Source organism: Poromitra crassiceps (genome assembly GCF_964638095.1).
Source record: "Poromitra crassiceps genome assembly, chromosome: 5".
Classification (NCBI taxonomy): Eukaryota; Metazoa; Chordata; class Actinopteri; order Beryciformes; family Melamphaidae; genus Poromitra; species Poromitra crassiceps.
The window spans coordinates 30,074,009-30,218,187 of NC_139642.1; the positions used below are offsets into that span (position 1 = coordinate 30,074,009).

At 44.0% G+C, this 144,179-nt stretch overlaps 4 protein-coding genes across 6 annotated transcripts in view; 2 read left to right on the plus strand and 2 right to left on the minus strand.

Annotated features, from left to right (window-relative positions):
• Positions 1–13,943: 13,943 nt before the first annotated feature.
• LOC310776421 (transmembrane protein 255B) lies at positions 13,944–29,183 on the plus strand (the record flags this gene model as incomplete). The annotated part of the gene is made up of 8 exons (XM_083636613.1): positions 13,944–14,081; positions 15,432–15,494; positions 25,082–25,171; positions 25,723–25,803; positions 26,095–26,180; positions 27,034–27,193; positions 28,137–28,241; positions 28,974–29,183. The coding sequence occupies 8 exons, from the start codon at positions 13,944–13,946 to the stop codon at positions 29,181–29,183; spliced, it is 933 nt and encodes a 310-aa protein (XP_083492739.1).
• A 15,874-nt stretch (positions 29,184–45,057) lies between these two features.
• rasa2 (RAS p21 protein activator 2) lies at positions 45,058–101,064 on the minus strand. The gene is made up of 24 exons (XM_083636361.1): positions 100,994–101,064; positions 94,417–94,540; positions 88,208–88,311; positions 87,908–88,002; positions 83,699–83,775; positions 78,102–78,185; positions 77,664–77,736; positions 77,391–77,467; positions 76,784–76,885; positions 70,683–70,836; positions 70,183–70,331; positions 69,038–69,152; positions 67,164–67,238; positions 66,398–66,521; positions 65,501–65,607; positions 63,635–63,718; positions 63,395–63,472; positions 63,178–63,251; positions 61,220–61,326; positions 52,660–52,742; positions 50,985–51,193; positions 48,925–49,028; positions 48,497–48,677; positions 45,058–48,407 (listed from the first exon to the last, which is right to left on the minus strand). The coding sequence occupies exons 1-24, from the start codon at positions 101,049–101,051 to the stop codon at positions 48,377–48,379; spliced, it is 2,469 nt and encodes an 822-aa protein (XP_083492487.1). The 5' UTR covers positions 101,052–101,064; the 3' UTR covers positions 45,058–48,376.
• A 4,049-nt stretch (positions 101,065–105,113) lies between these two features.
• On the minus strand, positions 105,114–117,739 carry zbtb38 (zinc finger and BTB domain containing 38). The gene is made up of 2 exons (XM_083637418.1): positions 117,557–117,739; positions 105,114–109,401 (listed from the first exon to the last, which is right to left on the minus strand). Exon 2 carries the CDS (start codon positions 109,399–109,401, stop codon positions 105,739–105,741), a length of 3,663 nt encoding a protein of 1,220 aa, XP_083493544.1. The 5' UTR covers positions 117,557–117,739; the 3' UTR covers positions 105,114–105,738.
• A 6,486-nt stretch (positions 117,740–124,225) lies between these two features.
• Positions 124,226–144,179, plus strand: part of trip12 (thyroid hormone receptor interactor 12) — a 59,680-nt gene continuing 39,726 nt past the window's right edge. Inside the window, exons 1-9 of one of the 3 annotated variants that reach the window (XM_083637821.1) lie at positions 124,226–124,291; positions 127,361–127,405; positions 127,652–127,798; positions 128,250–128,375; positions 128,533–129,320; positions 140,661–140,766; positions 143,172–143,308; positions 143,523–143,606; positions 143,718–143,813. In XM_083637821.1, the coding sequence (XP_083493947.1) occupies positions 127,701–127,798; positions 128,250–128,375; positions 128,533–129,320; positions 140,661–140,766; positions 143,172–143,308; positions 143,523–143,606; positions 143,718–143,813 (1,435 nt within the window). In that variant the 5' untranslated portion in view covers positions 124,226–124,291; positions 127,361–127,405; positions 127,652–127,700. Of the gene's footprint in view, positions 124,292–127,360; positions 127,411–127,651; positions 127,799–128,249; positions 128,376–128,532; positions 129,321–140,660; positions 140,767–143,171; positions 143,309–143,522; positions 143,607–143,717; positions 143,814–144,179 lie in introns of all 3 variants that reach the window. The other 2 variants (XM_083637819.1, XM_083637820.1) reach the window with 2 other exon arrangements.

Genomic DNA, 144,179 nt, shown 5'->3' on the forward strand with positions numbered 1-144,179 from the left:
TTGGACAAGAGGTTCTACTGAGTTGTGAAGGGCTCCATAAACCATAAAGATAAACATGAGTAAGACATAATCCACCCACTGAGCAGAATATCTGTCTTGCCTACATAATGCTGGCCTTGACTATAGAGGCTATACAGAAGGAATTCACTAATTATACACGTAACTCTTTTCATGAAGTACACTGAAGAGGTGAATCCAGGGAAAAGTTATTATTATTATTGAACCAAAGGAGGATAGATTTCCTTAATATTTCGTACACTTTAAACTTTAAATGTTTCACTAAACTGTTTGAATCTCTGGTTCTGCCCATCCTGACCTATGCAGCTGCTGTCTGGGGTTACAAAAGTCACTCTTGTATTAATGCTGTCTTCAATAGGGCATGTCGTTTGTATTTGGGTGTCAGTAAATACACACCGATTGCTGCCATTCAAGGTGATTTGGGGTGGAAAACCATGTGGCAACACCAGTGGTCATGCATTTTTAAGAACTGGAAGAGATTGTGTGGTATGCTGGATAACAGGCTATGTAAACGTGTGTTTCTGTGAACCAGATGAGAAATGTGAAAAACTATGCTCATACTGTACGAACATTTTTCAGCTCTTTACATTTATCCCATCTCGCCAGCACTGATCTAGTTCTCTCAAGAAATGATCTACGGAGTCTTGATCAAGCAGTTGCAGAGGCAGACAAGGAGAAATGGCTCTTGCAGATTAACAGGCCAGACGGAAACAAACTCCGTACTTACTGTTCCTTTAAGAATGTTTTTGAATCAGAACCCTATGTACAATGCATTATGCCCAGGCAGCATAGAAGTGCCCTTGCAAAGTTTAGATGTGGAGTCGCTCCCTTAGCTCTGGAAACCGGCAGATACACCAACACCCCAGTTGAGAGACGTTTCTGCACACTGTGCAACAGTGGTTCTATTGAATCTGAAGCCCACGTTCTATTACACTGTGAACTTTACAACGACATTCGCGCTGATCTTTTTATTTTTCTATCAAAACACTACGAGAATTTTAATGACCTTGATGACATAAATAAATTGCGTAAAATTTTAGCTGGTGAACACGGTATAAATGAATGTGCCAAGGCCTGCCACCTCATCCTAAAAAGAAGAGTAGCCTTCATGAGCACCGCCCAATAAACTGCCCCTTCCTTTTACATAATTGTATTGCCAACTGTATTTTCTGTGTAATAGTACTTGTATGTATGTTTTTATCTTTTATTGTTTTGAATTGTATTGTGTCTCACAACTCCATGTGAGTGGTCCCCAACTTTTTAATGCACTTTTTGCTGTTTTTTATACCATATTTGTTTGTTGAGGAGTGACACAAAAATAAAGATATATCTATCTATCTATCTATCTACACTAGTGCGGGCTCGGAGCCTCGGCCGCCCTGCAGCTCGCCCACTGTGCGTGGCCTTGCCTGACATCACTGATGACATCATCATTGATGACATCATCAATGATGACATCATCATTGAACTTATAGAGAACCGCAGGAACTTCCGGGTTCGTCAGGGGGAAAGTGAATGGGGTTTTAGAATGGGGATTTCACCTAAATGCATAAAATAAGGTCTGTGGTTAACGAAATTTTATGGGAACGCGAATTTGGGTTCAGCAGGATAATCTTCACAAACGTTAGAACTTTTATGACTTCTGGAACGTAAATGCGTTTTTTTAACGTGATTTCTAGAAATCGCTTCAAAAGGCACAACAGTGATTAACGTTTGTGAAGATTATCCTGCTGAACCCAAATCCGCATTCCCATAAACTTGGATGGTTGTAACGATAATGTGCCCATTATCCAGGATATAATTTGTCCTGGTGCTTTGTAAAATTATATTTGACAATAATCTTATGTTTTTGTGGAGTATTCTTATTTATTTATTGACATAATTTGTCCCAGGTTCCCCATCTGATAAGATTTTTGTTTTTAGATGTTTCATTACAAAAAATGTATGAAACCCATGACCAAAATAGTCATACATTCTGTCATTGTGTTACTTATGGATGGAATTATAGTGAAAATAAAGTATTCCCATTTTTGCTGGGGACCCCCTGAAACCCCCTCAAGGACCGCTGGGGGTCCCCAGACCCCACTTTGAGAACCACTGAACAATGGGACATTTTACGTATGAAAACAAGTTTTAATAATAATTCAAAATGTACCCTTTATTCTGTCCCTGATGAGTGTTTTTCTGTTATTGTTTCTCCTTCTGGCAGATGGTCAGAAACAAGCAAAGCCCCAGTGGACTGCTCCTGGCTGCCCCCCAGAGGAAGGGCAGGCCATGTGTGGGTCAAATCGAGCAGAGACCATTTCACCTGCCACCGTCAGCATGAGTTTGTGTGTGGCCCTGCATGCATGTCAGACGGTTCTGCCATTAACTATTCTACATGGACCTTGTCTGACAACACATCATCATTGACTCTTCTATCTGTGGCTTTTTCTTGTGGAAATCATCATAAAACACTGTCAAGAACCTTTCTTCTGGTCTTGCTCGGGCTGTCAAAGGTTTGTGTAGGCTACTGCCCAGAAAAAAGAACCAATGTGCTAATTTTCATTCACCTGTCTCTGTGCTGTATGGAGACCACAAGTATTCTGCTTGTGTCCAGAAGAGATGGTTGGACAAGAGGTTCTACTGAGTGGTGAAGGGCTCCATAAACCATAAAGATAAACACGAGTAAGACATAATCCACTCACTGAGCAGAATATCTGTCTTGCCTACATAATGCTGGCCTTGACTATAGAGGCTATACAGAAGGAATTCACTAATTACACACATAACTCTTTTCATGAAGTACACTGAAGAGGTGGATCCAGGTAAAAGTTATTATCATTATTGAACCAAAGGAGGATAGATTTCCTTAATATTTCGTACACTAGTGCGGGCTCGGAGCTGCAGCTCGCCCACTGTGCTGGGTCTGGGTCGGTTCCGGTAGCGTTTGTCACAGGTCTCGGGGCTCTGACAGTGAAATGCCGGGTCCAATAAGACCCGAGTGGACCCGGCGATCAGCGCTGATCACGAGAGAAACGCATCAAAACAGCACACATGAGGCTTGTTGTCACAAACTGCAAGTAAATCCATAGAGAAAATAACTAGCAAAGAGCGTTCCATCTGCAATTAAAATTACTTCCTCGTTTACATGAGGCGCATGTGAGCACCACATGCGTACACATGCGCACACATGCGCCTCAGGCAAACGAGGAAGTGATTTTCGGGTAACGCTTTAGAATACAGCCCGCAAATAAGCATGTAGTTATAGTATAACAACGGGGTTTAGGGCTGTAGTTATAGTCTAACTACGGGGTTTAAGGAGTGAATTATAAGATCTGTACTTATAGTCTAACTACGGGGTTTAAGGAGTGTAGTTATAGTATAACAACGGGGTTTAAGGAGTGTAGTATAACAACGGGGTTTAAGGAGTGTAGTTATGGTATAACAACAGGGTTTAAGGAGTGTAGTTAGAGTATAACAACAGGGTTTAAGGAGTGTAGTTAGAGTATAACAACGGGGTTTAAGGAGTGTAGTTATAGTATAACAACAGGGTTTAAGGAGAGTAGTTAGAGTATAACTACGGGGTTTAAGGAGTGTAGTTATAGTCTAACTACGGGGTTTGGGAGTGAAAAAATACTTTAACTAGAGGGTAACAAGATCTGTACTTATAGTCTAACTACGGGGTCGCGGGCTGTATTATGAAGCAGGGGACAAATGTTTGTACTTATAGGCTAATTACGGGGTACCACACTGTACTTACAGGGTAACTACAGGGTTTAAGGAGTGTAGTTAGAGTATAACAACGGGGTTTAAGGAGTGTAGTTAGAGTATAACAACGGGGTTTAAGGAATCTAGTTAGAGTATAACAACGGGGTTTAATGAGTGTAGTTAGAGTATAACAACGGGATTTAAGGAGTGTAGTTAGAGTATAACAACGGGGTTTAAGTAGTGTAGTTAGAGTATAACAACAGGGTTTAAGGAGTGTAGTTAGAGTATAACAACGGGGTTTAAGGAGTCTAGTTAGAGTATAACAACGGGGTTTAAGGAGTGTAGTTAGAGTATAACAACGGGGTTTAAGGAGTGTAGTTAGAGTATAACAACAGGGTTTAAGGAGAGTAGTTAGAGTATAACAACGGGGTTTAAGGAGTGTAGTTAGAGTATAACAACAGGGTTTAAGGAGTGTAGTTAGAGTATAACAACGGGGTTTAAGGAGTGTAGTTAGAGTATAACAACGGGGTTTAAGGAGTCTAGTTAGAGTATAACAACGGGGTTTAAGGAGTGTAGTTAGAGTATAACAACGGGGTTTAAGGAGTGTAGTTAGAGTATAACAACGGGGTTTAAGGAGTGTAGTTAGAGTATAACAACATTCCTTAAACCCCGTTGTTAGACTATAACTACACTCCTTAAACCCTGTTGTTATACTCTAACTAGACTCCTTAAACCCCGTTGTTATACTCTAACTACACTCCTTAAACCCGGTAGTTACCCTGTAAGTAGGAGTGTGGTACCCCGTAATTAGCCTATAAGTACAAACATTTGTCCCCTGCTTCATAATGCAGCCTGCGACCCCGTCGTTAGACTATAAGTACAGATCTTGTTACCCTTTAGTTAAAGTATTTTTTCACTCCTTAAACCCTGTAGTTATACTCTAACTACACTCCTTAAACCCCGTTGTTATACTCTAACTACACTCCTTAAACCCCGTTGTTATACCATAACTACACTCCTTAAACCCCGTTGTTATACCATAACTACACTCCTTAAACCCCGTTGTTATACCATAACTACACTCCTTAAACCCCGTTGTTATACTATAACTACACTCCTTAAACCCCGTAGTTAGACTATAAGTACAGATCTTATAATTCACTCCTTAAACCCCGTAGTTAGACTATAACTACAGCCCTAAACCCCGTTGTTATACTATAACTACATGCTTATTTGCGGGCTGTATTCTAAAGCGTTACCGATTTTCGTTGCAGAGAGGTAACCCTCTTGCTGGGTCCTCCCGCTATGGATTTAATTGAAGATGACTGTTTCCCGTACTTTTGGATTATTATTCGATGATCGCATCCTACACAAGTCACAACATGTATGTGATTGTTTCTAGCGCTGTTGTGTGTGTTTTTGGGCGAAGGAACGGCGGTAGCATAGAGAGACTGCCACTGTACTATCTAACTAGCGTTAGGCAGCATCACCCAGGTGAGAATGCTATAACGTTAAGATGCACAAAGTTTCATTTGATATACAACTTGTAGGCTAGCAGTTAACAAGCAACTTTGACGTCGACACCACTAGTCTCTGCCTCGGTATTTCTCGGATCTGTACGGGGCCGGGTCTCAGATTTGTAATAATAGATGGGTCCACTCCGGGTCCGGGTCCGACATTTATCGGTTCTGAACGGGGCCGGGTCTCAGATGTCTAATTATAGATGGGTCCATTACGGGTTCGGGCACAAATTCCCTGGGTCCATTAGGGTCCGGGTCCGTGATTTTGGACCCGTGAAGACCTCTACTTTGAGCTATTATGACATCACAATTGCTCGAGTGACATCAGTGATGGCATCACAATTGCTTGACTGACTGATGACATCACAAATACAACCTAATTGCCATAGGTAATTAAGGCAATTAGGCTATATGCGGGGCCAGAATTCAACGTTTTGATGCACTGTGGGCTCAATTTTTGACCGATCGAAAATCTGTTTTGATACTTTTGTGTAGGACAGTCTAATGATGCAGATGCTGAAGTTTGGTGTCGTTTGAAGAAAAAAGTGTGGTAAACCCAGCCCCCAGTGACCTGCTCTCAGGCTTACCCTGCTTACAGTCACAAGGTAGTGACTGAGAGCAGGTCTGAGAGCAGGTCACGTGGCGGCTGGGTTTACCCAGGCTAGCTGCCCCCCAGAGGAAGGGCAGGCCATGTGTGGGTCAAATCGAGCAGAGACCATTTCACCTGCCACCATCAGCATGAGTTTGTGTGTGGCCCTGCATGCATGTCTGACGGTTCTGCCTTTAATAGATAGATATGATCTTGGTACATTATCTTTCAGTAGATGTGATTTATTGCTGTAGATCGCATATTGCATGGCGGTTTTAACCTATAAATCTACTCTTTCAATGTATATCTACAGTTTTCATGTATAAATCTATCAAATTACAAATTGCCTTTTTCCAAGACTAACACTACAACTTAAAACAATGACCTTGAACGATACATGTAGTTGTAGAGTTTCCATTTATCAAACATTTTGCAGTCCTCCCATGTCTTCTGGTCTGATCAACCCTCACGATAACCCTCCTGTTGTGGTCGTTTCATGTCAATTAATTTTATGTTCCTGTGACCGCCCCGTTATAGCCGATTATAATGAAGATGAAGAGGAGAAATATACAAAGAACTTGCTGCAGACAGTCAAACAACCTTTTTGCTCCATAATTTGAAAGTAAAACACACACAGAGAGAGAGAGAGAGAGAGAGAGAGAGAGAGAGGTGGGAATTCCGGTTTTATTCTCAATACTGTAAATATCATTGAGTATTTGTGATGGTTACAACAGTGAATAGTTTGTTTTATTGACTGCAGCAAGACAGCTGCAGTCAGTTGAGATGTGCTGTCTATTCCCTGCACAGTAGGCTATCAGAGGAACGCTGCCTGGCTGCATCTGTATAGCCTGGGTAAACCCAGCCTCCACGTGACCTCCATGTACTATCAGTCACGAAGAATGAAAGTCACGAAACTTACACTAGACAGTCTGTGACAAGGCTGTGTTCACCCAGGCTAGCATCTGTAAACTGTACTGTTCCAATAAGACATCTCTGTTCCAGGAAGACATGGACCTCGTGTCACCACCATCTCATACTGTAATATGCATGAAATACACTTAGTTTTGTAGGGAAAGTAGATCCTACTCACCTCGTCCTAGCCCATCTATCTGTATCTCAAAAATGTACAATTTATTGTACATTTCCCTGACTAACAAACACAGCCATGTAGAACGTCTTCAACTATGTCCAGTTGGCTGTTGGGAAGGAATTCATTACTATGCAAAAACGATTTAAAACGATTTTCAGACGGCAGCCCGTCTTTATTGTCACACAACACATTACAACACATGCACGGAGGGCCACAACACACACATGTTGACGGTGGCCGGTGAAATTTGTCCTCTGCATTTAACCCATCCTGGCTTTGTCCTTTCCTCCTGGGGCAGGCCAGGAGCAGTGGTCGCTTTCTCGTACAGCGCCCGGGGACCGACTTCGGATGTTGTCGTCACTGGTCGGATGACGATGACGATCTGATCTTCTGCATGTTTTTAGTGGGGGGGGTTATATACGGAGGAACCCCCCTGGGGGAGCACGGGGAGAACATGCAAACTCCACACAGACAGAAAGGCCCTTACGACGAGATACCCCACCTGGGCAGTAGGCACTGAAGATATGGGGGGGAACACAACCACAGCGCCCACAGTGTCACAGGCGAGAATCGAACTCAGGACCTTCTGACTGCGAGGCGACAGCTCTACCACTGAGCCACCGTGCCCCCAAGCAGGGTGGCCATAGTGAAAATGATGAACTGTACTCTGAAATCCATAACCTAAAGACTACTTAGTCTAAACAGTCTATTTGAAATTGATAACAGATGGGTCATTTCCTCTTATTTGAATAGAAGGCATTTTACTCCAAAATTGATTGTCGTAGGTCCGTAGGATGATTTCCCTGCATGCGTTCTACTGGACTTAAATGAAGGAGAAGAACTGGAACTCTTGCTAAATCTCCTAGCCAAAGTCAGGCCAGAAGTTAACAGGATTCTAGCATTAACAATATAACAGAAGGATAGCCTACATCAGTTACTGTAACTCAAGTCAAGGTAAAACAAGACTTCCTTTTGTCATTAACGCACACAATAAGGTCCGGAGCAAGGTACGTATGCAGCAGGGTAGGCCTACTCTCAACAAAGGAAAGAATTGAGGGGGTTGAAAATAGAGTAGGAAGTGATACGGTAGGTACGTGATCAGTCTGATAATTAGCAGCTGTGTGATTAGGTGAAAGTGGTCAGAAGTGAGGAAGTGGAGGATTCTGGGTGATTGAGTCCAGATGTTTAGCTTGGGATTTTGTACACACCATCTGCTCTGGTGCTCACTGGGCAATTATCATCTGCATTATTCCCTGTCACTAGGTCTCTCAACGCAACACATTCTCATTCTGACCGTGTAATATGTCCCCGCTCTGGCACACATCTTGGAACGCAAAGGGTATCCTTGTGCGCTAATATGATACGCCCACAGTCGCAGCATTAAACAAGCACTGTACCCCTGTTGGTGTGAGGCAAAGGTCAAGTTACGCCTTGGGAGCCACATGTTAGGTTTTAGGCATTGGGGAGCGGTCTAGGGTTACGCATAGGGGGAGAGGGGTTGGGTTTAGGCACTGGTAGCCACTTTGTTAGGGTTAGGGTTTGGATATGGTTAGGGTCTCCAGGGGAAGGCTTATTGCCCTATTGTCTCTTAATGACCCAGCTAATGTGCTATAATTTATATATATATTTGTATATGTCATTGTACCTGCATGGGATACTTGAACATTTGCTTCAAAGTCATTAACTGGGGCTCTGGCTGCAGCGTGTGGAAATGTTTTGACGGGGAGGGAGGTAGTCTCTCCTCGGACTAGGTCTGATGATCATAAACCAGATAATCCTCTGATTCTCTCTCCCTCTGATTTATGTCCAGTGTTGGGCAAGTTACTTTCAAAATGTAATATATTACATATTACTAGTTACTTTCATTTGAAAGTAATAAGTTACTTTACAATATTACTGTCTGTGTAGCGTAACTCGTTATTTATTACACTACTTTTGCATTACTTTCACTGTAATAACAGCAGTAGCAGAATGAGATCGCCGCCCCGGAACCATCCCAAAAAATAATTTCAACCACCGTTAAGTCAGTGTAAACAATCCAAGATTCTAAATGTTATTATTTTTATTTTCCTTTGTTATTGTCATCTGTAGTGGTTATTTGCATAAAAACAGACAGTTTGATTAGGAAATGATTGTATCTTTATTTAAATATGTGCTTTGATAAAAAATAAAAAAATCTATTTGTAACTTGTGTTACTTGACAAAGTAACTGGTATAATATAAAGTAATAAGTTATATTACTGAGTTACTGCTAAAACTTAAAGTAATATATTACATGTGTAATATGTTACTTTTGTAATGAGTTACCGCCAACACTGTTCATGTCCTAAAGTAACTATAGCCCATTTACATTTCAGTAGGATAATTGTAGCCTAATTGAGTTACTCCATTTGCAAAAGTAACCAGGCTACTTAGATTGCTAGTTATGCAAAAAGTAGGCGAGTTAAATTAGGCTACAGTAACTAGGCTAGTTATTCCCATCACTGATTACAAGGTGCGCTTGAAGGCAGCAATAAACGCAACGCTCTACGCGTAGGCGTAGGCGTAGCATTATGCCCAAATGTGTATGGGAAGAATTCCGACAGTTCATGAAGGCAGCAGCACACGGAGCCGCATTGAATGAGGCCCCCGTTGTGCGCGTCAGGTGAGAGAAGATTTGCGAGTCTCCCTGCAGCCTGCCATAAAACCGCTGGATCAGTTTGTGGAAGCTGTCAGACAGAAATCTGGATTTCAAAGGAGTGGATCCTAACTGGACAGCCTACTTCCGAGAGAAAGCATGACTATTGGAGGGATCAGGGACAAATCCCTACCAAGGATCTCTGCAACAGGTAGGCTAATTATTTACCGAGAGGCAGATGATGGGCCACTGTGCGCGTTGTAGGACAGACAGACACATGTCATAGCCCCGTTTGGAACTGGAGCGACACAGTTCCAGTTCCAAACGGGGCTAACAGACACAGTAAAAAGGGAAGGCTAAATAAAAATATATTTCAATTTAATTGTCCAAAAACAACTTTAATGCTAGTATATTTATATGGACTTTCAGTATCCATGTCTGTGGTGGGCTACTCAACAGTATTTTCTTTGGTGTGTGTGAGTGACCAAGCATCTTCAACACATTTTATTCATTTAAAAAAAGAAAAAAAAATATTATATAGGCTAAGCAAGGCTGGGATAGGGAGATAATTATGCATATGATGGACTGATTAATAGTGAGTTTAGCGACCATCAGGTGTTTTAACCCCAATAAATAATATTCTTATAGGAACTAGGCTACATTACATTACATTACATTACATTATATATCTGTGCAGTGGCGTAGCCATAATTTCTGGAGTGAGGGGCACGATGTAATAATGTGTTGCTGCTTAGATCCAAATGTCTGAAGGGGTGCTCAGTCCACAGCCTGGGATCTAATGATAGGAAAAAGTTTCATCTGGGCAGCATCATATGTTCCCTTCAATAATTTTCTGGGCAACATGTTCACTTTCATGGGATGTGGAAATGAATAAGCCATTGTTTCTAGTCTATTTTACTAAATAAATTCAGATATGTCTTATAGAGCAAGACATTGTGGGTGGGGGGGGGGGGTTCCCTGCCATCTGTTAAAGTATGAAAGTTAGAAAACAAAGGAAAGAAGCATCTACAAGATAAATAATCTGTTTATTTTACAGACGCATTTTTGTATTTTTCATGTATCTGGAATTGGAATCGTTTTTTATGTTTACAAGGAGCATTTACATGTGCTGACATAGCTGAGAGACTGTTGGATTTGCAGGAATGCTTGTTGAACTGCACATCTCTGAATGCAATGTGGTCTAAATGTTTGTTTTTTAAGTCAACCTAATTGTAGAGTAAATAGTATGTCAGCTATAAGACATTTAATTTGTGTGCTATGCTATCTATGATGTTTGGCTTAATTTCGCATATTTTTAGGAAAGTGTTCATGTAGCCTATTATTATTATTACCTCTGCCAAGGAAGTACTGTATATTTTCGCCTGCGTCCATGCGTCTGTGCGTTGACTGAGCATCTCTTAGCTGGATATCTAAAAAGGTTTGGCACAGATTTGCACAACACGCATGAAAGTTAGCTATGTGCCAAGGAAGAACTGATTAACTTTTACTGTCGATTGGCCAAAAGGGGGAGTGATTTTGGGCGTGGCATATCACCAAAAGGTAGTTGTCACACCGTGTCTATACAGAGCACATTTTCTTTTTTTCTTTTGTTTTTGATGATTATTTTTTCCTTTATTCGATAGGACAGTTGATAGGAAAGCAGGGAGGGAGAGAGAGAGAAAGAGAGATGGGAGGACATGCAGCAAATGACCGCAGGTCAGATTCGAACTTGGGTCGCTGCGGACTAAGCCTTAATGGTATGTGCTCTACCAGGGTTAAAATATATATATTGGTTTGTAGGCCATGTTTGCATTGAACGGTGGTTCTCAAAGTGGGCTCCGGGGGTCCCCAGCGGTCCTTGAGAGGGTTCCAGGGGTCTCTATAGCAAAAAGGGCAATCATTTAGTTTCACGATAATTCCATCCATAAGTAACACAATGACAGAATGTATGACTGGGCATGGGGTTCATACACTTTATGTAATAAAACATCTAAAAGCAAAGATCTTATCAGATGTGGGACCCTAGGGCAACATCCTATCAAATGGGGCTGTGGTCTAATTTGTGTCAGTTTAAAAAACGAGACACACAGAGTCTAATAATGGCATGGCTTCCACATCGTTAGTGGATGCCATGTGGATGCGGGGGAATGTGTGGTTGGCTTGTTGTTTGTGCATGTCAGAAGAATGGCTATTCACCATGTCAGTAGAGCCAAAGTAGCCAGGGGATCGGCTCTCTCACCAGGGACAATGTGCCCCTTGCCTGGCGGACCACGCTGCTTCCCGGCCGGGGCTGTGGAGCGGAGAGACATCATTTCTGGCATGCATGTTGTGGCGGGCCAATTGCATATCCCATTGCATCTAAGATATTGACTTTTCTGTCATTTCTGCATGGTTATTTGCGCAGATATTAACATTTCTGGTAGGCTGAATCGCATGTGGCTGCTTTGACTTCAGCACTATTTGATGGCCGGGAGTGCATCTGGCATGTGACGTCATGCATGTGGCAGTGTGAGCTGTGATTGGTCTACTTTAGTGGAGACAGACAGACAGACAGACAGACAGACAGACAGACAGACAGAGAGACAGACATACATACATACATACATACATACATACATACATACATACGTACATACATACATACATACATAGGCTACATACATACATACATACATACATACATACTGTACATACATACATACATACATACATACATACACACACACACACACACACACCCACACACACACACACACACACACACACACACACACACACACACACACACACACACACACACACACATACATACACACGTACGTATACAGACAAACCCTGTTCTAGACAGCTCGGCCACAGCCTGTGGCCACACCGTAAAAATTAAAATTAAAGTTTTTGATCACAAAGGAGCAAGGGAATTAATGCGTGTTTCAACATTGCGACCCAGTGATCCTTTGTATTGACATTAAAGGAAGATATTCACAAATTTCTATCACTTTTGGTTGGGTATTTTAACATAGACCGTATGGGCGCACGCAAACACAGTAGCCGTTTGGAATGGTTCACTCATTCACTCACTCACTATTCCCCATGTAGTTTATCATATAGTGAACTATTTGGGGAATGAATCAAACAAGTTTCGGACACTACCTCACTCTTCTTCTGCTTTGGTAAACACAACAGCATTGCATTGTGGTAGGCTATATGGGGGGAAATGTAGGGTACATTCTCTGTTCACTAGAAATTGTAGTGCATTGTGGGTATTTTATACTGGGCTATTTAGTGAATCAAATGAACAATTGAGAATTCAGACACTAGTACAAAATGGCCAACACACTACAGTATATAGTCCACTATTTCTGTAATAGGGACCGGTTTCGAACAGGGCTTTTGTCAGAGAGAGGGGAGGGGTTAGGGTTAGGGTTAGGGTTAGGGTTAGATCTTTAGGGTTAGGGTTAGGTTAGGGTTAGGGTTAGGGTTAGGGTTAGGGTTAGGGTTAGATCTTTAGGGTTAGGGTTAGGTTAGGGTTAGGGTTAGGGTTAGGGTTAGGGTTAGGGTTAGGGTTAGGGTTAGATCTTTGCAAATATCGAATTTTGAAATGCGTGTTTCAACATTCAAGCCCTGATCCTTTGACTCGACATTAGTAAGATATTCACAAATGTTTGTAATTTTTGGTTGGGTATTTTGCGACTATTTTTTAACATAGGCGGTATGGGCAGCTTGAACACACACACACACACACACACACACACACACACACACACACACACACACACACACACACACACACACACACACACACACACACACACACAGAGTCAGAGAGAGGGGAGAGGGTCGTGGGACCTGCTGCAAACCTGGGACCTGCTGCACACACCTGCACCTCTTACTTTAACACCTGGGTGTGATTTTTAAAAGTACATTCAAATATGATTTCTTGCCCCTTAAATGAAATAGACAATATGTAGGTGGACTCGCTACATATTGTTGTTGAGGATTCTATGATGTTGGAATGTTTTGGGTGTCGAGGTGGTTCAGTGGTTGTATCGCCTCTCAGCAAGAAGGTCGTGGGTTCGACTCTCCACCCTGGTCCTCTCTGTATTGAGTTTGCATGTTCTCCGTGTCCATGTGGGTTTCGTGTGGGAGCTGCAGTTTCCTCCTACAGTCCAAACACATGACCCATATCGATGGCATGAGTGTGGTTATGTAGGCTATGTAAAGCCCTTGGGCCTTATATACATAGGGCTATGTCAATAAACTTGACTTATCTTCTGTTTTCATTTGCCAAGATGCTGACAGCATGTCAGAGCTAAAGTATTCACTTTTTTCCCTTTACAACAACTACACTTGATTAAAGTTGTTCTAGCCCTCCTGTGCCATGTAACATGACTGAGGGTTTCTCCTCTGTGCGTGCCAGAGATGACGACGAGGGCCAGGAGAGCTCTGTGGCTGGTACTGAGCATGCTCAGTCTGTCCCTGCTGCTGGTGGCCATAGGTGTCTACACAACAACGCGCACAGAGAGCCTGAGCGTCTCCGGCTACGCCTCCGGAGTCATTGTAAGTTTTTGTTTAGTTGTCCAACTTGTCCCCCTTCATAGCTGACATGAGTTATTCCAATCGTAAACTGACAGGTGGTTTTGCTCAAGATAAGGAACGGAGAGAGATGTATGCAGGTTTTAAAGTTTGCAGCCACTATAGGAAACCAGTTGAAGGTTTATAAAGGGAAAAAAGATTACAAAAAAAAAGTAAAAAGATCATCTGGCATGTGATGGCAGAGCTGAAGACTTGCACTTGAGATGTGGACCCAAGTCGCGCTTAAGTCACATTCTTGAGACTCAACCGCAAAAGACTTGAGACTTGACTTGGACTCAGGATTTGGGACTTGAGAACAATCTCTCTCTCTCTCTCTCTCTCTCTCTCTCTCTCTCTCTCTCTCTCTCTCTCTCTCTCTCTCACAAACCAACACGAAACACACCTGCAACTGCTGTGCCATTTATCATCACCTTTGGCTATAATAATTTCACACAAGTCCCAAACAAAACAATCATTAAATGCAACACCTGCAGTATCAACCACGACCACGTCAAAATGTTATCAGGCACCTGAAAACGCAACCGGATAGTTCATTCACTTGGTAATGTGAAAGTTAACTTGTATAAAAATGGTCGGGTAACTTAATCATCCATCAGATGATAGCACACTCATAAAAGACTTGAGACTTGACCTGGACTTGCCCCTCAAAGACTTGAGACTTGAATTGGACTCTAGCTCAAAGACTTGTGACTTGACTTGCACTAGCAAAAATGACTTGTGAGCATCTCTGTGTGATGGCCATTTATGAAGTTAGTTAGTTAGTTGCAATGCCTGGTTTTGCTAACTATAAGCTGTATGGCAATTATATCTGTACAGTGCTGTATTTCTATACTTCAATCTTTTGTATTCAATGAAAGAATGTCCCTATCCCTTGAAATAGAAGGTTGTCCAACCCTCTCTCACATGCTTCAAAATGCACATAATGTCTTCACTTGTCTGAATGGTTAAGAATTTTCTGTATTTGTAAAGACATTAAAAGTCATAAATTGTGAGCCTTGATTTCTTCTTTGTCGTTTTAAACAAATCCTAAAATTGATGTATAATTTTGAAGGAAATGCACATTGTCAGAACTGTGCTCGATGAATGATTTTGACGTGGCTTTTGAACCTCATAATATATTTCCTTGTCATTATTTACTGTGTATGGATGGAGCAGCTCCAGCATCTACAGTAGGCTTACATATTAATAACTAAACTTACTGTTTATGGAGCAGCTCCAGGGTCTTCCGTACATCTTAATAACTAAACTTACTGTCCCGACCACAGTCAATTCTGAAATTGAGTGACCGTGTTCATTGTGTTATGCTCTCTGCAGTTGGCGTTTGGCTCGTTCCTGGGAGTTCTTGGACTCTGCCTGGAAGAAAACCGCAAACAGCTGGTAAATTCTTCTGTCTCTGCCTTTGAGCTGACACACGCACGCACACCACTGACCTAAAAAATATGGACAGAGCTATCCCATTCATTTTGGGGTCCCGTTTTGAGTTGAAGTGGTGGCCGTCGCCATCTTGATTTTTCGTCAGCAGAGTGGGAGGGAATGGGTTGAGTCCTTACACAGCTCATGTGAGATAGGGGGTTTCCCAGAGGCGCAGCTCCGCCTGCTATTGGTCTGCGATCGGCAAGCTGCGCGATCACTGGACAGGCGACCTGTCAATCATCCCCTTTTCTATTGGCTATTTTACTCCAAACGGGCGAGTTATATAAAAGATTACCCCCCCTACAGTTATGAAAAGGTGAAATTAGCTATATAGGCCAAAACTGTGTTAAGGCCCAGGCTGTAAAGATGCTTAATCACTGTTACAAAGTGTGGCATTTTAACACATTGACTGCCAGCCGTTTTTTTTTTGCTGTAGGTAGCTTTTGCCACGCCGTTTTTTTGAGGATTCTGGCTCATTTTACAAGAGCCGAGGATTCTTTTCTGCTTGGAGTTTGTCAACACAAAGTTCACAAAAGTACTAATAGAATGTGTGCTTTCTCTGTCTAAAATAGTTAGTTTGTAGAGTTAGTAGTTATGTAGATATTAGCCGTTGAGTACAGCATGGTTTTAGCGTCTGAGAGTGAAAGCTGAGATAATCGCAGTTTTGTGAAATTCAATCAAACAGGCAGAACAGTCACTTTAACCATTTATTTTTGGCATCAGTGAGAGATCAGACATCCAAACAATATAGTTCCGAACGCCCTCTCCTTCAACTCCTCCCTCCGTGGGCGTGTCTAGTGGCTTTCAGCCTGCGTTTGTCACAAGCGAGTGCTCTGCTGCTGCTGCTGCGAGTTTGAGCAGCCTCCCTCCCTGGCAGCGAGTTTGAGCAGCCTCCCTCCCTGGCAGCGAGTGTGGATAGGTCTCACTCGTCTCTTGGGTTTGAGAGCCCCGATGAAGCCCCGTGCGACTCTAGGCTTTATGCTGCCCACCCAGTCCATTTCTGGAACCCCCCACCGCAGCAGCGCGAAAGCGCCCCCCGCCTACAGTATGAGAATGAGGCTCGTTCGTTTCTGACTGTAAAATCGCCAAGCCATTTCCTTGAGAATGGAGGAAGCAGCCGCGGGAGGCGGCTGCTTTTGGTTGACTTTCTCTCTGTCGGGAGAGGACCGTCGCCACCTAGCTGGTCGGTAAAATAGATTATACACATTCAATACTTCCAATATCTCCATAGGAGACGCGGGGGGCATTGATCCACGTAGCACCGTCAAAACATTTTTTTTTTATTTTTTTTGACGTATTAATACGTCGCTGGCAGTCAACCGTTGGATTATTTTTAACGTATTAATACGTCAATGGCAGTGAACGTGTTAACATGGGGGTGAACGGGAACGGCGGGACTTCTGAGCCCTGCCTCAATTGGCCATTCGAGGAATTACAGCTTTCAGGGTTACTTCCTGGTCCTCGTGGGAAAACCTCGTGCCTTGCCCACTGCACAACTTGTTGAATTTGAACAGTGCCGATGTTTTAACTTCGTGCTTACTACGTCTTGTAGCAATATACCCTAACATGACTGTCCCAGGGCTTACTTGCGCTCAATGGTCCAACAAATATAAATCCATATTAGCAGCAGAGGTCTGATTCTTCTCCCATTTTCTCCCCAATTGTACTTCGCCAATATCGCCTGCTGTCCCGGTCGTTGCTCCACCCCCTCTGCCGATCTGGGGAGAGCCGAGACTAGCACATGCTTCCTCCGATACCTGTGCAGTCACCAGCTGCTTCTTTTCACCTGACAGCGAAGAGTTTCACCAGCAGGATGTAGCGTGTCATACTATTCCCCCAGTTCCCCTCCCCCCCGAACAGGCCCCCTGGCCGACCAGAGGAGGCGCTAGTGCAGCGACCAGGACTCATACCCCACTGGCTTCCCACCCGCAGACACAGCCAATTGTGCCTGTAGAAACGTCTGATTAAGTTGTTTGTACTGTCAGTTAAGGTTTTTATATAAAGATAGAGCCTACAGCATTATTGCAGCCTTTTAAAACTTATTTATGGTCCATAATGAGGCAAGCGATACGGAACACAAATTGTCGCCAATGACCCCATGTTGAGACCCACTGTTACATTATTACATCTGTGGATCCCTGTGGGAGACCGGAAAACATAAATCCTGGTGTGGAGTGAGGAGCTGAAAAATGCAATGACTTTGATACCTTTCAGCCAAATTAAAGGTAATTTAGAAACCGCAACCACCTGGATTTCATTGTGCAGCATCTTGAGTATATTTGTGTGTGTGTGTGTGTGTGTGTGTGTGTGTGTGTGTGTGTGTGTGTGTGTGTGTGTGTGTGTGTGTGTGTGTGTGTGTGTGATCTGTCATTTCATTCAACAAAGTGCAGTATGTTCAGTGCTCAGGCTATCTGCTCCTGTAGCTTGTTTTCCTACAGCAGGGGTTTTCATTCAAAGTTTAAGCGCCCCGTTCACACTATAGGCCGAAGCAACGCTCAACCTAAGCTCAACCTACGCTGAATCCACAAGTTTCATTTAGGTGTCACGCCGAAGCCACGCTCACGCCTTGCTCAAGCGATCGTTCAGGATTCAGTCCTATTTTCCAAGCGTGACGCGTGAAGTTTGAAGCTGCCAGGCATGAAGTCAATGGGAGTTGTGGGCGGGTTCAAGGCGCACTGAGGAGGCGCTGAGAGGAAAAGAGAATTCTTGTGTGAACGGTGAGGCGTCAGTTCAGCTTGTGCCTGCTTCAAGCTTCAGTTCTACTTACGTTCGGCATCCTGTGCGAACAAGACTGTGGGCCCCCCCCCCCCCCGACAAAGCTGAGAAAAAGGCACCCCCCTCGCTCCTGATGCCTATGGAATTATGATTATTTGATCCCATAAACACTCAACAATTGCCAGGTGCCAAGATAGCCTGATATTGCTGTTTGACGGGGGTTCCTTTGCCTTTCCGACATGCTGCCACTCCGAACGTTAACTTCCATCATTCGGACTGGCGGTCGTTCACCTTAGAAGCCGCAATGCCGACCTTAGGTTTAGGCGTGGGGGTGGGAGAGGTTAGGTTTTGGGTTAGGGTCTGGGGGAGGTTAGGTTTAGGCATAGGGGGAGGTTAGGTTTGGCGTGGGGGTTGGGAGAGGTTAGTGAAAAACGGGGAATATAGACCCCCTTTCGGAGTGCCGATATTTCGGAGTGGCAGAACGTCGGAGTGGCAGCACGTCGGAGTGGCAGCATGTAACCCTGTTTGACATACTACAGAGTCAGACTACACCTAGTCTCGCTGGCCAGCCTCCTCTCCCTTCCGTCCGAGGAGTCTGGTGCCACAGGTCTCCATAACTGGGATAAACCCTCCCCTGCTCTCCCATTGGAGCTTGGTTTCAGTCGCTGCCGGATGTCCGCTCCCGGCTTATTACAAGCTCTGTCATTGGCTCCGACCATGTCAATCAAAGCGGCTTCCGCTCCCCCCTCCCTGTGTGTCGCTGTCAGCGGCGGACTGGGATCATAATTCAGGCCGGGCGTTAGATACCAAGCAGGCCAGGCCGATACGGGCCGACGTTTGAAGCCCAATTTGGGTCGTTTGAAGCCAGATTTGGGCCGTTTGAAGCCCAATTTGGGCCGTGATTTTTTTTTTTTTTGCAGGCCAGGCCAGGCCAGGCCACCGGGCATTTGCCCGACGTGCCCGATTATGCAGTCCGCGCCTGGTCGCTGTAAATAGTGCCCTGCCGCCTGAGTGAAAACAACAACGCTAACTAGCTAGCAAGCTAACGGCAGAAACCTACACGGTAGCTCGTTGCTACATGCTGAAAACGGCAAGTTGGATTGTTTGAAACTATTTTCCAAGGGCACTGCCGCTAAGCGGACGGAAGGGAGAGGAGGCCGGCCAGTGAGACTAGACTACACCAAACACGTTAAAAAAGATCTGATGGCATTTATTATTTTCTGACTCTGGGAAAGTGAGATAAATAAAACTGTAAATTTCCACAAAACTACTGTATCTCTGAACTATCTCTTTATCCATATCACACACATTTAGACTATTCTATTGTGATCTTTTGATACCTAATGTAGTAATATTTTTTCACTTCCATTCACTGAGCCTCCCCTGAAACGGCTTGGAGCCTTCCCCCGGGAGGCGTGCCTCCCACTTTAAAAAACCCTGCCCTACCTACAGGACTGCTCTCACATCATGTACAATACAGCAGCAGGAAAAACAGTGGAAAACAGACCGAGATGGTCATACTGCGGTGCCTTCAACACACACCTGTTTGTAGATCAAGTGATAAAACCCAAAGCTGTTTCAGCACATTTGTTAAACAAAAGCATACGCATGCTGATTGTTTTCACCTGTTCACCATTGACTAAGCATATCCAGGTTTTATGGCAGTATAAGTTACACTAAAGAGGTAATGCCTCCCACTGTTAGGCAGGTGGATTCATTGGCAGACACATGATGGCCGTAAAAAGCTTGCACGCAAGAGTAAATGGCCTTTCATGTGTCTGTGAGTGAATCCACCTTACGCCGGCCTAACAGTACAATCTGACCTTAACATGGATTCAGCAGACACAGATCAAGTTGGAGCTCTCCGAACCCTGCAGGAGTGCTTTGTATGGGGGTTGGGAGCTTCGGTACCAGTACCACAGGCTCTCTGTTCCTGACCTGCGGGCACCAGCAGTTCCGGTGCTGCAGGCTCTCTGTTCCTGACCTGTGAGCACCAGCAGTTCTGGTGCCGCAGGCTTTCTGTTCCTGACCTGTGGGCACCATCAGTTCTGGTGCTGCAGGCTTTCTGTTCCTGACCGGTGGGCACCATCAATTCTGGTGGGTCCCTCGACAATTCATCCTTGAGCCTTCCCACATTCAAGAGTTCCATGAATTCGGCCATGCCCGTAGAGGGGGAGGTACTGATAGATGATGTCACCAATGATGACATCATTAAAACCTTCAACAGTGACATCATCACTGTGACATTGTAACCTTCAACAGTGACATCATCAATGATGACATTATCATCAACGGTGACATCATCATCGACAACGGCGCTGACATCATCTAACACCCAGGTTTACAAAAGGGAATGCACCATCTGTTAGTAACTTAAGAGTGGTAGTTTGTGATATCTTTCACTGAGCTGAGCAGTCACGTGACTTCCTACTTCTGACGAGAGTTCCCCATTCATTTTCTCCATAGACATTTAGTAAAACTCGTTTTTTTCTAAGGCTGGAACCAAGCCGACTAGCGACCTACTGAATTGTGAGTGACCATAACACATTTCACTTGGAGCAAAAACAAAAAATAAAGACGGGGGAAATTCAAAAATTCGATTTTCAAACTTAATTACTTAATCCTCTTCGTGCTCGATAACACATACCTAGGCCAAAATATCCTCAGTATCCTGCTAAGGCTTCTCGTCTGGAATACATCTAGCTCGTGACAGATGGTCTTTGTCTGCACCATACAGGAGAACCCCAAGGATATTGCTCTTAAATATCCTCAACTTTGTCTTTGTGCTTATCTTGGATGCCTTCCATATGTTCGTTAGTGCTGCAAAAGCTCCCCTTGCCTTTGAGATCCTGCCCTGGACATCTGATTTTCGAACACTAGTACGAAAATATCTAAATTAGTGAGGAATCTTAACTAACCTTGTGTTACATTTAGGTTACGAACCTTGTCTAGGGTCAGGCCGCAACATAAAAGTGACACGAGAGCAATGTTTTAAAAGACAAAAATGTAAGTAGAAGATAAAGAATTCCCGCACACCATCCAGTAATTGGCAAACTTTAATTAAACAACGTTTCGGGTCAATCAGACCTTCATCAGGTAAAATGGAGTACAGGCAAAAAGAGGCAGGTACTTATAGTCGCACCTCGCAGGATGCGCCCAATCAGAGACCGTGAGCTGGCTGGCAATCACTGCCACAGATTGTATGTGGTTAGCCAATCACAGAAGGCCCTTACACCATACAGGGGAAAATTGAAAATGGCAACTCAAGTAAAATACATTCAAATGGTAGTAAAACACTAGAAAATATTATAGAAAAATAGAAAAATATTGTGGAAACATATTTAATAAAGGATTATCATAGAAAAATATGGTAGAAAAGTTTTAAAAACTAGAGCAATCCATTTAAATTGAATAATATGTTAAGTATTTAGGTTTTCTCCACAGTAAATATGGCAAATACAGGGTGATCCAAAAAGCAGGGGTTCAGTACCTGGGCAATAGAAAAATGCAAAATTAGTATCTTACCTATACATAATAAAAGATCTACTGCATACAACATAAACTGTAATATACACCACAAAATAGTTCACAACATGACATTAAGAAGTAGCTCATCATTAAGACCTTTGGGGGACAGAGTCTGTAACGTATAGATCCAGAAGGCTTCCCTTCTCTTGAGTAACAGGTCATGGTTCCCACCCCTGCGTGGCAACCTGACCTGTTCGATTCCAAAAAAGCGCAAGGAGGCAATGTCGTGTTTGTTATCATTAAAATGTACGGCAACAGGATATTCGCGATCGTTGCGTCGTATTGTGCTTTTGTGTTCGCTGATGCGCTGCTTCAATTTCCTAGTGGTTTTTCCAACATAGGATAAACCACACGGGCAGAGTAACATATAAACAACATGTGTGGAAGAGCAGGTGATCACACTTTTGATGGGAAACGTTTACCTGTATGTGGATGGCTGAAGTGTGTCATCTTGGAGGTGATGTTACACTGTGCACAATTACCACAGCGGTAGTTCCCATTGGGGAGAGGGCTGAGGCGCGTTTGAGTGGGTTGAGATGGTTTCTCCCTACTCGATGTGAAGTGCGCATGTACCAATTGATCTCTTAGATTGCGATCACGTTTAAAAACAAAAAGTGGAAGATCTTGAAAGGGAAGCGATAATTATGGATCTGACTTTAAAATATGCCAATGTCTTTTAAAGACTGATTTGATCATGTGTGTCCCAGTTGGCCAGCCGGCAGGAAAGTATCGCGAGACTTGACGAGACTTGGTGACCGAGATCACGAATGAGGTAATTTGATCCCTGGGAGACTCCAGGAAACAGCCCCGGGGGAAATCTGGGAAGTCTGGTGGTTGTTGAGGGATGAGATTATGACGATATGTGGCGAAAACAGGAATAAAACTGGCTATTTAGATGCAGGAAAGACAGGCTGCCACTTGGCCCCCATTGGAGAGTATTGATCTCAAAACAATGCGTAGGACGGCCAGAAATGCTGCGGAGATCACTGGGTGAGTCGTCAGATCATAATTAATGTGAGGAGAGGGGTCCAGGTAAAAAAAAAAACGAAATTCTCCTTTAACTGCAGCCATTTCCTCTTCTCTTTCTCATCGCAAGGAAAGTGGTAGAATGACAGTTGAATAGTTTTTTTTTGTCTCTGATCTATTCCAAATATGAGGGACACAGCACTACGCCATATTAGACTCAGCTCTCAGTCTTAATCCGTTTCACTACCTTAAGACTGAGAATATTATTATTTAAATCTTTTCATAACATTAGGTGGTGCTGTTGGAAGCCTTGCATCGGAGAACCAATCATGAGTGTTGTGGGCGGGCCTGTTCTGGGGGCAGTGACGCTCATGCAGAACCGGTGTCTCGCAAAACATCGCCGTGTTTGCGGAGAAACATATCAATCACCACATAGAGGTCTTTCCCCCAGCGATAAGCCCGACTCCCGAGGCTAACGTTACAGTGCCTGCTGATGACTTCACAGCATTCACAGTAGCAAGCGGACCACTTCCGGGTAGGAAAGATTATTGTAAAATAAACAACAGGTATAAATTGTCTTTGCAGCACATCAGTGTCTTGCTCTATATTGGAACTATGAAACATTGCATTGCCGCTACCAAATAAAATTCTAATAATAAATGTAGGCATGTCTGCTGCCGGCTGTTCTCGCCGGGCTCGAAGAGACAGATTTTGACAATGAAATTCCCAGACATTTGGTGGTTAGGTGGCGCTGTTGGCGCCGCTCACCAAACGTCTGGAAACCGAGACTAAACGCCATATTGACAATGCAGAGCGGCTTGGACGTTTGGCGCTTGGACCCGGAAGTAGTATTGTTGGGAGGTACGTCACAGCTTAACAAGTGAATAGGGCCGTAACACCTTGTCAGGTGGTTAACATTCATTGGTTTGGCAGATGCTGTGTCCTAACTTATGAATGAATCTCATAAAATGGCTGTTTAGCTCATACAAACAACACCGTATACACACCGAGACGGTACAGTAAACTTTAATGACTTCATGCACAACTGTTGTGCATGAAGTCATTAAAGTTTACAAGCTGCTCGTCAAAAGGGCCATTCTGTGTGGAGTTTGCATGTTCTCCCCGTGCCTCCCGGGGGTTTCCTTCATACATGTAATAGGAACCCCCTTCACCAAAACATGCAATATCCTGGTTGCTAATGTCGTGCCTCCTCTGGTCGTTAGAGGCGCCTGTTCAGAGGGAGGGGAACTGGTTGGAATAGCGTGAACCTCCCACGTGCTATGTCCTACCGGTGAAGCTTCCTCTGTCAGGTGAAAAGAAGCAGCTGGCTAACTGCCCATGTCTCGGAGGAAGCATGGAGCCACTTTCGGCTCTCCCCAGATCGGCAGAGGGTGGAGTAGCAACCAGGATAAATTAATTAAATTAGCACTAATAGGGGATAAAAAATCGGGGGGAGGGGGGGGGAATATGTAAAAAAAAAAATCCTGCTTACTGTACAAGCTGGTCTTTGAAGCATACATGTGAAGAGCTCGTCAAAACAAATTGAAATCAAACGACTTAGGAGTATGCTCAAGCAATGGTGAAAAACCGTGATTTAAAACTGAGGAACTGGGCCTCAGCATGGTGGCTAATGCATCTTACTGTAGATGATTATTACATGAAATGCATTGTGACAACATTGGCAGTTTACAGTATATCGCTCCTGTATCACACTGATGGAGGCCATGGAGATCAGGCAGTTTTTGGATGCTTAGATGACGACTGGATTTCATCATGATTTATTAAAACAACATCACATTATCCTGGATATCCAAGATGCACTCCCAGCACAGCACAGCGCAGCAGTCACTAATCCAAAACCCAAACCTGATTATATTGCCATGTTCACTACAATCACTACTGAGCTGCCAGCAATAATACTGTAGTATGTGTTTGAACAGTCAAAGTTCAGACATTCAGGAATATCATATTTCTTTCAGATTCTTTGAACATCTAACCCGACTTGACTACATACCGACCTCCATATGTTGCTCTGTCTCTTCCTTCCTTTCCTACATATAAATATACAAACTTGAACACTTTATTATTCTTACAGTAGACATAATTAATCCACACACCTCTCAACCTGTGGAATTGTACTGGGTATCGACAGTTTTTCATGTCATAATACAATATTAAACTTATAGCCCTTTTCAATACAAAGCTACAAGGAATGTGTGCACCGTGCTCTCCCAGGCAGCACATATGATCAAATTGGATCAAAGCAGTTTTTCATATGGCTTTTCTGTAAATGTGTATCTGGAAATAATAATAATCAACCTGTTTCCTTGTTTCCTCTCCAGCTGACTGCAGCCATCATATTCCTCAGCTTTGGGATCATTGTATCATTTGTCTGCCTGCTGATAGATGGGGTCTTCATCATCTTTAACATGGTGAGTTGCCTACACATCTACAGTATACATTATAATGCAAAATGTCTTATGTGGAGAAAGAAATGAAGCAACAATAATAGTAGACCATTTTGCTACATTTGCCAGGACTGCCAGATTTCTTGTTTTGTCAGAAGATTGATTACAACGCCTCCCATTTTGTGAAAGCAAGTGAGAGAGAGAAAAAAACACATTAGAAAGCAGCCGAAGAACATTTAAACGAGTAAAGAAGCAGATTGTAGAATCCTTGAATCATCAACCTTGTATAAAAAAACATGGATTTTAGATCTGTTGAGTTTGATGTTTTGCATGCATTACAGTACACTACCATTCTGCTACTGCCAATCACCTGACACACACATCCTGTTATTTATTATTATTATTATTATTATTATTACCATTATTATTACCATTATTATTATTATTATTAGTATTATTATTATTATTATTATTATTAGTATTATTATCATCATTATTATTATTATTATTTTGGATATTGATACTGGATATTTGGTTGTTTAACGAAACATTTCTTGACGCATAACTCTTGCCAGGACATTCGTCCTCTGAAAGCAGGGAGATGTCAGTTCTACAGCAGCGGCAGCAGCTACATCTATGATAATTACTATGCCTCTGTAAGTACCGGTCAGTGTGTAGATGTGTGTTTTGAATGTCTAAGCACTTTGAAATCTAAACATTTGAATCTCTTTCCATTACAGGACTAAACTCTTCTTCCTACTCGTTATTTATGTTGCACAGCATTCCAATTTCAATCATTCTGTCACCACTTTTGTATTTTGTTGGAGGCATTTTGCCAGTTCAGCTTATCTTGTGTTGGCTCAGCCCTATGTACTGTAGCACTGGTCTATGTTAGCCCTGCAGGTGGAAAGTGTGCACAGTGTCACCTGACCTGCCTCCTCTCCCAGGTGCCGTGTCGTAATCTGAAGGAGTCGTGTAGCATGACGGTGCGAAGTGGGACCTGCTACTGCTGTGACCTGTACAACTGTGCCAAGTGAGACAACCACACCATCACCAGACGAGGAGATGGGAGAGAGAAAGAGATGAGAGAAGATGATCTGATCAATAATAAACTATACAGACTACAGACATCTTCACCCATCTTCACAGATATGTCAACTTAAACCAAACAAATATATTTTCCGGCTTTGTAGACTTTGAATTAAGCGTTCAAAGGTGCTGTAACTAGGGATGGGAAGGTTGTATAGAGTTCGAGGGGTGGGTAGGGGGAGTGGCTAGGTGTATCTGCGTGGTGGGAGGGGGCGTGGTCAGGAAAGGCCCAGAAATCGGGGGGAATGTCGGTGGTTCAAGGTTCTGATCCGACTCACAAAATTTGCATATCATAGCAGGCTGGAGTATTGTCCTTGGCGCAGGTACAGTATGTACTCTCCGAGTGCAATACTAGTTTTAAAATGTATTTACATTATTTTTTTATTTAGCTCAAAATAATTCCAAACAGGACTCTGGTGTTTTCTCTCCCAAGTAGTTTTAGTGGCCATGTTGGCACTTCCTCTGAGAGCAGGATTCATGGGATATCGCCATTCCGTGGTGTAGTCAGTGTTTAGGGAAAGTAGACAAAAATTCTCCGGCCAATAATATGCCCTATATTTTTTTTTACCCCGCACATAAACCAAAAGATTTGTTAGTAGTAGATAAGATACTTCTAGTTCAGTTTAGTCTAGTTTTTATTTCTATTTCATTTCCCTAGTTTTCATTGGTTTTAGTTGACTATAATCTACTATAATAACTGTGATCAAGTAAAGACACATGCCACTTACTAATGACATGATGTTATGTTGTCCTGCCTCTCTCCTGATAATAAACGTTGCTGTTGTCCTGTTCTGCAGTGGAGGATACCTGGACAACTACTATGAGTTTGTTGGAGTGCGCGGCTGCTCGGACGTCCTGACTCTGTACATTCTCATCTGGACCCTCGCCAGCCTCAACCTCGTGGCCTTCTTCACAGGCTTACTGACCACAGCAGTGCTAGGCAGCATCAAGGACTTGGTAACACACACACACACACACACACACACACACACACACACACACACACTCACACAGAGTCCATATTGCCCATGGGGGGCTAGCTGCATTAGGAAACCTTTAATTTGTTTAAATAAAAACCAAATCCTAAACACTGGTTCCTGATCCAATGGGAAATGATAACTTTATTTTTTAAATGTCCCTTTACATGTCAACACATCAACTGTACTGTAGCAGATGGTTGCTGTAATGCCTTTTATTAAGGTGCAAAATATGAGAGACTAACGTTTCGAGGTTTAGTACATCTTCTTCAGCATCAATATCAGACAGAGGCAGTTGTCATATAAAGACTATCAGGAATCACCAGAATCTACAGAATCTAGGTGGATAGGGCAACATTCCACACGGACAGCCTCACAGAGGGAAACAAGTACACCATTAAACAAGATACCCATGTTGAAAGTATCATAATAGTAAATCTGAGAACATTGATAGAAAAAAAATACTATAAAAAGTTTATATAAAGTTCACAGTAAAGAGAATGTATATAAAGGCCAAATAGCATGCTTACATGAGTTTGGCAACATTCATAAATACAATTTAAAAAATATATGAGCTCACAGCACAACAGTGGCACGGCCAGGATCCTATTTCATTGTACGTTATGCACAATTAGTGACGTGCTTGGTGCTCGTAAAACCTTTTTATGCACGGTGCATACAGGATTACAGCTGCCTGCTTCACAGTGGATATAGTTTATACAAACTATACTGTGATTGTTTTCATGTGTGTGCATGTGTGCATCAATTTACTGTATGTTTGTGTTTGCATAACAAGCAAAAGATGGTTGTTAAGGTACATCAGTAAAATATTATGTCTTTGTGTCGTTGTGTGTGTCGTTTTGTGTGTGTGTGTGTGTGTGTGTGTGTGTGTGTGTGTGTGTGTGTTTCTTTAATACTGTCAGAGGAGTAGCAGCCCTGTGATCCAGTCTTCTGAGAGCAGAATGTCCTCTCCTACAGCTCCTCTGTTGATGGACGCCAACACACACACAGTGCACCCGCTCCACCCGGTCAGTCTGCATTACATACACACACACACACACACACACATGCACGCACGCACGCACACGTGCACACACACACATACACACACACACACACACACACACACACACAGCTACACGCACGCGCACACACACACACACACACACACACACACACACACACACACACACACACACACACACACACACACACACACACACACACACACACACACACACACACACACAGGAGCCAGACCAAGACTGAGCCTATGAAACATACTGTATGTGAGCTGCATGTGAACATGTGTACACACAGACATCTACCCTACAGCCGTTATCGTGACTGGTTGTTGATGGAGGGAAACCCTGTATCTTCTGTAATGAACCTTGCTGGGTAAAACTGGCTGTTTGCCCTGTTGACTCTCATTCAGAATGGGGTTTAAATCAGTTCCATGCTGTATATATACACACTGCCGATGTGTTAGCATGTCCCATCTCCATCTCAAGCAGCTTTCATAATTATGACATTTTGTTACAATATTTTTGGGTAATGGCCGTTGCACAGTGTGAGTGTTTTACTAATTGCATTTGCCACTATTTGTTCTTTCTTTCTTTTTTGCTCATTCCTCCCCTCTCCTCTCCTTCCTTCCTACCGTCCTTCCTTATTTATTTCCTTCCTTTCCTCCTCACTTTCATTCCATCCTGTCCTGTTCTGCTGTGGCCTGTAGACAACCTGTATGTATTTCCCCTCGGCAGAAGGGGTGGTCCCTCACACAGAGTCCAGCCCTCCTCCCTTCGCCCCGATGTCCAGCCTGCTACCTTACAAAGTCCAGGGGCTCTCCGCCTGAGTCCAGCCCTCCTCCCTTCACCCCGCTGTCCAGGGGCTCTCCGCCTGAGTCCAGCCCTCCTCCCTTCACCCCGCTGTCTTGCCTGCTACCTTACAAAGTCCAGGGCTTCTCCACCTGAGTCCAGCCCTCCTCCCTTCGCCCCGCTGTCCAGCCTGCTACCTTACAAAGTCCAGGGCTTCTCCACCTGAGTCCAGCCCTCCTCCCTTCACCCCGCTGTCCAGGGCTTCTCCGCCTGAGTCCAGCCCTCCTCCCTTCACCCCGCTGTCCAGCCTGCTACCTTACAAAGTCCAGGGCTTCTCCACCTGAGAACAGCCCTCCTCCCTTCACCCCGCTGTCCAGGGCTTCTCCACCTGAGCCCAGCCCTCCTCCCTTCACCCCGCTGTCCAGGGATTCTCTGCTTGAGTCCAGCCCTCCTCCCTTCACCCCGCTGTCCAGGGCTTCTCCGCCTGAGTCCAGCCCTCCTCCCTTCACCCCGCTGTCCAGGGCTTCTCCGCCTGAGTCCAGCCCTCCTCCCTTCACCCCGCTGTCCAGGGCTTCTCCGCCTGAGTCCAGCCCTCCTCCCTTCACCCCGCTGTCCAGGGCTTCTCCGCCTGAGTCCAGCCCTCCTCCCTTCACCCCGCTGTCCAGGGCTTCTCCGCCTGAGTCCAGCCCTCCTCCCTTCACCCCGCTGTCCAGGGCTTCTCCACCTGAGTCCAGCCCTCCTCCCTTCACCCCGCTGTCCAGGGATTCTCCACCTGAGTCCAGCCCTCCTCCCTTCACCCCGCTGTCCAGGGCTTCTCCACCTGAGTCCAGCCCTCCTCCCTTCACCCCGCTGTCCAGGGATTCTCCACCTGAGTCCGCTGCACTGCTCCACCCTCATTCCTGCTCCACCATCGCTCCATCAGCAAATGGACCTAACATATCCAGAAAGGGCAGGCTATTATTATAATATCATTATTATTCTTATTATTGCTGGTGCTGTGCGGAAGGAAAAACAAACCAAAACAAAGAGTATGAGAGTACAGAGATGTCTGACAATCATCAATTACAATCACGTGCAATTTGAGTGAGTCTAAGACTCACGAATCGCTGACGTCATCTGCCAAGTAATGTTTCCACTCTTTGTTTATGTGTATGAAAAGAATATAAAGCATTTTTTTGTAAAGTGTTTGTAAATTAAATGTAAATATTTAGTACTTATTCTCCTATTGTTGAGTCTACTGCATGTGGTATACATACTGTATATGGTATAATGGCATGGAGAGCTTATGTTTATGAACTTTGGTAACATTTCATTAGGATAGTACAATGTTGATGCTCAAAAAGGGAATGTTCAGCAAAGTGTTACTTATTTCTTGCATCTCCAGTCCAGACTATGTCACTCTAACCCAGGCCCATGCTCTAACCAAGACATTGAATACTTTTCACACTGACTATTGTATGACCTGAACCTCAGTAGACTTTTAGTGACACATAGTCACTTGATGGCTATAATTGAGTATCAGCACTAGACTGTCCATATAAAGTATGACCTGAACTTTTGTAGTGGAGAATGTATTAACTTTTTTGTCAAAATCTTGTTTATTATTATGTCTGTATTTGATTTGTATCTATTTTATATTATTGTTGTTAAGGAGATTTTCTATGCTGTTCATTCCTGTGTGTGAGAGTGTGCTTTCATGCTATCTGATGGCTGTTGCAAAGTCTGTGCCGGAGGGGGGGGGGGGCTTCGACATCTGCGACTCCAGAAATGTGTATTTTGGGCAACTGAACAGGGATAGGCAGCGATACCCATAGACTGCCATTGTAGTGCTAAGCTATTAACACTAACAGTGAGGGCTGTACCGCAGTTTGTACTGCACGCACAGTGACCATAAAGGCATCCACGTTCTACATTTAAAGGGATACTCCAACATTTTGGGAGATTCGCCTATTTGCCATATTCTCGATAGTATAACTAGCATGTAGGGATGTCTTTCTCTCCTCTGTGCATTAGAAAGTCTGGTTTACCCCTCACTGCTATTTAGCTTAGCATTACAATGGCAGTCTATGGTACCGCTGCCTACCCACATTCAGTCGCCCCAAAATACACATTCCAACAGAGCCAGAAACACTCACATGTACATGTTGTGACTCGTATACTCACCACACGATGAAATAATAATCCAAAGTTACAGGAAACAGTCATACTTGAAGTAAATCCATAGCGAGAACTAACAAAGATGTCTCTATCATATGATTGTTCAATCATGTTGTCATTATTACTACTGTAATTGCTATTGTTGTGTGAGCTAGATTTAGCTAGACATATTATCTGTGAAGTCCTCTGAGACATGCTTGTGAATTAGGGCTATACAAATAAACTTGACTTGAGACAATGAGAGCGCCTCTCAAACCAAAGTTACTTCTTAAAGTGCGCCTCAGGCAAACAAGCAAGTAACTTTGGTTTCATTGTCTCATCTTTGCTAGTTCTCGCTATGGATTTACTTAGAAAATCACCGTTTCCTGTAACTTTGGATTATTATATCGTCGCGTGGTGAGTACACGAGACATCATTTGAACGCTTACAATCTGCATTTTCATAATCTGTAAAAACAATCAAATAGAAGGAAAATCTAAAATAAAAATACCTACTTGAAAAACACCAGGCCCTGTCACATTTATTCAGTTCATGAGTCTTTAAAAAACTTTGGTTTTAACCGTTATCTTGGCACCGCCGTGTTTGCACATGTTTTCAATGTTGGAGTAGGCCATGTGTGTCAGCATAGCGTCAAACTATCATGTTCTCTGCAGGGACCGACTGGATGAGAGATGGGAGGAGGGAGACAGGACACACCGCAGAAACAAGGAATTGGAGGCCAGAAGGGATGCTGACCGCGCGGTCACTGTCAGAGTAAACCACTGACAATAGGATAATTGGCTTTCAGTGACAAACAAATGCACTTCATGTGCATGTATTTAACTTGGAACACTAGAGGGTGTGTGGGAGGATTTCTGTGGATTAAGTTGAGCCCTTTATAATGTTAGGGTTCATCCAGGCTTTTTAAAATAAACCACATCAGAGATTTTCTTCTAAATTGGCATAAAAGATGATGATCAGGCAATGTTGATTGGTCTTCTTGTTAGGAAACGGTGGGAGAGTAGAGCCTTGGGAAGTTCTTCTCAGCGCAACAAGCAAGGGCTTTCAACCTCTTAGTGCTACAAAATCGGGAGATACATACATTGGCCAAATGTGATGTCATTCTGACCTGTGTGGCCTGTTCATGATAATAAAATGTTTTAACTTGTAAAACAAAAAAAGGCAGCCAAAAGTTTATGTCAGACATTATTGGGCTGAGAGGCAAAATGTTCAGCATGTCCAGAATACGCTGACGCTGAAGAGGCACTGTTACACAAGTATAGACTATGTAAGTCAAAAAATGGTTAGAAACACTATTAAACTAGAGGGCACTCGGTAGAGTGCATACCTCCGCCATGGCGTTACCCCCATTACCACGCCCCCTTTTTAAGTTAAAGTTAATCAGTTCGTCCATGGCCCATGACTTAGCCTGGTGTTCTATACTGTATACACGGCTCTGGGTGAACCCAGCCTTCAACGTGACGTCACGTAAGTTTCTTCGTGACTGATAGTACATAGAGGTCACGTGGAGGCTGGGTTTACCCATGCTACCCATGACCAGCCTTTCTACAAGGTTTTGTGGTAGTACATAAGACTGTGTGGAAGTTTGACGGCTTTTTTCTGAATCAACATGCCCATTGCCACACCCCTTTTTGGCTAGTGGGCTTGTAAAATTAAGTCGTTAGTCGTTGGCCCATGACCAAACTTTCTACAAAGCTTTGTGGTGTTACGTGAATCCGTTTGGAAGTTAGGCACATTTTTGTGATTGAACACGTCCATTACAGCGCCCACTGTTGGCCAGTTGGCGTGGAAGGTTCATCACTTCTAAGTTGACCCATGACCAACCTTTCTGCCAAATTCCGTGCAAATCCATTCATAACGTTCTGAGATATTGTTAGGCGTGGGTATTCGGACGCTAAGGCAGAGACAGAGGCAAGATGTTAAGTTTCACAAGTTCGCACTTTATTTGAATGGAGTTTGGTCCAGCAGGCCGAAGGAAAGCTGAGGACTGACAGGCGGAGGTCCAGGCAGGTATAGGGGGAGAACAGACAGATGGGGGTCTAGGCAGGCACAGACAGGTGACAGACAGGCGGCAGGAGTCCAGGCAGGAGGAACCTGAACAGGAGACAGAGGTCAGGCTTTGTATTCCACAAGGAAAAGGTTAGGCTAGGCAGGCGCATTAGCTGGCGATAAACTGACATGCTGTGAGTTTACAATCTGGCGCTGTCTTGGAGTCTGGGCCGGGTATATGAAGAGCAGATAATTGGTGATGTGATGAGTGGCAGCTGTGGTAGCTGGGGCCCAGCTCCCACACACCTGGCTCCAATCCTATAATCAAAAACAAAAAGGGAGGGGGGAGAGACACTAGAGGCAGAGGATGTTGAGGGCATGACAGATATCCTGCTGACAAACAGACAAACAAACAAACAGGGGTGAAAACATGTTGGCTGGGCCGCCTGTGCCTCTGGGCTAATTTAGGTGTCAAAACTCTAAGATCAACCCACACATTTTGACTCACACCCGAATGTGTGGCTTGACCTCACAGGGTTACAGTCTTGGCTCTTTGTTTCTTGTTTTGAGAGAAAGAGTTCACTGATATTCATCCATTTGAAATGACTGTCCAATAGAAAACTAACACTTCTTGATAAAATGCTGAATAAAAACAGCACAGAATTTGGCACGACATGGAGAGTGTGATGTAGGTCTGGAAACAAAGAGGGCTGACCAGATTGCAGTCGTTGGATTTTCCGATCACTGATAGAGATTTGCTGGACTAGTGACAATCGAAGGCCCTTTGTTTTGACCTCTGAAAAGTCCGTTGACTGCAGCTGTACCATTGTAGATAAATCAGCAGAAGAGATGAGAGGAGTTAGAATGTTGATATGTCCTTCTAAATTCTGCCTTGATACAGTATTGCATTCCCCTACATTTTGGGGATGCTTGCGTAGTTATTTACGATTTATTAAGGATCAATGTATCCAAGGTGGATTTTTTTCAGTAGAAGCCATTTGAAATAGACAGGCAGGCAACCAGTGGAAGGAGAGCTACTGTATCCACAATAGGTTATACATTACATTACATTACATTACATAATTCAGCAGATTATGTTGTCTAAAGCAATAAGAGTTTTTTTTGCATGTTATATATTAAGAGAATTGAGAGTAAGATTGGGCATTTAGATGAACTCGGAGGTAAATCTAGATTCTAGACTAGACTAGAGGACTTGAGGGTGACCTCACATCAACAATAAAGGTTTAACACATTTCACTTATCTATTTACAGTGACAGAGGTTCTTAACTCTGGAATTCCCACCTTCATATTGACAAAACATCCCTTAGTCGTTTCTTCTTCTTTCAATAATTTCAAGCACAGATTGGCGGCCAGCTTGATAAATCAAGCCAGCCTCATTCTCTCATACAGTTTTATAAGCCCACTTGGGTTTTAAAGCTTGCTGGCACATGTCCTTTATTTTGTATTGTCTTTATTGTTCTTTTTTATGGTGCAAACAATTAAACCCTAAAATCTGACTCTAATCGTTTAGGAATCTAATCTCATTTTTACAGTTGTTCATAAAATATGTGCAACTCCAAATCTTTTCTTGCATATGGAAACTTAATCTTAATTTTCTCTCACACATTCAAAAAGTTTAATTTTGTTTGAGCAAATCTTTTGTACACATTCACACACACAACAGGTGTTTATTTACGCTTTAATTTCACAGTTCAAAGATGATCATTCACAAGTTGAAGTTTCAAAACATTTGTGAACATTTTGCAAAAAGCTTACTGGCAAAAGACTAATTTGTGCTGAGACTCTATTGACTGACACCACACAAAAAGAGCCAGAAGGTCCAACAAGCAGTCAGTTAAAGTCTGAATGGGGAAAAACATGTTGGTGGTTGAAACAGGTCATGAAATGTCCACATCACTGTGAGAATCCTGCAAAAATGAATCACTTGCATATCAGCAGTAGAACATATAGGGTTAGCATGAATTTGCATATGAACCCATAAGCAGATGTTGCAGGTCAGCCAGTCCCCTCCCCAAAAAGGGCTTATTACATGTTACATGTTACATGTTACATGTTACATGTTACTTACATGTTACATCAATAGAAGCACAAACACAAAGCTGTGGAAGGAAGCTGCAGGGATGAACTCCAAGTTTCTGTCCTAAAGGACATGCTTCATGGGTCAGCCACACAGCAGAATACATCAAAGGCATTCATTTCTCTTACAGTAATATTATCTGTGTATTTCACATTAAAATGTGAGTAACCATTTGTGGTTGGGTGTTTTTCTTTGCTTTGAACTCTTGTAATGGGAACAAATTCCATGTTGTGGTATGAATCTGACCCCTACAGTACAAACATTTTACGGTCAGAGATCTATACAAATGTTATTTTAACATGCAAGTGAAGACAGTTTGTGGTTGTGTGTGTTGCCACATATCAGGAACCTGACCCTGACAAATGAAGCCAAGGTTATGGCAGGAACCTGACTTCTGAGGCAGATGTGTACGAATGAACTGTAGACTGCCTGTGATGTACATGCGTGTGTGTGTGTGTGTGTGTGTGTGTGTGTGTGTGTGTGTGTGTGTGTGTGTGTGTGTGTGTGTGTGTGAGTGAGAGAGAGAGAGAGAGAGAGAGAGAAGGAGAGAGAGAAAGTATGTAATATAGTCAATCCTTCTATCTATACTAGCAGAATACCCGTCCCTGTGTGACTGGCCATTTAGTCAGGCCTCGCTCACAGAGTAGCCTCAGCCATAAAGGATTACATCACTGATGACATCATCGCTGATGACATCACATCATTAGGTAAGTAGGGAAATCACCTAATTAAAAAATCCGGCTCCGTCAGGTCATCCTGAAATTCTGCTCACACACACACACACACACACACACACACACACACACACACACACACACACACACACACACACACACACACACACACACACACACACGCTTCTCTTATTTTAACCTCCTGAGTCCTGACCCCATTAGCTGCATTGGATTTTTGATTTATCTTTGCTATTTGGGATTACTTCGGAAAACTAAGTACTAATAAAAAAATAAAAAAGTAAGTAGAAAATAGTAAAGAATTATGTCCTCACATAAGGTCACTGGTGCAATGATTTACAAGTCACCAACTTGTAATCAAGTATTTCTTTTTATTTGAATGCCTATCATGGCTGTGCAAAAATAAAATGTCTGCAGAAAAACATCCTCCAGCTCAGAGAGGTTGCCTGTTATCTAGTCTCTCCCAGACTCAAATATTACGTTGAATCACTGCGCTCCGCATACTACATAAGTGAGTCTGTGGCAGTTAACAGCCACTGCTGGTTTTGAAGGTGGGTTGAAATTGAATGAGTGACAGGTCGTAGCACCGATGAGAGAGCGGTTCGAAAAATGGGCTGCGCCTCCCGTGTTGTCTGATCGCAAAGTTGTTACTGATTGGAGAGGACTGAAGCCATCACTGGCATATGACTGGCCAAGTGAACGATTCCCTCCCATAACCAGCCCTCTGAGGGAAAGTGTCCCAGACCCAGAGAGAGCTCTGCAGCATGCAGTAACGTAGTGTATCAGTGTAAGAACTCTCATGGGTCTGGCGTTGAGACTACCTGTTATCCGATACAGCAATTTTTCAGCTGCTGTCAGATCAACATGCCCTGGAAACACACACAAAACACGTAAAAATATGTCTGATTTATTATTTATAATTTATATGTATTGCTTATATTTATATCTTATACCATCTCCTCTGTGGTGAGAGCTAGACTACAAGAAGGTAAAAACACATTTGTTTGTTTTGTTGATTTCAAGAAAGCTTTTGATTGGATACATAGAGATCTTTGGCAAAATTAATTTCTGCTGGTATTGATGGTACATTTTATAAGGCTATCAAAGCATTGTACAATAATCCTAGCCTAGGTAAACCCAGCCCCCATGTGATCTGCTCTCAGAGTTCCCAGTCACTACCTTGTGACTGTAAGCAGGGTGAGCCTGAGAGCAGGTCACTGGGGGCTGGGTTTACCCAGGCTACAATAATCCTGTTGCTTGTCTGCAGTTGAATCATTTTAGAACTGGCTGGTTTCCTACTCCATTTGGAGTGAAGCAAGGAGACGTGCTCTCCCCTACTTTATTCGCTTTTTTTATTAATGATTTAGCTCAAGAAATCAAGCAGGCCAACAGGTATACCAATTGACAATATGAACTTTAGTATTTTGTTGTACGCAGACGATATTGTTTTGATTGCTGAGAAAGAGGTTAATTTACAAAGAATGTTGAATATTTACTGCACATGGTGCAGTAAATGGAGACTTGCCATCAACAGTGAAAAAACTATACATTTTGGGAAAAAATGTGTACAGCAGAGTGATTATGTATTTCAGTTTGGTTCAATGCCTTTAATGTACACTTCCTCTTATAAATATCTTGGTTTTGTTTTCAATGAAAACATGAGCTTTTGAGAAGGAAGAAAAGTACTGGCAGAGTCTGCAGGAAGAGCGTTAGGCTCTGTGATGAGTAAAATGAAACCATGTCCTGACCTTGGCTTCTCAACATTTTCTAAACTTTATGACTCAATGGTTGGCTCCATTGTATTTGATGTTGCAGGAGTGTGGGGGTTTTGAGGATGCATCTGACTGTAATACTATCCAGAGTCCAGCCATGAGATGCTTTCTTGGAGTGCATAAATATACTGTGAAGGTGGCTGTTGAAGGGTATATGGGATGGGAGTCATGTCTTGTTAAGCAGAGAGGTGAAATGGCTCGTTTGTGGAACCGCCTTGTCCAGTTGCCAGAGGATAGGGTGACCAAAAAGATCTTTAAAATGATTTTTATGAATAATCTACAGTGTAATGTAAGTACAGTCAAACAACAACTGTTTCAGATCCAAAAGGAACAATGGATGGAGGAGATTTGGAAGAAACCAAAGATCAGAAATTATGTCCAAATTAAAGAAGATTATTTTACTGAACCATATATAATGTCAAATCTAAAAAGAGGACAGAGGTCCCTATGTGCTCAGTTAAGAACTGGTACACCACCACTTTTGTTGTACACAGACAATATTGTTTTGATTGCTGAGAAAGAGGTTAATTTACAAATAATGTTGAATATTTACTGCACATGGTGCAGTAAATGGAGACTTGCCATCAACAGTGAAAAAACTCAGACTATACATTTTAGGAAAAAATGTGTACAGCAGAGTGATCATGTATTTCAGTTTGGTTCAATGCCTTGTAAATATGGTTCAATGCGATTGTAAATATGATATAGTGTCTTGTAAGACCATATGGGCTGGGCACCCAGGTGCATGACACTTAAATAAAAATATCAATCAATCAATCAATCATATACCACACCCAATAACTATTTAGACTCTTGTAAACTATTATAGTGTCTTCTCTTATCTCCCCAAACAATGTTTTCTCAATTACATCTTCACCTCAGAAACTGAAAGATTAACCCGCTGTCCTTGCACAAGTGCTTCAATTTAGGAAAGATTAACCCACTGTCCTTGTACAAGTGCTTCAACTTTAGCAACACTGTACTTTGTTACTAATGCAAAAAATAATCAAACCTGCATGTCTTTACAAACTTCAAAGGGTCCTAAGCATAAATCAACAAGTTTCATCCATACAATTTGATCAGGTTTATTACCTTGGCCACGTTTGTCTCGGGAGTGCTGGTAGCAGGATTTGGTTGATTTGCTAGCCATCTTGTATTGACACATTTGACAGGAAGTAGATTTTTCTTCTTCTACTATGACAAAATTGTAGCTTAGTGTCCCCAAGTGAGGACAAGAGGTCTGAGTTCAGCAGACATAAGTATTATAGTGTAGAAGCGGCAAAATGTGATGTCCTCGCAGGAACCCCGGGGGACTCAGGAGGATAAGATATAAATTTGGCAATGTGGGCTCCGTCTGTTTCAAGAATTTTAGCCAGCCATAGCTATGTCGTTTTACATGTGATCGGGCTGAAACTTTCAGGGTGTAAAGAACACCCGTGCGGGTGACCTGATGGAGCTGGATTTAATTTAATTGCCCTAAGGCTGATTGCCCTAAGGCTGAGGCTTTTTTTAAATTAGGTGATTGCCCTAATTATCTAATGATGATGTGATGTCATCAGTGATGATGTCATCATTGATGTCATCCTTCCTGGCTGAAGCTATAATACTTCTTCGTTCAAGGCGGCTCGTGGAAGTCGTGTACGACGTGCTTGGCATTCAAGTGGCCACGTCGTGAACATGCGTGGTCACGTCGTGAACATGCGCAGTTGACTAGAAGTCACCGAGGCTAACAATTTAGCTACCACAGTAGCTAGCGAGTGGCTAACTACGTTAATGCAGGAAATGCAAAGGCATGACGGAGGAAACAAGATGAGACTTGAGAATATGAACATGTTCCTCAGACATAAAATGACTAGGAAAAGCTAAAATGTCAATATGTTTACGTTTGTGAAAACGTCACAGACACGTCACAAGTCGTGAGCTTTGAAGCTTTCAGAAAGATTCCACATATCAAGTCATGAATACCACGTGAGGGGGCTGTTCAAGTGGATGTATGTCATATTCACGGTAAACGCGAGCATTAGTTCAGTGTTGATATCATTAGTGATGTCATTTGTGATGATGTCATTAGTGATGTCATAGAGCAGGCGAGGCTGTGACGTGCAGTGGCCGAGCTGCGTATGCAAGCTGCATGGCCAGCTCGGCAAGCTGCAGAGTGGGCGAGCCCGTGCAGCAGGTGAGCCTTTAGGATCGAGCGTGCATAGTGCGCAAGATGCCTAGTTAATTATAATTAGAGTGTAAAAACAATTATAAAGTAGTTGATCTCTTGGGTAATAATAACTTCAAACTTGGCTGATCTATTTCATCATGTGTAGTGTCATGTCGTGTGAAGTGCTTGATATCACTTGTCGGTGCGTTGACTGAGAGGTAGGCGTAGGCCTACAGCTCGGCATAACATGGAAACTTAAATATGATGTTTGCAGATTATATCATGCAATGGTAATATATAATGAAGAAAGGAATTAGACCTAGAATCTCCCCTTGAGGGATACCACAGGTAACCTCTGACAGTAGTACCAAATACATTCTGTCCTACAGATAGCAGGAAAATTAGCCTTTAGACTAGTACCAGAGATGCTTGAGGTGTTTGAGATTCTGAAGTAGGGCAGGGCGATCAAATGTATCAAAACCTACATTAACATCTAGAAAAACCAAACCAGAGGAGTTACCCACATCAGCCGCTGTCATTCATTGCCTTTAGGAGACCTGGCTCGAAGCCCAGAGTGAAACTTCTTAAAGGTTGTATCTTATGTTGTGAACATCAGTTGGATTTGCAAGCATACAAATCCCGAGGTGCAAAATGTAATTGAGAAGATCACAATTCATTCTGCATATCATAAAATGTGAGCTTGCAAATGCAGCGAGAGTCAAGCCTTTCACAGAGAAATATCCCATGGCTATATGATACATTCAACTGTGTCATGGTTATCATGGTGAGTAAAAAAATCATTGGTACGTGGGAGAGGACCTCGCTCAGACAGTTTAGATAAACAGGCATCACCTTATGGGAACTCTCCACACCACGGGCTACTCCCTCCTCCAGAGACCGGCAATTTATGTTAAATGTTAAATACCGTACTCCCACTGAGTATAAATATTCCCCACTTGCATCCTATTTTTCATGACTCTGTCTTAGTCTCTGTCTTCTGCCTTCCTTGTGGCCTCCTTGCAGACTGCAGAGCTTGTTCAAAATTCAAGGAAGGTGGGAGATAACATGATTTTAGATAGGGGAACAAACTCATGATCTTAGATAGGCTAGCAGACTGTCTTTATGTAGTTTATTAGGTGCTTCGGACAGAGTACCTCAGCAGCAGCTGGGCTGTCTGTGCAACCCCCCCCCCCCCCCCCCCCCATCAACAGACTTCAGCGCATCATCCGCTGCGCTGAGAAGATAATCGGATGCAACCTGCCATCCCTCCAGGACCTGCATGCAGCCAGAACACTGAAGCGGTCTCGCAAGATCATGGCCGACCCCTCCCACCCTGGCCACAAACTCTTTAAGACACTCCCCCATGGCAAGAGACTGAGGTCTGCCAAGACCAGAACCACCCGCCACAAGACCAGCTTCTTCCCAACCGCCATCAGCCTCACCAACAAGGCCGGGAAACCCCTTCCGCCAAGGACCTCACCAACAACCCCCCCCCACACACCCACACACACAAACTCACTACCTCCTCCTAAACTCAACGGAATCCCCCCCCCCCCCATAAACTGGAACTCATATCTAATTTAATGTCTGTTTAACTGGGACTGTAAATTCATGTAAATTCCCTCCACATTTAATGCCTATTTAACTTAGCCTGTAAATTTCATGTACATTCAATGTAAACTCTTATTTAACTCCGACTGTAAATTCATGTAAATCCACTGCCTATTTAACGTCTATTTAACTTGAATCTCATGTAAATCCAATGTGAATTCATATTTATCATCCACAGAACACTTCACCACTCATGTACTTGTATATATTTACTCGATTTGATTGCACTTGCAACTTTGTGATTGTGTTTAGTTATCTTCCTACTTCTTATCTCTGTATATTGATGTGACCGCTACGCTGCATACTTAGACACTTAAGTACTTAGATACTTATACTAAGACAAATTCCTCATATGTAACTTGCATACTGTGGCAATAAAAGTGATTCTGATTCTGATTCTAATTCACACATGATGTGTGGACAGTCAACCCACATGTTGCCCTGTGCCACATCATCAGTGATGTCATAAACCACTGTGACATCATCAGTGATGTTATAAACCACTGATGACATCAGTCCCACTGATGACATCATCAGTGATGTCATAAGTGATGATGGCATCAGTCAGGATCACGGGAGACACTGACGAGGCTCACGAGAGAGACTGAGGGAGGAGAGGAAAGAGGGGGAGAGAGACTGAGGGAGAGGGAGAGAGAGGAGAGGAGGAGAGGGAGGGAAAGGAGAGGGAGAGAGAGGGGGGAGAGACTGAGGGAGAGAGAGAGAGGAGGAGAGAGACTGAGGGAGACGGGCGCCAATAGGGCAGGCAAGGCCACAGGCAAGGCCTAAACTACAATATCAGTGGTAGACAATTGTCTATTGCCTCTAGAATATTCAAGAGAAATTAAATTAACACTCATTTGTATTTATTTATTTATTTATTTATTTATATTAGGCTATATAAAAAATTCCATTGGGCAATGTAAACAGTAGTGGCTAAACTGAAAGTATGGGTTGGATTGCTTTTGAGGTTTTCTTCACAAAAGTGGAGAAGGAGGCAGAAGCAGCACTAGCACTGCAGCAGGTGCTCCTGCAGAGCTGGAGGTGGTGTTGAACTTATCAGAATCAGGAACCTTTAGGTAGGCTACAATTTCAGAACATAAAGTGAAACATGTAGGTTATATGCTTATTGATTTCACATTAATGTGCTTTATGGTGTCGTATATCATTATCAAAAACTTCGATGTGCAGAGGAGAAAGCAGGATGGAAAAACAGGAGTCAAAGTCAGCTGTGAGGTCTCAGCAATCAGTTGTATTGATGAACCAGCACTCTGAAAAGTATAGGACAGGATTTGTGCCTGCAGGTACGCAAACCCGAGATAGAATCTAAAGTTCACTTCCTGTACTGTTCCTTTTAACCTTTTTGGTTACACTAAGCCCTGCCTTCCTTCTGACCTCACGTCCTATTCTCCTCAAACCAATCAAATATCTCCTCCCAACAGTTCAGGGGTGAGTTTTCTGCAGTTCTGTGTGTCCCCTGTCACTCAAACTTTCCCCATGCTCAGATTGCAAGCCAATTGCCCCTGTCATATATTTCTCCCCATCTTCATGACAGAGGAATAATACTTCCCATCTGCTATAACTTCTCTCTCCCTGAAGTCTATTGATCCTAATCTGCAAAACACCTGTTTAGAAGTTGTCCATCTCTACATATCTAAACAAATTAAAACCCTCAGGGTGCCCTTGGTTAAACAAATGGCTAGCTGTTATGATAAGTTCTAAGACTGCAGCCACCTGACTCCTATCTATCTTCCCAACTCTCAAACCAAGCGTGCATGTGAGTGCACGTGGGATGTGTAGGTACCCACTCCCCTATCTTTCCCTCATGTGTTTGTTAGCACAATGCCCTGCGTGTAACCTGTGTGTGCGGTTCGCGTTTGCCTCTCCACCAAAATGTGTCTCCCCGCATGTCTCTCAACCTTTGACACTCTGCAAGCCGTTTGAGTCTGTTTATCAGCCCCACCTGTCAAACATCTCCATCTGTCTCCCTCACTCACTCAACTAACCAGTCTCCCTCACATAGATAAATATAATCTCCAATCCAATTCCATAACTCATACAACTACCATTTTCAGATCCTACAATGGGATTATCAGTAGGACTGCACAGCACAATAGGCTACAGTTTAAAGTGGAGATGAAGCAGTTTGATTTTTTGTATTTGCATTTAACCTCAGACAAGCCAAGACAGGACACTAAACTCTTCCTTAAATGAAGTTTGCTGTGAAGCTTTTGTACAGGGGCATGTTTTTGTTTTTACGTCTTCATTATTGTACTTGCAGTTATCTAGGCAATGTTGAATTCTATTAGTGAACAAATAGGTAACATGTAACATCACGTTAGCATTATATTCACCAAATCTCGCTTCACATGGCCCAAATTTCTCACGTGTGTCCACGTGTGTTGGCCTGGCCTGAATTATGGTCCCAGTCCGCCCCTGTATATATATAAAAGGGAGCTAGGGCTCTGTCTGTCTGTCCCATTGATGACATCATCAGTAATGTCATAAATTACTCTCTCACACTCTGTGTATTGTGTTTATGTCAAATATGTCATTCAGTCATTCATAATGGCTGAGTGGCCTAAAAACATAAAATATTGCTGTAGTGCCCCCCCCCCCCCCCCCCCGAGGGCGGAGTTTTTCATTTTTAAGCGGTATGTGTGACTTTGTGTAGGAGCACGAGAGTTCACCTGAGATCTAGTCACCGAAAAGTTCACCTGGAAGGGGTTAGGGTTAGGCAGTAGTGTGTTGAATGCATTTGTAATTGCTCAAGATGTCACTCGAGCACCTGTGATCTTAGTCACAATTTGTGACGGAAGTGATGTCAGTTGGGCAGTTGTGTGTGTGTTGAATGCATTTGCATTTGTTCAACTGTAACTGTCACCTGAGATTTGGATCTGGATCGAGGCAACAAGGAAGAGGGCGTGAAGTGATGTCACGCAATTGCTCGACTGTGATGTCATCATTGTTGCCTTCTATCAGTTTGAAACCAGTTTCTAGCCAGTCCAATTAGCTTGTTAATCATCTGCCCGTGGAGTAAATCCTATTCCCTTTCACCACATGCATAGAAAATCCACAAAGTGGAGAATCATTGGCAAAGTGTTTATTGTAAGTTATTTCCAATAGACAAAAGACCATTTAGGGAAAATAAAATATTTAATGTTTAAATAATAAAAACAAAAGCACTGACCATATACTCAAGTTGTATTGGAGACATTCAGAAAATGAGCACAGGTTTGAGATCTGAACACAACTCTCTGAAACTATTGATTGTACACAGGAGACATTGACAAGAAAGCTTTTAGATGTCATCAAAGGAGCTTCTGAGATCTGGCAGACAAGTGGCCAAACTATTTCACTAAGTGGTTAAAGCACCTGTCTGCTGAACTCAGAGCTTTGTACCACGCTTGCAGACTGACAACTTGATGTGGATAAAGCTCAACATCAGGCAGAAGGGAGAGAAGACAGCTTAAAAAGAACAATTTGTAACCATATTTGACCGTATAATTCCCCCCCCCCCCCACGTTTTGAAATCAGACTTGGGTTACAGGCCTGGAAAATATATTATTTTTCTTGTGTAAACCTGGCCTTAATATTATTCTTGTCAGCAAAAACTTTTTTTTTTTTTTTGGGTGGACCATTACACCAGGCCCAATAGGATCGGGATCAGAATAACTCATCAGTTGTGCAACAATGGCTGTCGCCTTGATTGACGCTATTATCCATCTGATAATTCAATGTAATTATCAACATTTGCTCTTCATCAACCTTGCCGTTTTGGAAAAGTTTGGCACGTGTCGCACTGTGTCCAGCAGCCAACAATAATGTCAATCAAGAAGCCGGCCATCTTCATGCACTTAGTCCATTATACGGGCTTTTCACACTGCACTCTCTTAGCCGCGGGCCAACTTAGTCCCTTTTCACACACGCATTTGTTAACCCAGGCTAACCTAAACCTCGGGCTATACGATTCACACTGCGGTTCTACTAGCCCAGGGTTAGTAGAGCCCAGGGCTGTTGGAACCAGTTCTACCAGGTACAGCTAATGGTTTCAAGCCCAAAGCTTGGCCCCGTTTCACACTGGCAACTTTTAGCCCCGTGTTTAGACAAAAAGTTGGGGTTAACCCCGAAAAGTCAGGGCTACCCCTGCTTGAGAGCGGGGCCAGCTAGCCCCGGGCTAAAGTCAGGGTTAGCCCACTTTGGAATGTTCCAGGGTTGTGCAAGTGTGAAAGCTTTCTTAGTCTCGGGCTAACAGTTAAAAGAAACTCTTAGCCCCGGCTAAGTGATACTTCAAGGCCACTGCATGTTTTCCCACACACATCTGATCCAGATCCTGACAAGGATTATTTTCAGATTAGGACAATAGTATGCAAGGTGTGGACATGAAAAAACAGAGAAAATTCCCTTATGATCAAAAACAGATTTAAAAAAAGTGGCGAAGTGAAGGGGAATCACCCATAACATATTTACCTTCAAACACAAATGAGCACACTACCAAAGGACATGAACCACAAGGGCAGGCTAGGGGCCCTCAGCAAAACCAATGACAACGTGGACATGCAAGCTTGATCATTTTTAGCCATGATTAGGATTCAATCAGTCTGGAGTAACTGATCTGTCCCCAGTCCAACTGAAAAGTGGTAGTAACTTTCAAACTCATATACTGTACACAGTTCATCCAATGATCAATCAAAATTTCATTTGGTTTCCAATTAGGCAGCTCATCCAGTGGTAGCCTGCATGTAAACGTACTCGCTGCCAGCCACAGCTCAGTGGGACATTACAGACAATATTCACATCGGTAACACTGCATCAGCTATCAACAAACTAGAGACTCAGCAGCACACTACCACATTATACGCTCTGGGACACGGAGAAAAGCAGCCAGCCTCAAAGTAGCACTGAAGACAAGAACAAGGTACCGTTGATAAACCAACACAGTATAGCAAGTCATTAAATCACAGTGTTAAAAAAAAAAAAGATACAAAAACGTTTTTCTTTTCTAGAAAAATATACTGTTAAATATACAGGACATGCATGTTAGAAATATATGACGGACCAAAGACAAGACTTCTGAAAACAAATATTTCCACAAGCAAAAAATAAAATAAAAATACATTGTTAACCCTGTACTATCAGCATTAAATTTTCAACTTTTGTCATTAATCTAAGTTCAAGTTTATTTTGTATCTTTTAAACACTTCATCTTTCAAATGGGCAGACATGATAAAACATTATGAGGGGAAATGGGCACGCCTCTCTAGAGCACAAGTCCTCTAGTCACAAAACCAAATTCAAACAAAAGCCTTATTATTCATCAGTGTTTTTTAGTGATTTGTTTCATAGAGCAATGATTATTCTACAACGTGGGACATGTGAAAGATTGTGAGGTTGTGTGTCCACCAGGGATTTATCTTGTTGTTTACAAAGCAGAGGAAAAAGTTGACTGAGCGGACAGCGGAGCATGGTGCAGTGCAGGAAGGTAAAAACACATTCTCTAGCCTGGGGCTACTGTAGGAGTACTGCTTCCACAGGTAGCTATGGAGTGCTGCTGGCTTTAAAAAACAAAGGGCATGATGTGTGCTCTGTTGGGGCTTTGATTGTCTCTGGACTGATTTCAGAAGTGAGAAGGGACATGCAGCATTCGGACCAGTTCCCCTATCTGTAAATTACTCACATACAGTCTGTCACTATACTGTAGATCATTATGGCGTTAACGCGTCACCATGAATATGATGCACACCGTACCAATACCACTAATCACATTCATGTGGAAATACAACTAAAGACCACAGTCACGTGCTATCAGGGTCCAGAACTGACCAGATGCAAATCTACTTGTCTTAGCCATTAAAAATTAAGGATATATTACCAAAAACGTACACATAAACCAAATATATATAATTTCTTTCCATTTTTTTAAACATCTGTATTCAAAATACATTAATATTCTTTTTCAAGTCAAACCTACAAAATTGTCTTTGGTTAAGAAAAATAGCTATTAAAATCTACAGGCTATAAATGTTATTGTACAGGAATGAACCAAGAATGTATTCAAGATCATGTAACTGATCAATATGGGGAATGCTGATACCATGTATCTAATCATTTCCATCTGGAAGGCTCCAAATATTTAAAGTGCTTCTGCATTATTTCCTCAGCATTGGATGTGAAATAAATTGTTAAACATCCATCAAAGTAAGGCAGATCGGTTCTTATCTACTTAACTGTACTATATTTGTTCAAGAGAAGAAGAAAAATAGTAGAGAAAGATAAGGTTGTCGGGGGGGGGGGGTGGTTAGAGGACAATCCCTTAGAAAGATGATGATTATCAATGTCTGCTGTCAGGACAGACCTCACAGCAAGACTGTCAAAGATTGTGAAAGCATCATGATGGTTGTTGATATACAACTGGGTGAATAAAAATATTTTTAGCAGCCTATTCACACATCAACTAATGATGTCTTTTTTTCCACACCTGCAGGCAAAGAAATAGAGACATTACTGAGACTTCACAACTCAAGACAAGGAACGAGAGCGCAGTCTCTGGACATGGGACCTGCGTTGTGTGTGTGGAGGGAGGGAAGGAGACGAGGAGACATTCTGCTAAATGAAAACAAAAACATTTCTATACGAGGACCGATGAGAGATCCTGGAGAGGGTCAGGAGATGGTTCTACTTCCTGTGCTTAGGCTTCCACTTCTGTGGTGGAGTGATGACTTCTAGAGTCTTGAGGGAGGGAGGGGGGTCGCTCTCGGTTCCCCCCGGACACACAGCGGGACGTTCTCTCCGGGACGACACCGGTGTGTCACTGTGGCGCTTGGCGTGTGGCACGCTGCCACCTGCTGGTGTGGCTGTCTCAGGTCAGACACGCCTGCACCGGTTAAGAGGTTTTCCCCACTATCGGGTTGTCCCTGTAACAGAAAGGAAAAGCAAGGTGAATGTGTAATATTTGTGCATGTGCGTTTACCTCGCTCTGTGTGCCTGGGGCATCTGGACTTACATGCTGCCGTACTGCGCTGTGGGGTCACTCCGCAGGTTGTGCTCCCCCTGTAGGTCCTCCATGGTGTTGCGGATCTGTTTGAGGGTGCGAAAGGTCTCTTTGGGGTCCTGAATGGTGAACTTGGAGTAGTCGTCCTGTTCCCGTGGAGGGCCCTGGTACACGGCCAGACTGGCACATGCATCTAGGGAGAGCACGCACACACGCACGCACGCGCACACATACATACATACATACACACACACACACCTTCATATTTCAACAGTTGGACTTGAATACATCTGTGTGAGAACAGGTACGACCATCAAACCTTTACTACCTCGATAACCCACACATTCTGTCTGGCCTACAGACTCTATATTACGGTATTATGTATGTATTATGTATAAACAGTTCACATGAAGAGATACAAGCCAAGAGGAGACACCGACCTTCCATGTTCTGGAGCTTGGCATCATTGGAAGAGAGGAGGGAGAAGATTCGCTCCGTCTCCCGGTCACAGTCTATATCGAGCTGTAGGTTGACCAGCATGGTGCTGAAACAGGAGAGACAGATACGGTAACCAAATGTTGCCCAGGAGTGAACAGAAGAGAGTAGAGAAAAACATATTTTCATGTTTAAAAGAGAGAAATCCTATGAGGCTTGAGTATACTTCCTATGAACCCTGTGTATTTAAAAAACGGTAATAGCAAATACAAGACAGATAGAGCAGGTGAGAATAAGAATAAAACTATTCTGTATTTAACATAGAACAGATTTGTCCAGCCAAATCACCGTAGCATTGTCTTTGTTTATAGGAAAGTCTTTGAAAATAAGTATATAAAAATAAACTGCAAATTTGCAGTGACTAGACAGAATATAGGAATATGGTGGCTGACGTTTTTAGATTTAGGACTAAGATGTACAAAGTATTTGGTAGGGGTCAAAAGAGGCCACAATACATAGTAAATGCTGTAGTAAACCATATATTCTTTTATTGAAAAGATCTGACTTGTTAACAAGCCAAGAAATAACTTGGCCGAAGTGCCAGATGACTGCATAATAAAAACAAAACATACATTGTACACATCCCCAGAGTGTAGTAAAATTTGTGTGGTCTTCACTCCAATTGTGTGTGTGATTAATGCACCTGTGGTTCTGGAGTGTTCTAGTTTTGTCACTGTGTACTTTGATTAAATAGTTGCACATTTGTCATCAAAAGGGAGGTTTCAATGAAACATGTATCCATGTAAAGTGCAGAAAAACGGGGGCAGAGAGAGTGGACATTGCTTAAACATAGGCTGCTTCGCCACTCTTCTCCTTGTAGTCGTTTGAATGGACTGGTTTATTTCCACAGGCAAACAGTTTCGTGCAATTGTTCTCAAACAGCAGACCTGAATGGTACAGCTGTAGAGATTTCTCACTTTGGGCTGTTTTCCTTTTGACATTTTACATACTTTCTTTTGAATATTTGTGTGCTCTTATGTGTGCTCTTTCTAAACAAATTAACTGCTTTCATTCCTATATCTAGGCTGAGACTAAGCAATAATGCTTGTTACTCTATTCTGTGAAGTGCCTGGGTTTTAAACCAGCGATGCATGAATTTAAAAAGGTTTGCAGAGTGGGCCAAACAATTGGCAAAAATATAGAAGTTTGAAATATGGGCTAGTCGAGCTGAACCCAAAAATGACTTTTCTTTTCTTTTAGTTCAAATACCTGGGTATGCAGTGCACCTATTTAATAATGTATGCAAAACAAATCACAAAAATCTAATTTCTTTAGTTTTTCACACTTTTTCACATCAAAAGTTCATTTTTCAAGATTTCATTGATAACAGTAATCTACAGTTTGCTGACGTCACCTAGTACTATCAAATTTCTACGCCATTTCAATCAATCATATCACGAGATTCAATCAAATCTTCATTTCAGGATAATTTTCTCTTCCAAATGAAGTAGAAAATGGCGCCTAGTGCCTGTCATCTGGCAGAATTCCTATCCCATAAGCATAAACTAACTACTAACTTGGCCAATTGTATGAAAAATGAACAAAAAACAAAAACGATAATGTCTAAGAATGTAAAGAAATGTAACTGGCTCGTTAAAACACGCATTCCAGGAATATCGTATTTACAGAAATAGCGAAAAAGGCGCGCGCTTGAGAGCGTGGTTGTCAGGGGTCGCCCCTCGGAGATTCCAGGCGAGCGGGCAGCACCCATGCATCGGATTGTCCGCTCGCTCCGCACTGGTACTCCGCGGATGCCACTCGCGTAGCACGACAACACGCTGAATCCCACTCGATTTGGGGGTGGAACACGCCATGATTGGCCAAAGCCAGTCCCCAGAATTGTCAAATCAAATCATCGACACCCGGCATTGTGCGGCTTGTGGTCCGCCTCTCAACCCTGTCATCTCAGACAAGATTTGTTTGAGTCTCTGACGCTCGCGCATTTGCATTCGCCTCCGGTTCACTTCGACTTTAGACTCTAGTGATTGTGGCGATCATGACTCACGTTGTGCAGGTCTTGCAGCCCGGAGCGTTGTCACTCAGGCTTTTGCAGCACTGCCAGGCTCCAGCGCCATAGTTTGACGGATGGAAGGCCGCGAGCCGACCCTCATTACAGCGACTGACCTGGCTCAGCACCTCCATCCACTCACTGGCTTCCACGCAGTTTCCTGCTTGCACGTACAGCGGCTTCTCTGCATGGACCACCTGAAACATCTGATACAGACAAACTGAGCAGTCAGTGCCATGTACAGCAGATTCTCTGCATGGACCACCTGAAACATCTGATACAGACAAACAGAGCAGTCAGTGGCACATACAGCGGATTCTCTGCATGGACCACCTGAAACATCTGATACAGACAAACTGAGCAGTCAGTGCCATGTACAGCAGATTCTCTCCATGGACCACCTGAAACATCTGACACAGACACACAGAGCAGTCAGTTGCACATACAGCAGCTTCTCTGCGTGGACCACCTGAAACATCTCACACAGACAAACGGAGCAGTCAGTGGCACATACAGCGGGCTTCTCTGCATGGACCACCTAAAACATCTGACACAGACAAACAGAGCAGTCAGTGGCACACATACAGCAGCTTCTCTGCATGGACCACCTAAAACATCTGACACAGACAAACAGAGCAGTCAGTGGCACATACAGCAGCTTCTCTGCATGGACCACCTGAAGCATCTGACACAGACAAACAGAGCAGTCAGTGGCACACATACAGCAGCTTCTCTGCATGGACCACCTGAAACATCTGATACAGACAAACGGAGCAAGAGCAGTCAGTGGCCGAAGCTTAAGGCGCGCTCTCCCTCCTGGACTTTTACTGATCTAGGAAATGTATGAGGCAAGTCTGGAAGTACACACATACAATGCAGTTTCAGACATGTATCATAATATGCAAACCAGGTGATATAGATCATATTTCTCAGCGAGGGAATGCTATCCCAGGGTCACTGACAACACAAGTCCTTCCTTCAACAGCCACTTTTCCATATGGAGAAATTTATTGACATAGTAAATCAAAGGTTTGACCCTGTGATAAAGTCCAGGATAAGAAACCCAGGCCCATTCATTTCGTACAGAGTTAACAAACCATCAAGGGACCACAAATCAATGTTGTAGTCAAGTCACTATATCTCGAGTCTAAGTCAAGTCTCGTGTCCCCAGTGTTCAAGTCAGAGTCCAAGTCCAAGTCACCAAAGAAGAGTCACAAAGGCCATTGAGTGAAATAAGAGGATTTGGGCCTACACATAAATAACTTGACTTTCCAGAAAAGAGAGAAGAAAGAAAAACAGAAAAATAAAAAAAAAGTTATTTGCCTTTTTAACAAACATTTGAAGTTGTCATATGTCTCCCTTATGTTATACTGATTGATGATGGCATTGGCTGTCCAACCTATACAGTACATATTGAGTTGTGTCTAAACATTTACAGTCTGTGTCTAAACAGAGAAAATCAAAAATCAGCGGTCACTCTCTTTCTCTCGGACTAGAGTCCAGAGTGGACTCGAGTACTACAACACTGCCACAAATACAATAAGTCATGATCTGTGTATTTTAACAAAAGGATCCCCCTGAGACCCCAAGTCTCCACTGCAAGGAGGCCTTACTTACGAAGTGATGACTAGGGTGTGTGTGTGTGTGTGTGGGGGGGGGGGGGGGTGCTTACATTTTTGCGGTTAAAGGCACTTTCATCCAGTTTCTCCACTGCCCGGATATTCTTCACATTGATGGTGCAGAGGGCCTCTTTCCCTGGAAAAGCAGAAGGTATGCCGTTAGGTGTATATTCAAGAACAATAGATTTATCATATTTCTCCAGTCAAAATGTTTGTTTTCCATGTTTAAGACCAGTCAAGCCTACATGACTGATTTCCCATTCAACTTTTATGGAATACGTTTTTGACCAGGGCTATATGAGGTATCAGCCAATAAGCATTTTGGTAAACAAACGGTAATGAGACCCTATAGAGCCAGCCGTGAGTCTCTCACTCGAGCCCCAGCTATGCTACATGTATTTACATTTTAAAAAGTGTGACAGTTCACACAACTTTAACTAAACATGCATATATTATACATCAGACTCTTGCGCTACGTTCACATAGGGCACCTACGCCTTGCCTTAACCCACGCCTGCAGACCTTGAGCTGGGCGTGAACCTATTACACGCTTTTGCGATCACACTGCACGCTTATTGTTCGCTGAACCTGGAGCCGAGTCACAAGCGCCTCTCCTCTCTCCCGACTGTATTTTTTCACGTGTGGTCCCGAATTATCATGGGTAGGTAAAATAAATCTGATATATTTAATGTTCTATTGATGCTGGATATGTATGACCAGGTCTGACTATAGTCGGACTTTTTAGAGACTTTTTATCTTGCAAGAATATGTGCTGGCACAACAACATTGTCCATCTTGCTTCTTCGGTCGCTATTCTCTCTCCTGAAGATTTGTTTGCCGACGGGGAGAAAGCCCCACGTGATAGCCACCTGTCAATCTCTCTCTCTCTCTCTGCTCAACACTGTTGTAGTAACTCAATTTTATTTTGAAATTCAGTTGACTTTGCCACGGATATTGTCGCGTTTTTCTTTCATGGCTTGACAGAAGCAGCCTGCCTGCACGCGCCTAGTCGGCTTGAAAATAGAACTCACGCCTAAACGATAAAATCGGCAAGGCACAGGCAAGGCGTGGGTACACGCAGGGTTCACGCTCAGGCGCCCAGTGTACACAGCCTCGTTGACTAAAACGGACGCCTATTTAAAAGTGTGGGTAAAGGCAAGGCGTAGGCAAGGCTTGGGTGCCCGGTGTGAACTAAGCCTTGAGCTCCTTCTGCTCTCACTCAAAATGTCAAAATATAAGCGATGCCATGTATAGTTTTTGAAATATTAATGTTTGTTTGGCACAACTCATACTAGTTAACTACTAGTTCCGGGTCTTTTGCGGTGTCGTGACGTGGAACACAATGATAAAAGTTAAAGCTAAAAGCTAAAAGTTAAAAAGTTTACACCGGCCATAATATTGGTTTCACGTTGTCGGGTCAAGCAAATTCAAGTAGAGTCCAGTAAAGTTTCATCAATAGCACCAAATTGCACCACTAGATTGATAGGCAGTATAATAATAACAACAATATAATAATAATAGCAATATAGATAATATAGCAGCAATAACATTGATTCCTCGTATTGATATAATTAGCTTGTTACAAGTGTTTCCAAAGAGAGCAATGGATGATTTCAGGTGTGCTGTAAGTGTACCTCATTTATAATAGACTGAGCACATGATCTGAGCCTCACACCAGCTTTCATCCATCTTGAAACTTGCTATTTTTGTCACCCATCTTTCACCTCCACAGTGGAGGAATTTACTATGAGAGGCCAGTTTGGTTGCCGCATATTTAAGTTTACTTTCTGTCAGCCCAAATTTGATGACAGTGGCCCCAGATGGGGCAGGGCCAGGACAAAAACCACCACCATTATTTCCTGTATGACTAGTAATTGATCATCGTCAGCCCCAAACATTTATCATTTCACTTCTTATCTTTGTCACCATCTCTTGTCACACACTTTTTGCATGACCCACATTTCTGAGATCATACCGTAAGCCACTTTCAGACATGAACTCTGGACTATGTCCATTGAATCAGGTCTGGACATTCTCCGGACTTACTCTTTCATACAAGAAACATTGTTTTCATACATGCGGAACTCCTCCATGGGGCTTTGTGAGATTTTATATTAACTCTACGACTATTAGCAAAAGTTTAAAAATGGAGGTTTTACTTCGTTTCGAACTCAAGCTCTCACTAGTGCCTACTTCGCTGCGTACGCAGCATTATGGAAGACTGTCATTTTTGCTCCAAAAATTACTTTTACATTAAAACCTGACCACGCCCCTTTAGGTGACGTGGTGCCCCCCTGGGCTGACTGGGCCTCCCACCTCGCCCCCGTGACTACGTCACGGCCAGTCACCCCAGGGGCCGCCACTCTTCGCTTCTTCCAGCCAGTGTGAGGACGTCGTTTTCTTAAGCTCCGCGGTTAGCTCGAAAGTCAGCGCTCTTCAGAGTTTGGACAAATAGACTCGCTCCGGTTAATTTGCCCGCCTTCGAGAGGTTCGCGTGGACGAGATAAATCAGGATTCGGGGACCCGTTCCTGTTCTCTTCACCAGCGGCATCGGATCAAGTCATCCAAGCTAAGAGTATCTTCTTGCTAACTGTTGTTTTATAATACTGCCGCTGCGCAGTGCTTGTATCACTGTCGCCGTACAGTGCATGTATTGACGTTTCCCCGGCTGGGTTAACGTTTGTTTGGCTCGAGCGCAAGACTCAGGTCTGCACTCATAACTTTTAGCTAGGTTGCACACGTGCAGAATAGCTTGTACCGTTAAGCACTAGAACAACAGGCTATATTAGCACAGTTGTCACAGTTAGCTAGCTTGCATCCGTGCTTGTGCTGCTGTTGCTAGGTACTGTAGGCGCCAGCTACTAGCGTTAGCGCGCGCACGTTTCTCCGGCTGGAGTAACGTTAAATAGATAGCTAGCTAGTCGTCTCGTGCAGCTAGCAGCTAGCTTAGCACTCCAGCATCTTTACCGTTGCAAGCGACTGTAAACAGTCAGCTTACACGTTAAACTCCCGCTAATTCTTGTACAGTCGGCGGATCTTGTTGGCGGGTTAGCTCCGCTCTCTCGCACAATGAACCGGGCGGCTGACATGAGACAGAGGGAGACAGCCAAGAGCTGTGTTAGCTGTGAGGCTACTTTGGCGATCCAGGACCGCCACAGCCAGTGTGTGTTTTGCCTCGGGCACAACCATGCTAGCGACGCCCTGTTGAAGTCAGACTTCTGCCGGGCATGCGAGGGCTTTACCCTGGCCGTTTTACGGGAGAGAGCTATGCTCTTTGTCCAGGTGGGCCCGCGGCTTAGCCACGCACCTCCCGAGGGAGGCGCGTGCGGTGGGTCTGACCGCTCGGAGGAAGAGGAGGTACCTGAAGAGCAGGGCTCCCCGGTCCTACCCGAACGGCAGAGTTTGAACTGGGGGGACGAGCCCATCGACCCTGTGTTAGAACAGGGGGGGGTTTTCCCCTATGACCCCATCATTCCCCCCCAGAACGCCCCCCAAGAGGAGTTGTCTGGCGGGGAGGATTGGGACCGCGCGACCGCGACCACCTCTCTGTTAGGGACCCGTTCGGAGGCTAGCCTCAACGAGCCCTATCAGAAGCAGTTTCTGGGGGTAATGTCCAGGGCTGCAGCTAAGCTTGGCATCGCTCGGGCCGAAACACCTCCGCCCCTCGAATCAGTGCTGCGGGGTTGCTACTACCAGCCGCTCCAGGCACCACAGGCACCTCGCCCGAAGCCCCGGCTGCCGGTCTGTATAGACGTGGTTCGCGCGGTGCAGTCAGGATGGGAAAGGCCTCAGGAGGCCAAGCCGCTCTGCGCGGGCATGGCTCCGTGGTCGGCCTTAGAGGGGGCGGATAAACTCGCGTTAACCGCGATGCCTCCTATCGAGGACATGGTGGCCAGACACCTGGCCCCTAACTCCGCGAGGCCTGCTTTGCCCTCTAAAGCGTGCCAACTTACAGCCAAGTTGGCCGAAAAGGCGTACTTGGCGGCGGGGCAGTCCGCCGCCATGACCAACAACCTGGCCATTCTGCAGGGCTACCAGGCGGTGCTCCTGCGGGACATGCAAGGTGACCCTGCCCCCGAGCTGTTTACAGAGCTCAGGATGGCCACGGATTACGCCATGCGTATGGTGGACTGCCTGGCGCAGAACAGTGGGAAGGTCATGGCCTTCTCTGTTCTCACCCACCGCCACCTGTGGCTAAATCTTACCCAGCTCCCTGAGCAGGATAAGAGGAGGCTGCTGGGGGCCCAGATCTCCCCGGGGGGCCTGTTCGGCTCCTCCGTGGAAGACTTGGCCCAGCGGTTGGAGACGACTAAGAGGGACTCGGCGGCGGTCCGCTCCTTCTTGCCCAAGCGGGCGAAGGGGGAGGACCGCCGGTTCCAGGTCCAAGCGCGCGCGCAGAGTCGTCCTCCGGGGCCTCCGCCGCCGCGGACCGCCCCGCGTCAGCGGGTACAAGTCTCACCGGCTAGGGCGCCCCCAGTGGATGCGCCCCACCCAGCCGCGGTGGGCCCATATTTCGTCCCACGGCAGGCCAGGGTACGCGGCCCCCGCCCCCCAAAACGAGGGGGTGCGCGGGGAGCGGGTAACCAGTCCCGTACTTAGTCACCTCCCTGGGGAAGGGGGGGGGGGCTATGAGCCCACCGTCGTTGGAGCTCAGCGCTCAACTTCGGTCTGGGACTCAGCAGGGGGAAACCCAACCCAGCTCGCCAGGGCTTGGCTTCAGGGCCAGCCTTCGGTTTGTAGCTTTAGGGACAAGCCCACCGTCCTCGGTGCCCAGCGCCCGAGCCCGGTCGGGAGCTCTCCTTGGATCGCTTATCCGCCGTCAGGAGGCCCCCGGGACAAGCCCACCATCGATGGTGCCATGGGCCCATCGTTGGTCGGGAGCTCTCCTGGGGACCGCGCGAGCGGACGAGCCCGCATCCCGCGGTCAAAAGAGAGGCTTGCCTCCTTACGCCCCCCAGCCGGCGAAAGCCGCACGGCTGGGGGGTTTCGCCGGTTCAACACGCTCACAGGGCACGTCAGTAGGCGGAGCCCGCGTAAGAAACTGGCAGGGGGGCTTAGCCTCGTTTGTCCCGCCCCCCCCTTTTTCTTCCCCAACCAAAGCACCGGGTCCCCCGGTGCCCAACAATATACTAAACAGACCATCGTTGCCCGACAGGCTCGAGGCCTGGGAGCGTCTGTGTTCCCCGTCCCCGTGGCTGCGGCGCACCCTTCGGAAGGGTTACGCCATGCAGTTTGCCAGGGCCCCACCCAGGTTCGACGGGACCCACGATACGGTCGTGGAGGGGGAGTTTATAAACATACTCCACAAGGAGGTCTTGTCGCTCCTCGCCAAGGGGGCGATCCGCTCGGTCCCCAAGGCAGAGGTACGCTCGGGGTTCTACCACAGGTACTTCGTCGTGCCCAAAAAGGACGGCTCCATGCGTCCAATTCTGGACCTCCGGCGCCTCAACAAGACGCTGAGGAAGCTCCCGTTCCGAATGCTCTCTTTTCCCCACCTCTTCAACGCGTTGAGACAGGGGGATTTCTTTACTTCCGTGGACCTGAAAGATGCGTTCTTCCATGTCCACGTGGTCAAGAGACACAGGAAATACCTGAGGTTCTCCTTCCTAGGGAAGGCTTACGAGTTCTGTGTCTTGCCTTTCGGCATGTCATTGAGCCCGCGAACCTTCACGGCTTTCGTGGAGACGGCCTTGGCTCCCCTCCGCGCGAGAGGGGTTCGCATCTTCCTTTACCTCGACGACGCTCTTATTGTGGCCGGCTCGAGGATCGAGGCCATGAAACATACCAAGGTGGTGACCGATCACCTGCAAACCTTAGGGTTTATGGTGAATTGGAAAAAGAGCTGCCTCGCCCCAGAACAGACGGCGATCTTCCTGGGGCTCGAGTTGAACTCCCGGGCTATGCGAGCCCGCCTTTCGCGGGAGCGACAGGCGCGCACGGTGCGGACAGCGAGGACATTAAGTCGATGCTCCTCGGTGTCAGTGCTTCAGTGCGCAGTTATGTTGGGCCTGATGGCCTCGGCGCTGCATGTGCTCCCCCTGGGGAGGCTACACATGCGTCCGTTCCAGATCTGGTTCCTTGCGTTGCGCTTGGATCCAGCCAGGGACCGTCATCGCAGGGTGCCTATGACAGGTCAGGCCCGCCTGGCTTTGGCCATGTGGGCAGACCCCCGTTACCTATCGAGGGGCACTCGATTGGGCCCGGTCCCGCTCAGGCTAGTGATTCGCACCGACGCCTCCCTCTGGAGTTGGGGTGCGGTGTGCGGGTTTCTGTCGGCGAACGGCCGGTGGGAAGCCCAGGAGCATCGCCACATAAACGTCTTGGAGCTGGAGGCGATCCGCCTCGCTCTGCTTCATTTCCAGCGAGTCATACATGGACGCCATGTGCTGATTCGCTCGGACAATATGGCGGCGATCGCCCACCTGAACAAACAGGGCGGTGTGCGGTCGAAGGCTTTGAACCGGTTAGCGGCGGAGATTCACCTGTGGGCGTATCCCCGTCTCCTGTCAGTGTCGGCGGTCTTTCTGCCGGGACGGCTGAATTACGGCGCCGACCTGCTGTCTCGAGGCTACCCCCGTCACACGGAGTGGTGCCTCCACCCTCAGGTGGTGGAACAGATTTGGGCCAGGTTCGGTCGTGCCCGCGTCGATCTGTTCGCATCGCGGCGCGCGACGCACTGCCCATTGTGGTTCTCAATCCAGGAGGACACCCCCCCGTTGGGACACGACGCGTTGGCGAACGCGTGGCCACGGGAGGGGCTCTATGCGTTTCCACCGATCCCCCTGATCCGTCAGGTGTTGGACAGGGTGAGGGAACAGCGTCTCCGGCTCGTTCTAGTGGCCCCGTTCTGGCCCAGGCAGACGTGGTTTGCGGACCTGGTCTCCCTGGCGCAGGGCCCCCCGTGGGCATTGCCGGTGCGGGCCGATCTCCTGTCCCAGGCGGAGGGGGAGGTGTTCCACCCCTCCCCAGGCAGGTGGAAGCTAGCAGTCTGGCTCCTGAACGGGACCAGTTGCTAGCACAGGGCCTGCCTGACAATGTGGTGCGCACTATTCAGAGTGCTAGGGCCGCTTCGACCCGCACCCAGTATGCGTACAAGTGGCGGGTTTTTTCGCGATGGTGCACAAGTAAGGGTGTGGATCCAGTGAACTGCAGCGTGCGTCCAGTTCTCTGTTTCCTTCAAAGCTTGCTTGACGCGGGGCAGTCCCCGCAGTCGCTTAAGGTGTACGTAGCCGCGATTTCGGCTTGCCACATGGGGATTGAAGGGACCCCCGTGGGGGTGTGCCCTTTGGTCTCGCGCTTCATGAAGGGGGCGCGTAAACTGCGCCCGCCGGTGCGGTGCGTTTTTCCCAAATGGGACCTGGTTACGGTGCTGGACGGGCTAACGGGTCATCCGTTTGAGCCCTTGGACTCCGCCGATTTAAAGGTTCTGTCCTTAAAGACTGCGCTGCTGCTGGCCTTATCGTCAGGGAAGAGAGTCAGTGACCTGATTGCCCTCTCGGTACAGCAGGCCTGTATGGTTTTTGGGGACGATGGGCGCAGGGTTACGTTGCGACCTAACCCGGCGTACCAGCCCAAGAATATTAATGCCAGCTATAGGTCTATGGTAATAGACTTATCGGCATTCTGTCCCCCGCCGTTCAGTTCGGGTGAGGAGAGACGTTTGCACATGCTGTGCCCCGTAAGGGCGCTCTCGGCCTATGTGGCTAGGACGCGCGCTTTACGCATTACAGATCAGCTGTTGGTTTGTTTTGGGCAAAGGGCCCAGGGCGGACCCCTTTCCAAGGATCGCTTATCACACTGGATAGTGGAGGCGATCGCGTTGGCATACTCGGCCGTGGGCAAGGTTCCCCCGGAGGGTATCAAGGCGCATTCTACGCGAGGTGTGGCGACATCCTCTGCGTTGTTGCGTGGTGTGTCGGTGAAGGACATGTGTGCCGCGGCCTCATGGTCCTCTCATCACACTTTCGTCAGGTACTACAGTCTCGACGTGTCCGGTTCGCAGTTTGCGCACGCGGTGCTGTCGGTGGCAAGAAAGTAGTATCGTTGCCACTCTAATATGTCAGACGGTTAGGCATAAACGTTGCCATATGGCCGTGGTTCACCGGTGCCTTTCGGGTCGCCCTGTGGGGTGCTCCCGGCAGCAAGGTCGGTTGAATGGAGGCACTAGTGAGAGCTTGAGTTCGAAACGAAGTAAAACGTTAGGGTTGTGCTACAACCCAGGTTTTACGAGTGAGAACGAGAGCTCTCACTACCCAGCCTTGCTGCGTCGATGCGTCTCTGGGTGCGTCGGATCTCAGCTGGCTGGAAGAAATGAGTGGCGGCCCCTGGGGTGACTGGCCGTGACGTAGTCACGGGGGCGAGGTGGGAGGCCCAGTCAGCCCAGGGGGGCACCACGTCACCTAAAGGGGCGTGGTCAGGTTTTAATGTAAAAGTAATTTTTGGAGCAAAAATGACAGTCTTCCATAATGCTGCGTACGCAGCGAAGTAGGCACTAGTGAGAGCTCTCGTTCTCACTCGTAAAACCTGGGTTGTAGCACAACCCTAACGTTTAAAGGTATCAAAAATTGGATGCCGCCCAACCCTACTGGAATGAGAATGGATCTGAGAACTTACCTTTGTGTTTGTGGTAGGAGAGCTCCCTGTTGGTGACCCTGAGCCACCTCTTCTTGAAGTTTCGCTTGCCAATGCGTTTCCTCCCCTGGGCTCGTTTCTGCACTTCCCTATGGAGACACACACACAACGAGGATTCAAAGGCTGCGCAAGTAAACAAAATAAATAGGGCCAGAGTAATTTAACTCACTTCATTCAGTGTCTTGCCCCCTGCTAACTCAGTCATATCACTAGACTGTTCTTCACAGCAACAAATATCAGAATATGTGAGATGATTGGCAGGGTTCCTACACGGCTTCCTTTTAAAAAAAATCCATATTTTTCCAAGACCATGTTCTTGACTACAATTTGTATTCATTATTTAACAGTATATAGCAAAAAGCAAAAGTGAGAAATAGTGTAAAACAGAAGAAAAAATAAATTAATAAAATAAAACATAGAACAGTACAGCCCAGACTGTATTTAGGACGATATTCGGTTCGAACCAACTTTGGAGGATTGTCTTTTTTGCAGCTGTCAAAACTGCAAGGATGATTCGCTTAATTGTATGTGTTTATATAGCATTTGGATTATAACCAAAAAGCCAGAAGGCTAGGCAAAAATGTAAGATGTAAGATGTAAATTTACTGACGTATCGACAATGTGCCCAGAGAGACTTCACGGTTACACAATTCCAGAGCTTCAAAAAACTACTTGGTCAATTTTCAGTAACCTGGGTGGAAGAGTGTAGCATGGGCCAAGGAAGAAGCCATGAAATTCAGGAGTGGAACCAGATCAGACACTGCATATCATAGCAGCCTGGACTATTGGCCTTGGTGGAGGTATGGGCTCTCCAAGTGCCCTTCTAGTTATGTGTGTTTTGGACATGAACCACAACATTTTCCACATTTTTTTCAAATTCCCAAAATATTCAAGACCTGGAAACGATCAAATTAATTTTTAATACTTTCCCAGACATTCCAGACCTGCGTAGGATCCATGGATTATATATGGTGATTCATATTGACTCACAGCTGGTCCTAATAAAAGTATGTTAAAGGCGAGTAATGCTTCATCTCGAGGGATTATGTTTTGAGGGATTATTTCTTGGCAGAGACTTCCATTGCTTCCTATGGGTGTGGAGAACACTCTGGGGCACAATAAAAAATAACGATCAGAGGTTAGACTTTCTCGTTGTCTGTCATATGATAGACAGGGTCATAATCATAATCTATTATGAAATGACAGACAGCCTTCCGATTTTTCTGTCATTGTAAAAAAAAAAATGGTAGAAGATGGTGAACGTGACCGCCGATAATGATACAAAGAAACTAAGAAACGCAGGGAACTGCAAAGTGCTACTCCGAAGGACTGCACTAGGACAAACTGCCCACCTGATTTAAATATGGAGAAGGTTTAAAGGTAAAGGGGTACTTCAACAACACGGCTAATCATTTTCAGCATGGGAAATGGTCCTACCCCTAACCCTACATCCCCCCAGCCACTCCCCGTAACCACCCCTCGAACCCAGACTCTCTACAACCTTACAATCTCTAGCTACGGCCCCTTTCCCCTAGCCCCACCCCCTTCCCTCACCATGGCCCTTCCCACCATTCACGTGCCCCTAGCCACTCCCCCTACCCACCCCTCGAACTGCGACTCTCTACGACCTTCCTATTCCTATATAAAAATAATAATAAACTTTACCACTATTTCTTCAGAAGTTGTAGCTGCCATAGACAGTGTTGCATAGTTGATTGCTCTATTGCTGACAAAAATGTGTTATTGTAAGTCGCTTTGGATAAAAGCGTCTGCCAAATGACGTAATGTATATGTAATGTATCCCTAGCTACGTCACATTTCCCTATCCCCGCCCCCTTACGGATGTAGCATAAAAAATACCTGTATTATCCTTCAACAAGGCTCTGCAGACTGTAAATGTTTGTCTCGTCTCCCCTCCCTTTGATCTTGGAGCCACTCACCCCTCCTTGAGAACCACGGCATCCTCCACCCCACTGGACTCCTTGTTGACGTTGGAGGAGATCTCATCAAGAAACTGGATATAGAATTCACAGGGAAACCAGTGCTACCCATTAGAAATCACACATGACAAATAAACAAACGTCCACATGCTATTGTGTGCTTTGAGTACCATGCATTCAAAAAACAACAACAAAAATAAAACATTTATACACACACCTTTTTAACTTTTTCAATACACTTGTCTTCTTGGAATGATTTGAAGAAGTCGTACATGTAGGTTTCTTTGAAGCTCGACTGAAGAGAGAGAAAATAAAGACTTAATTCAACATGTGAACGCTGTTAAAATGCTGCATTTGATCATATTTCTGAGCTCATGACATTATCCCTTTGCTCTTATTAGTTGATCATATACTGTATATCTTCATAGTATTGTTATACACGTAGTGTTGATCTTACCAGCTTTTTGGACAAACTGCCCCAGCTGCCTAGAGTTTGGATGGTTTTAGAGATGAGGGTGAGTGTGCGGATAACCTCAGGATCCTGCAATAAAAATGTGCAATGACAACAATGTATCGAGCACATGTCTCATGTTATGGTGCCCGTAGTAGTCAAGAAAATACAGATGACATGTGGGCCAAATAGCTTTTGTACATCATTATTTTGTCAAGAATAAATTACATTTTCATTTGTCAAATTTCATTGTTTCAACCTGTATAGAATAACAGACAGTTGAGGCATAGTGCATGGGAGAATTTGAATAAAGTCATACATTTCTTTTTTTCTTTTTCCTTTTTTTTTTACAATTTTGAGAACAAAACAGAACATCAGGCTCAAAGACAAAAACAAAAACATACATATATCAACATTTCAACATACATGGTGATACCAGCCATGTGAAGTGTCAATGTACTTTCAGGAAATGTGCGTGGGATCCCAGGCAAGGGGTCCATTAAGAGTCAACCAGGCGAGTCATCAGTCACCTCTAACCTCGTCCAAATAGGCCAGAAACGGATCCCAGACCTCAGAGAATTTCTTAAGTGAATTGATCCTCAGAAACCGGAGTCTCTCCATATGTATAACCGAGATCATGTCCGTCAGCCACAGCTGGAAGGAAGGTGAAGAGGGGGACTTCCACTCCTTAAGAATAAGTCTCTTGGCAACAGTCGTCCCCTGTGTCAGAGACTGCTGCACAGCCATAGGGAGAAACAGCGAGGATTCTGAGCAGCCGAAGATGGCGAGTTCTGCCTCTGGTTGAAGGGCTACTTTGTAGGCCTTAGAGTACCAATCAAATATCCTGGCCCAGAATCCGGAAAGTGAAGGGCAAAACCAAAAAGCATGGGGTAGTATACCCTCTAACACCTGACACCTATCACATAGCGGCGAGACGGAAGGATAGATCTTGTGCAGCCTAGCCTTGGAATAATGAAGACGATGAGTGACTTTAAATTGGATCAGCTGGTGTCTGCTGTTAACCGAGCAGAGTTGCACCAAAGACAGACTCCTGTCCCATATAATTTCAGACAAGTCAACACCAAGCTCCTCCTGCCACGCCTCTCTAATCCTCTCAGTGGGGACCCTGATGTGATCATCAAACAGACACGAAGTGAAACCATCTTAACTGAATTTATACGACCAATCATGGACAAAGGGAGGATTTTCCAGTTTTCTATACATTGCTTGAGTGTCAAAACAAATTCACCAAAGTTAAACTTAAGTATTAGTTTAGGATCTCTGGGTATGGTCAGACCAAGATAAGTGAGGCGGTCTTTAACCAATTTGAATGGGAGTTTTTTTTTATTACTTTTAAGAGATTTTCTCCCATTTTTGTCCCATATGGAAAGCCCCAAGCATTTTGTACCCATCCAATTAAAACAAAACAACAAAACAACAAAACAATCTGCACAGAAAGACCTCTAATATGTGTTACATGTTAACATGCGTGTGAGCCGAAGAGGCACGTTCAGCTTTACAGATGACATGCACACAGCTTGAGCATAATCTCTACACTGACTCATCCCAGCTGAATTTATTTAAAAACATCTGATTTTAGGCACCCCGCCAACATTACAATTTTCCTGGTTTCTGTTTTATGTATTTTTGTTTTGTTGCTTACATTTTTATTGACAACAAAAGATACAATTACAGACAAGGGGGGGAACATAGTGTAAAAGAAAAAAGAAAAAGCTTGGGGTAAGTCTCTCCATATGGCTTTATGTTATTCAGTTTGCATCTCCATAACCTGTTTGATGTTTTAATGCATTTCCAAACATTTTACACAAATAAAAGACACCTTCAGTCATGAGGTCAGGGTCAGGCACTTACAGGATGATGGGAGCGGAGTTGGAAGGAGTGCGGAGAAAGAACAGCGACAGCGAAGAAGCGCAGGAACACGAAGCTGCTGACAGCAGAGTACTGCACGTGTGGATCGGCTGCGGAGGGAGAGATAAACAACATAGAGGGAAGTGAATATGACCCACTGGATTCTGAGTCATCATACTCATTTCAATCACGTTCAGATCAATAAAGGCATCTCAGGATAAAGCCTAGTGTACCAAACTGGGGATGGCCTTTAAACATTCCAATGGACAATTAATCTTAAAGATTTTTTCTAACATTTCTAACTTGCATTTCAAATGTGTAAAATATATAAGTAAACCCCCTATATAAATCTCAAATACAACTCCTGTTGATAGTGAGAGTTCTGGCACCACCTTATGGTGGACATATGTACTACAACATGCAGCTTGTCTATGGGTTTGCCAGTTGGATCTGCATAACCAACCTGGACATTTATTTATTTTTTTATGTCGGTAAAACAAGCCACTGAACAAGTGCTGTGCGCCTAGTTCCACGCTCCTGTGACAATAGAGAGCCAAAGTGAATGTCACTTCCTGCATCAGCATGCGTACAAAGGGATTTTCATCCGCCATTTATTTTCCCATAGACATTTCGTAAACTGCTTATAAAAATAGTTTTACTTGGTCAAACCAAACGATTAAGCTATATTTAGAAACAGGAGAGAACACAGAACATTTCACTCGGACCAGGCTCTCTATGCTGTCCTCGCTTATTTATTTTAACTCCCCTACAAGGGCTTTTCTCAAATGTTCTTCAATGTTGGAATCACAATTCTCCTGGTCTCAGTGCTGGTCCAACACACACACACACACACACACACGCATGCACGCACGCACGCACGTGCACACACACACAATTCACCTGGGAAACGCTTGGAGGCCATGGTTCTCAGTGCCCTGAAGACATCACACATCAGTGGGGGACAGTTGGCACTGGACTGGGTGATGCAGGAGAATACTTTCTGGACATAGCCTTGAAGATTCTCCTGCAGGGAGCACAGCAAACATTTGCATGACTATTTGTGAGAGAATTCCCTTAATCCATTTGTTCAACCTGATTCTCAACCCTAACCTCAAGCCTAACCACTGAGGCTGTGAGTCACAGTTCACGACATGTCTGCGTATGTCTTCATAACCAGCTGCGTATTCAGACGTCAGACTTATGTTTGGGCAGCTGTGAGCGTGGGGTGGGTTTCCCCTGATTCAGACTGCTAAATTAAGTAGTTTTTTGGATTCCTGATATGTGCTCTTAAGTGGTGGTACAATTAATCTAGCAAACATGGTATGGTATTGTCAAGAAAGGCACAATAAAATTAATTTCCGTTACGGTAGGCCCTAATCGTCGATATAAATAAGCCAATTAAAATCTCTGCCAATTTCTCATTCATTCCATTGATATGGTTATTTCCACATGACATACATACATGCCCAAGCCCCAATAATAACCTAATCTGTTGAATATTATTTTGTTGATCCGTAACACAATTCAACAACAGCACAAACCCGGTGAAATGTTCTAGGGTGCCAAGACTCATTAAAACACATTTCTATAGTATCTTGTTGTCATAGAGGAGTACAAAACAAACAAGAAACATCATTAATACAGTGTGAACTGGAGACAAGCTTACCTTGTTGGCCTCCACGTTGTCACCTTCTCTCAGCTTAATTGGGTCAATCTCACATGTTTTGCTGGATTCACAAATCTATGAAAGATTAAAAAGACAAAGGCAAATAATTAGGCCAGGCCCAATCAATTAGTGTGTAAATGAACCAGCTATGGCTACCGGCTATGGCAGATTAAGATTTATCCCTATTCTTATGAAATCAGAACATCAACAACAGGAGATGATTAGTCACAGGACTGCAGAGATGATTCAGAATCAGAATTCAGTTATTTTCATTTTCAGAGCTTTTCTGTGGTGAACTGAAAGGGTAGATGAACCTGAGTTTTAAAGCTTCACGATCATTCTGCAAGACAAATGAAAAATAAATTGACTATCCAAAAAGCTAACCTAAAACCAAATTTCCCATAGTCTCAATAATTAAGAATACAAACACGTGAGTTAACTGCCCAGTGCTTTATTAAAGCAAGGGCTGACGCCAGATATGTCTCGTCCCCGGTAGCCTATCCCCTTATATTCAATTCAATTCAATTCAATTCAATTCAATTCAACTTAATTCCAGACACTTAGGAAGGTCCATAGGAGAACATAACACATTACAATACAATACAAAACGTAGAAAAAATATAAAAAACAACAAACCTTGATATCAAGATTACAGTCATAATACATAGAGGCTCTTTCACCAATGTCGCCACATGATTGAGTTGAACCTGGTGTTACTTTTGACAGGATTAATTAAGGCCACAATATCACTGTTCATCGAGTCATCTAAACGACACATAAATATGTACATGAGGTTTCTTAAAAGTGCTTTAAATGTAGTGTGAATTACACCTGACACATCCGACGCGAGGACTGCGAGTGTCTGTGCGTCCAAGTGACGTCACACCAGCAGACACGTCCCTTCACGAGGCTCCCATGTGGCGAGTTTTCGCCTGGCCGTGCACACCCCAAATTTTCTAACTACGGCACGGACGCGGCTAGGTGAACAAAGTCGAGTTTTCAAAAATAGTGGTCACTTCTGCAAGGAAAAAACATACAGAGTAGAAAAGCTCAAAATGTTTTCTCGCCAGGATTCCATGTCTCTCATTTCCGTGCGACAGTCCATACGTCTAGCAGAATTCTGACTTTAAATGTATGCTTTAAACTTATTATTTTCAGAATCCTGACTTAAACTCAGAACTCCAATATTTTTTTTTACATGTGGTCCTAATCCTTTTCAGTAGTTTTAAATTGTGTGGTGTAAAAAGTAATAATAATAATCAGGCAAACCCACTTGGGGTTGGGAACCACTGACTTAGAGACTTTTTTTTCAGGCGACCCCATTTAAATTCCATCATTTAGAGATTATAATTTCAGTGGGCGGAAGTAGCTAGTCCTTCAGCCAATCAGCACCAGATCCAGATCCATTCAAATCCAAATGCACTCGGAAGAATGGCGCAAACGTCTTTTTCGCCAAGAAACTCTGCTGTTTCATACTCCTGTTCTTGTTGAATTGTTGTCTGTTGAGTCTATTTCTGTAATAAATGCACTTATGGCTGTTTACCTCAACCAACGTTGACGTTACGATGTCAACTACAAGGCAGGTCCCTGATTGGCCCGTGTGCGTTGTGGATTCTGAAAGCGCCCGCCCTGGGCCAGAGGCGAGATGGTCTCGCATAACGAAACACAAATGTGGGTTCCTGTGACCGGATGTTTACCAGGCTAGTTATCATCTGTTTCTCCTCATAAAAAACACTCTTCTCATGCCAGGAAGACGCTGACAGGCGCTATGTCGACACACGCCCGTAGAGTGCAGTTTCCTACATCAACCTCAATGACTCATGCTTATCCTGGCTCCTATGCTGGATGTGTGTATGTTTCCTTGTTGCTCATACCTCATCTAGTACAGTCTTCAGGGTGGCCATAAGGTAATTCTTGCCCACAATCTTCATCATGTCGTCGATGCAGCGGGTTGCCAGCGAGTTTCCACGAAATATGGTGTTGGCCTCTCTGTATGGACACAGGAATATTATGATCAACGACACATTATAACAAGATTTCTTCCCAACCTACATTTATACACAGAACATTTACTAACTCAACAACATTTGACAGTTTTCAATTTGTTTTGAACTCTCTGACTTCAAGTATAGAGAGACCATACTAAATGATCGTCATCATATAATGTGCATTTACAGTAGCTTACTGTAGATGTTAGCGCTAAAGTTAAGTATAGTATAGTAAGTAAGTCAACCATATGCATGTACCTTGCAATGTGTACTTGTATGCAGTGTTGTAGTTGAGTCGAGCTCGAGTCAGAGTCTTGGACTCATTTTGAGGAGCGGTGACTCGACTTGGACTGACTTGGGCACTAATGACTGACAGACTCGAGCATTCATGCATTGGGACTGGGAAGTTGGAGACGAGTAGCCTGCTATCCAGCCCCACTGAATCCTTGATTGGGGTCTGGACGCAAGGCTATTTCGGTGACGTATTTCTCAGCACCAACTGATTGGTTGCTGTCTGTTGTCAATCATCGAACTCTTTGATCAATCACATTAGCAAAACAGGACGACTTCGACGATTTTGCGCCAAATAACTTAAAAGCACAAGAGCTTCATCGCTTGCCTTCAATACTCTTTGTCTGCTACATCCAGTACCTACACTGTCAACCACCATAAAATGTTAACTTTAGCTGCAAGCTGCAAGCAGCTCAACAACCGGCCAACACATTTCAAAGCTTGACTCAAACTGTTTAAAGGAGAATTTCGTTTTTTTTTTAACCTGGACCCCTCTCCTCACATTAATTATTATCTGACGACTCACCCAGTGTTCTCCGCAGCGTTTTTGTCCGTCTTAGGCATTGTTTTGAGATCAATAGTGTGCAAGCCAGTCCTAGAACGGAGCTCCGTGGGGGCCACGTGGCAGCGTGCTTTTCATCCATGTAAATAGACAGTTTTATTCCCGTTTTCGACGCATACGAACACTGTGTGTGTGTGCATGTGTGTGTGTGTGTGTGTGTTTGTGTGTGTGAACGCACTGCGTGTTCTCCAGCTCCAGGGCAGCCACGGCAGAGACAAAAGGCACCAAGTGGTTGTGGTGGAGCAGCATCCGGACCATGGGCAGAATGGCCTCGTATCGCTCTCGAAAGATGTCCCCCAGGATGTGTGCTGCTGACGCCGAGATGGGCTGATGGAGGTCAAGACAAAGACCGTGAGGTGAGGGGGGGAGAGATAAATATACAAAAGGATGGGATAATGAAGGGGAGAGAAAGATAATAAATGATGAATTCAATTTTAATCTTTGGATAAACTTTTAGAAAAGATTGACAGTGGATGATGGACTGAACTGAAGTGTGAAGTGCAGTCAATTGCCAAAATAAAGGAAACAGCAACATGAACTGTCCATTAACAACATCAGGCCTCCATAAGCGCCAGAACAGCTTCTGTGCACCGTGGGACCTTGATTGTGTCTGGCATTAGAGATGTACACATATCTACAGTACTTCAGGTTTTCCTCTTACTTGAGCAATGTTCTTACCTTCCCATCTGGAGATTTGAGCAGCAGGTTGCAGAGTGGTGTGTAGCAGGCAGATGGCAGCACTGTGTCCTCTATGTAGGTCAGTTTCAAACGCAGTGACCCCAGGTCGTCCGACTTGGACTTGTTACCATTCCCTTTAGGCTGGAGGAGATACCTATAGACCACAGGGTGACAAACTGCTGCTCAGGGTGCTGTGATGTGAGTGGAAAGAAGATACCATACGATACCATGCATAACTTGTGCTAAAGGGGTCACACACACACACACACACACACACACACACACACACACACACACACACACACACACTCACACTCACACACACACTAGAGCTGTCACTTTTTATTCGAAATTCGAATTTAACTTGTTCGAATATAATTGACCTGACCGAATTATTATTGCCCAATAAATTATTATTATTTTTTAATATATATATTTTTTTAATTAACCAAAATTAACCAACTGCTGCTTGCTGGTAATGTTAATCCCATGTCAGAAAAAGTCTCCAGATTTGTCGCGTTGGTCTCTTCTGAGAAAGATTGTCTCGAGAAGGGTCTGAAAAGTTGTCTCGAGTTGGATGCAGCCACGTTTGTGAGGCAGTGTTGTGACTGTGAGCGTCCAAGCTAACACAGCAGCGGAGAGGAGCTGACTGACTGGACCATGAGGACAGCTGAGGATTTTTTTTTATATTATTTTAATATTTTATATTATATTATATATATTAATACGATGTAACCGGCAGGCGCGGACTGCATAATCGGGCAGGTCGGGCCGATGCCCGGTGGCCTGGCCTGGCCTGCAAAAAAAAAAAAAAAATGTAATTAACCAAAAAACTTCGAATATATTCGAACATTTTGCGGGCAATTAGAGTTTGTTTGAACTTTATTTTGGGAAAAAGTGACAGCTGCTCAGGGTGCTGTGATGTGAGTGGAAAGAAGATACCATACGATACCATGCATAACTTGTGCTAAAGGGGTCACACACTCACACACACACACACACACACACACACACACACACACACACACACACACACACACACACACACACACAGATCCTCTTGCAATACATTATTGATACACTAGTCACTAGTGTGTTTTTGCAATAAATGTCACGATATGGTATCAATACCATATCGTGACATTTATCACAAAATGTGTATTTTTTGCATTAATTTGTGAGTGTTTTTTCCTTCTGTAAACTTAATTTGCACATTTATATATTATTTTTTTCTGATTTGTCCACAATTGTACTTGGCCAATTTCCCCCCGCTGCCTGCTCCACCCTCTGCTAATCTGGGGAGAGCCATAGACTAGCACCATGCTTCCTCCGACACATGTGCAGTTGCCAGCTGCTTCTTTTCACCCGACAGCGGGGAGCTTCACCGGCAGGATGTAGCACGTGGGAGGATCACACTATTCTCACCAGTTCCCTTCCGCCCCGAACAGGCGTCCCGACTGACCAGAGGAGGCGCTAGTGCTGGTCGCTCCAGGACACATGCCGGCTTCCCACCTGCAGACACAGCCAGTCGTGCCTGGATGGACGCCCGTCCAAGCCGGAGGTAACACGGGGGTGCGAACCTGTGACCCTCCTGTTGGTAGGCAGGGAATCTACTGCTACACTACCTGGACGCCCTCAAAATAGCTTAGTGAGGTATTATTTTGTATCCTTCATTTAAACATGTTTTAAAGGAATGTAGATTCATGGCAAGTTGCAGTCACTGTGTGTTAAAGAGGTACTGTCGCAGTATGTACTTTGTTGTACATTGTTTCATGTCAATTCTGTGAATAAACACGTAATACCTGCTTTTTGCCCTTTTAGGGCTATTTTTCCTCTTCAGTTACACAGATGTCGTGATGTATCGTACATGAAATTTCCTGCATGTAACAATTATCACAGAATCGCTGTATCGTGATACCATCATTATGGAGGGCCAAGTACCATGATAGTACTATCGTATCATGAGTTACTCTGCAATTTCCATTGGGAGGCGACCTATATAGAAACCAAGCCTGACAGCGAGAGATGAGTCAGAGTGGGTATGTCACTGAAGAGCTTCAGGCCGGCCGGGCACCTCCCCTCTCCGATGTGGTTTTGAATTAGGTGCACAACACCTCCAGGAGGCTTGAAGTTTTGGTGCACCACAACCACAGACACATCCGTACCACTATCAGCAATAATCAAAAATAGACTGATCTATACCACCTTGTACCTACAATGACACATAAGAACAAGATCAAAGTATTCATCTGAATGTGGAGCCCGGTACTAGATTACCTCCAGGGTAATGGAACAATATAATTATGTGCCCTCCATCGCTGTCTGTATATTTGTATATTTATTTTATGATTAATGATGATGACCTGTGACCTCTGTCTCCCTCCCCCTTCTTAATACTTGTGAAGATAATCGTGCTGAGTTGTAATGTACTGAGTGTTTGTCTTGTGTTTACATTGAAAAGCCTAAAATAAAAGGTAAAAAAAATAGTCTGGCAACAACAAGCTAATGAGACAGATGATCGTCCTGGCTTGAAAAACCCTTTGAAACCAAACTGTACCAGTAATTACAGGCTGAAATAAAACATGGCCCTGCTGGGTTGACATAAACTTCTGGATATTGTGCTGTGAAGGGATAATAATTGAAAAGCGCTATATAAAATAAATGAATTATTATTATTATTAATAACGCACTGTCTGAACAGCTGTGGGAAAATACACTGCAAAAGGTACATGAGCAACTTACTGAGGCAATAGATGTGCCAAGATCCTTAGCAGATTAAACAAAGATAAAACAGAAACTTAATATACTTAAACTTAGCATAACATAACTTAAACCATTGCGTTCATGAGAATGGAACGGACATAAGGTCACAGTGACCTTGACCTTTGACCGCCAAAATCTAATCAGTTCATTCTCAAGTCCAAGTGGATGTTTGTGCCAAATTTGAAGAAATTTCGTATAGGTGTTCCTGAAATATAGCGTTCACGAGAATGGACCGGATGAACGTGAGGTCACAGACTGTGACCTTGAACTTGGAATACCAAAATCAGTTCATCATCGAATCCAAGTGGACTCGATGATGAACTGATTTTGGTGCGGATGTGATGGAATGGATGCGGAAGACGTTGTCACTGTTCTTCCGAGTGGATTTGGATTTGACTGGATCCGATGGTGCTTGGCTTATGGCTCATTTCCACAGCATTTTACAGCCCTGCCCAGCTCGTCACCACTCGGCTCTACTCGTTTCAACCCGATGGATGTTTTGCTTCCACCGCTGCTCGACCGCATATCTGCCCTCTGCCCATAACCGAAGTAGGCTATAACATATAACGTTAAAATTAAATCCATACACAGAACTTTTAAACTGTTTATGAAATACTGGTGCCTCTAAATGACCTACAGTGTACATGGGCAAATGTGACAATCGGCCAGGAGAATGGATATCACTTTGTTGTTAGTCAAACTCACATGCATGCGCTGCGCGAGGGACGGGGGTTGCGCTACAGGGAGAAGTGAAGCCTCAAGCCTCTACCCCGGCGGCCTCTCACCAGGCAAGACCGCGGCTTCACCAAAGCCCCGCCTGCGGCCTAGCGGAGCCGACGCTGCACACAACTACAAGGGCTTCCTGAGGAGCGGACTTTTTTCTCTCTCAAAACAATTGAAAACCACCGTCATGTTAAAGCTGGGTAAGGAGATCGATTTTATTTCACCAGAGCCGAAGGCAGCAACACAAAAGACTGATGGAAATAACATAACAGAAGAAGGTAAGCCCCACTAAACTGGTATGCACCAATGACAGTCCGTAGATAGAGTAAACACGATTCTGCCTGACCAATCAGTCGTCTACAGTGTTTTCACATCACCGTATGAACCCGGGTCCACAGCGCTGGAACCTCAACAAAGCAGGGACCAAAACTAGCACGACTCAACCCCGACTCAACCCGGGCTGTCCACGTTTTTGATCGGTGGAATGAGACAAAAAAGCGAGACGAGCTGGGCGGGGCCGCGTTGATACCAGCGGTGGAAATGGGCCATTAAGGACTGGATTTGGCGATGCTGATTAGCTGAAGGAGTTGTCTGTCAAGGTAAGTACTCAGTCCCACCCATTGAAATCACTGTGGACGAAGTGGAGTCCACACTGATACACAGAGTAAAACAGAATATGAGACGACGTTATAAGGATGGTTTTAACCAGGCTAGCATATGTTTATTGAGACGGGGATGTCTCCATGACTGTGAGTCAATGGCCTTCACAGTGTTGTGTTTGTATTGTAATACCTATTCAGAAACTTCTTACATCTTGCCCCTGACAAATAAACACCCATATAATTGAATAACTACCGTAAATTTCGGACTATAAGCCGCGGCTTTTTCCCCGTTTTTTGGCCCTGCGGCTTATATAACGGTGCGGCTTATCTATGGATTTTCTCAAAAAAAAAAAAAAAAAATCTCTCTTTTTTAGCACTCTTTCTAACTATAAATCCACTTCTGTTTTAATTTCCTCTCTTGCCCTCTTTTCACCACACCGCGGACACTGTGTGCACTGTAAAAAAAAACACAGGTGGTGTTGTGTTATGTTGTTTTGTTGAAATGTTAATAAATGGGAGCTTCCTCAAACAGCCATCTCTTTCCCGACAATCCCCTCTGTGCATGAACCCTTACATATGGTAATTAAACATTAAAACACAATTAAAAAAAAAAAAAAAAAAAAAAAAAAAAAAAACATTAAAACACCTGCGGCTTATAGTCCGGTGCGGCTTATATATGTAACAAACAGGCAATTTTGCTGCTGCGGCTTATACTCCGGTGCGGCTTATAGTGCGGAAATTACGGTAACTAACTAACTAACTAACTAACTAACTAACTAACTAACTAAATAAATAAATAAATAAATAAATAAATAAATAAATAAATAAATAAATAAATAAATAAATAAATAAATAAATAAATAAATAAATAAATAAATGGATGGATGGATGGATGGATGGATGGATGGATGGATGGATGGATGGATGGATGGATAAATAAATAAAATAATAATAAAACCAATAAAAACTCAACTAAATCTAAATGTTTTAAACAATAAAAACTAAACTGAAACAAGCAAACCCACTCTGGAAAGTAACTGAAAAACCAAACTGAATTGAAAACGAAAATGAAAAATGAAATAAACAACAAATCTTCCTAACAGTCAACAGCAGAACACAACATCATTAATTGCAGAGTTGTACTCTGCAGTGCTTCACAAGCTGCAGCTATGTTTGTCAATAAGCTGCCTGATCGGAAATGGTAGCACACAGAAATCGCCACCGCTGATTTTATAAAGCCGAGCTGTGTGCATGTCTGTTGCACGGAAGATCACCAGCAGCCTCAACACAGGACATGAGGTGCTGTGCTGCCGCTATGCAAACAGCCTCCCACGCACTCAGCTCACAGCCCTCATGTAAAAACAGATTGCTATCTGGCATAATCCCATATCACCTACACTGACGCACAGCTATGGCACATCCACAGAGCGACTGCTGAACATAGAGAAATCCAGCAGGATTTTCAAATCGTTTTTTTTTTTTTTTTTACAGCGCGCAGAAAACCTAGCCTTACAACAACGGCGAGTATGTCCTGGTGCCATCTCAAAAATAAATGATGCGATACAATTCTGGGCTGAAGTCCAAGACAGAAATGTGATCTAAAAGCTAAGAGGAAGGTGACTGTGCAATGACGTCAAAGTGACAGCTTCTGGTGTGTAATAAACACGGGAGAGAGGAGTGGCACATGCGGCGCAACACAGGTCCCATTATCTGCCCTGTTCTGTTCCATCCCTTCAACAGCCCAGTCATTTTCAGCCCCGTCAGCACATCAAAGCCTTTACGTTAACGCACAGCTCTGTGTGTGTGTGTGTGAGAGCATTTCTGACTGCATGTACAGTAATAGCATAATAGTAATAGCATATGAAACACTAGTATGGTAGTTTCACCAAGCTGCTGGCATAAAATAGATTGTAATTGGTGTCTGTATTAAAAACAAACATGTATTCATTAGATCACCAGAAGAAGTATAAATAATATATAATATTATGTTAATAATTACAGACAGATCCTTACCAGGCCCTGTGGATGTGATCACTCCGCAAGATCTTGACAGAAACCCGCGTCTCCCCCAGAAACACATCCTGAGCCAGATTCCCATTGTTCCACAAATCAACTCTGCAAAAGGGAGAGGATGGGAACTGAAACAATCTCATTTGAGTACAAATAAAACACCATCAAAATAAATGAAACTGCATCAAATCGAACTGCATGTCCGCATACATAACCACCCAAACTCAATATATACAGTATGGGGGCGGTTTCTCACTCCTGAGTGTTGCTTACCTGCTTGGTGCATGAAAGCCAATACAATACTCGTGCAATGACACACCTCAAATCCAAACCTCAAAACCATGCGTGAGTATTTACCTTTGAATCTGTCTAGTCTTACCCAGTGAGCTATGAGTCCACTGTGACGGAAGCCCCACATATCCTTAACCAGAAACCAAGGCTCTCCATCAGTAGTCAGAACACACCAAATTCACTTTTTGATCGTTTAGTTGTTAAGAAAGAATATTTGTGCCGTCAAGACTGTAGTGAGAGAGAGAGAGAGAGAGAGAGAGAGAGAGAGAGAGAGAGAGAGAGAGAGAGAGAGCGTGAGACCGGAGTGAAAACAACTTACTTGATCTCTAGTTTTTCAATGTCCTCCTCCTCCACTTGGAAATGTGACTTTTTGGAGTAGCTGCTGGACCTTGTGACCTGAGGATGAACACATCAACCAATGTCAGGCTTCTCCACCACCCACCCCCGTAGCTTCACAGCAAACTGCCTAAAGGCTGTTCTATCGCAAATAGTTAGCTTTTTGCGCCATTTTTATTCCAATGAATTTAACAAACTAACGCAGTTCTATGCCCTGCGTCGCATGGAAATCTGTGACAGAGGTGCGTCATTTTACCTCAAAGAAGAAGGTCTCCTCAAAATGAGGGTCGCTGGTTTTCTTCTTGACCTTTGTTTTCTTCTGGTCGGACCTGAGGAGACAAGGCAGTGAGGCACAGAAACTATTTATAGCCCAGTTTGGTTTTGTAAGGTTTTCCAGTTGATCAATAACCAAGATGTGTTTCATTTGAAGGTTACATTTATTTGCATTGCCTCTAGATGTTTTTGAAGAAGTTCCGGCACCCAGATTTTCTTCTTTCCTCTACAAGATCAGTTCCAGTGGGTGTGAAGGAGTCCGAATGGCTAGTTTAGATTTTCCTGTTACAATTTTTTTTTTTATATATAGTTTTTTATCATTTCAAATTAATTTAGATTCAGTTTTCAGTGCGAGTTAACAGCTGAAAATAAAATAAAAAAGTTGTCTTTGTTCTTTGGAAAACAGCATGAGCAGAGTTACCTGGCCGGTCCAACGAGGGACACGGTGGCAAAGGGGTCACAGTTCTGCCCACTGATCAAAGGCAGGCCCTGGCACTCGATGATCCTGGACCACACAGAGACAGGGAGGACCACACAAAGAGACAGGGAGGGACAATCAATACAACTAATGCACACACAACACAACATGCACACAATTCAGCGGTTACTGCTGTGTTTGTTTATTTATTAATTTAATTTGTTAAAAAGTAAAACAGCAACAGGGTAGAGGACAATTCCCTTCCCATTCAAAATGCTAGGTAGCTGATGATATATTCTTTTTTTATTCACCTTTGCTTGAAAACATTAATGCAAAGTTTTCAATATTTCAAGATATTCTACTGTATTAATTGACTGAGCTTATAGTAAACAGACTAACGTTGTGAGGGATCAGCTACCAAGAATGTAAAGTATTATGTCTTCAAAAGCACAACATCTTTTTGGTTGATTAAACAGATAGCGCGTCTGAAATGAGGTTGTTGACACGAACGCATTACATATTACTGCTGACAAACAAATTGAAAAGAAAAGTAACGTCACGGTTGCGGCTCAATACTTTTGCTCTCTGCGGTTCTTAGGCTTTCTTGATGTGACATCAATGGTCATAATCACGATTTAGAAATAGATAAATCCCAGTTAGAAAAATTCCTGCCAAGTCAGATTTTCAACAACATCATAAAAAGAGCAGTAGACATCTTGGGAGAGATGTGATTGCCCTCATGTTTGGTTGATTGCAAACAGCGCCTCCCCGCTCCCCTCCCCACTTGTTTCAGGTACAAACACACACTGTAGCCACCCCAAACAGGATGTGGCTGGCTGCTAAGCAGGAGCCACCAGGGAATAGGAATGAATGCATCCCATCACTAAGTGAGGTCAGACAGAGATGGAGGCGAGCAGAGAGAATGGGAGGATGTTTGTGTATCATCTTCCAGGGTGTCATGACAATATTCCCTGTAGTCTCTCTCTCTCTCTCTCTCTCTCTCTCTTCTCTACAGCCCCCTCCACCCCTCTCTCTGGTGACTAACGTTAATCACACTGCAACAGGATTGGTTTTCAGAATGGCAGGCAAGTACAAGCACAAGACGTTGTGCAAGTTACATGACGGCTCCGTTTGATTTGAATCATGTGTGCACGTCAAGGGGATACACAGAGTAAGCAAGTGACAGTTTAAGCCGGCAATCTGAGCGCCACAGTGAATGACGACAGTCGAAAAACCACAGCGGTCGCAGTGTAAGCAGCGCAGACTTCCGACCGGAGGTGTCATCACTTCCTCCTGCTCTTCAAGTATGAATGGAGGTGCAAAAACAACTCGCACTGACTGACACAAACAGCATGAGGTGTAACGCGCCCGCATCCTGTACGTACATGTCCAACCCAATTTGAATCTCTAAAGTAAGCGTTTTCTCTTGAGAGGACCATCCTCTCGTCTCATGTCATTGTACTTGACGTTTGATTTGAAAAGGGGAATTAAACTTGGCTGGTACACAACACTTATACCCCTTTCACACCAAGGGTCCAACCAGGGTTATTCCCCAGTTTGATTTTGGGTATGAAAAGGTTAAGCCAGGTTACCCGACTCGGCTTCATTTCAGTGTGAATGGCAGTATCGCACCACCCGGGTTGCTACTTGTTATGATAATAGGCTATCCCAGCGAGCATTTTTCTGTTGAAAAGACGTTTAAAAAATGGTTAGGGTCACCGTTGAAAAGATTATCAAGACAGGTTCAAAAGCTAAAGTTTTTTCATCCACTAGTCCATAGACGTTGATTGAACGTTCACACATTTAGACCATATTTCACCAGAATCTTAGTTACCACAATAGGGATATTCAGCTATGCTGATAGGATTATGTACACAGTGTGCATTCAGCATCGTTATACATTATATGTCCCGTAAAAAAACAAAACAAGAAAGAAGGTTCCATTAAAATTTAAAAACACAACGCTTCACATGGGATTCGAACCACCGATCTCCCACATTCAAACCACTGTGCTCTTCTAAGTGAGCTATCATTCAAACCACTGTGCTCTTCTAAGTGAGCTATCCGTTCACTGAAAAGATACTGAGCAGCTGGCATATATATATATTCTATCTATACTCGTACACAATGTTGGCCACTTTCTACACAACTGTACCACAGGCTAAACGATCATGAGACAGGTGTATATTTTATATCATGTGTACCAGACTGTGACAGACTATTGTTGACTGTGGGTGGTGTGCGTCTGTCTGTACTGTACGGTCGGCAGTTAATTTAACTCCGGACACCGGCAACTCCGGGGGGACACAGAGCCTCGTATACAGTCTGTTACAATAACATAGCGTGCCCAGAGCACCTCGCTCCGCACTTCGTGCAGTTGCTCTTGCGTCGGATTAAATTCTGCATCCCGGGCAGTCTAGTCACAGCTAGCGACTAAGTACAGTTGCGCATGTGCGTTACTTGCAGGAACTCAATTCATTATTTTATAGTGTTTTTGCTAGAAATGCCCATCCCTAGTTGTGACCCAGGGAAAGCTCATCTTAGCACACACATACAGGGACAGGTTTGCATACAACTGCAAACTCGGGGAAAGGTGGAGACAATAGAGGTAGCAATCCTGTGTGACATAATAACAACAACCCAGTGAACCCAATGGGGGCCAAGGTTGGGCATTGATATGGCTTTATCAATGCCGATTCCTTTTTAACAATCCGTTCTTAACGAATCCCTTACTGGTCCATTTCTTAATAATATAGACTACCTCTGTAGGTCCAATTATAACAGGGGTGTTCCCACATCAGAGAACCACATTGTCAAAGCATGAATAATGTGTTTTTTTTCCAATATGATTTGGGTATTTTTTAATAGTATGCCTATGAGATGGTGGAGAAAATATATTCAAATATAACTGACTCTGAAGGTGCAGGGTTTCTGCTGGTGGTGTCGTTACCACCTGCTGCCACACAATGGAGATGTAACAGAAAGAGAGAAAGACAAAGTCGGTTGTCTGCACACTTTGTTTGCTACGAGAACAGTTCTAATTATTTTAAATATGTTGCTGCCTTGACCTGGCAGGCCTGCTCCTCCTTTGTGACGGGGAGTCGAGTCAGTCTGACTCAGAGTGGATGAGGACTCTGTTCATTACAGCGGGGTGTCTCGTCTCCTCATCACTCGTCATCACTAAATACATCTGACATCTGAGAGAAACTTGAGTAGGGACACAGTTGCCAAAGATAAAGGCTATTCCTCTGAGGGAGGCTTTTGATTTGTCTTTATAACAGCTGAGTTTATTGTCTAAAGTGAGCCCAAGATATTTGAAGTTGTTGACCTGTTCTACCGTCTCGCCGTGGATGAAAGTGGGGTTCAATCCCAGTAAGGCGTGTGTTTGGAGTATTAATGAGCAGTTCTTTTGTCTTTTCCACATTCACATGACCATTGTGTGAAATGAGAAAGGGAGTGTTGATAGGCTGTGATGGGATGGTGGGGCAGGTCGTGCAAAAAGAATTTGCAGGATTTTAAACATTTCAGTCTAAATCACACTCTCTTCCAGTTTAAGCCCTGCCCACTTTGCTTTATCCGAGCACAAATACAAATACGAATGCATATAATGTGGTTCGTTGAACAAATGCATATAGAAATAGTAGGGCAGGGACGATATGCTGAGCTCCCGATTCGATACTATCATAGCACTTGGGTGCAGAGCCGATATATATTGCGATTCTTAAGTATTGCGATTCTATGATTTTTGCAATTCACTATTACAATTCACTGCAATTTTCGTTTGCTTTTTTAACACTAGACCATGGGGAAAAGTTTAATTATACAGTTGGAGACTATATATGAGTCATGTTTCCAAAATCAATGTCAGTCATTCTTTCTGAAATGTATTTCAGCAGCATGCATCATTGCGATACTGCATATAAAAGTGGTACATAAAATGTACAATGCACACAGGTGTCTGAATGGACCTGGTAGGAAGCATAGTACTGCAGGAATGAGTTCTGAGACCCGGATGTTAGGACTTCCGGTTCCCTTGTCTCAAAGTCAATGGGATTTTTGTATGGTCATGTTGGTTAAATGTCTTAACACGTTAACTGCCAACGACGTACTGATACGTCAAGCAGAATCCAACCGTTGACTGCCAGCGACGTATGGATACGTCAAAAAAAACGTTTTTTTTTTTTTGACGGTGGGGCGTTGATCAATCCCTTTTACGTCTCCTGTACAATTATTGGAGGTATTGAATGTGTATAATCTATTTTACCGACCCACTAAGTGTTGACAGTGCTCCCCCAGACGAGCGAAATCAAAGAAAAAGGGAGCATGCCATTCAAGGAAATGGCGAGGCGATTTTACAGTATTACATTCTCATGAAAATGGTTGGGGGAAAACGCTCTCGTTTTCGCACTGATTGCTGGCGATGCGGGATTGCAAATTTACATAATACATTACAGGTGGAACACACTTTGAAACACGCAGCATAAATATGACCAGAATCGCAAAAGCTTCTCTCAACCAAAACTCCCAAGAAGCGAGCGAGTCCATGCCGACTTCCTCAAACAGCAGCCTGCAGACAGGCACAGGAGAGCAGCAAAAGCACTGAGACTGTGACGGCCGCGGCAGCCAAGAAGAGGGAGGAGTTGAAGCAACTCTGCCTCTCGCTCTCTCCCTCTCTCTCTCTCTCTCGCTCTCTCTCTCTCCCTCCCTCCCTCTCTCTCTCTCTCTCTCTCTCCCTCTCCCCCTCTCACTAGGATTAAACCTAGTGCGTCTCCCTCCCGAGAGGGAGGGAGAGAGAGAGAGAGGGAGGGAGAGCGAGAGGGAGGGAGAGAGAGAGAGAGAGAGAGAAAGAGGGAGGGAGAGCGAGGGGAAGGGAGAGAGAGAGAGAGAGAGAGAGAGCGAGAGGGGGAGGGAGAGAGAGAGAGAGAGAGAGCCAAAAATGAATGGTTAAAGTGACAGCTCTATCGAATTTCACAAAAAGCCGTTTATCTCTGAATATTTTTTCTCATGCTAAAACCATGCTGTATTCAACTGATAATGCTTACATAACTACTAACTCTACAAACTAACTCTTTTAGACAGAGAAAGTACACATTCTATTAGTACTTTTGAGATATTGTATGTTCACAAACTCCAAGCAGAAAATAATCCTCGGCGCTTGTAAAAATGAGCCACAATCCTCAAAAAACGGCTTGGCAGAAGCTACCTACAGCAAGAAAAAAACGGCTGGCAGTCAATGTGTTAATTAAATAAGGTCTGTGGTTAACACAAAGGTTTATGGAACAGCAAACTTTGTGTTCAGCAAGATAATCTTCACAAATGAGGACCACTTTCATGATTTCTGAAGCGTATGGGTGATTTTTAAAATCGCGATTATCAGAAAACTCTTCAAAAATCATACAAGTGATCCTCATTTGTGATGATCATCTTGCTGAACACAAACGTTTGCTGTTTCATAAACTTTTGTTAACCACAGACCTCATTTCAGGCATTTAATCAAAATCCCATACAGAAATCCCATTGACTTTGAAACGAGGGAAACAGGAAGAGCATGACTTCTGGGTTGGCCTGCGGTACTCTATAGGAGGAAGTTAGGTACTCACCGGACTAGTAGCTGCTGACACACAGTGCCGTTCTCTGTGATCAGTTCATTCAACCGCATCTCAAGGTGAACCTTACCCTGTCAGACAGGAGGAGAGTGGGAGTGAAAGATAAGAGTGGAGATTTCAAGCAGATTCCCAAAGGTGAGAGGAAATCCCCAATCACTCAAGTAATGAGGTCTCAGTCTCACATGTTTCAAGTGAAAAGTCACATGTCAAGTTGCAAGTCCATTTGTGACATATCAAGTCATGTTACAAGTAGAAAGTAAAAAAAACAACAACAGGTGTTGAAGTCAGTGGTGCAGGTTTACTTCTCGCCCTCTCCCCGGCACAGTGTGTGTGTGTGTGTGTGTGTGTGTGTGTGTGTGTGTGTGTGTGTGTGCAAAAAAATAGCATATTAAAAAAAATATGTTTTGTTTTTATGTTTTGGTCGGGGTGAAATGTTATATGGTCTCACCTGATTCTAAAGATAGCTGAATTTTGGTTTGACCAAGTAAAATGATTTTTTATAAGCATTTTACAAAATGACTATGGAAATAAGAATGGCGGATGAAATCCCTTGGTTCGTAGGCCTAAACCGGAAGGGGGCGTGACTTTGGCTCTCTAACCTATTTCACAGAAAGACAGCTCAAATGTCTGCTCTGGGATTTACTGCGGATCATGAAATCCAAACTTCATTCAACAGTGATTATTTACAAAATCTACAGGCACATCAACGGTGTAATGTTATTCAATCATGGTAACGTTACCGTCAAACCAGTCAGTCAGACTGGATTGTCAGCCTGCTCAGGTCAGGATACATTTGTCACTCACTTGCCCAGACCAGACAGACAGCTGCCATGATGAGGTAATCCACTTGGCCGCCCACAGACTGGGTGGGTGGGCAAGCGTTAACTTAATGTCGATTGTTCAATCCCGTCGTTTATTGATAGTGCTTAGCTAGACTTAGCTAGATTTATTGTCTGTAAAGCCATCTGAGACATGCTTGTGAATTAGGGCTATACAAATAAAATTGACATTATTACAACAGAACACTACAAGTACTGTAAGTATATCCTCTACCCAGAACGTAAATAAACAATAACTTCAACAAGACATTCTATTTAAAAGCACTTAAACAGAGTCCAGGCAGCTAGTGAGTAGGATGTGAAAGACATTTAAAAAAGTAGCCATTGAAATATTTAAACTACGGTAATAAATCTCTCTGATGAAGAGGGCTATCAAGGGTAGCTAAATGAAACCATGTTTTGTTTTTGTGTACAGCAAATTAACTGGAGACTAAGTAATGGGAAAATCTAATAAAATAACAATGTTAAACATTAACTGGGATACTTCATGTAGCAGTGGTGGTAGTGTAGACTATAATATGACAATCCACTTGCTCACCCAATCAATCACTAAATATTTAAAATAGGGGAAAAAAAAATCCACTTCTTTTGACTTAAATTCCTATTTCTCTTATACGATCAAATACATTTTTCTGTGTCTGGTTGTATGATGTTGTTGTCTAGATGTATACAACGAAGCAGGTCCTGAGACCTTGGCCAGCTCTAGCTCGTGCTTTGGCAGTTCAGGTTAATGGAGGTAACATACTGTAGCGTGAGTCACGGCAGCTGTCATGTTTGTGAGTCTTTATGGGGTCGGATGTGGTGAAGGCAGCCTGCCTCGCCTTCGGAAGTGTCAAAGAGAGAGCGACAGAGAGTGCGGCAGTGTGAGAGAGAGAGAGAGAAAAAAAAACTCAACAAAAACGCCCACACACTTGGACTCTCCCTCTGCAATTCAGCAGTATGACAAGAGCTGAAATTGGATAGGAGGCAGTTCTTTCTGACACAACTAAGATATGCCTTTAGCTCATAAAATGACAACTACAGTAGCGAGCCAGGATTAAAATGGGCCAATATCATCAGCAAATCGACACTCTCACATTCCCATGTGTTTTAGCTTAGAGGCCTAGCCATCTGAATTCCCAACCAATGAAGATGCTGATGGTCAATTTGCCAACACATGAATCTTTGCCACAGACCACTCTTTTGTGTATTCATCTTGTCTCCATAACCCATTCCTGTCATTCATTGGCATGCAATATTGTTATTAACTGAGAAAGTTGACTATGACACCCATCGAGCAAACACAATTCATAGTACACTCATGCACCCACCCGGTCCACAAACCACATCATACACACTGATGTAACTTCTGAGTTGAAAGTGTCCACTTGTGAGTGAATCAGTGTAGCATCGCATGCCCAGAATAGACTGGCGTGGGCCAATGGCAGCTAGAGTCAACATGTTAGCTACGGCAGCACAGACGTTGTAGTGTGCTGCTGTAACACCAGGCAGTACCTGGGACGACCGGCTTGATAGTACTGGCCACCGGCTCAAATTGTTCCTACCAGAGGAGATGGGTGCGTAACCTCACGTCCAAAACAACCAAACCTAGGAAGATGGCAATGACAATCTTCTATTTCTACCCTCAGGCTGTGTCTCCCAGCCAGTTTGATCTGACCAGGAAAGATCAATGCTAAAGGTGCGTTCACACCAAGGCGGGGGGAAAAAGAGCTTCACTTGCTCGAGTTTGACCGTGCAAATTGTTCTGGAAAGTTGAAAAACATGAGTCACCACTCATTTGCACCCCAAACAGAGGTTGTCCACGACTTGCTGTCGGCCTATTGTTTTTTTTGTTTGTTTTTATATTTTTTCCCCAGATTTTTTTATCCCATTTTTATCCCCCATTAGTGCTAATTTAATTTATTTATCCTGGTTGCTGCTCCACCCTCTGCCGATCTGGGGAGAGACGAAACTGGCTCCAATGCTTCCTCCGAGACATGGGCAGTTAGCCAGCCGCTTCTTTTCACCTGACAGGGGAAGCTTCACCGGTAGGACATAGCACGTGGAAGGTTCACAATATTCCAACCAGTTCCCCTCCATCCGAACAGGCGCCCCTAACGACCAGAGGAGGCACCACATTAGCAACCAGGATATTGCATGTTTTGGTGAGGGGTTCCTATATGAAGGAAACCCCCAGGGGGCATGGGGAGGACATGCAAACTCCACACAGAAAGGCCCTTTTGACGACCCCACCCGGGCGGTGGGCACTCGAGGACATGCGGACGCGCACGCATTCCTTCAGCGCTCACAGCGTCCCAGGTGAGAATCGAACCCAGGACCTTCTAGCTGTGAGGCGACAGCTCTACCACTGAGCCACCATGCTCCCGTTGCTGTGGGCCTATTGTACGTTCCACCTGCCGTCTTCCTTGATGGAGAAAGCCTACAGGTCCATTGCAACAACAGTAAGGGCCCTAAATGGCTCCTCTCTTCTCCTGGCAGACCAAACTGTGAGGGAAGCAGATGAGAGCCACTTCAGTGGCTGAGCAGTGTGAGATACAACCTGTCTTCATTGAGCAGTGCCTGCAGAGTCCTTAGCACCATGATCACCCAGGAAAGGGCATGGTGGCTCAATTTCCTACTTGCGTGACAAGAAGAAGTGCAACAATCTGGACGAAGGAGCACAGCAAAGGACAAAGGGGTCAGCATCCTGACCATCGTCAGCACTGTTGTTGCAACAACGCAAAAGCAATGAGGAGGAGAAAAAACTAAAGCCATTCAGGGAAAGTGACACTTCTGCACTGTTCTACACCTCAGGTCTTTGCAGTGCCAGCATAGTCTGCAGAGGCTGCAACCATAGCTTACAGTTACACCTCTCCAAAAATGCAACTGTGCGTAGGATTTCCATCTCTTTTCCAAGTGGGCCCTGCTCACACACACACACACACACACACACCTTCTCACCTGGAAGCTGACCAGTACAACCACAGTTTGATCTGGTGGCCACTGCCACTGATCAGCTGGGTCAGCTCGGCTGGGGTTAAGGGTCCTGCTCAAGGGAAACCTCAGTGGTGTGGTAATGAGGGAGGGGCAAATGCTGCTTTTACACTTTCTCGACCCAGATTTACTCTGCCGGCCCCGGGGATTGAACCGACGACCTTCCACTCACAAGCTTGCTATATCCCAGAACATGCATTTCAAAGAATGTACATGTAAACAGTACTACTTACGGTATTAATTCCTTACCACCTCCGACTCCAATATTTCAAAAACAATATATCAAAATGCACAACATTTAAATAATAATACATTCAACTGAGATATTTGGATGAAGTCCCATACTCCCATTGCGTGATACATCACATAAAGTTGTTTTTCTGGAACCCACCTGGACTTCTGAGCTGGGATCTACTGGCTGAAGGCTGAGCCAATGCTCCTTCCCACTGTATTTACACAGGTCCTCCTTCCGGATGGACACCTTGCCTGAAAACACACACACACACACACACACACACACACACACACACACACACACACACACACACACACACACACACACACACACACACACACACACACACACACACACAAAACCAACTCAATCATTCAGGGGATAAAGTGTGTGTGTGTGTGTTTGTCTGTCTATCATTGAGTTTTCAACATATGTGTGTGTCTATCAATGACTTACCAACAGACAGGTCCCTTTGGAAAACGCTCTTGGCATAAACGTAGAAGGATAAACACTGAAATGGCCGTGGGATCTCAAAGTAGAAGTCCTCTCCATAGAAAGGGCTGCAAATTAAGGCAGAGGTTTAAACCATTAGTCGAGACTACTTTAATAAAACAAGCACATACGTACGAATACGATGTTCATGAAAAGGCCTAATCAATGATTTATCAGTTGTTTAGGCCGATAGTTGATTGTGTGCAACATTCAATGTTATTCAATTTTTTTTTACTGGCCCTACTAAAAGAGTGACTAACACTAGCTGCTGGTCGCGCCTAAAACGGTCGTTAGTATTGGCTTGGCTATTGTAATGGGTGTTCAAGTAAATTCACTGCCCATTTAACACCTATTTAACTCAGTAAATTCAATCTAAACCACTGAACACTCCTCCACTCATGTACATATTGTATATATATATATTTGATTTGATTGCACTTGTAACGTTGTGATTGTCTTTTAGTTATCTTTCCTACTTCTTTATCTCTGTATATTGACCTGACCACTATGCTGCATACAGACACATATTGTGGCAATAAAAGTGATTCTGATTCTGGTTGTAACGTGCTGCAAACAAAGTTACTGTCTCTTTATGTACATACGGTATTCCCATACTCTGAACGACTGACTATACAATACATCCTCACTGTCCACCACCTTGCAATGTATACAAGGTCCTGTGTATTACATCTTGCAATTAAATGAAACAATGTTACATTAATGCTACTGAAATAAGTATAAATAACATAGAACAAATATAGAATAGTAACGATATTAAATAATAATAATAAATAAATAATAGAAAATAAAAAATAAAAAATATAAGGGTATATCTTTAACCTTGGTGTTGCATTTGCGCCTAAACAGAATAACATCAATAACATAAGAATCTTAAAAACGGATCATATTCATTTAGGGAGAAACTAAAGCGTATAAGCGAGCAGAAGGTGGACAACACGGGGTGCCCTCCTCCTGACTCAGTGGGTTAGATGCAGCCACAATGATCCGTCAGAAAACAGACAGAATTCCTAACGGATAGGTTTCGGTCCGTTGGGCTGTTTTGGAACGTCAAGAAAAACGTTAAAAAAAAACGTCTGATTTACGGTAACGAAATCTGTGCGGCAAGAAAGAGTTTAACTTTCTGTCTGTCAAAGTGAATGTAAACCTGACACAGACTGATGTGTCTTCAGCGCTTCCTGGACAATACACAGCTCATATAGAAAATGAATTGAAATGAATGGAGACGGACAGACACAGCGGATCAGTGTGGCTGTGGCTTTAGGCTGAATGGTCTCTTTGCAATCTAGGTTTAAATCTGTGTCACAGCCTTTATCATGCCTTCACGCCCACACGTTTCCTGTCTCTTTCCTCATTATACTATCTGATCATGCGCAAACATTTACCGATGAAACGGGGGCCAGGACAACTCAAACCTGAACAATATCTAGAAAGTGCTACAAAAGAGAGGGCAAACTAAACCGCTAACGGATTTGGAGCAAACCCTTACCTTCTGAAACTGTTGTAAATGTCTCTATAAATGCTCCAAACATAGTACACCAAGGCACAACTATATACTACTAAAAATAAGACAAGCCTCCAAAATTGGCAACATCAAGATACAAGATGTTTATATATTGTCACTTGTGAAATTCTTGAGCTGTGTTGTGTTCCGTTACATATCGTCGTCATCATCGTCATCATCATTATTGCCTCACCACACCACCATCATCATCAACATCGTCAGTAAACGTCGGTCATGCTTGTTATGCATCTTATTGGTACATCAACATCAGAACATCCTTGCCCATAAATAGAATATTGCATATTGCCCAGGGGTTTGAGAGTCATTATTGGGTGGTTTTATTTATTATTTAAATTTTAGGAGTCGGGTGGCTTGGGGGATGAAGCGGTTTCTCAGCCTGCTTGTCCGAGTTTTTGGGGTTCTGTATCTCCTCCCTGATGGTAGTAGCAGCCTAGCAGGGAGAACATGTTGTTGAGTGGGTGGGTTGAGTCTTTTGATTATTTTCCGGGGCCCTCTTGAGGGACATCAAATTTTAAACACAACCAACATTGGGTCAACCTAACCGGTCTTCTTGACCCAGGTCTGTATTTAATTTGAAGACAGAACCTTCCTTCCATCAAGTCAACAATGATTAAACAACAGAGGCCAAATATAGCAGTGAAGAGGTGAGGTCTCTTGTGTTCAGCAGCACAACACTGGCTGCCCTGTAGGAGCTGGCAGACAGACAGAGGACAGGATCCTCTGTGCCACTCGGCTCTGCCAAAGTAACTACCTCACGACCCCAGATGGGACCAAGAGCTGGACAGCTTGTCCTGACAGCCAATTGTAGGTTAAGCACTAGTTCCATGTACATGCTGGATGCAGATGGAGCACCTGTCTCAAACAGGCTGAATATACCACTCAAGATTGTCATACTGGATGTTTCAAGTCAAATTGCAAACATGTACAGTGTTTCAAATCAAGATTCAGTTGAGTTGCTTTAGTCGGGTTGATGTACTGTATGTAGGAGGTCAGTTCAATTGGAATAAGTCTCAAATGAATGGGTTGCTGTGTAGGGATGTAAACCACTGAGCACATACTCACTGGGTACCTACTACCTACATAGGCTTGTTATCATAAAGCAGCCAACAGGAGTATGGTTTTGAAGCCAAATAACTATTCAGAGAGCTATGTGCCGTGTCCTATGATAATTGACGTTTCCATTTTCTGAGAATTATTTGCGAATACAGGAATAGCGTATAATGTATAACACACAGTCATACTGGTATAAATGTAATCCACAGGAATAGCGTATAATGTATAACACACAGTCATACTGGTAGAAGTGTAAGCCTGCTAGTAGTGTGAGAACTATAGGGCCTAGTTCTCACACTACTAGCAGGCTATAGGGTCTATAGACTCTATGAGTACCACAGGAATGACGTATGATGCATTTTTGTAGGCTTACCCAGAAGTTCCTGCGCTGCTGGTTCATAGGGGGAAAAGGCAATGGGATTTTTGTATGGGAATTTCGGTTAAATGCGGACCACTTTTATGACTTTTAAGTGTAAAAAAAAAAAAACGCCATTTTTTCAGTAAACGCTTCATTTCATTTCATGTATTTAACTGAAATCACCATACACAAATTAGGATTATCCCTTCCCTTTTACACCTACGAGCCGGAAGTGTTTAGCAGCAGCCATGTTTTCCGGTCTATAGCGCCTTAATCCCTACAATGACGCTTCCCTCTCTACAACTTATGGATGGTGAAATATCTGGCCCGGCACTTTCACAGAGAGGGTTTGTGCAACACATCCAGTGTGTGCTATGCAGCGTACACCCACGCATCCTCCAGTACATCATCATGCTCACGTGGAATGATGTAGCCTCCACACACTCTGAATACACTCACACACACACACACCCACTATACTCCCTTCCTTTCTGCTGTCATCCTAGCTTCCCAATAATGTGATGTGACGGTGCTAGTAGGTAGAACCACTTCCCTGCAACTGTTTGAACATGCCTGCTTTATCTGAGGCATCACCTTCAATTAAAGTTTCCGTTCAGCCTCTGTGTCTTAAACCATTAGGAATAGGATACCATACATTAGGAGAGAGTCAAGCATCAACACATAAAAAACACACAGGGCCAAATTCGAGTGGTTATTAAGAGGTGTCTATGGTCACCACTAGAATTTCTAACTTTGATACAATACCCAGGAAAATATCAATATGCGATACCATTTTCAATACCATGGGGAAAGAAAATGAATCAATCAATCTTTCTAGAAAACTGTACATTCTAAGTTGCATATTATCGTTCTTGTTCTTGTAAATAAACTATTTACCAATGTACAACTGTACGGTACCTTGCTTTGCCATAAAAATATTCTTAAAAATAAATAAATCTTTCAACACATTTCTGATTGACAGGTGTCGATCGCAATCATGATTTGCTCTTTTTTATTGAGGGGAGTGAACTTATACTGTAGGCGGCGTGCGCACACAACACGTGTGAACGCTTTGGGAAATCATGTCGAGAGCGCTTTCATTGCGCACAAAACAGCGCACGGAGCGTTTTTTTGTGTGGCCTCTGTGGCGTGCAGGTCCTTCGTCGGCACCACTGTAGCATTGTTTGCTGACTGAAGTTGGGTTTCCATCCAAAGGTATCGCAAATTTTAACCTAATTGCAAAAGCAAAAGAGGGGAAAAAATTGCACATTTCCATCCACTACTGTTATGCATAATATTAGGAGGTAGTGAATAGGAGGCACAACCAATTGACGTGATTAAAACATCGCCAGTCACCAGTTAAACCCTCAAAAGGTGGAAATTAACCCTGTTCTCTGAATAAATGTGAGGTAAAGACAAAGCTTCCATAAGGAAAACATGATGGAAAGCTTGGTGAGCAGTGGCAAACTGCTGTCTGCCTCTGCTACACCAACAACACCCAATACACCTACTACGCAATACGTCTCCGTTGTCTTGATATGAAAAACATCTAGTATTAATTTGTCTTGATTATACCGAGGTACATAAAATGGGTTACCAGGCACCACTCTTCAATTCATTCAATATATTATAATCCACAGAGCAGTTAAGTTCCATTAATTTCAAATTGCATGGTTTTTGAATGGAGTTTGGTTAGAGATTCGCTTAATCTGTTTCCACTGCACTGAGTCGCATTTTCCTTTTATCGAGACACCAACTTTTCCACCTCCCTCAAATGTGAAAACTTTTTTGCAATATTTGGAGTTTTTTTTCGAATTTTGCAGTGTTTCCACTCTGGTTTTTTAATGCACAAAATTGGAAATGCTCATTAAAACGGGTGGATTGGAAACCTACCTTGAGGAAACAACCGAGCTGACTGCTACTAGTGAGAGGAGGGGCTGTGGGCAACACGGCAGGGTGTGTGTGTGGCTAGTGGAGGCGGAGAAATAATATGTTTGATTTTTCATTAAGAGAAAGCACTGCTGGTTATTGACACTGTTGCAAATGAGTATTGTGTCCGTTTACAATTTTAAACTGAGTATTGATACTTATCAAAGTATCGATACTTTTGAGAACCCTTGTGTACAGTAAACAGAGATTGAGGTAGTGAAGTTGAGAGTGACACACGAAAGACAGGGGAGAGCGTGGGAGGACACACTTCCTCAGACACTGTAAAAGCCCTTTGAACGGGTTTGAAATCAGGAGAGAAAAAAGCTGTTGTGAAATAGAAGGCAGGCCCATGTTACAGTGAGCTGTGCCAGACTGGAGGTAGAAACACTAAGTTCCCTGATGTCCGTCTCACACACCTATCTGTGAATGGCTTATAAACATGCAGCCTTTTGGAAAATGGCTAATTTTAGTCTGCATGTTTTTGATGTTGCCCCAACTTGCCTGATACCCCCACAGACTCTGAATCATATTTTTGCAGTTCCAGTTGAAACCGGATGCTACGCATTGTCCGCTGTGCTGAAAAGGTGATCGGATGCAACCTGCCATCCCTTCAGGACCTGCACACCGCCAGGTCGCTGACTGCTCCTGGCTGCCTCCCGGGGGAAGGGCATGCCATGTCTGGGTCAAAACCACTGAGCTAAATAAAAATGGAGAGAGGATCTCCATCTCCTCCCTGTATGCTCTATTGAAGCCAAAATCTTCTCAGATCAGTGAACCAGAGTCTGCGCAGTAGCTCCGTTGAGTTAGAACCTCTGAGAGCTCCACGCCCCTCTGAACTTTCTTATGTAGAGCTGCTGTTTCTAGAATGCGCACAGTGCGTTGCGTATTTATATACAGTCTAGCTCTGTAAATATGGCACTTTAAGTTGTAATATTTTTTGTCTCGCCAAAAGTAACCAGGAAGATTCCCACTATGAGATCAGTTTATCAAAATGACGCCTGTACGAAAATCTGATTTTCGTTGTCGGAGATTGAAGCTGTATCAGCCAGACAAGTCAGACCTCCCCCAATATCCCCTGACCAGCTGGCTCAAGAGGCCAGAATGCCCCTACCGACATTAACCTACCCCCCCCCACCCAAATCATACGTCACTTACCTAAATATAACTGTTGTGGAATGGCAACTCCCTGTAGAACTGGAAATGAGCTGGTCATGAGATGGTGTTTGGAACTGGACTCCACCTTGACATTGACTGCGTGGATGAGAAAAGATTTAGGGGTAACCTGCTCACCTGAGGCTTTTGTCAAACACCCTGGTGCGGAACACCTCCTCTTGATCAAGACTGATGGTACAAAAAGTACAGAGATCCCGTTGTCGATTTGGCCCCGAGACTGGACCCAGGTTCTTAGCTTCACCTGCAGGGCCAAGACAAGAGCATCATTACAATCAGGACTGGCCTCATAACAGAGGTGTTTCCATGCATAAGACTCGCTTTTATGTATCATACCCTCCCTCCCTACCATGCAGTCACTACACAAACATCCCTTACATTTTATATTGTACAGCATTTGAAAATGTTACATTCACATTAGGGCTGCCCTCGACCAAACATTTTCATTAGTTCATAGTCATTAGTTCAAGTGATTAATCGATTAGTTACTTGATCATTTGTCGCACATCCTTATACGGCTGGGTATTGGCAAGGACCTCACGATATGATACGTATCACGATACATGGGTCGCGATACGATTGTATCATGATACATTGCGATACAATACATATTGTGATATATTGCAATACTCTACACAATTTACTGAAAATTAAAAAAAAATAGAGCTAAAAATGCACACTGTGTGCCACCCAGGTAGTGTAATAATATGTACATCACTTTATATTGATAACTTAGTGGACAAATTTAGTCAAAACTACTGAGTGTTGAGTGAAATGCACTGAATGCACTGAAATAAAAAGTATTCTTATTGTGTCACTGACCACACGGCTGTGCTAAAAAATCGATATTGGAAATATCGATACGGATCGATACAGTATCGCAGAAAAAAGTATCGCGATATATTGCCGTATAGATTGTATTGCGCAGCCCTACATCCTTAGTTCCCCAGCAATACACCCGCCAAGTGTGAAGTAGATCGGACAAACGGTTGTCAAGATACACACACACGCACACCTTCGTAGTTTGATGGCATGAAAAATCACACTGCAGCCAGGGACCCAAAGTTGCAACCTCCAGTCCCGGTGGCACAGGTTTCAATCCCCATTCAGGCTATACTGTATATAATAACATGCTGTTATAAGAGTGAGACTGATTCTTCTGGCATGGATTAGTTGCATTATTGAAGCTGAATATAGCCTGAGTTTAATAGGGTCAATGCATGCGATTGCAGCTCTCTATGCTACACTAACACTTCTGAGATATGCTTTCATATTCAACATCCTCCTGTTGCATTTGAGGCTTGCAAGAGGCTGAGTCTTGCCAGTTCATGGCAAGTTGCAGAGCGGATGTAGCTGAAGTAGCTGAACTAGACTACACGCTCATATGTGGTTGAAAACATGAAACATCAACTTCCTCACATCCTCCTCAGTATAACCAATGGCGACAGTACAGCGCTGATTCACAAATGACAAACACCTTTGTAACACACTCACCACCCGCATGCAGGCAGGCAGACCTAGCGATAATGGGCAATGGTTTTATGTTATTGTATATAACACATACGCAGGAAAAAATGCACAAAAATCAAAGTCAGATAAGTGGGTAGCATTCTATCGACATCTTCACAATGAGTCAGATTTAGGCCGTGTGTCCATATGGCTTCTTTTCCTAAGCTCCAGCGTCTTTTTTCAGTTGTTTCCAATGAGGAGAGAGCGTATGCAGGCGCATACAGACGTCTAGAGAAAGTGTGTCAAGCTAGCTTTCTAACGTTATTTTCAATCTGCTTGATTGCATATTGTGCGCTGGGATCAGCGCTCCCCAGCGTACTTCCAGCGTTTAACTGTCAGAAAAAGAAGCTCTATGGACACACGGCCTTAGACTGATGGATTACAGGGGCATGGGCACTAGGCTAGACTATATTGGTCCTGTAGGTTTGAATATTTCACCCTAAACCCAGGGGAGAAACTGAGAGAAGCCAGCACTTGGATCAGCTCATTAAAGGAGAATTTAGGTATTTTTCAACCTGGACCCTATTTTTAATGTATAATTAAATAAATAATGTGAACATTTCAATCTTTGAAATTGATGCAGTATTGACCAAGATCGCTTCAGTTGGCAGCTGTTTTTCCCAAATGCCCCTACTGCACTAAACAAGCTAGTTTTTACTAGAGCCCGACCGATATATCGGTCCACCGATATTGGCCGACATTTTTTTATTTTGTCATTTTTAAGTCATAGACAACATGTTGTGTGTATATTTGATCTTTTTTCTTAATTCAGGTTATATTTTATATTTGTTGTATTTGTGTTTTTGTATTTCTAGTTATTTATAATGATTAAATCCCCAGTTAAGTTTACGGTTTCATTGCATTGATGTCATTTTGGACAATAAAGTTTATTGATAAGCTGTAAAATATCCTGCCTACATTACATCTCAAGTCATGTCGTCATATCTTTGTCAAGTGTTTGATATTTGAGGGATCATTGCAAAAACACTGTGTAATATAATGTGTATATTTAATATAAGAATATCGGCCGATATATCGATATCGGAAATTTTTTACACCCTAATATCGGTATCGGCCTCAAAAATCCAGTATCGGTTGGGCTCTAGTTTTTACCACACTGACAGGATCAGATTATTTCAAAGGGATAGCTTCCATACTGCTCACCTGGCGTAATCCAAGTCGCCACAAGCCCTGAGATGCCAAGTTGACTTGAAAAGCCACCAGGTGCTCGAGGAAGAATAAATCGGGCACATCCAGCTGCACATAACATGGCTATATTTCAGCTAAAAACAGGGTGTAAATGACATCTTTTCAAGTCAACTTGGCATCTCAGGGCTTGTGGAGACAGGGATTAGGCCAGGTAAGCAGTATGGAAGCTATCCCTCTGGAATAATCTGATCCCGTCAGTGGTAAAGACAAGCTCGTTAGTGCAGTAGGAGCATGTTGGAAAAGCGGCTGCCAACTGAAGTTATCTTGGTCAATACTGCATCAATTTCAAAGATTTCTGTTCAAGATACAAGATGTTTATTGTCACTCGATGTACAAGTACACACGTGTGAAATTCTTGAGCTGTGTTGTGTTCCGTTACATATCGTCATCATCGCCTCACCATCACCATCATCATCATCATCAACATCGTCAGTAAACGTCAGTCATGCTTGTTATGCATCAACATCAGAACATCCTTATCAATATTACAAATCTGTCAGTGCATGTATATTGCATGTATGTTCAATCAATCAATCAATATCCTTTATTTAACCAGGTAAAAAACTCATTGAGATTAAAACCTCTTTTCCAAGAGCGACCTGGCCAAAACGGCAGCATAAAGACAGTTGCATCAATACACACAAACACAAAATAAACAAATAAAATATAGTCAGTCACACACTCAGGAAACAATAGTTAGGTTACACCGCAGGGCAATCACAAGAGCCAAGAGAACTAATTTCTCTGTCTCTTAAAATTGACCTGAATGTTGCTGTTGTCCATTAAATATTCACATTACATAGTTATACATAAAAAGGGTAGGGTCCAGGTTAAAAAATACATAAATTCTCCTTTAACATGTTATTAATAATGGCCCTTGACACATGCATGTAAACACACACACATGAATAACTATCTTTATTTCCCCTCAAACAGAAACATCACCCTGTGAAAACCATAAGCCAAAGGTTGGACAGCGTGCCGCAACAATGGTGGCATCACTCTGCTCTGAGGTCCACTTAGTCCATTGTCTCTTTCCTACAAGTCCTCACCTCAATTATCCTGATTATGGCCGGCGTATATCAAGGCATAAGCAAATCAAAATATAAAGGCTATGTCAAAATTGATTTATTAGTGGTAGATTCCGTGCCTATCAACACGAGGGTCGCAGGTTCAAGCCTCAGTGTTGCCTCTGGCTTGGTTGGGCAGGCATCCGATACAGGCACAATAGGCCGTGTCTGCAGGTGGGAAGACGCATTAAGGGTATGTGTCCTGGTCGCTGCACTAGTGCCTCCTCTGGTCAGTCTGGGTGCCTGTTCAGGGGTGGGGGGCTATGGGGAATAGTGTGATCCTCCCACATGCATTGTCCTGCAGGTGAAACTCCTCGCTGTCAGGTGAAAAGAAGCGGCTGTCGACTCCATATGTATCGGAGGAAGCATGTGCTAGCCTGACAACTCTCCTCAGATTGGCAGAGGGGCTGGAGCAAAGACCAGGACAGCAGGGGGGATTGGCCAAGGACAATTGAGTACCACAGGGATGACGTATTTTTGTAGGCCAACTCATCTAGTCGTCTAGATCCGGTTCCTGTGTGTGTGTGTGTGTGTGTGTGTGTGTGTGTGTGTGTGTGTGTACGTACGTGTGTTTGGGGGGGGGGGGGCTAAAAGGGAAAGAACAAAGTTTGAACGAGGAAGAATGAAGTTTCGTAAGACAGCAAATGCCATAGCTTCCTCTATTTTGTTCTGCTTACGGTTTTCTCATTAATTCATAGTAGTGAAACTGACTCCTATTACTGTGTGCCTATGCATACTTTTAGCCTCGCTGGTGGCACTATATTCTCCTTAGAGCGGACAGATACAAATAGCCACATACCTAGTCATGACATGGACTACACTAACTAAAAAAATATCTAGACTCTAATAACCTAGTTGCCTAACTGCAGATTATTTGGCATTAACCACCAAGTTGTTCAGAACACCTACCTCCTGGGAGTCAACAAGTCTATAGAATTGTCCTCTCCCATTAAGACAAAGCAAAGCCACTGGGAGATATAGGCCTAACGCTTGGTTCACCCCAGAAGCATCTCAGAAGATGCATCTCAGAAGATGCTTCTGGGGCAACGCGTCACAGAAGCATCAAGCAGGAGCCTTGACATTCACACCAGAAGCGCTCCGTTTTGGTCGATGCCTCGCTCTGTTTTGCCCCGCGCCGGTCACAACTTGTATTGACTTCATACCTGGCTGCACACGGCCGCTCGCATCACCGGTCAAAAATAGACCCGGCGCCGAAACTCTCGAGGCGTTGCTTTAGCATTGGATATGAGTCTGGTGTGTTTGGGCTGTAAACTTAGCCATTTAATCAATGAACTGGGACACAGTCAGTCATGGTTAGGATGGTGCAGTGGTGGATGCTGGCCTTACTAGACATCTTGAATCTGACTATTCTGCCAAAAACAAGAATTAGACATTCAAACAGGCACAACCTCCTCCTGGCAGATCCGCCAAATCGACCAGCTCATGCATGAAGATGACGAATCTGGCTTGCATGCTATTTGGGTAAAACCCTCTACTTCCAATTCAGACTCAACAGTAACATAGAAAAATCTGACCAACATGAACTGTTTTTGAGGCATCAGCTAGCTTAGCCTCGATGCGAGAATCAGCCTTCATTCTTCATTCTGACTGAGTCTCGAAGGAGCACCCCAATATAAGGTTGCAGGGTCCGCTAAAGTGGCCTTACATCTTCACTGACGTAGCAATCACAATTAAACAGCACATATCTCCCCCACAAAGGTTGTTATTTGAAAAGGATAATCGGTGTTCCCAAATATTGCGTAGTTTCCAATACCGAGCCCTTATAAACATGCCAGAGCCTGTAATTTCTGTCTTTTCCATTGAAAATGGTCGTTGTTGTTCTTCCGCTTCCCAGCGGGGAAGCAGCGCCATCTCTGTTGCGTCTACGGGTGGGAACCCGTAATTACACTTGCGAAGGAACAGAAAATACAGGCTCTGGCATGTTTATAAGAGCTCAGTACTACGCAATATTTCGGAACACCGATTACCATCCTTTTCAGATAACAAACTTGTGTGGGAGGAATGTACTGTTGTATTGTGATTGCTAACGTGTATTAAGAGATGTAAGGACACAGGAGAAGGACTGTCTCTTTAACCACTTGGTCACTCCAACCCCCCCCCCCCCCCCCCAAATAGAAAAAAATAAACAAACATACATACAAACAAACAAACCAACAAACAAATGTGGGCAAACGATATCCAGTTGCATGGTGATCGTTATAATAAGGCAAACAACAGTATAGACATGTAATAATAATAATCAATATTTATAATGTATTTGTAACCTCATCTTTTTAACATTATCAACTTCATTTACGATGACTAACGTTAGTGGGAATTTACATAATGAAGATTTATGTCAGCCCAAAACCCTCGACTACATCGCGGGCGCTCCGCTGCCTGTGGTCTTGGGGCTAGCACATTATTTGGCTTGCAAAAGCCATGGTAAACGTTAAAAGCGTAGCCACAGTGGAGTGGACCTGGCTGGTGGTAGCCTCCTTTGCCGATGCCGATGGTGGTAGCCTCTTTTGCCACTAACGTTAGCTGCCTAGCTTATCGGAAAGCTGAAGCCACAGAACGGCAAGTTCTAAAAACGTTCACTACTTTTTATTTTAATATAGACAGTGTTTAAATTCCTAACACTAACCCAGCTAATGAGGGCAGTTTATTGGATGGCAGTGGAGCGTCCAATGAATGAATCATTCACAACAAGCTAGTTAGTAGTAGTAGGAGCTGCTGATAGCATGCTAGGCTAACTTAACCAGCAGCCGACCGATTGAACTGGCTATCCCCCGTGTCGACTGTTGACACACCGCGCCCCTCCGGCTTTCCCCTCGCCGCTCGTTTCTTTCCCCGACATCTCTCTGTGAGAAACGGATAACACCGCTCGGCTGGCTGTTCAAACTTACATATTTTCCCCCGCAGGCTCTGTAAAATCCGAATTCTCGCGTCGTCTTCTTCCGCCATGGTCCGACCTACTGTTGTTGCTGCTACGGTACATTCAACGCTGGTTTATCATATCCGTTTATGAATGCAGGCAGAGTGTGGGGCCAGCCCACTGCAGCGTCACGCAAGGCCCCGTACACACTTGTGCTTTAAAACTTTGAAGAAATCTCTCGCTTCCTCAGTTTACTTCGAACTGGCACGATCTGGACAGATTGCATCGCATGTGAGGAACACGTAGCATACTTTGACAAAATGTCAGTCCTTCTTTCATCCTTTGTGTATGTAGCCTACGTGTGTTAGTCTCTAGACCAGGGGTGCCCAAATTCTTTCCCATGAAGGGCCAAAACTCAATCTGGGTGGAGGGCCGAGGGCCAAAAATAAACGTTGTGGAATTACATTAAAATGTATTGTGTTTTATAGAAAATTAACATTCTAAATCTAAAATAACATTTCAATATAATAATCTACTTTTTATCTGTTTGGTAATTGTAATAATTTGCAATTGGTTATATATATATTAAAAAAAAAACATCTGCATTTGTGGGGAGCTTAAACATAATCAGTAAACACCCAGTTCAAAACAGTTGTATTTTCCACCTTTGTAATCAAGAGAGAAATTTGACTTAATTCACAACTTGAAAAAAGGTAGCCTAAGCCTACTTTGAAAATCCGCTTTATTGTCCATCTTTTGTAAACAATTTGCCATGACAATTTGCAGGGATGCAATCTCAGGAGTGAACACAGTCCGCAGCCACATTCAGACACTGTTTCACAGTCACCACATGAAAAAGCTTGTCCACCCTTTGCAATCAGTGCAGATATCTGATAACTTGCCCGAGTTGCATTCTGGATTAAAAAAAAATCTGAAGGGGGGGGGGGATTCAAAATCCGTGGCGGGCCAAAACAAACAGAGTGCGGGCCCACAGGCCCCAAATTGGGCACCACTGCTCTAGACGGTAGAGAGAGAGAGAGATGTTCATGTGGCCGTGTGTAAGGTAAGAATGTACTAGTGAATGTGGAGTGAATTAATGCAACATTATTGGAAATGATGTAGCACACCATATTCACGTCAAAATGCTTGGAGTGGCCAGTAGCGTAAATTATGAAGCTCGAGGGGGGTTAGCAATGGCATTGTGCGCAAAAAGAAAGAGAGGGAAATAATCGCTGTCTGATATATATAATACAGTTAGGTGACCAGACGTCCCGGTCCCCGGCTGGAGCTGTCCCTGAAAATGTCCCCGATTTACTACTGGCGTCTGTGGCCGATATAGCTCTAGCAGGCTCATTCTTAAATCTCGAGTGAAGATACTGTAACGAATCAGGTATTCGTCCAGGAACCAGGAGACTTATAGTTGGTACAGGCTTTTATTCACGGCTTCACACTCATTGCTACGCTCCTAGCTCTACACACGTCCACTCCGCTTCCTCACATATCTTGACTGGCATCACACTCCGACAGGAAGTCCCACTTACACCCCGTTCCCCACAGGAACAACCCCACACATCAGTTCCTAAACCCCGAATCACCACATTACATGTCAAACCCCAGGGTCGCTACAATACTTACAGGGTATGACTGTAAGACCTACTCAGCATCCATTGGGACCAACAATGCCATGCTACCTTGTCGGGAAGGGGGCTAAATAATGAATTTTGAAAAACCGGCATATGGTCAATTTCAAAGGGGACCCTTGACCGTTCTCATCTCAAGATATCTGAATGAGAATGGATTCTATGAGTCAATGTTTTGATTCAGGCATCCAACAAGTTTTTACATGTTCTGCTGCAGCTCTTTCACTAGATCTTGAACAATGAAGAAGCAATTAGGACTCCACCGAAAATACTTTTTGAGATCTGAGGCTATTCATAAAACATCCGGCGCTGTAGGTTCGGAAGGCCAGGCCAATGCTGCTGGGGACTATTGTGTTGAAATGGCAATACGTTGGCTTGCCTACCAGTAAAATTGGTGTCACAGGAGTAAGAATAAATAATTTACTAGGCTGCTATATTAGCTTTTGCTAATCAGTATGAGCATACAGTGGAGTGGTTCATATAGAGGCTATTTGCACATTTCCATGTCTTGGGTGAGTGACAGGTCAGCTAACCTTTCTGATATGATTGCAGAGTATTAACCATATTTGCTCCTTCTGTCAGTAACTGCTGGTACAGTGCTAGATGAGGTTGTTTTCTGATAGTGAATATACATTTTAGTTAACGTTACCGATACCATAATTGGGGCCATCTTTTAGTTTTCTATAATAAGAGTTTTCTATAATTATGAGATACACCAGGATTTTACAGGGGTTTGTTTAGTCAATGTCGTTTGGTCCACTTAAACTCAATCTATCATCATAAAAACTCATTCCAAAAAAACTGGAAGCCCCTTTCAATATGATCTCCTTTTGGTAGCCTAGCAGAATGATTGACATCCTGTGTTCACTCTTCTCCTCCAGGTGATGTTGTTTGCTTGGGTGGAAGCTTGGGCCTAATCCGCAACACTGACAGAATCAGGCACCCTCAGAGATGATTCAGGTAAGTGCACTGGTCCCCTGCTACGGTCTTGCACACTGAACAGGTTACCTCTAATCCCGACATTGTACCTATTTATATTTGTGCATATATTGGTACTGCCCTCAAGTATACATGTAGCTACTCAAACATGTGTGTCTTGCAGTTCTCAAGTGTGCCTTCAGAGTTTGCTGAGATGCCAAGTTTATTAACATGGGCATTGGGGGCAAGGCTCTGGCGGGCTCAGTTTTAAAGCTAGCGTCATGATACAGTATATACCGTATGAAACTAGAAGACCTAAGGAATCCATTGGTACCAACCATCTCAACATAGCTTGTTGGCAAGGGGGCTAAATAATGCTCAAACTTTAGTCAAAATGTTGGCAAGGGGAAAACTGGCATGGCCATTTTCAAAAGGATCCCTTGACCTCACCTCTAGATATCTGAGAAAGGGTTCTATGGGTAGGTGGTTTAGGGCTATGCACATTGAGTTGCATGCACTTTCTCCCACTATCTGTAATGTAATGTAGGTAGATAAGTGAAACTATGATCAATACAATCATTATTCTACATTCTCTAATTAAAAGTGTTAACTTCTGCTTTTTTACATTGCAGTTGGGGGGGGGGGGGGGGGCAACAAATGACTCCCCTTCTCCGGATGGAATGGGATAGTCCAAAGAAAAAATAAATGTGTCGAGGGATACCTTACCTTTAGCTATGGCCTGTCTTTTACAACCCAAGCCAAGCCTCACAAGCCAGGAAGAAAGGAACCTCTGTAGATTGTGTCTTGAGGCCAACACTATAAATGTTGATTATGTGTGGAGGAATGGTGGGTGGGAATGTACATCTCAGATGTGCCGGTCCCCGAAGGGCCAGAGAACTAATGTGTGGATTTATATTTAGGAGGTTGTTTGCCATGGAGCAGTTTTTGTACCATTATTTTTCAATTTAAATCATTTTTCCCCTGTACCCCCCCAAATAAATAAAATAAAATAAAAAAATAAATATTTTCATATACTACCATCCGACTGTTAGCTGTTTGTCAAACAATTGACACTGGGAGGACTTCCAGTGGAAGTAGTTTAGAGTAGGCTACATGACAAATCCAGCCTGGTGGGCTTTATTATAGGGCTGGCACAAATCCCATTTTTTGGGGCTCTGGATATTTGGTCATAATCTACAGCGTATATTCAGATATTCTTTGAAACAATTCCTCTTCCTCGACATCACTCGTTCTGACCAGCCCACTGCGACCGATGTCCCCCGGGTCTTAGCCCCAGTTAGTGCCTACATTTAGCAAAAATTAGCAAAAAGAATAAAATAAAGTAAAAAAAATAATCCCAAAATAGAAAACCGAATACCTCCCCAACCAACGAATATCCGAATAGTCAAATATCCGGGCCCAGCCCTACTTTATAAACAAATATATATAAATATATATATATATATATATATATATCGTAACTGTGTTAAATAATGACAACATGTACCATATTAACATTTATTTCAATAGTTTTACATATTTTATACATATTAAACACAAACGTAGTAACATTAATCTCAATGGTACCTGTGATAGAAATTAGAATTATAACAGTGGTTGTCATGAAGAATTGTGATTAAATTACTAAGATATTTAATCAACAGATAAGCATAGTCTAACTATAAAGTGCAACTCACCGTGCCCAGTTAACTGAAAGGGAGACTCAGGAATGTGACAGTGTTAGAAATCCCCCCCCCCCCAGGTGCAATTTAGAAAGTGAGGATGTGAACATACTGTACTAGGCAGCCATTCAATTATGCCACACATTTCACCCCTGTTTTGAAGTTGTCCTCGAGTTCAAATCAGAAGAAACTTTCAGAAACATCATATTCTTTTCTTGAGGACACAGTCATATCACTGAGTCTGCCCTATATGCATAGAAAATGGACAAAGTACAGTCTGTGCTATAAAATATCCAAAAATATCTCCTGCAAGTGTGAAAAATCACTCGGTCTGTTGTGTTTAGGAAGGAATAAATTTCAATCTATGTTGACATTAGGTGTTCACGTTCAATGTCTGCTGTCCATTGGAAATATTTTATTCAGCTCAACTATCAACTACCAAGAAAAAAAAGATTCCCAAGGAACTCTTTAATTTCCTAAACCAAAGTAGTAGTTTATAGTCATGATGTCATATTCAGGTTCTCTGTTGCCTATAGTCAGTTGTGGTCATCAAATAAAGGCTCCTGTTTGCACACCCACTTGTCTGGATTATGCGTAGAAATGTGGGTCCCTTTAGTTTCAGAGTCATTTTTCCGAAACACATTAGAGGGCTTCTCATGATCATCACAACTGTTTGTTCTTGGTCTCATCAGAAGACGCTTGTAGCTATCCTTTTCTCTGTCGTGGGCTTGCTTTTTTGAGGAGAGATGCATAGAACGTTGTGGGTTGATTCCTTTTTTAGCCCTTTTATGTTTCACCTTTGAGGGCGACGGGGGACTTTTGACATCAGAATATGAAATGTCCTGGTATGACTTTGAACTCAATGACATGTAGTCAGATGTATCCTCAATTTTAGGCTTAATTTTATCTATGGGGAAATGTCTTCTTCCCACCTTGTCACTTTTCATGTCAGTGCTCACTTCATACTCACTCTCTTCTGTTTTGATCACCTGTTGTTTCTTGCCCAGGTGTGTTGAGTGCTTAGAAGATGGTGGGTAGTCATACTTGTATCCCTTCCCAGTTGTCTCCTGGTGTTTTTTCTCATGGCTTCTCTTGGTGGCGAGATAGAGAAATCTCTGGGGACAGAAGGAGCAGCGATACTTCTTCTCTGTGCTCGGACTCCGAGGTGAATTATCAAAGCAGGAGCCACTTTCCATACAACTGTTGCACACATAATCACCACCGGCAGGTGCCTCACCAGGGGGGCCCTGCTTACCACAGGTTCGACAGAAACACGGGTGGGAACCGATGACGTGTGCTCTCAGACCAGACTCTGTGATAAAGGAGCTGTCACAGATGTCACAGTTGTAAGTGGCCCTTGGGCTGCTGTTCCTGAGACTAGGCTTCCCCTCTCCACTACCATCTGAGGCGCTCTCATCTGTCACACGGCACCTTCTGTCCAGGTGGGCCTCACTGGCACCATTTCTACCCACAGATGTTGCAGGGTAACTGTACTGCAGGTCTTTTCTGTGCTTGAACCTCATCTTCTTCCTCTTCTTTTTAGCTTTGTACGAGTAGTAGGGACGCCACAGCTCATCAGCAGGGTCACGGTCGTTGGGATCATCATACATCTCAGACTGCATGGCAGCATTGACGTCTGTTCTGAGGCGGAGCCTGTGGCTGTCTGAGTTGTCCCTTGTTGGAGGGGACTGAGTCGGGCTCTCCACCGGACTCCATTCCCTGAATCTCTTTTTCTTCCTGGGGAAGAGCTTGGAGCCTTTGATTCTGCGGCGGATGATGGCCTCATTGCCTATTTTCACTGTTATCTGGCATAGGGGCAAAGCTCCACCAGCCACAGATGGACCTGGGCATACAGGCTTGGCAATATATGTGTGAGTCTTCACCCCCACCATTTTATCATGTTCCAGATTCTCAGTGCCTGATAGAAGTAGCTCCTTGGTCATAGCCTCAACTCGTTTTGCTGCAGCTGATAGCTCACCCAGCTTGTTGACAGTGTTCAAAGAGTTTAAGAATGGTATATTATTACTGATGTGTTCTGAGTTCATCAGTGCTTGAGTATCATATCCGTATCCCACTGCAGGGGACTCTGTGTCAGGCTGCAAAGGGTTTGTAATGAAGGGTGAACCGCTATGCTCAGCCTCTTTTGTGTTAGAGGTTTGGTCGATATCTTGCTCACATGGCTGGTCAAAACTGATCCGAGGCATGACTGACGCCATCATATTTGGTGTCGCCATGAACGTCGGAGGCATTGGGAATGGAACAGTGTCAGGGCTGCTGATAATGCCATTCTCTTCAAATGGAGGCACAAGAGAGTTGCTGTCCAGTGGGGCCTGGTCACCTCCTTCCACACTCTCTGAATATGTCTGACTGTATGTCTTGTGGTTTCTCTTTCGAAACTTCATTGGCAGAAGCCTGTAGAGTTTGATGGGATAAATGCTGGCTTTAAATCCACCGTTGGCAGATTTTTTCTTCACAGCTAGTCTGGGATCAATGCCGTGAAACGCTTTCTGATGGTTCTTTAAAATGTAGTAAGTCATGAAGGTCTCCAAGCAGAAAATGCACTGGTACCGGCGTTCGCCTGTGTGCCAGATTTCATGCTTGGTACGGTACTCTGCCAAGGCAAACACCTTATTACAGTAATGACAGGGGTAGGCCCTCTGCCAGGAATGCACATTCTCATGCCGCTTCAGACTGGATAGGGTGACATAGCGCCGTTTACATACACTGCAGTTGTATCTTCTTTGACCACCACCTGGCTTCACTGCCCTCTCCACAGCATGTTTAGGCTCTGATTGGTCCAATTCAAGCGGCTCTGTAGTGTAAGGACTGAAAGGAACAGAGAGGTCAGTGGAAGGTATCTGTGTCAGTGAGTTGTCTATGTTTGGCATCTCGTCTGAATGAAGATCCTCTCCTTTGTCCGTGCTGTCACTGGGATCTAGTTCAGGTGGGTCTCCCACGGCCTTGGGACAGAATTGCTCATGGTTGCGTAGTCGTTTCAGATGCATGAACTTCCTATGACAAAACTTGCAAAACAGATGACTGACAAATCGCTTTTTATGTACTTCTGTGTGAATGGTGAGAAGAGCACTAGTGGTGAATATCTCTGGGCAGTACTCACACCCGTAGATTGAAATGCTGTCTTCTGTGTGAGGGGAGAGCGTAGGTGGATCTAAGTCCATTTGAACATTATCAGTGGCCATAGGTAGCACTGTACTCTTGTCTGTTTCTGCCTCTGAATAAAGTGGAGGTGGTGGCACGACTGCAACAGGTGCTGTCGTGACAGCATCAGGTAATGCGGCGCTATCAGTATTTGGTATAGCTGTGTGGGATACAGCTGGTGTAGGAAGTATACTTCTTCCCAAACCCAAAACGCCACTCAGCCGATGGCGCTTCTTGAGCGGGCCTGCATTTCGGTATACCAGTTGCTTTGCTTGTGATGTTGTTGAGGGCTTACCGACCTTCTTGTTGTCACCCTGACTGCTATCTTTTTGCACAGCAGTCTGGCTCACTGGCACTGCATACGAGTGTTCGGAGAGAGCCTGCGTTGTCTCATTGTTCCCAGTGAGGCAGGAGGTGGTAGGACAACTGGCTGGGAGCTGTCCCACATCTGGCGACTGCCTCTCCCCATTGGTTAGAACCAGAGGGGTGAAGGGGTTGTTCCCAGGACACGCTTCGGTGATGGAGAAGGCATTGGTGATCCGCGGCTCTCTGGTACTGTCTATCTCATCTTTCTTTGTTTTTTTAGCCACTGGGGCCTTGCTGGAGTCTGTGGCTTTAACGCCTTTGGGTAGGGGTTGTGTCCTTCCAGACCCCTGCCTCTCCTGGTCTGCAAGTCTCTCTAAGAAAGGAATTCCTAGTCTTTTTCCCGCTGCCACCAGGCCCACCGTGTCTTCTGCACCAGCTGGCGTCGCCTTAGAGCAGTAGATGAAGTTGAGGATGCTGGCGAACACTTCGGACTTCAAGTCCATCAGCTCCAGCACTTGGGTGCAGCTCCAGGCCTCAGGAGCTGCCAATGCATTCCTGAAGTAGCCGCTGCAGGCTGCCAGGATGTTCCTGTGGGCCCGAAACTTGACGTCCTCCACCACAATGGTAACATCACAGAAGAGCCCCTGTGAGCGCTGCTCATTGAGCTTGCTAAGCACGGTGTGAGGGTGACTGCTGTCCATCAGGTTCTGAGTGCAGGGAGACACCATGGTCATCTGCAAGAGGAAAAGATAAAGAAGATGAAGAAGATTAACAATTAGATTGAATGTATTGCAGAAACTGGATTTTTGACAGCCATGTCAATCAAAATATGGTTACAAAGGCCAATCAAAAGTCAACTTAAGGACTTTAAAACATACATTTAAGGATGCATAATTATGAAAACATAATAACATAACGCCACATGATATGTGAAAGTATATATATGTATGATATTGTATTATGAAAACTTCCATGACAATAGCATTGCTATACAGAAGATGTGTGCATTTCACAATGGAAAGAAATTTAGCTCCTTTAACACTAGATGGCAGTAATATCCTGACAGATAAGCCCCAGCACCAAGAGTCAGTTCTGGAGACTGTCCCTGAAACACAAAGATGGGTATGGAAACCTCTCTCTCTCCTCATTTGTTTTGTATAAATAAGGATGGGTTCAACGTGCCTGGGTTATTATGGGCAAGATTTTTTTTTAACACTGATCTAGAATTGTACTACAGAACAAAACTGAATTCAAACTAGTTCCTGAATGTAATGAACTACTTTTGGCCCCTGCGGCCATTGCCCTAAGATTTCCAGCGTTTTCCCAGACGATTTTCTGTGGGGATTAATTTGCTCTTTTATATGTGGAACTTTCTTGTCATGAGTACATCACCAGTCCAGAACACATTCATGAGAAGTTATTCTCTGAGTGTATTGCAGGTCCTCCTAAAGAAATCAATAGCCTACACGCACCTGGTGGAGTGGGAACCAAAACGCTGTGACTCATTCATTCATATTTTCGTCATCGTCAGTCTTAATTACTTTTGCACTGGCTGATTTCCCATCCAGCGTGCTACCACAGCTCTGTGCTATGCCAATATGAAATGAAATGCAGACAGTTACAGTACGTTTAGGTGCAGTACTTTGACTCGTCTCACCCACACAGCTTAGTCAACTGTAACTACAGGAACAATGATCAACATCCTGTGAGGCAGCCAGGAAGGGTCATAAAGTTCGAGCACAAGTACAATAATCACTGCTATGAAAATAAGAAGTATTGAGATGATTTGATGTATTGCCTATTCATAAGACACACATTTCTTAGCCCTATTACATACACTAGATCTCACACATACTGTACGCACGAGCACACACACACACACACACACACACACACACACACACACACACACACACACACACACGTTTGTAGATTCTATACATTTTTGGTCAGAAAATGGTCAGAATTATGTGGTTGTTTGTACCGGTATATGGAATGAAGAAGGCTTTTGTGAATTAGCTTCATCTGTGTGGTTAAGTTAGATGGTATGTGAACTATGAGAGGAAGTACAGTCCAATGCATTCTCTCTTTGACATGGGTGGTCACCCAACACTCACCCTCACATCACAGTCTGTGTGTTATGAGTCTAAACTTGAGTCATATTGGCCGCTGTGCTGACTGCATCTGCCTGAGACAAGTATGCATGTGGTGAAGCAACTCCGCTGCATCAAGACTATTTCAATACCCAATACTAACCTAGAGAGGAGTTACTGGTTTTTGTTTTTATTTTATTTTATTTCACATCCTCATTTTAGGGTAGTGAAAGTCATTTGTTCACAGATTAATTATTAGTTTTTATTAATCGGTCTTTCATCATAATAATGACAATTCATCATAATAATGACAATACTTAATAAGTATAACCACTAGCTTAACCATATAATGAATTAAGTGTTAGGTTTCTCTCACTCTCTCACAGCTGCATACCACAAGAATCATCCCTCAGTTCTCAGCAGTCGCTCCTTTGTTTTCAAGGCTGAAGATAAGGCTCAGAGAAGGGAGTGAGAGACAATATATCTGAAACAGCTATAATTCTTACAAACTCAAGGACATGTTTTGAAATAAGAGAGCAGACTGCTGGTCTGGACCAGGCTGGGAAAATCCGGTTGGGTGACCGGTATATGAAATCAACCAGAAGAAAAAATAATTAACTGCTGAAAGAATATATGATACTTATTATAGAGGTGGGCTTGAAGGGCCCAGACTCTGGTTTGAATTCACTACTGGGCTTGAAGGGCCCAGACCCCTGGTTACTTTCAGGGTTTGAGTTTGATCCTGGCTCAGTTCTTAGAGCTGGCGTTGTCGCAGGTGTGTCTGCCAAGACACGGCCTGATCTCTGAGTACTTCCAAATATCTCTTCCTGGTCCAGATGCGGACCTGGGGTACCGCATAGCGGACTGCCATAGATTTCCTCTCCAGATTCACCACTCTGCATGGGGCTTGGTGATCGCAACATAGTTAAGAAGAACTTGTTTGCCCTATGGCGCCCTGCGCACTTATAGCTTCCACTGGCTAGTCATGAAGTTATGACATCATCAGTGGCCAGTCATGAAGTCATGACATCATCAGTGGCCGGTCACGGAGTAATGACATCATCAATGGCCATTCACGAAGCCACTTATAGCTACCGCCGGCCAATCATGAACTTGACATCATCATGTCTGAGGTCACAGGCAGCATTGTGATGTCGGCGGTCTCGATAGACCCGGGAAACGGTCTCCAGGAGCCGGGTGGACTCATTGATGCAGAATAGACCCCCCGGGCGGCCCAAGTTTCTAACAATACTGGTTATTTTACCACAATAATAGAGGTGGAACATCACTATTTCACAAGAGAAGTGATATTGATTGCTGGGTTTTGGGTTTTTGTGTCGGCATGTGAATTTGGAACTGAGAAACTTGTTGATGTAGGAGGTTTGACAGTAGAACCTCATGCTGTAGGCCTATGCTATACTCACATATCCTGTGATACTTTGATTGACATGGTGTTGCAGCTGTGGATGTGATGCATATGGATGACTGTACTTGTGCGTTTTGTGCTGAGTATTGTTGACTCTGTAGTAGCCTATATGCCCTTTGATGCACTGTTATGAGATGCCCCCTCGTTGTAATTATCTTCTCTGATCATAGGCTAGTCTACCGATCCCCCCATTAGATTGCCTAAATCACATATGAAGGGGGTGTTACAGTTAACCTTGTGAGGCAGCTGGATTCACGCAAGATCATGAGATCAAGATCACATGACAAATGCCATCTTGCCACGCTCCAATCTATTGGTTTGAATCAGAACCACCAGTGGTTCGCACCAATCAGCGTCCGGAGGCAGCTACAGGCGAGGCGTAGCCTGGGTAAACCCAGCCTCCACGTGACCTGCTCTCAGACCTGCTCTCAGTAAACCCAGCCTCCACGTGACCTGCTCTCAGTAGTAGTGACTGAGAGCAGGTCTGAGAGCAGGTCACGTGGAGGCTGGGCTTACCCAGGCTAGGCGAGGCGGGCTTTAGGTGTGACGCCAGCAAGAAGCGAGGCCGTGATACACAGATGGCTCATCCAATCACCTGCCAGGTATCTTTTGAAAGTAGTTGCCCTTTGAAACGGATTCCCCGAGCGACTCGTTCCCAGTTGGTTATGTGAAACAGTTAAAACCATCTGGCAGCGTCAGGCTCGGTTCTAATCTCCCATCCGGAAAATGAAGCCTGTCGATGGTCTTCAAGCTTCCACTGGAGAGGCAGAGGTGTGAACTTCTTGTCACACTGCACACTGAGTGTTAAACGGTGCAAACAGTAATCTATCGAAAACGTATCACCTCACTGTTGGAGTTAGAGCACTGTGTGACTCATTCTAGGTGAAAACTGAAATTCCCACGATGTCGTTTGACCTTGATATGTTGAAGACTGTTTAAAATATCCCCCCCCCCCCCCCCCCCCCTCCACCATCTGACCCCTTCTGTCCACCACTTTTCAACACAAAATGCCACCCTTGGCTCCAGATAATATGAATGCAGTAAGAATGAGTCCTTATGGGGAAATATCAGAATGCATTTTGATGCTCAAAAGGTTACAGAATGTAAAGGCTGTTTTTTGTCTCTTCTTCTCATTGTCCAATAGCTCTCCTAGAGGCGGCCCTGCTGTATTGATGTGTTTCAGTGAAAGGATTTCTTTGTTGTAAACTTGACTTTGTTCTGTATGCCTAATAAGGATTTCTTACATAATGATACAGATTTAATTTAGCCTCTACATATTATACTGCAAAGACGATCTCAGATTATGTAGAATTATTCAATAATAATTCAATATGATGTGTAATTTAGTTTTTCTGTGCCGCTTATTTTTGTCATGGACATTGTTTGCACATCTACTGCGATTTTAAGGTATTTCTGATCAAATTGATTAAAAACAATTATAAAACAAACAAAAATTACAATTACAATATTCTATTTATTAAAACAAAGCGAAGATAATATTTACCAATGAATGATGTCATCAAATGTTTGTGTTTTATTCTTAATTTTATGTTGGTGCCACGATTACAATATGGCCGTCAGTATTCCAAGACTCTCATATTACTGAAAATACAACCAGCCTCCTGCCTCCCTCGCAGACAGGCCTCCGTTGTCACGGCAACATGCTATGGCGCAGCACATATTGGGATTCGGGCGGATGGCGAGCGAGCGCATTAGCCGTCCACGTATTTGGCCCCCTTTCCCTCCCACAGACAGCCTGCCCCGTCTGAAAACCTGCCCCCACAAACAGCCTGCCCTGTCTGAGAACCTCCTCCCACAACAACAACAACTGCCCAACCTGCAACGCACAGCAGCCTCCAGTACGATGGAGGTTTGCCTTTGTCTTTGTATGTGCGTGTTGGGCTGTGTGCGTCTTTGTCTGCAGCAGAAATGCAACCCAGAGGACTTCCTCCTCTGCTAACAGCAAGCGATATGCCGCAGCCTCGATGCTGATTTCTCTGGGTTTGTGCAGTGTATCGAAGCGTTGTCATCTTTCACGTCTTCCTTGCATTTTGCTTTTTTACTTGGCCGCTTTCAATTGATCCAATTTGTCCTCGTTGTTGTGGTTTATTGCTACCACACACTGAGCGGAAATTTTGAATTTGTCATACAGTAAGCGGATATGTTTTTGCCACACCCAATTACTTTACCTTGAGAGCTCATGTGAAATAGTTTTTTTTTCTCCCTCTCTTCACTACCTGTAACATAAAAATCCCCTCGTATCAAACCACAAACCACGAGAAGGCATTACAGTATACACAGTCTTGTCAAAAAGAGCGAAAATGTCAAAGCAAAAGCCATACTTCACGCACACCTGCAAAGCGTACTTCCGTGTAAACGGGTAATAAATTGGGGGAAAACATGCAAAACATACCTTAGTAAATCTGAGAAATTGACAGAGAGCAAACAGGAAACGGTATCATGCGGTATCCCTCTTCTACAGCTCAAAATACACTACTATATACATCAAAAACTGTTTCGCGAGAGCAAGGCGAAAGTATTTTTTTCCTGTGATGGTCGCTGAACAGTAGTGCTATCAGAAGCAGGGCTTTTTCTGACGTCTTTCTTCCTCTCCCTCCCTCCCTCCCTCCCTCTGTGCAGATCGACTCCGGCTCCAACGTCCTTCGCCTCTACCCATGCAGCCCAGGTGCTGGACTAGTTCTGCCCTGCCCTCTTCGGACTAGTTTTCCCTAAGTACCTCTTCTCTCCTACTACAGCTATAGGAAGAAGCCAGCTTGTACAGCGTATATGGCTGAACTGGAGAATAGCTCTGCCTCTCTGTGCTAGCCGGGCAGCCGAAGCGTTCTGCAGCCGCCACCAGGGAACGGCAACTTTTATGAAGCATGGCAGAGGGCTGGAGAGCGAGCGGAGAGATGCTGGGTGCTACATCACACACCACCCGCTCGGCACTCTCGATGGAGCAGCATGAGAAAACGCTGGGAGCAGCGTTCAGTGAGGAGTCTTCCAACCACCACCACAACAACTGCTGTGTTACATCTCATCTCATCCCCAGCGCCACACCAGCTTGATCCGGACACATCTCCATCTTGGCCAAAAAGGAAAATCTCTTATGTGGAGCGAAATGGTCTGTAGCCCACCCCAAAAAAAAAAGTGCACCTTGAACGCATCACGCTACCACATCTAGCGTATATCTTGCTTGTGCAGAATGTGCACACTAAGGTATAGTCTCTTTGTCTGTGCAGCAGTATAGCTCACGCTTACACTGTGGATAGGTAACGCAGCGCTCAAGAGAGGATCATAGTTATTGCTGTCGTGCATCACACCCAATAAAGGAGAGGTGTTCATAGGTGGTTTCTTTCTCAAAATAGTGTTGTGGATGAAAAGGCAAGGCAAGGCGGAGGAAAACAGAAATGGAGTCGTGCTAGCAGCAGGGACTGTGGGTCTGCCTATATCGAGGCTGCTGATTGATGCAAAAGCAGCAGATGCGTCAGGGCTGCAGGCGAGGGCGAGGGGGAGGGGAAAAGGCTGAACCAGATATGGCACTGTGAGCCTCTCACGGCGCACGCGCCTCTGCTATTGACATGACTGGGTATGGAGCCCATTGAATTTGTCCGCCATCCCCATCATCCTCATCATGGCTAAGGCTCATTTTAAACCAATGTTAAAGACATTTAATTTGATGTCATCTTGACTTCAAATGACACAGTAGCAGGTGCCAAATTATTACAAATGCAAAGGCAATACACGTTTTTTTATTATTATTATTATTTTCTGATTGCCACCCCGTTTTTCTCCCCAATTGTACTTGGCCAGTCCCCCCCCCTCTGCTGCCCCGGTCACTGCTCCACCCCCTCTGCCGATCTGGGGAGAGCCGTAGACTAGCACCATGCTTCCTCTGACACATGCACAGTTGCCAGCCACTTCTTTTTACCTGACAACGGGGAGCTTCACCGGCAGGACGTAGCATGTGGGAGGATCACGCTATTCCCATCAGTTCCGCCCCGAACAGGCGCCCACGACCGACCAGAGGAAGCGCTAGTGCAGCGACCAGGACACATACCCGCTTCCCACCTGCAGACACAGCCAATCGTGCCTGTATGGACGCCCGACCAAACCAGAGGTAGCACGGGGGCAAAAACCTGCGACCCTCGTGTTGGTAGGCAGGGAATCTACCGCTACACTACCCGGACGTCCCTCTCTGAGCTACACTTGATGATAAATCTCAGTCATTAGCCTTTTTCCACTTCCCACCTAATTCACCCATTTTGTGTCTAAAATGGAGGAAGTAACACAGGTGCAAGCAAAACAGCCTCATTAATGTTGTGCTTGCACCTGTGTTACTTCCTGCCTTTTAGACACAAGATGGGTGAATTGGGTGGGAAGTGAAAAAGGCAGAGAGCAGCTGTGTCCTGTTCTCGTTTCTGTGGTCAGTACCCTCACATGGCATTGTTTGTGATTAACACCATTAACCAGAGGCTCAAGTTAGCAGCTATTTTTGGCACTGGCAGCAAGGCATGGCTCCTCCTTGTTACCTGAACATGCTGAAGACCTCTGCATTATCCTGGGGAGCAGCCAGTGCCTGGCAGCAGTTCAGGCCTCACCCTCCTATAAGCTGCTGCACTGGGCTGTGTTACTGTGGCAACAGACACAAAATGAGGTTACCAACCCGGTAACCCGGCGAATGTTCCTGACCTTTTACACAAGTTTATGCATTGGATGACGTGCAGCATTCCACTGACCACTCCTTAGCAGTCCATCAATTCAAACTTCACCCCACCCTCCAGACATCTCCCTTCTCCTCTTCTATAGCGCTTTGAAAACTTCAAATTAAATATCCACCCATAATATCCTAATATTACTTTGGACACTTGTGTCTATATGATTTCAAGCTGATTTTCAAATCAATAATGCAAACAGAACAAATTTACAAACGACACTTTAAAAAATAAACTTTGTAAAGACTCATGTGAAGCTGCGTAAATTAATTCCATTATCACGGCCAAGGTCTTTGCGTTAGCATTCCATGCAGTACTGCGCTACCATTAGTTATTTTTGTCCACGTTTAGTGGATCCTATCAAGCATTTTGTTAGTGCCATCTTGTCACCCACATTGGATATGACAGCGAGGATCTTCACAAACCCACAGGACAAGGCACACAGGCCCCTGAGCCTCAGCTGCTCAGTGAGCCCAGCTGAGGCCTGCAGCAACACTGACCAGCAGGAGCGCAAACACCACAGCACAGGGCTGAGCAGGCCTCATCCCCATTCTCAAAACGTCCACACTCTGCTGAGCAGGCCTCATGCCCATTCTCAAAACGTCCACACTCTTGCAGCATACAAAGAGAAGCACTCATACTCTCAGTAGCCTACCAAAATCTCTTTTGCGGAAGGTCTTGCTGGGCCTGTCTCTGCCGCTGTGGAAGTGAGCGCTCTCTCTCTGGTGTTTGTGTAGGAGGGACTGATCAGTGACTGCCCAGCTGCTCCCTTTGGCCTAATTCAGGGCTTTACCATCTTCCCTCTCCGCTGCTGTCTGGTGGCCGACTGTGGTTCTGGCAGCACCTTCCCGGTCCTCTTCCTGCCGTGTAGTTGCCTCCTGGAAGCTGCTGACAGTGCTGCGTCACTCCCGCCGCATCTCTGACCCACAAAAAGGAGCTGGGAAGGAGGGGTGGCGAATGTGCGGACCGAGGCAAGAGGGGATAAGCAGAAAAGAACAGGCTCTGCTCAAACAAACAAAACGGATGGGGCTTCCGCTCTGGCTCAGTTTGAGGCCTAGTCGCTGTGGTATTCAGGAAGTGGGTCTGGGAGACAGATCTTTTATTGTTACGTAATGAATATTTTTTCCACACCAGTGTCAGCTGAGAAGGCGGCGTCCAGTGTTCAGTGTCTCATGCTAATAATAGGCCACAGTACCAGTCATGGCTGTATGCTGTAATGTCAGATCCACTTCAGCACCCAGCTTTTCATGTGGGCAGGGTGGGGGAAACACATTTTAGATTGACCAGCATGACGTCACTCATTCTCGTATGAAAACAGGTCCAAAGTACCTTTGTATATCGGTTTTTGTTTACATTTACTGTACCATATGTTGCCTCTGATCTGTTAGGTACCTGTTAGAAACAGAAAATGGTCCATACCTTTGTCTTACGTTACTGTTGCTTGTATAGGTTTCAGGTGAGGAGTTGGTGTGGCAGATGCCCCCACAAACTTATTTTGTGCAAGGTTTTAAATCCGAAAATATGTGCTGTAGTCTGTAGGCCTGGATCATGTTGACGAGAATTACAGCACTTGTTTTGCACACGTTACCTAGGGGTTTATTTGCTTGAGCCTCCTCCTCCTAACATGTAACTGGCTTTCATTGCCATGTTGCTCCCTCTGCTGGCTGTGAGGGTGAACACAGCACAGCTCCTCATGCTGCTGTCCCAGCTCTGCTCTATCAGGGCTCTATGGCAGGGATCAGATTGAGTGCTGTGGGCCTTCAGCAGAGGGCGCAACAACTGTCAAGTTGGCATTCGTAAACAGGAAGTATACTTTCAAAATGCCCTTTAACCCTATGATGATGATGTGATGTTAGCAAGACAAATACTGTCCTTATCCACTGTGAATAACAAAACAATTTCACTTTTAAACCATTAGAATTGAAATATTTTCTAGGATACACTGATTTAAAATGTATGAACACTTGAAAATGTTGGCCCTTGTTTTGCAAAGGTGAGAAAGTTAATGCTGCCTATCCCTTGTGGTAACACTTTGATCAAGAATAGTGAAAGTGTTTAGCTGCCTCTGCTTCTCCTTAGAGCTACCAGACTAGGAGGACAAAAAAGGTCTTCCTCTCCAGCCCATGGCATGGGCGAGGGCCTCCATGTCCGGGGTCAGCTCACCACTGCTCCGCCTATGTACAGATGTGTATATGTGCATGAACACATGCAAGCATGCACACCCACACACTAGAGGGAGCACACAATAGAAGCTAACTCACCATTTCTGATCTGATATCATTCTTTGAGGCAAACAGGCTAACCGGATGACACTGTATGAGGCTGGTATAAAAACTCCACTCCACTGTGAATTTTAAAGAGGCCCTCACCTTTCAGAATCTGAACCTATGTGTGGTCTGTGTAAGCTGCGTTACATCCTTCAGAGGTAGGCAGGACAGGATTCTTAGCAATATGTCATCAGGCAAGCGCTCTAGCTAGTCAAACTCTCCTTGACAAAGTCCTATGGTGTACTGAAGGATCTTCGGGCAAAAAACTGCACCTACTGTGGCTGGCGGACATGGTTTCGGTTGTGCGTATGGAGAGACTCAGGTTCCTGAGGACCAACTAATTTAGGAAGTTCTCAACTATTTGGGACCCGTTCCTGGCCTACTTTGACGAGGTTAAAAACGACGAATAACTTGCCCAGCTAATTTCTCATGTACTCCTTGCACGAGATTTTATGTACAGCATCTCTTACAAGCACTTATGCACCTTATGCGGCTGGTAGCATCACATTGTAATGTTGGTACTGTATGTGTTGTTTTTTTGTATGTGTCTGTCTGAGTTTGTTTTGCTTTTGTCTGTTCTGAAAATTCATAAATAAAATATTGGAGAGAAAAAAAACTGCGCCGACATGTTCTGGTGAAGAGTGACAAAGCATAGCCTAGACATCAGATCCATGGAAACCCAAGCAAGCCTTCTCTGTCAAAGAGTAGACTTCTATCAAAACAGACACACAGAGCACATTGCCAATTATTCCCACTACAAACTAAATGTATGGATATTGGACAGGCGCTCTGCTGATAACTAAATGTATGGATATTGGACAGGCACTCTGCTGATAAGGACTCGCACTGCAGCTTTTTTCATGTAGGAAATCGTAATGGGATTCCTTCAGCACCCTGGAATGCAACTCATTGAGAATTACCTAAAGTAAGAACAAATAAAACACAAACACAAAAAACGCACTAACTAAGGCAGAATGAAGTTATAATAATTCCAAGAGTAGCCTAGATGAGGCAACTCCCTTGCTGTTGTAGATCAGACATTTCAGAAAATGGCAAACACTAGCAACAACTACAGTATGTACTTGCAATATGAGAGATGACCTCACACCTGTTTCTCAATGCCTCTGCATAGGGAAACTGGTGAATTGCAATTTCTTGTTGCCAACAATGGCTTCCGCTGGTGATAGCCGTGGCCCTCCGGCATTATGTTTTTGGGTTGTCCGTCCAATTTGACTCAAACTTACACTTGGACTCAAGGATTAAGTGATCAGATTTTGGTGGTCAAAGTTCAAGGTCATTGTAACCTCACAACCGCCCATTCCATGCTCGTTAACGTGATATCTCAGGAACGCCTTGAGGGAATTTCTTCAAATTTGGCTCAAACATCCACTTGGACTCTAACATGAACAGATTAGATTTTGGTGTTTAAAGGTCAAAGTTCAAGGTCACTGTGACCTTGTGACTGCCCGTTCCATGCTGGTTAATGTGATATCTCTGGGATGGCTTAGGGAATTTCTTCAAATTTGGCTCAACCATTCACTTGGACTCAAGGATATGAATTGATTAGATTTGGGTGGTCAAAGGTCAAAGTTCAAGGTCACTGTGACCTCACGTCCATCTGATCCATCAAGGAATGGGGCAGGGCTAGGTAAAATGGGCCATAGCTAGGAATAGGAAGGTCGTGGAGAGTCGGGATTTGAGGGGTGGCTAGGGGGAGTGGCTAGGTGGTGTGGGTAGTGGGAGGGGGTGTGGTGGGAGAAAGGGGCAGGGCTTGGGGAAATGGGCCGTAGCTAGGGATAGAATGGTCGTAGAGAGTCCGGATTTGAGGAGTGGGTAGGGGGAGTGGCTATGGGGATCTGTGTGGTGGGAGGGGGCATGTGAGGGAAAGGGGTGGGGCTAGGGGAAAGGGGCCATAGCTAGGGATAGGAAGGTCATAGTCTTGCAGTAGCCAGCCGTAGATAGATATCTATGTCTGTGCACAACTTTTTAAAAGTGGTTAAGGATCGCCCCTAATGCAAAACAAAATGCATGACAGACATGGGTTGACCAACCACGGATGCATAAAGGGCCCCCCTCACAGCGCGCATACGCACAATTAAGGCCAGAATAATAACGAAGACATACACTCATCTGCATCTCAACAGGATTTAATTACAGCTGAAAACGATCACCTGAAAACTCAAAGCCAACAGCACAATAACAAGTAATAAACTCACCTGTATCTAACACAGGATTTACAGTGCAGATACACTCAATTAAAGCCAAAAGCACAATAACCCTCTAATTGTCCATAAACTTATGGAACATTTTGTCAAAAATATAGGGTTGGTCCTAAATACTGTAACATCCCCACACATCCCCCCACCAGTTGAAAAACTGGTGCTGGACTAAAAGAGACTCAAAGTGAAGAAAGGAATGTCCGCATCAGTTATTGAGTAGCCAATGTAGTGTTTCGTAGCATACAGTTATTATAAAGTGTTCCCGAAAAATATTGTTTCTCAGTAGTAAGGCACTAGTGAGAAATACACCAATGAGTGAAAAGTGTGACCACATGCCCTGCTCTCCCCGAAATAATGCAATCTTATTTACCCATTCGACTTCCTGTGTGTCACTACTGTATACAAGGTGATCATTAAAACACAGTCAGACACAGTTTCTGGGTTGATTTGTCTTACTGCCTGGTTGTGTGCCAGGGTGAGACCTAGCCAACTGAAACTACGAAATTGAGACTCTTGAGACTGTGTGTGTGTGTGTGTGTGTGTGTGTGTGTGTGTGTGTGTGTGTGTGTGTGTGTGTGTGTGTGTGTGTGTGTCCATGTATCTGTGCACGCAGGCAGGCAGTGTGTGTCATAATAGACGGGGGTCATTTTGTGTCGAAAAGGCAGGGTAAACACAAGTAAAACAGTAATGATGGCTTCCAACTTACAATCATGGAAGTTGGAAACCCTCATTAGTGTTTTGCTTGCACCTATGTTTACCCTGCCTTTTCAACACAAAATGGCCCCCGTGAAAAGGGTCTATATCCTGAGGATGCTGAGAAGCAGATAGAGGAAGGAGAAGAGGCCCCAAAATGTCACAACTCATTTATCAAACGATCTCCTTTCTTTGTTACTTCTTCTCATCCGCCCTTCCTCTTTTTAAATTAAACTCTTCTGCTTGAAACTCTCCCCCATCCGTTCATTGCCTTTGCTACCACCCTCCTTCCTACTTCCTCTTACCTTTTCTTTTGCACCACAGGTTTCAAAAATGTATTAAACATGGATAATTTAGGACTTTAATCATGAGAGAAATAACAAGGAAAAGAGTGGAAGAGAGATAGAAAGTATGGCGACTAGATAGTTTTTTTTTTAATCCTCATCTAGACTTGGACAACTATTTTGAATACCATATCAGTGGTGCAGTGGTTCTCAATTGTTTTCACATGGAGGACCCCTAAACTGACAAAAATTAGACCACGGACCCCCATTTGATAGGATTTTGTCCCACGGTCCCCCATATGATATTATTATCAATCTTAGTAAGATTGATGCTTTTAGATGTTTTATTATAGAAAGTGTATCAAACCCATGAACAAAATAGTCAGTGTGTTGCTTATGAATGGAATTATAGCGAAAATAAATTACCGCCCTTTTGGCTGGAGACCCCCTGGAACCCCCTCAAGGACCCTTGGGGGTCCCCGGACCCCCATTTGAGAACCACTGGGTAAGGGATCAGTTCATCCCAAGCCTGGGCAAGAGACACGGTCGCCCTGTGAAGAGGCTCTGGGTTATGGGCCCCCTGAGCTCTTGGGCCCCTGGACCTGGGCCTGGTAGGCCCGTTTGGTAATACATCCCTGGGTAGCGGAGTGGCTAAGGGTATGTGGGTGGCGGGATGGTAGGGGTAGGACCATTTTCCATGTTGAAAACGATTAGCCGTGTTGTTGAGGTACCCCTAAACATTGTCTAAAGTGCCATAAGGCTGAATGGCCACACCGTGGCCATGGGCTTCAACAAGGTATTTACTCCACATGTACACTGCAACTTGACTTGTTGGCGGATGGAGGCATACAGCCATGAGGCGGTTATTTAGGCCTATAGTTTTTTGTTACATGTAATTCTAGTAATCATTACATTTTAGTTGTTTTTTGCATTTGTTTGTAAATAAGTCGCAAAAGAAAAGAAAAAAGACAATGCCACAGAAATTGTGATGCACTAGTCTCTCGCATGGATGTGGACATTTAGGGCCTATTGATGTTTATAATCCATTGCAATCTATGCTGCTTGGTTGTTGGTAATCTGGTAATCAAGACTGAAGTGACAGTGTTGAATTCACACCAGTGAGTCAGGTCACCTTGACGCATCATTACAGAACAAACAATGGACTGGATGCAAGGACAGTCTTTGTTCAGCTTGCTATTTAACAGAATTAATGTAGTCTAATAGCTCTAGCTACCCTGGCCTGAGCTGCCTGTTGACAAAATTAGCCTGTTACAAAATGATCCTCTGCATTCGAAATGGAAACACATAAATACTCAACATCTGTTTTAGTAATAACAAGTTGGAAAAAGTATTTTGAAGGAGAAGGACCTTCATCACTGATTTCAAATACTTCCTTCCAGTGAGCAAGGACGCCATTTTTGGACGCAGGAGTGTAACCATGACAACAGTGAGAGCAAAGGAAATGATAGAGGATTTTACTAATGGCAGAAAAAGGTAGTGGCTGGCTGTTGTGCTAGATTTCTGTGAATTAATAACTAAAGATGGTCATGTTAATTTACCAGGAACTGTTGTGCGTTAAGGGGGTCACGACCCAGCGGATTGATACATTGCATTTGAGATTAACGTTATCGATGTCATTAGACTTTCAGTGGCGGATTTGGAACATTATATTCACCCTAATGTCTGGAGAATAACGTTACTCGTTTTCGGGAAATATACCCAGATCTAGCAGCGGACTGATGTCGTTCGCTTTGGACTGTTGTCGAAAACAAAAATAAAAAGTAGTCCCTCCCTTAGCGGAGGAATCACGCGGATGTATATTGCAGTTGCAGGCCCCTCCGCTCAGCTGATGTGAAACTAGCTGGGGTAGAGAGAGAAAGAGGAGCTGGTGCACTGTCTGTTACAACTACAACACTGGAACAAATAGGTAACAACAATATACCTTTAGGTGGAATTTTTCAGTGACATCCCAGCCAACCGTTTCTAGGACCTCTGTGATGATCCAATATTGAAATACTTTTGAGGAATTATGATTCCGTCTTGCGGAAATATCTCGAATCCCGTTCTTGCTTTCCTGTTTTTTTGTGTCTGTGAGATTCAAGCAGGGAAAGGTATCAAGAGGCCATTTCTTTTTGCCAGCTAACGCGTTAGCTGCTAGCTAGGCAACTTGTGAATTTTAACAAAGTTTGACAAAATTGTTCCCATAAGACTGAATTTGTTAATTCTAACGACCAAAACTTGTAGTTTGTGAAATAATCCCACTGCCCTCATGTCGAGCTGGCAATATTCTTCAAGCGTAATGTTACGTTCAGCCAGCGAAAACACGGCTTGCTAATGTTAATTAGCTTGCATGCCAAGGTTAGCTAGTAACTTAGCGTTAATATAACGTTTTTGTTCGATTTGACAATGCTTGTATCGCTCCCCTGCATTAATTCGAAATTAATAAAGCCACGAATTTAGTATTAGCTGGTCAGCTAACGTGACCAAAACGGTTGATACTAGCTTGTCTAGCTGACCGTCTGGTGTTTATTTTTTTGACAACTTAGCGTTTGCTAATGGGTGGTCATTGAACAAACATTCGCTGACTAGCTTACTTGGCTAACCTAGCGCCAGCAGGGTAACGTTTATAAGGCTAACCAGTGACTAACTAACGTACGAGTTATGCCACTTAAATTTGCCTCTTGTATATAACATTAACTAGCAATCACCAGCTAACGTTATGTTAACTTGCGTGTTGGTTGGCATGTAATTTCCACTTTGCTAGCATTAGCTAAATGGCTAGCTAGCGCTGTAGTGAGCATTGGCCTTAAGTTAGCAACTAACGTTAGCGAAAGTCCATGGTCTCACTAGCTAACGTTAGCTGTGCTTGTGTATTCACGTTGACAGTTGCTAAGAGTGTGATACTGGGCCTGTCTGGCTAGCGAACAAGTTGACATTAGCAGTATATTTTTACGTTCAAGAAATCCACCTTAGATAATCTGAAGCGAGATAACCATCGTATGTGCCTTTTTATTTTTTCAACCGTGCTCGTCAGCCAGACACAAATCAGCTTGCCAAATTGGCTAACGTTGGTTGTGCGAAGACGGTCCAACCGATGCTGCCATTTTCGATGTGAAAACTCAGGTGATCGTAATGGTAGTTTGCCACATACGGCACCTACCTTAGCCACTAAATACAAATGTACTACATTATTGCCGTGGTCAAACAGGTGAATGTATACTAATTTGACAATGCGGTTACTTTGATAGTGAGCTAAATAGATAGGCACACCGGTACGCCAACTACGCATTTCCATGTATCCACTGCTAACTTAGCTAACGTAACTTTAATGAAGGGGTCGCTTTGGTATTTGTTTACGTTTGTCTGTTTCCGATGAGAATGCTTTTTATCTAGTGGAAACAAAGATGTGCTTTTGGAATCCAATAGGTTTTCTGGATTGATACGGATGCGACTAAGCTAACGTTACTGTCAAAATGTATGGGATTAGATTCTGATTGGCTAAAAATGCTAGTCGGAGGTGCTAGCAAACTACGTCAGAAATATAGGCCTCTGTAAATCAGCAGCCTAAAAATGTTGGTTACAGTCGTGTTTGTTTAGTGGTTTAGTCGAAAAACGTCGTACCGGCGTATCTTCCAAGCTGTCTATCATTTAGTATGGTTAACTAAACGCTGTAGTCGAGTGTGCTACACAGTTGTCAGAATGGACGAATAAACAAAGACTAGGATGCACTGTCAGTGCAGGCCTAAAATGGCCTTGTGAGCTTGCCAAGTGTGGCGTATTTTTATGATAAATGATATCATGATTTAAGCCCTCGGCCACTCAATCATTAATGTTACATTTCAGATGGAATAATTATATCAACTATAGTTTAGTAGTCTTGTGCATCAATTGATACACTTGAGCCTCAAAATGTGTTAAGATTTTCACAGTTTAATCTCTAATTTGAGCAATATCTGCAGTTCATTTGAGTCATGAGAAAGACCGAAGATTATACTTTGCTTATCTTTACATGCAGTGGGCATTTTCTTGCACATGCTTAACATGATACCATGACTCTGATGAGTGATGATGACATCACAAGTGCTTTTTGACTTTTCAGTCTTGGCCATTAAGTATACAAGCAGCCATGTTCAGTTGATTATGTTTAGAGAGCGAGCATTATGGACAATATTGACTAATGTTCAGTGTTCAGTGTTCATGAAGGCTCTGAAAAGTAACAATTGTTGTTCACCAAATTTCCCCCCGGGGATCAATAAAGTGATTCTGATATTGATTCCTTTGAGTTAGAATCTGCCCTATAACTGAATGACTGACAGAATACCAGGATTTAATTTGATGTTAGCTCTATTTTTGTATTGATTCTTTTTATGATTCTTGGGATGTTTGATTAGTAATAGTGATATTTCTCAGAGGAATGGCATTTTTTCTTATTAAAGAAAATTATTTAAAATACCCAATGCCCATTGATGTAGGCCTCTACAATGATTAGGTATATGGAGACTCAGTTGTATATCTTGTTGTTTACAGAATGCTGCCTCCCCTCTGACATTTTTCAAATAAACATTAATGATCCATTCTAGATATAGACCCTTATTGTATGGAAGTCATTCAGTGGCTTACTGTGATTCAGTTGCAGTGACATGTATATTGGCGTGACTTGATTATTGGGTAACCCTTGTGAACCAGAGAAAATGTGAAGACACTTGGAAGTTGGAGCATGAGCTCAGCTTCCCAGATCATATTATTATCATAATAATAATAATTATTGAACCAGAGAAAATCTGAAGACACTTGGACCCAGAGCTCAGCTTCCCAGATCTTATTATTATGATTAATATCATTATTATTTTTATTATTATTATTAACAATTCTGCAATATTCTTCACAATCACCTATTTATAATGATAAGATTTTATTTGTTAACATTTTTCTTAGTAAAGACATTTGAAATCTGTTTTTGTGAGGATCAACCAAGAGCTGTCTGGTTCCTTTTCAGGGTCATTGATCTCTCTGGCAGCCCGTTACTGCTCCCAGATGAATGGTAATGTGAGTAATAGGATTGATCTGTTGTTTTTGGTGGGGCTTGTATTCTGAGATGTACAATCTTGGGATAATTGATGAAACAGTCCTGTCCCTGATCATTCAGAGTTGACTAGAGGTGTGAAATTGTTATCAGCAACAGCTGCCACCAGAGTGACGACCCATTGGCTGTTGAATAACATCATCAGACGCATTCCTACATTTTGTCAGTATTCTGATATGTTTTCTCTCTCTGTTTTGATTCTAGTGAATGGTAGTGTCTAGAAAGGGTATGTCCCTTCAGGAGAGAGGTGCCAATGTCCAACCGGCCTAATTCCAATCCAGGGGGGTCACTGCGCCGTTCAAAGAGGAACACTGCTGCGGCCCAGCCACAAGACCACACAGTCGCGGGAAGGTGAGTCTACCTGGACACATGCTCACATTCAAGTTTTAATAGAATTTCTCAATTCAAAATTGGCAAAACAGGTAAGAGGTAAAAAAAAAAAAATCTACAGGGAGTGTTGGGTAGGGTGGCGGTTAGGGGAGCAACATAAGCTGTTAGGGGAGTAACAAATACTTAAATTTGTTATTCCATGGTGTATTGTAGTTGGAATTTAAGATTTTAACTTCCTGCAGAATTGGCTACTTTGGCTACCTGTCCCCTTGGATTAAATAGGAGGCATTACTCTGTTTTCTCTCATAATTTAGAAGTAGTTTATTCATGTTACTACAGAGCTGTTCCTTCGAGCTGTTAGTGATCACAAGATATGCAGATAGTCAACTAAAATGACATGGATTGATTAAGTCTAATTCGTGTGGACAGAATCTCACACTGTTACTTACTCTTTGAATTTCCAACCGTACAGGTTGCAGTCAGAGCAGGTCAAAGAGAAAGCAACTCCCCCACCTGAAAGCAGAAGAGCTAAATCGAAGGCTTCCAAAGCCACATCCAGCTCAACCTCGGGCCAGTCCAGAGGCCACAGCTCCAGAAGGTATGGCCTCTTTTCTATTTGGTGTGTGTGTGTGTGTGTTTTTTCATCATAGATCTGGATGAGTACAGAGAATGAGGCATTGTACCTGTATTACTTTGGCCCCAAGGTTTAGGGACTTTTCTAAGATCTCTTGCTCCTCTGTCTTACTCCCTGGCAGAAGCAGTCTTTCTCTGTCCGTAGCTTCATTTGTGCTACAAGACGACGCAGAGGCTGCAGGGACATCTGAACAACAGCGACCAGGCCACCAATCAAAGAGTGAAAGCACCCGAGGGCAGAAGCGAGGCTCCGCTCCTGACCAAATCAGTACCTACGGCCCTACCCCCGCCAAGAAGTCCAAATTGCCCCCACTCCCCCGAGAGAGTACCTCAGAGAGCAAGAAAGCCCCAGCAAAGTCCAAGAAGAGATCACTGGCAGCAGAACCACCTGCACCGTCAGGTCGAGGCCAGAGCAAGAAGAGCGGGGCCGCTGGGGCCTCTGCCATCCCAAAACGGAAGAAAGTGGACTCTCACCCCGCTCCGAGTAGCACCGCTGGGCCCCTCCCCAACCGTACCGAGGGCAGAACTGCAAAACCCACCAAGCTGGCGTCTAAATCGGCCGCCTCAGCCAAAGCTGGGTGTAGCAACGTGACGGACTCCTCCTCTTCTGCCTCCACCTCTTCCTCCTCCTCCTCCACAGGCACCAACAGCGCTGCCCCACAGGGCGCCCGGGTCAAACAGGGCAAAGACCAGACCAAGGCACGCCGCTCTCGTTCAGCCTCCAGCCCTTCCCCACGCCGTAGTACCCGTGACAAGGAGCAGGCCAAGACCGCCAGCTCTTCCAAATTCGAGTGGGCAGCCCGCTTCAACCCTAAAGTCAACCTGCCAAAGCCCAAACTGTCCCTGCCCGGATCCTCCAAAACTGAAACCTCCAAACCTGGGCCTTCAGGATTACAAGCTAAACTAGCAAGTGAGTCACACTACCTGCTTAGGGAATGCTGCCATAGCCAGGGCAGTCCAAGCATTTTCATCTACTTGGAAAAAAAACGGATTTAAAGTATTTATTTTGTATTTTTGTAATGGAGAATATTTCAGCACAGTGCTAGGTTGCTGGTAAAAGTGCCTAGAATAGGCAAGCTTCCTAGCTACAAGTAAAAATTTGCCAGGGTTTAGAGCTCGTATATTTTCCACTTTGCTCTTTCTATGAGCCGTTTCATATATCCCCTCCTTCAGAGATGGAAAAGATTAGGATGGTGGACGGAAGTGTGTGTGAGCATTTGCTTGAGTATTTTTTGTAATTATATGATCAGTTCAGATGTTACAGCAGGGTTGTACCCTATATAGCAGTAGTTTCCGAAATAGTGTGCAAGTCCAGGTGTGCCGTGAGATTTTGTGACAACCAGGGGTTAAATTGAGCTGCCTGGGTCCATCAACTAAAAGGGCACTCAGACAGCTATCGATTTACAGTACTATTAAAATTATTTCAATATTCCAACTGATTAAACCTCAAAATTATGTGCTAAAGGGTCCAGAACACTTACCAAAAAATTATGTTAAATCTACGTATGACCCCCCACCCCTGTGCGCTCTACAGATGAACGGACTATTTCTCCTCTGAGTTTAGCCTGCATGTACAGGGCACTGCTGAGGGGAGTTGACTCGCACACACATCATAGGGAAGTATTAACTCCTCCAGGTGGCGTGGTGCAATTCAACACAACATCAGTTTAACAGTGCTGTCAGGGCGCATTTCAAACTATTTAAAAGGAAAAGAGAACCGTAAAGCACTCATTTTACTTTCACTTTTGCTACTTTCGTTTTCCCGTGGCATGGACTCTTGTTAGGTGATGGGAGCACTGACCCTCTCCCCCCCAAACCTTCATGAAAACAGAGAAAGACAATGATCATATAAGAAAAAAACTGCATTAACAGTAGGGGTGGGAATCGCAGAGTAACTCACGATACGATACTATCACGACACTTGGCCCTTGATAATGGATGGTGTCACGATACAGCGATTCTGCGATAATAGATACATTGCAAGAAATTTAATCTACAATACATCACAATATCTGTGTAACTGAAGAGTAAAAAATACCCCTAAAAAGGCAAACATAATTATGTATTCATAGAATTCACATGGAACGATGTACAACAAAGTGCGGACTGCATAGTGCCTCTTTAACACATGTGTCAGTCAAAATGTCAAAATGTTTACAGAACGATTTCAGGTTATATGTCACAATATGGTATCACGATACGGGCGCCAAGAGGAAGTATCACGATATATCTATATTTTGTCCCACCCCTAATAGCAGGGGAATGCAAAGGTAGGGAGAAAAATAGGTCAGAAACTGACATGTTTAATAACAGTGTAAATTGCTGTGATATTCTGCTTAAACAATTAATTGCATTGATTATGGTCTGTTGGTGCTTTGACGTAGGCTATTTTGACAAAGTTTCAAATTTATTCTTTAATTATTTTTGGTAAGTACCATAAGTACCGTAAGTTTAAGTAAATAAAAAGCATTTAGACTATTTTGGATGGATCTGAATACAGGTGTGCCTTGAGATTTTGGCTTGCCCTTTGGTGTGCCTTGGGCACAAAACCACTGCTGTAGAGGGTGAGCACAGTATTCCTGTGTGCATGGATAGAAGTTACGCCTCAAGGATTAAATGTCACAGGACCTGTGGTCCAAGCAATGTCACAGCTTCAGTTACAGAACCTCACTCTTCACCACTGGGAGCAGATCTAGCTGGTGTCATTTGCCTCGTCTCGAGTAAGACACTTTACAATAAACACACACACAAACCCCGGGGGTTGACCATGTATACATTTGATTAATCATTTCTGATAAACAGGACTACACACACTCTGTTTACACACAGGGATAAGATCGCAGAAAGTACACATCCCACACGTGTAACAGATATGATGCACATGTATCGCAGATGGAACACATTGGACTCCTTACTGCACACATTTAGCTGTGTTTGCGTCGACTATTTGCATGTCTAGCTCACAGGAGGGGATTGTGGGCTTCACCGGGAGCTGAGGGCCTGGCTCAGATTTCAGACTCTTGAGTATCAGTAGTCTGAAACTGGAGAATATATAAATGCCATACTGTCTGGTTGCTCATTTGAAGCCTGTTCATTTGAAACAAATGGATGATTGCACAGGTACGGTAGACGGACATTTGGGCCCATCTTCATAAAGCATTTTTAGAATAAACGTGCTGGTGGTGGGATGGTCATGTGATTGGACCAATGATCCCAAGGGCTGTACTGGGATCAGTGGTATAAAATGATGGCAGTGTAGTTGGCATGTAATGCTGTCATGATGTATTGAGTTAGCACTGTGAAGGATCACTCAGAAGCAGCACATTGAGCTGTAACTGTGCTGTGGTGTGTTGGGATTACAGGGTTTACACGGTCATGGAAAACCTGGAAAAGTCATGGAGTTTAAAAAATCAAATTTTCCAAGTCGGGAGAAGTCATGTACCGTAAATTCCGGACTATAAGCCGTGGCTTTTTTCCCGCTTTTTTGGCCCCTGCGGCTTATATAACGGTGCGGCTTATCTATGGATTTTTTCAAAAAAAAAAAAAAAAAAAAAATCTTTTTTAGCACTCTTTCTAACTATAAATCCACTTCTGTTTTAATTTCCTCTCTTGCCCTCTTTTAACAACATAACATAACATAACATAACACAACACAACACAGGTGGTGTTGTGTTATGTTGTTTTGTTGAAATGTTAATAAATGGGAGCTTCCTCAAACAGCTATCTCTTTCCCGACAATCCCCTCTGTGCATGAACCCTTACATATGGTAATTAAACATTAAAACACAAAAAAAAAAAAAAAAAACATTAAAACACCCGCGGCTTATAGTCCGGTGCGGCTTATATATGTAAAAAACAGTCAACTTTGCAGGTGCGGCTTATACTCCGGTGCGGCTTATAGTGCGGAATTTACGGTAATTAGTAAAATCAATGAAAGTTTAAGAAAAGTCATGGACTTTTGTTGTTTGTAATGAAATTCATTTTTACAGTAATCTTCCGTGGATAACCTTCCACGTAATCTAACATAACATTAAATATATTTTCTGTAGCTGTTGACGTAATGTAGCTCTAATATGTGTCAATTTGAGTGTTTCTTGTATTTTATATTGATTAGAAACAGAGCGCACTCCTTTCTAGCCTACCGTGCCTCCTCTTCCTCCTAACCCCATCTCCTCATCTCTGCCGTACCTCGTTGGTCTCCTCTCGAGGTCTTGCCCGCTTTTCGGGCTCGCAGACGCAGCTCGCACGCAGGGCTCCAAACTCGTTTTTTTCCAGGTAGCACTAGTGCTACCTACTGTTTCATTAGGTAGCACAAAAATAAATTAGGTAGCACCATATTTTTTTACCGTGTGACAATTAACACATAACCTTTTCATCAGGCCTCCTGGGGGCCTTTCCCTTGGAGAACCACACCTTAACATCCTGCCTGGCATCATAGTCCTCCAGTGCTGGACCCTCAACACTAATACGTAGAGATGCTCCGATCAGCTTTTTTGAGGCCGATCACCGATCACCGATCACTGGAAGCAGTATCTGCCGATCCCGATATGGCCGATCACCGATCACCGCGTCAAATCCATCAATTCAAGCCTTCTATTTATTGTGTCGCATTATTCATATATTTAATTATTCTTAACAACATCGACATTGTATATTAAGTATTAAAATTAGGAGATGAGAAAGTATCATGAGTTGGCAACCGTTTTATTATTATTTATTACAGAGTAGACTGTATACTGTAACTTTCCTGTGGAAAAATAAATAGTCTTATAAAACAAAAAATATAATACTATGTACACAACATGTGCACCAACACAGCTTGGAACATGTCTGTGAAAGCTGCAGCGATAGCCTCCGCGGTGTGTGACCCAGAAAACTCTTGTGAGTGAAGTACAACTTTGTTCAGGTCGAACTTTTCATCAATAAACTGCGCAGTTAGGCTCAGCATGGACATAGGACAGACACTCGAACTCCAAATGTCAGTCGTGAAGCTGATTGACGTGGTGTTGTCTTTCATAAGGCTCTCGATGTGCTTGTAAACAATTTGGTATAATTCCGGCAGGCAAACGTCAGTTAAATATTTACGTCCTGGCAGCGTGTAACGTGGATCCAAGCAGGATATGAGGCGTTTGAACCCGAGGTCTTCCACAACAGACAGCGGCTGCTGATCAAGACATATGAATTCCATTAGCTTTGCATTTATTTCTTTTCGTTTCTTGCTGTCGTTGCTGACTGTTATTTCCATCAGTCTTTGTGTTGCTGACTTCGCCTCTGGTGAAATAAAGTCGTGGCGGTGGTTTCAATTGTTTTCAGAGTGAAAAAAGTCCGCTGCTCAGCAAGCTCCTGTAGTTAGTTGAGCTGCAGCGCTCCGCTAGGCCGCAGGGTGTTTGGTGAAGCCGCGGTCTTGCCTGGTGAGAGGCCGCGGGGTACAGGGCAGGCTTCACTCTGTTGCGCCTCTTCCCTCCGTGCGCAGCGCAGCGCATGTCTGAGTTTGACTAACTACAAAGTGATATCCATTCTCCTGGCGGATTGTCACATTCGCCCATGCGGTATCTCCTTTGAGCACACAATGCAAACGGCAACAAGTTGTAAAATTGCCAGACAGGCGACGCCATGTTAGCTGCTCTGCTGTTTGTTCTCGCCCAAGCTGCTTTCGCTATAGAGAGAGTGCAACTTCCAAACACTTTTTCGCCACTACCCGGTGTGTGTATTGTGAGTGAGTGACGTAACCGCTGTCTTGCAGCACAGAGGCACGCGCAGGCAGACGGGGAGCAGAGGGGACAGAAAGATGCGATCTGAAGCAGGCGATTGGTTGGGGGGGAAAAAAATATTATCCTCTCTCATTCTCCCAAGTCGCAGGAGTGCGACCTGATTGCAAATTAACTCGCACATTTTGAAATTAGGTGGCACATGCGACCTAATAGGTCGCACTTTGGAGCCCTGCTCGCACGCTATGCGCACTCGCCCGGCCTCGCCAGCTCCGCGCGTTCACATACGCAGCTCGGCCGCTATGCGGCTTCGCTTGCTCTAGTCTAGTAATAATTTCAGGTATTGATTAGGGCTGACCCCCCAACAAATCAAAGGTTCGTAGCTTCAATCGTTGCCATGTTAATTGGCAAATCAGCAGTCGAATGCTTCGCCCCCCCCTCCCGCCTCTTTCTCTCTCCACATGCACAGCCAGCTATCATGAGGTGTACCTTCGTCACACACTCTCTAGTTTCCTGGCTGGGCGGGGTCCTTCGGGCCAACACTTGTTAAACACGGAAAACGTATCCACACCACCAACGCGCCTTGCTTTCAAACACCCAGCAGGCAGCAGCCACAGACAGTGAGCTGCGGATTTGAAAGAGCTCGTGTTGTAAACATGTGAAGAAGAAACTAACGCACACATTCTTTCCTCATTTCAATCCAGTGAGTGAGTAATGTTACCAGTGTTCAAGTGAATTCAACTGGTTTGTTTTATAACATTATGAAGTTGCAGCAGTGACAGACAGCTCACCTTGACGAGCTCAGAGCAGGGAGGAGTCCGCTAACGTAACGTTACGTGATGAGCCCACCTCAATAAATTAACATTTCAAATAAAATCCACAGTCCTGTCTACCTTGACGCCTGCGCCGGACTGAGAGCAGCCCCCCTGCCCCCCCAGGACAGCCCTAGTATTGATCGTGCGTTCCTTTATCTCAAAATAACTGGGATGTGGAGGCTAAATTACATCACATCCGTTTTGTTAGCGTTCCATTTGCAGAAAACTTGAGCTGGGAAGTTCACTGTTCATTGGTCAGATCCAGTCGCTAGCCATTGTTAGCAATAACAATTGACAACATGCCATTTTGTGGCATTTTGCGCATACAAACACTGCAGCCTCATGTCCACACAGATAGAAGTTAGGCAGTGCTGTGTGTACAGCTGATTTAATGAGAGACAAACAAAACAGATTTTTGAGGTCGGGGCTGCTGAGGCTCCTACGAGTTTGGAATGGGAAATACCAGCTCTGATGACGTCACCGCCCAGCTCATGACCTTTGAAGTCGTAACTAAGATTACCAGTCCCCAGTTATAAAGGAATGCACGATGATTCAGTCACCGCCTAACATTACATGGAAGTTCTAATATGAATCCTTGAAAAGTCATGGACTTTTGGATATGACAAAAGAAGACTTTTAAGGATGTCATCTTAGGCTTTGGGGAAAATGTGATCATAATCTTTCGTCATTTTATGACATTTTATAGACCAAAACGACTAATCAATTAGCTGAGAAAATAATCAACAGATGAATCTATAATGAAAATAATCTTTAGTTGCAGCCCTAGTTGGATTATGCCATTGGGCAAGGGTTGCTGAGTTAAGGTAGCATTCGTTTTGTATTGTCGGTATGAAGAAGGGAAAGATTACAGTAGAGATGGCCCGATACCAGTATCGGTATCGGAGCCGATACTGGCCTATTTTGCTGTACTCGTACTTGCCCGATACTGACACGGCCGCGCCCCCGATACCACTTTACACCTAGGGCATGCAACGTGACATTAACCTAGCAAGCCAGCGTCAGGCTCACACAGCTGTTAATGCATGCAGAGAAGCTTCACTATAACAGCCTGTTTGTTTGCATCTCTACCTGGAGCGCTTTGTGAGGAGAAATACAAAGCTATCAGGTCAGTAATCAGCTGAGTGAGCTACAGCCTGCACCGCTTCGCTCGCCTATTCACTGTCTGACTGATTAGCTCTGCAGTTAGCCGCGTAGCCTGCAACAAGCTAAAACACTTTCTGTTCAACTTACAGGTTGACATTAGTTGCTCTCCTAGCAGACAACACAGTGCTGTGGAACAAGCAAAGGCTTACCAGATCGTTGTAATACGTGCTACGTGTCCCGTAATCCATACTGCCTTAAAGTTTAACGTTTTAAAAGTGGAACGTAACGTTAAAGTGGAACGTAACGTTAATGCAAATTTAGCAACAATTGTCACAATTTCATTTCAGTTTTGCCTTCAAAATAAAAGCACGATAAAGTTTGTTTTTACAATAAACATTAAAGTAGTAATCTAACTACGAGACCCAACATAATGAACATAAGAACACAAGGAACCTCTATTTTAATGTTTGAATGAAAATAGACCAGCAGAACAAATACAAAGGAGATGCACAGCTATGTGGTTTAAAGGTTGATTCATAGCATACTTCTTTATTTAATTGGAAACCTTATTTCCTTATTTAATGGGAAACTTTTGTTTCATAAGGCATCAAGAGAAGAGACTATCAAGTATAGGTGATAGCCATTATGCGAAATTTCTGTGGTCTTGCGAAAACTAGGTAGCCTACTTCTGCAGATAATATATACTAAAGAAAATCACTAAAACCCATAATCTTGAAAAGTTATCTTTTAATTAACCATACGGTGTAACAAAAACACGTTGTCGACCACGAATTAAATACTCTGTATCGGTATTCGGTATCGGCAAGTACCCAGATGTCAGTACTCGTACTCGTACTTGGTCAGCAAAAAAGTGGTATCGGGACAACCCTAGATTACAGGATGACGCATAGAAATAATTCAGTACAAATTTTAGTGTGCAAAGGGAATACACGTTGCGAATGCTAGTGAGTGTTAACTGATTGGTACAGTGTGGGGTCAGGGTGTTCTGGGTAGGCGAGAGGATAGTAACTGAGGAAGGGCAATGTGCCATGGGTCCTGGGCCCAAATGGAGAGACCCCTCCTAAGTTGGCATGGCTCGTAGGCACACCAGCTGACCAGGGGTATATTTGAGGGCGGGGAAGGACTCATGAACTAACCCTGTCAAAGGGGGGAGAACAAAGTTTTACCAGGCCGCTTCTCTCGTTTGGCATCTCTCTTGGAGTTTGTCTCCGATATCTTTCACACATCTCGGCTCTGTCATGCTCATCTCAGCTAGAATGGTGAGTAGGCACAGTGTTGCATTGGTGGCACTGGTTCCCCAAGGCAAACTATTGCATGAGATGCTATTTTAATTATTTAAAGTAAATGGTGTTCCTGGTGTTTGGACTATAGGCAGATATGTGTGATTGCACGGAGTGGCTGTAGTTGGGGACAGCATGGTACTGTGGAGGGGCAAAGAACAGCTACCACACAACAGCATTGTAATATTAGACCTGGCACCATTGTATTCATTGAGCCATATTTAAGCTTTGTTTTGAATACCCTTATTGTTTAGGAAACCACATATTGTTGCAAAAAATTGGAGGGAGGTGGAGCTCTTCGACCAGGTATCATTCACTAGGAAATGGGACAGAAAAGTAATGCCAAATTAAGTACAAAAGGAAACGAGTGCCAGGTTTTGCGTCTGTTATTCACTCGGTCTTAACTTTTTCAACGTTTATTTTTGTACTACTGAATTGTGAGTCACAGATCTAGTATGAAGGTTGTCCTGTCATATGGCCATAGTTGGGTTACTATTAATACCATCTGGTCGGTGGTACAGGACTTTAAACAGACAACACTAAAGCTGCTTTCTGTCTAGGGCCTTTACTGTATTGAAAAGTACCCCTCCCTGCACCAGTCTTTGTCTCACAGCTACAGTATATAGAGCAACTTTTCACAGGCTATCTGAGCACTATATCATAATGATATAGTGTTATTTTCTCTTGTTCACCACAGCCAAAAGGGTCTCGCTCCACCCCCCCAAAAAAACAATTATGCCATTGTATTCAATAATTTAAACCAGCCATTCTCTGAGACTTGTGGTTATGGATGCCCTGGTTTTCGTTAGCAAGTTAACCATGAATTGCTTTACGTCAGCCGGCCTATTAGGGGGTGCAAAGGATCGTAGTTGATCCATGGTCCGTACGGATCCGCCCCCACGGTTCGGCAAGCATGTGAGCTGCGAATTAGTTGCAAGGTTGAACCATCATACTGTGAAATACAGTTTTACTGCCGCTGTTACTTTTTAAAGTCATAATTCCCTAAGTCGCGATGCAGAGTTGCAGTGGAAGACGGAGGCAATACCGACGTGTCGTGTCACTTCCGCCTCCATTGAGTGAAATCCCGTAGGCTACGACTTCGGGCATTTTCAGTGGTGGGAAACTGGGACTGCTTGTCGTCATTGAAATAATTTACACAAGATGTTTATTGCAACTTCGGCAATATAGGTTGAGGCGCTCATAGACGCTGGTTTAGCTGGCTCAGCCTGGCTGGGGGCGTGGTCAGGGTGGGGTAAAAACCCCCGTTCTATCCATTCAGCAAAGTTAGAATTTAGTTGATAGCCCAGCCCAGGCAGACACGATCGGGGATTTAACCACCGCAGTAAACGCACATCTGAGCAGACGTCTTGTGTTCTGCTCTCGAACCCCCAAACCTGTAGTTTAGAGCCGCAGCACCGTCTTTTGGTGAGTCAGCCCATGAGATATATGGGCGGTTTTACCCCACTCACGCGCCAGCCGTTTAACATTTTGTGGGCGTTCCCACACATGCGGACTGTCTCTATGCTGCCTGCCCTTCGGCACACACCTCCTCTCGGAGCAGCTCCAGTCTCTTTTAGGAATGGGCATTTCTAGGAATTTGAAATCTGCTGCGAACTACCGTATCCAACCATTCTGAGAAATTCAAACTTGATACAAGTGGCTTTGCCATGCTCTGAAAGAGACAGGCACCGGTAAAAACAAGGGAAAATATACTTTTTAAGACACGATGATTGTCACAACTATTCGATTTTTAATAATAAAATGACTATTCAAAAATCATTGCCCATCCCTCGTCTCTTTGCCAGTCTGTGGCATAGCCTTCAGTGTTGATAGGCTATTACTTGTGATGCGTAACAATCAGATAGTGCTGTGGTCCTGGATGCTGTTAAGAATTGAATTGGTCAAACTTATATTAATTGATTAATCGACAATGCAGGTTATGTGCTATTTTCTAATTTTCAGCTGACGCAAGCGTGCAATTTAACTTTCACCGCTTATACAGAGGAAAAAGAAAGCTAAACAAGCAGGCAAAAAGTCCAGGGTAGGAGAATTACACCCTATAAGACAACAGTATTCATTGTAAACATTGTAATACAATGTTGCACCAAATCTGACATTGCACGTCCTTGGGTCTCCCCAGCAACACACCCACCAAGTGTGAAGTCGATTGGACAGATGCTTCTCGACTCGAGATATAAGGACGCTAGTGTTGCACGGTTTACCGGTTCCTTCCTACCGTCTACCGCGTTGCCTACTATACCAGCTGCTTTAAACGACACTACTACCGTGAGACACTATACTACCGTGGAATGACGGTGCCAGCAGCACAATGCTTTACCTCTGTTCCCAAATTCACTGGTTTCTGAAGTCATAATCCTATATTGACGTTAGCCCACTCTCTTCCAGGAAGCAGCAACACGTGTGTTTATTTCTATGCGGCTTTGAGGAAGGCATAACGTAAGATGTGGAGCTACAGCTGCCAGCCATTAGCATACAGGTCGCTACTTGTAGCTCAGCTGACAGGAGTCAGACACACATGCTTTTCACGAACAGAGAAACGTTATCACCGCACGGTGAAACATTGTGTTTAGGACACGTCGCAACAAAACACGTGGGACCGCTGAGTAGTGGCTGTAGCGTTAGCGGTCTCACTCTGTCTGAATAATTCCCTCCTCCGCAATTAGTGTCAAGAGACTGCGAGTTAACTAGCAACAGACAGGAAGTTAAGTGTAGCTGTGCCAAGGTCTGCCCAGCATTGGATAGGAATGGGACAGGAAGTTGGGCTGTTCTGCCTTCAGAGTAAAAGCATAAATTGTGTCACTTTTGAGAGAAAAAAATATTTTTTGAGCTGTGCAGGGCAACAAATGTTTAGAGAAGTATAATAGTATAAATGCAGCACACAGTCTAGTCTTAAATATCTATATCTACATAAGCAGATATTTTTCAATAACACATTTTAGAAGTGCCTGAGATACTGTGAAACCATAGTATTGATTAAGTTTATCATACCATCAAAGTCTCATACCGGCCCATGCCTACATTATTATTTGTGGAGGTAAATACATTGCACATTCATAAAACAAAAAATATAGATTTCTCCGTGGTATCGTCATACTACCCGGTATCGTGATACTACAGCTGGTATAGTATCACAGGGTAAAATCTTGGTATCGTGACAACACTAAAGGACACACATGCAGACTAGAGATTCTTGTCTTTATAGTATGCTTGTGGAGGCAATGGTAGGGGAAACACTGCAAGTGTGTTGTTGGTGCTTAGTCCACGATGGGCAGTTTTCACTCAACATTGGTTTTTCCTTCAGGTTTGAGGAAGTCCACTAAGAAGCGCAGCGAGTCTCCTCCAGCAGAGCTCCCCAGCTTTCGGCGGAGCACACGCCAGAAGACCACGGGCTCCTGTGCCAGCACCAGGTACTAATCACACTGACTGCGTTTACATGGACTTGAGTATCCCGGTTACTGTCGGGGTTTTGGAGTATCCCGTTTTTGTGTTTGCGCATGTAAACATCATATCCCGGTTTCAGAAAGCTGGATAAGCCCTTATCCCGGTTTTGAGAAAGCCGGTTATGCGAGGTGGAGTACTCCGAAAGAACCCGGGATACTGCTGCATGTATACACCTTATCCTGCTTTCTGGCCGCAGCAGACTTCCTGCGCAGGCGCGGCTTCAGTTCAGTTCATCTCCAAAAGGCAGCAGACTTGCAGGCACCCACCCCCCCCCCCCCCCTCCATTTCATGACCAAACAACGCGAAACACACCGTGAACACCCTCCAACGCGAGGGGCTACCGTACACAACACAGCTCGCGCAAAATGACCCGTTTCACTATCAGAATTTCGTCCAGTAACACGATTACTTCCTCATCAGACCGCCGTCAGATTTTCCTCTCTAACCTCGCTGCTGTAGGTCCCGCACATAATCGTTTTACCTGGAAATACTCACGCGCAAATGTCAGTGCAATTCGACTTAAAAGTCACACTTCTGAAGCGATGAGGAAAGAGTTTTGCCGAGTTTTGTATTTCGGTGATGAAATAATTAAATGCTTGGCAGCTTAGATAGGAGAAAGCATCAAAATGCTGCCTCAAGTCTGTAGTATACAGACTACAGGACGAAGGTGTTGCGACTCAAATTAAAGCCAAAGCCGCGCGCTGCGTGCAAACAGGGACACTCCACCATGAAGACGGAATCCAAGGGAATCCCACGTCTTTGCCCAAAAAAGGTGAATGACGTCACGTCACACGCACCCAATATAAGCAAAAAATAATAATAATAATGACCCCGGTTTGTATTGTAACGATCACAGGCGCCTGCGCAAATAGCATGCAGTGATCAGTAACCAGGATACTACTACCGTACTTATCATGTATACAGGGATATGAGTAACCTGCTTTCTCTCTCTTCCATGTTAACGCCATATCCCGAATATGATCAAAACCAGGATAAGCCTCATAACCGGGATACTCAAGTCCATGTAAACGCAGTCACTGATTGCTTAAACTGGAGAAACAGTTGCCAAGACGTGATTAAATGTAGGGAATACGTGAAAATTAGGAAAGTCTTCAATTCCCCACAATCGATATGCTGGCCACACCTGTACATTGTGTAATGGGTGTTTCACTGTAAGGACCACCCCAGACAAGTGAAGTTTTTACATGATTAGATCCTCACGTTTCTGTGTTTTATTGACCAAACCTTCTGTCTTGAAGGGTGTGGGTGTGAGTAAGGAGGGTATCGTTATTTCATTCAGAGTTCAGACCAAATTGTCACATCTATGATGCTTCTACTACTTCCTCACATTGTGCATAACATCTTTGAATTGGCAATTTGAGTTAAACCATGGATTTCTGTGAGTCATGCTGACTAAATATCCCATGTAATGTTTATGATGCCTATTGGATGGCAGCAGTAATAATTTTCAAAAACTATCGATCACAATAACATTTAACATTTAATTTATAAGAGAAAGGATGAACAGAGACATCGACCATGCGGTCACTTTTCATGTCAACACTGAAATTCCTTCTATATGCCTCTAGGGGATATAATCAAAATAAATAATTAAAAAAATTAAATTAAATACATTTCTATGCAATCATGCCCCAGTGCTCACAGCAGTTGATGCCAGAAGTATTAAAATTTAAAACCTTAAATGCTGAAATATAAAATTGCAAACGGTCCTGCAATGCTATCCAAACATGGTTAGTCTCGCTGGCCAGCCTCCCCTCCCTACCGTGAGATGAGTCTGGCGGCGCAGGTCTCCATTGTGGGATTGCGATGGGCGGCGCTTGGCGGCAGTGCCCTTGGAAAATAGTTTCCAACAATCCAACTTGCCATTTTCCGCGTGTAGCAATGAGCTAGCGTGTACGTTTCTGCCGTTAGCTTGCTAGCTAGTTAGCGTTGTTGTTTTCACTGAGGCAGCAGGGCACTATTTACAGTGACACACAGGGAGGAGGGAGCGGAAGCCGCTCTGATTGACATGGTCGGAGCCAATGACAAAGCTTGTAATAAGCGGGGAGCAGACATCCGGCAGCGACTGAAACAGTCGCTCCAATGGGGAGCAGCTGTAGAGCAGGGGAGGGCTTATCCCAGTTGCCTGTTTCCGTGCAGCCAGACAACTCTCACGGAAGGGAGAGGAGGCTGGCCAGCGAGACTAAAACATGGTTGACTGCAAGTATACATTTCTTGATCCCCTTGGGGATAAAACCTAAGCAGGGAAATGGCACTGTGTATTGTATGACTGTGTGAGAGTGGTAACTGTACTTTGTGAATACTCTGCTGTCGCTCACTATCCCAATCTGTTGTGCTGCTCGTGCCTCAGTCGGCGGGGCTCAGGCCTGGGCAAGCGCGGGGCAGCCGACGCTCGCCGACAGGAGAAAATGGCCGACTCCGACAACAACCAGGATGGGGCCAACTCATCTGCCGCTCGCACTGACGAGGCACCACAAGGCGCTTCAGGTACAAGCCCGGTATCTTTCCCCTACTTCACACCACACCTGTCTTTGCTGTGGACACAAACCTTTGGAAAATGAAGAATTTGCCATACCAAATCTCGGGGCTGTCATTCTTGAAGCCCTGACATGGTTTTTAGGGTTTTTCCTACATGTTTCTTTGTGATGACAGATTAGATTACATATAAACTCATATATATCCTGCATGTTTTTCTCTCCAGCTTCAAGCTCAGTTGCTGGAGCTGTAGGCATGACCACCTCTGGAGAAAGTGAGTCCGATGACTCTGAAATGGGAAGGCTGCAAGGTAATTGAATTAATCAACCCGAATCTTAAACCCGAATCAACCCTTTCAGTCCTCTTGCTTTTACGACTTGCACAGTTGCTTTCTAAACCCTGCTGTCTTTGTCCCCTGTAGCTCTGTTGGAGGCCAGGGGTCTCCCACCACATCTTTTCGGGCCCCTGGGACCCCGCATGTCACAGCTGTTCCACAGGACCATAGGCAGTGGGGCCAGTGAGTACTTCCTTCCCTTTAGCATTTCTGTAATATTCCTACAGTATTCCTTCCTATAATATTCTTATAGTATTCCTACTACTCAGTCTCACCTGCGCTCTTTCGTAATGGAAATCCACATTCCTCTTCAATCCATTGAGTCTTTTGACTTAGGCTAAATGTTTTGAGGGGACTTTACAAATCCTCAACATGGCCATGTTGGGAATGAGATCGCTTTGTGACATATGATCACTTCAAAAATTTAAAGCATTTATTTAACGAACCGGCCCCAATAAGAACCCAACATATTGATGCTCACTGTAGCGAGATATGTTTACAGTGTTCAAAATCAACTCTTTGGCTCACCAAGGATTGGTTAAAAAACTT

Coding starts and splice junctions, on each gene's coding strand:
- rasa2 (XM_083636361.1), bottom strand. CDS start 101,051: ATGGCGGAAGAAGACGACGCGAGAATTCGGATTTTACAGAGCCTGCGG. Junction 69,153..70,182: donor CTGGAGCTGGAGAACACGCA/GTGCGTTCACAC, acceptor GTGTCCATACAG/AGAGGCCAACACCATATTTC. Junction 67,239..69,037: donor TGAAGACTGTACTAGATGAG/GTATGAGCAACA, acceptor AATCTTTCATAG/ATTTGTGAATCCAGCAAAAC.
- zbtb38 (XM_083637418.1), bottom strand. CDS start 109,401: ATGACCATGGTGTCTCCCTGCACTCAGAACCTGATGGACAGCAGTCAC.